General features: G+C 39.3%; 1 protein-coding gene across 1 annotated transcript; it reads right to left on the minus strand.

Annotated features, from left to right (window-relative positions):
* Nucleotides 1-40,924: 40,924 nt before the first annotated feature.
* Nucleotides 40,925-98,721, minus strand: trabd2a (TraB domain containing 2A). The gene is made up of 8 exons (XM_026174047.1): nt 98,574-98,721; nt 98,018-98,336; nt 96,130-96,690; nt 72,293-72,439; nt 71,635-71,809; nt 46,870-46,960; nt 44,838-45,110; nt 40,925-42,542 (listed from the first exon to the last, which is right to left on the minus strand). The coding sequence occupies exons 2-8, from the start codon at nt 98,120-98,122 to the stop codon at nt 42,335-42,337; spliced, it is 1,560 nt and encodes a 519-aa protein (XP_026029832.1). The 5' UTR covers nt 98,123-98,336; nt 98,574-98,721; the 3' UTR covers nt 40,925-42,334.
* Nucleotides 98,722-117,280: the final 18,559 nt, after the last annotated feature.

Below are 117,280 nucleotides of genomic sequence, written 5' to 3' on the forward strand. Positions count from 1 at the left end.
ATGGGGAGCACCTCTGTGAGATTTTAGATTTTTAATCTGTTTGCTTGTAGGTTGTTTTAATCCCCCTGGTTTCCTTAAGTGTTAAATTGTTCTGTTTTTTTCTGTGTATTGTTTAGTTACTTGCAGTTTTATTTTGTTAGCCACCTGTAATGCATATTTTGCATTTAGTCTTTCTTCCCCTTTGTTTCTGTTCACCTGTTCTTCACTTGTGTGTGCATGTTCACCTTCTCTCATTACATTGTGTATTTTTTCAACACTGCACTTCTTTTATTCTCAATCAGATTGTCTGTGTATGCTCCCTGCCTGAATTTATTTAGCTGTTTCACTATTTGGGTTATTTTTTATGAATTTTGTTGCTTGGTTTGGACTATCCACTGAATTCCTTTTCAGTTAATTCAGCTTGTCTCCATTTGGGCCCTCATCTTGCATATGTCAAAGCAAGAGATGGATACGGCTGTAAAGTTTCTTAAAGCTGAAATTCTGTTTTAAACCTTGAGTGGAGAATTTAGGTAATAGTGTTTGGTCTTTTGAAACTGGACAGGAGAGATGAGAAGAGCTGACAGAGAAACCAGGAACTGTCTTGGCTCGCTTAATTGAGCAGTAAGGCTCAGACATTGATAGTTGTCACTGACACAATATTCACACCCTGCTGTGTTGTGTTTTACTTTAGATGGCACCATAATTTACAAAATTGCCATCATTATTATCAATTACAATTATCATTATCAACCATCATTCTGTATGTACTGGCTCTGTAGTGCAGTGTGAATAAACGAGCTGCTTCTTCTCATCATTCTGTACATACAGTAATATGACTTAAAACTAAAGATTGAGACAATGAATGTGTTGCTAATGTCTGTATTGTACTGAGATAATTGTGGAAGTGAGAGGTACATTTTCTCTGTTTCTATACGACTAGAATCTTTATTTTTAAAGCCAAAGTATTTGTCCATTTTACTACTAGAAACAAGTGTGCTAGTACAGGTTTAAGGCACGTCTGCATTGCCTTCACATTTCAAACCCAAGGCTACATCCATTTTTTTTTATAGTCTAGCACAATATGTACTACAATATGTTAACAAGATGCAGTATAGTCAGCCACAGATGTGCTGGATTTGTGCAGGAGGGCTGTTACTTTATTATAGGTGTGCTCCAGCGTTGTGCCAGGCTGTGTTGTATCACATCACAGACCATGATCTGGCAGTCTTTACATCATAAAGGTTCGGGCCTTTCTCTGATTTGAGCCTGATAATAATCCTTTCTCAGTCGGTAGTGTGACAGGTTTTCGTCTGCTGTTCACAGACAGCTGAGCTTGTTTGTTTTCTGTAATCATCCAGCCACTTGTCCTTTATCCTAGACCTTGTCATTACACCAGCATCCATCAGGCCATCCATCCAATCCATTTATCCAGGGCCACAGTGAGGTAGTAGCTGGCACTGTAAAGAAGTCCAGCATTCCTCTTTCCAGCAAGGTCTTCCCTAGCTAGATAAGAAATCCAATCTGCCTAGTGTTCGGAGTCTATCCCAGAGTGTCCTTCCACACGGACGTGCCCAGACAACTCTATAAAGTACATGTAGGACTGCCTCCATGTACTTGTTCAATGCGTAACGATCTATTTTCCTAATCTTATATTGAAAAGTCAGATAATGCCCTTTCATTCAGTTGCACTTAGATCAAATCACTGTTCCACTGTTTGAAAACTATGAGAGGACTCAAACAAGACAACCCTCGATTAGAAGGCTATGAAAAGAGGACTGAGATACCAAGGAACAAAAAAACCAGGATGGAAACAACACGAGATGTCCTGAGTAATAGATTTCATTACCCACACTACACTGGGGAACAAGACGTTGGTTGAATATTTAGAATAATTGAGATCGTTCTTTGTGCTTAGGGGAGTTGTGTAATGATGTGGATAGATTGGTCGAGAGGCTGTCATCCATGGAGTCAGATGTAGATCACAGACGACCTCAACGTAAAAAGGACTTGACAGTGATGAAGTGACTTTTTGAAGCAATACCTGGAAGCAGATTTAAAAGGTATTTCTTTGTAAGTGAATGGGAAAACAGGGTGAGCTTCTCTGGATAAGTAGCCTTCACAACACTGCAGCCACCTTTTACCTTATTGCAAATGGTTAACAGCATAAATGTATATATTTTTTTAATATTCTGTGAACTAATTTCTATCAATGTTTTTTTTAAACGGGACAGAAAGATAACAGTTTAACTATATCTGAGGGTTTAGCAGATTTTTTTTTTCTGATAACCGGATTTTATCTGAGGTTATTTCACATTAAAATTAGTTTTTTCCCAGAATGACAGTATCGCCAATCACAGTTTGCGAGGATTCAAAATTTAAGATTCACCACTACTCACTACACAGGACGAACGTTAATTCAGCCATTCAAGGTAATGACTGGTGCGCCATTAATGCAGCAAATACAAGCACTGAAGACCAAATCTTAACATTGTTTTCAATATGCTACTAAATTATATTAAAAAAGAAAATGGGTGGGAAAAGTTTAAGAAGAGACCCAAAAAACAGTCAGTATCAAAACTTCTCAGTTCTTTTTAAACATATAAATAACCTTTGGTGATTTGGTAATTAAAACTTTAATTAATTCAATATGATTGTGGGGGTCTTGTATAGAACACATTGAGCTCATTATGCACTAATTATGTGCAATTTGAAGTCTATTTCACAGTTGAGCAGGCTACTGAACTTTGTCTTTATCCTGCAGTTAACTGTTTACAACCACAATGAGAAGCTGTGGACTCTGGATAAAGTCTGGGGTGAGTGAGAACATTCATGACCATCATCCCAGGTTTGGTGTAGCTGGACAGATTAAGAGATATACTGTGCTTAGTTTAGGACTCCTTGCCTATTGCAATAATTAACAGATTGATTCTGCTCTTCTATTTAACACTGACTGAAATGCTGAAGGTTGGGGTCGGGGGTGGAAACATGACATTTTAAGGTGCAGGTAACTGATAAAGTTGTAGTAACCAACAATAATTTGAAATGGCATCTGTATTAAATAGGAACTGGAGAGTGTGCTTAGTTTGTATGCAAGTGTTTTGGGTGTGTGTATGCTGTGCAGATGAGTGTACATGTGTGACAAATTGGTAAAAGATGATGCTGTCATTTTAGATTAAGTAGAGTGACAAGCTTCAGAGCTTCATTTTACACAAGAATCCATTGGATCAAAACTCCCACATACCTGCCAGGTTTATACCATCTCTACCTCTGCTTCTCAAACACTGCAAAGAAACTACAATTGCAGGGGCTGGCAGTCTACATTCAAACAGAAAACATTTCACTCTGTAGAATCTGCCATAAATTCCTACACAGCATTGTTTTGGGGCTGTGGGGGCACATTATCACTCATTATTTAGCAGTGCATTAATTCTATTAGTTTCTATCTGTGAGTAGTATTGATGTCTACATCTATATTGACATGTATCACAAAGTATTAAGGTCTTCTACCACAAATCTTTCTGTGTGTGTCATCATACTGTTGTTTTTCTTCCGTTATTTATTTTGAATTTAGGTATCAGTCACCCAAAAAAGTAAGGACCCACTTAATACATGAAAGCTTTAGCCCTATAAATACTAACAGAACAGAATGAAGCTACAGCACAAAAAAGCATTTTCATTTTCATATTTAGAGCAAAAAATCCTTGCACATCCTCCTTATTTTTTGGGGCAGGTTTTTTGCCATATTTCAGAATTGTTCTGTCATGATCCTTGTCCATGTTGGCCCAGCATTCTTAGTTTTCATGTATTTTTGTATTTTGTTCTTTATTTGGGCCATTGTTCCTGGGTTGCTCTGTTAAGTTGTTTCTTATTTGATTTCACCTTGTGACTTTTACCCCCTGTGTGCCCCTCTGTGTATCTGTGAGCCCTCGTCTCCCCTCCTTGTGTTTTATTCCATGTTTCCCCAGCCGCTATGCCTGTGCTCTCCTGTCTCTCTCTCTCCTCCTGTCTGCACCTCTGTGTACTTCCTGTTTTACTTTGACAGTCTCCCGTCGGTGTTGTGTTACTCCTGCCGTGTCTTGTTATGATTATCCGTGTCAGCTGTGTTCCCCGTGTACTCCCACTTCCCTCGTTAACCCTCTGTGTATTTATGTGCATGTCTCCCTCAGTTTGGTGTCGCGTCGTCAATGTCTCCTCCCCGAACCTGTGTGCCTTTCTGTGTTCCCTCGGTCCTCAGTTAGCATTCCCAGTTTAGTTCTGTTTCTTTGTGAAGCCTGCAATAAAGCAGTGATTTTGAGTTCAGTTTTTTGTCTCCGTGAGTTTTGCGTTCGGGTCCTCATCTGCCTCCACACAGCCAGTTCATGACATGTTCTAAATGATGCAAACACAGACGTGTGACGGGAAATAACCGACAAACTAAACAAGACAATATGCTGAAAACTGTACCTTTTTGTTGTTAATTGTCAGTGTTGGGACTAACGCGTTATTAAGTAACGCATTACAGTAACTACGTTATTATTGTGGTAACGAGCACGGTAACTAGTTATTATGCCAAAATCAGGAACGCGTTACTCGTTACTGGGATTTAGATAGGCTCGTTACTCGTTACTTCGTGTGGTGGCATCGCGGAGCTTCCACAGATTCAGTAACATTAGCAAGTGGTGGAAGCAGCAGGTGGATGAAGGAAAAGGGACGCAGAAGGAAAAGAGACCCGAAGCAGCCGCCGGTCCAAGTGTGAACTGAACTTCAGGTAAGAAGTTATGACCTGCAGTCTCTCTGGGTCAGATATAAACCAAGTTTAGGTGGAGTTTATTTTCGTTATTCTGACTTTTTCCATACTGCGTGCTATACAGCTGGGTGGTGCTATGTTACTGATGTTGAACTTTATTTTGTTCATAAGTGCCAACCGTCCCGCCTGGTATTCAGAGAAAATATTACGCGTTTCTTATTGAGGTGAAAAGGAACAGTTTGTCCCGTAATTCAGCTACAATGAAAAAGGCACAAAGCTGGAGTTATTCTGTGTCTTTGCTGCACAGCTGCCTCTTCTTCTCTCATTCTCCCCCCTCCCTCTCACGTTTCTACTTCAATCATGAAAACTGATCAGTGATCAGCTGATCGGCTCTCTTGTTTGTTTATCGCTCACTTTGCGCCGAAAGAGGAAACCAGCGGATGTTGCGCTAAACAACAGCAGCACATTTAAGCTTGATCAGCTGTTGTTAGAATTTATTTAATATAAATTTCTAGTATCAGCTGATGTTTGCTGGAGCCACAGCTGCAAAAAAGCTGCTGGTCATGATGTCGGTTTGGTTATCTGGTGAGAGGGAAACATGAAGATGAAACCAGGAGACGTCCTTACTGGATCATCAGAGCTGTGATGGAGAAACAGGTTTACCTTTTAGTTAACATGAATGAGTTGAAGGGAAGTTATGAACTGTTTCTGAGAGACAAATAACACCAGGATCCTTTTTTAGGTAGCTGACAGCTGGTAACTGTGCAGGTGCGGATCTAGCAAAGTGTTGCCAGGGGGGCATGTAGGGCATTAACAGGGAGAGGTGGGCACAAGGAAATACTTTTCCTTCTTATTCTCATTTAAAATGTCTAGCTTTTAAAAAATAATTATCTGAATCGTACAACAAACGATTGATAGATTGATGCATATATACCATCAAAACAGTGTACATCACAACAGCGTTTGTTTTCATTCAAAGGCTTTATGATTTTTCCTATAATAGTGGGCCGGTCTCTAGTCAAAATGCCCGGGCTGATTTTCTGTCCCAGTCCAGCCCTGTATGCAGCTCATCTGCAGTCTGGTGTTACCTACATCTTCCTATTCAGAAGGCAGAATTTCCGAGTTCTGAGTACAATCGAAAGCACCACGACTGCAGTTTTTGTGTTGGATGTAAAAGGCGCACATGACTCTGTGACGTAGGCTAGAATCATGGCAGCAGTCAATGACGGTCCAGGCGTGGGATTTCTCTCGTGGAAATGTGCACATTATCTTTTCCTTTCTATTGGTAGGTGGCACAGTGCACTTGTGGCAAGTAAGCAAGCTAGAAGACTGGCAACGTTATGGAAGAAACACATTAACAAGAAAATTCTGAGTAAAACCAAAGTTACTTTCCCTAGTAACTAGTTACTTTGAAAGTAACGAGTAACTTGAAGTAACTGAGTTACTTTTGAGAGAAGTAACTAGTAATGTAACTAAGTTACTATTTTAAAGTAACTTACCCAACACTGTTAATTGTAGATGTTTGGTGAAATATTTTGCTGGATCTCCGAGGAGAAAGAGCATTTTAAAATATCTATCTATCACAAATAGACAGTGTTGAGAAAAAAAGTGACATTTATGAAGAAGCATAATCCATTGAAAAGTTGCTATTAGATTTCACTGGAGGTGTCAGCTGACTAATGATTATGAATCCCATGGGGAGTATACAGGGAGAATGTCAAATTAAAGCATAATATGTGGCATAAAACTGACACTTCTGGTGAACCCTGTAAGTAACCCCCACCCCCCAAAAAAATAGACTTAAGAGAGGTATGCTAAAAACTGCAAAACACTAACCTTCTGCGATTGCATCAATAGGTGATGAACAATACATTAGATTGTATTCTTTCTGCCATGGGTTGCAGGTTAGAGGAACCAAATACAGACGCGTGAAGCAGGTTGAGTAAACAGAAGGAAAGCCACTTATTTAGACCGGTGCTCAAAACAAAGTGAAAATAATAACATGTAATAAAAGTCAACTCAGGTGAGACAGCAGAAAACACCAGAAAAGCTGAACAAACTCTGCAACAAAGGCAGGGCTATTTATACACATGGGGAAAATAGAGAAGCGGAGACACCGGGGGCAAACTAGACAAAGGTGTAGACAATTAAGGCAATACGCGACAATTTACTACCAAAGTAAAATGCAAAGTCAAAGTCAAAGAATTACACAGAGACTATAGTAAACAAAAGGAACATACTGAGAAAACAAAGCACAAATAACAGACTGTATACACAGTAACAGGAACTGAAATAAAATAAGAACAAAAAGGATTAAAATAAGAGTGTACAAATAGTTCAAAACCCCAAGCAAAAACCAGCGAAACCATGTGAAAAAATACCAAAAAATAATCAAAATGTCAATACAATATACTAGGACACAAGTACAGTTAGAATAGTACAACCCGTAGTTTAATTTGTTCTATTTGACTATTGGCGCATAGACGGAAAGCTGCCCACACAAGAGCTTAAAATACGATGCTGCCTCACAACAACAAAACACAATAGTGGAGCGTTCGCACTAAATTAGAACAGTGTGAGAAGGAAGGACTACAACTGCCACTTATGGGGTGCAACCACGTCAGTAGGAAAAACACAATCTGAAGGAAAGTGGCTAGTTAAATAAAAGCCGTGTGAGCTATCTGTAAAGCTTAAAGTAAAATATTAATTGACTATTTTGACTTGCATGGATTGTGACTTTTCTTTTTTTTAAAAGCTCCATTTGATGTTGTTGACCAATTTTCCTACACATCCGGCAGATGACTGCTGCAGACTTTTTAAAAATCTATTCGAACCTTCTGGGAGTCTGGATGGACGATGATGGAAAATGGTCCCTTGGAGACCGAGTATTTTTCAATCTTGTAGTTGATAGGTTTATAAAGCAGAAAGTCATGGTGTGATTTAGTATATCACTGCTTTTTATTTATCTGAATCCTTCATAAAAATTTACTTCCAATATGTCTGTGTATAGCAGTGGGGGAACACGCAGCCAATCACAAACAGATCTAGGTGTGCTGATATAAATTTACCGATCTTGATATGAAGCACTGTGAGTGAAGAAGACTGCGGTGACAAGGACAATGATAGGCAACAGTAGGCGCTTAGCACACACCTGTCACACACAGTGAATCAGGGTTGACAACCCCTCAATTATTGGCAAGACGGGTGACAGAGCAGCAGAGAGACCAAAGAAAAAAGTGAGAAAAGAGTGAGAGGGAGGAAAAAAAGAATAAACAGAGATAAGAGTGGGGGTTGTAAACACTGGATAAACAATTGCCTTGTGTGAAATGGAAAGCACAGAGCAGCTGCAACAGTTGCATTAGTGACCCCATGAGAGCGAGTGATAGAGAGAGAGACTGTTGGCATCAGATGCTCACACTGTCAGCAGTAAACACAACTTTCAGCAACTGAAGATTACAACTTCTGCAAGTGCCAGGTCAAATACACAATCTCAGCATTGAGCTTGTTCTCCTGTGTTTTCCATTCAGCCTCCTTTGCTAAACACAATCATTTTCATGAGTGTAATGCATTTGCGTATCTAAGCATATGTATTATGTTGCTTTAACCTCCTAGGACCTGGCGTCCACATATGTGGACATCACATTTTGGGTTATTTAGACCAAAATACTTAATTTTGCTCTACATGGGCCTGATATCCACTTACGAGGACATTATACTGCTGCTGTTCTATCAAAATTTCAAATGAATATCCTCATTTGTGGCTCTCATTTTTCTTAAAAACATAAATAAAGTAAAAACAAAATTCTGGTAATTCTTTGTTTTTACATTCATCGGGCCCCAATCAGCCCAAATATCAAAGAGAAATTAAAAATGCATGCCGTGGAAGAGTTCGGGTCTTAGGAGATTAAGTCATTTCCTTGTGTCATACATGACCTGATAATTAACATAATTTACAAGTGTTAGAATGAAGTGCAAGAAAATGCCTTTTCTTATCAGTCAAATAATAAAGGAGACGAGAAGATGACAGAAAATACAAGTCTTACAACTAACTACAACCCAAAAAAGTTTAAGTGGGAAAATAACTGCAATATTTAATATACAACCACATTTCCTGGACAAAAATATGTGCATGAGAACAATAAATACACAGAGTGATTCAGCAGACCGGAGGAGGGGATAATAACAATCAACAAAAACACACTAGGCATGACATAATAACGCTAATAACTCTGTCTTACCACCCCTACAATTTACAGTGCAAATGTGTCCCCTGGTCAAATGTTAATTTGTATTGTGGTGTCATGGTGCATTTGTGGCTCAGATTAGATAGAAATGCATTGGGTGTGCTTGTGGTATACAATCTGGCTACATGTGTGAGTCTTACTGTATAATTTGTTGAATATTGTGATTAGCAGTTATTTTTCAAACTTTTTAAAAAAAGAATCAGTGAGTGTTGTAAAACTGCAAAATTTAGCTGTGATTCAAAAATATTACTGATATAGTCAAAATGATAGTATTGTCATCCTACAACTTTCAAAACAAGTAAGTGACAGTGTTGTTCTTTTACCTGCCCCATCATAAACAAGTACAAGCCTATAATGCAGAAAGTGGAATAAATAAAAGCTACTGGTCTGTACCTTAAACTGCACATGCAGGGCAACATAAATGACAGACACTTTACTCAGACACCCATCGATCCATTTTCTGCTACTTATCCAGTTCTGGGTCACAGTGATAGCAGTCTAAACAGAGACACCTATGCCTCCCTCTCCCCGGCCACCTACTCCAGCTCTTCAGGCAGGACGCCATGCCATTCCCGACCCAGCAGAGCGATATAATCTCTCCAAGCGTGTCCTGAGTTTGCCTTGTCCCAGTTGGACATGCCTAAAACACCTCACGTACGAGGAGTCTCAGTCAGATGCCTGAATCGTCTCACCTTGCTTCTGTCATTATGGAGAAGTAGAGCTCATCTCTGAGCCCCTCCCCGAACAAGGTCCTACCATATCTGAGAGAGCACAGACACCCTTTGAAGGACACTCATTTCTGCCACTTGTGTTGTCAGTGTCATTCTCTCGGTCACTACCTGCAGCTCGTGGCCATAGGTGAAGGTAGGAACTCAGATCGACCTCGAAATCGACAGCTTCACGTTAATGCTCAGCTCTCTCTTCACCATAACAGATTGGTACAGTGTCCGCATCGCTGCAGACACTACTCCAATCCATCTGTCACTCCACTCTCCCCTCACTTGTGAACGGGACCATGAGATACTTGAACTCCTCTACTTAGGATGACAGATTGTTCCTCTTTATGTGTGACTGCACAGCATTTTTTCCTCCCTGTCCCCTTGCCTATCCCACATCTTGAGACAATGAACAAGATTTTGAGTAGTTCACATTTTTACTAGAATGGATTTTACCCAATGTATATGAAGGGAAGGCTTTATATTATAGTCGTAAGAAGGTTACTGTCTCTAACGCCATACTCAGGGTATCAGAGGAAGTTACAAGTCCCTGAAAATTCACAAGCTTTGCAAATTATGTCAAATATGATGGAAACTAGCTCACGAAAAATCAAGCTGCAGTACATTCTGAGAAATAGAGATTTTGTCTTTTTGTTCAAGTTATTTTTCAATTTCGCATGGGGGGAAAATATTTAATTTCATTTATTTATTTATTTCACACTTGGTACAACAGATCAAACAAACCAACCACACTTTCTATCAATAAAGCACTACAACCATGTGTGAAAAGGAGCAGGAAGAAGAAAATATTCTTATTAAACCCTGCCCCCTATCTACAATCCAACTTATATTACAAGTGGGCACCAAAAATCAGGGAACAAACTAATATTAACATTTCTCTCCGGTCCTAACCCAAACCAAACAACAAATATGAGTGTATGTGTGGATAATTGGATAAAAATTGCTGTCAGCTATAGCTCAAAAATCGTATGTCAATTTAAGGATACACCCAAAAAGTGTTCCCAGACAGAAGAGTGAAATAACAGTACAATAAAATTCAGACATCTTGGCAATTTGGCATTGAATTCAGACAGCAGTGTCGAGACTGCATCGACAAAAACACAGTGTTTGCCTCATATTCACTGTGTTGGGATACGGTCACCCCACCTCCACTTGAGTCACCAACTCAGAAGGAGCACTTACACCCTTTTCCAGCAGGCTTGGAAGTTCTAATTCTAATCCCAGGCACTTCATACTCAGTTGTAAATCACCCAAGTACGAGTTGGAGATCATCTCTAGAAGAAACCAACAGGACCACATCCTTTTCAAAAGCAGAGATGAAATACAGAGAAGATCTGATCATCCACCCTCTAGCTATGCCTAGAAATTCTGACCATAAAAGAATAATAGCCCTGGCAGAGTCCAGCATCCACCAGGATTGAGTCTGACTCATTGCTGCCAATGCAAACTAAGGTGTCAGTACAGTTGTAGATGGACCAAATAGCATATGACAGCGGACGGATACCTCATACTCTTACTCCCTGAAACACCTACTGAATGTCCTCTCAGTCAAAAAAACACACATATATGAAACTTTTGTTATTATAATGAAGCTATGATAACACAAAGAACAGTACAGATGGTTGAGTAATATTTAAAAATTAAGCATTTTCCACTGAAAAATATCAGATGTTTACTATTTCTATCAAAATATTTCCACAGTGAAAACTGACATTAGCGTGTTGTTTTCAGGCCATGTGCCGCTCCAAACCAACAAGCATGGAAAAGGAAAGTGGCTTATAAAATGCTTCACAGAATCTGTACTGATGCAGGCTCACAAACCATAAGCTGTGAATGCGTAGCACCTGTTTTGTCTCTGATATGGAGGAAACACTTCATGAAGAAAAGTGCTTCATAAATCATGTTTTTCTTTTTTTGATTTTCTTAATAAATCCATCTGACAGCAGCATAAATAACTGAAGACGTTGGTTGAAGTTCATTTCTCTGTTGCAGAAAGAAGAAGGCCTCTCCAACCTTGCTGTATTTCTACCATTTAATTAAAAGGCCCTTCAAATTTTACAAGTGTGACCCTAAGCCAAGTTACTCTCACCGTGGAGTGGGAGGGCACTGGTGCCAGACTGGACTTGGACCAGAAAGAAGTGCAGGGACACTTTGATGCAGTATTAATCTGGGATATTTCCAGAGAATAGTGCTTCTTCTTGTTTTTTGCTCTTTTAGATAAATGCATTTTTAAACTCTTTTTAAACACTCACAAGTATTCATGTATTAGCATAAGGTTTTGTACATTCACATGACTGTATTTGGTGGATCTTGACAGAAGAGAACTGAACCAAATTTAAAGACAACTGAACTGGAAATTAAGCTGATCTGTCCATTCATTTCCCCTTTTGTGTAGTTTTTGTTCTGTTGTGTCTGGATTGATGCGCTTAATAGTTTGTATTTGTGTTCATACATTAATGTAATGTAATAGTATTATTAATGACTAAGTTGGGGGCTGTGTGTTATATTAGGCTAAGCCACTGCAGATATTTTGGTACTTCTTGTTCAGTGTTTTTTTTCTGTCTTGCACTCTTTCTGCAGTCCTATGCATTTTAATGTCTTTGCACCAGGATCTTCTGCACAACTTGGGACTGAGCACTGGGAAAGTATGTATACTACAGTAATTACATCTGTGCAGGTTATTTTTTTTCTTTTTACATTTATTTGCATTATTGACTGTAAAAGTGATTTTTACTTTCCAGGATAAATAACCCAAAAGATAACTCTGTGTTCTCTGCCAGATTATTATTTCCTTAAAAACAAAGCAACCTGCTAATGTACTAAAAATATTAGAAGTTTTACATTATGAAACTTCCTACCATTCTTCACCTGCATATGCATGAAAGGGGGGGAGATATGACTTATACCATTAAGTACTCATCAAATAATTTATAATTGACACAATGTGCCCTTTAGAACTCTTCTGTCATTGTAGCAGACAGATACTCATTAATCTCTACTGTATGTACTCGCACAGCAGCAGATTGAGGGCATGGCAATGAAGCATGTCTGCCAAAAGTCAGCAATTTCTGTTTGGATTTGGGGGAAGAGCAGGGGAAACAAAAACAATGTTGGGGTCTTGTCAATTCACCTAACAATGATAAACACGTAACACAAAATGACAAGCTGTCCTCCATCACTGCAGCAGATCCAGACAGCCATCTGCGAGGAGTAATGCAGCCTGTCTAGTCTCTGCTCCCCACCAGTTACTCTTCTGCTCAGTTATTTATTTATTTATTTCAAAGTTGGGAGGAAAGTGCATTGTCATCCAATATTTGCTCTTTGGAAATATTATCAGTAAGGACAGACTGAAAAAATAACTCCATTGCAACTGTGTTCCAACAACCACATGATGCTGCGTGTTGATGCAATATGTGCAAGTCATGAATTTGTCCACTGGAAGGGAAGTTTCAGATTAGATTTTTTTTTTAATGGAAAAGACCAACAAGTCTATCAGAATAATGACAGAAGTGATACAAAAACAGCACCTAAAATAGACCAAGCATGTAAATAACTGTAAGAATTTAGTTCAAATTGGGTGTACATCGCCTCTGGCCCTGTGGTAGCTGGGATAAGCTACCGTGATCAACCAAGTTACTGATCTAGAGCATAAAGTAAGCACCATTGTATTTGAGAGAGTGCCAGACATGCAGACAAACACATGGAGAATAGAAAAAGTGACTTTCATGAAAGGATTTGCAATACAGAGTTCAGGAAATAGAGTGTGATTACATTCGCCGAGCAGTGAGAACTGGATCCCTGTTGTTACTGCTTATAGCCTACTGTTTCCTGCCAAGCAGATGCAGGTGGGAAGTCTGTACCATGAAGAGAGCCAGCCGAGAAAATCAAAGACATCCAAAGAAATAGTTTTTACTGCTGTCAATCTGTCAAATATAAAGTATACATCAAACACCTCAACTGTGACTTTACATGCTGTGGGATTTAGAATTTGTGTAAGCAATTATACAAAGTCAGTCACTATCAGTACCAAGCAAAGAGGTCTTAATTAGAAACACAACAGCTTTAAACATGTTGCCTCCTGCTTGCTGGATAGAATCCATTACCATTATATCCGGCTTTTTAACATAATCAGTATTGTAGCATTATATCCAAAGCTTTATTTTACATTTTTTCACACATCTAATGTCTTCAGGGACAAAGAAAGTTTTCCTTGTTTTACTTTCCAGGTCTGCAAATTATTTCCTGCCAAGACTTTCCTGTACATTGTCCCAGCCATACAATTTCCATAGCAGCCCCAAAAGAGCCAGCGTTACTGTGCTCAAAATTAGGTTGTACAATTTTTAAAAGAGATTTAAGGCTCCTAAAAACACAAATGGAGCTGATTCACTTTGTCTGCAGCATTATTCTTAACTCAATAGAGAAGTGTAGCTCAATTTGGAATAATGACAGCTTAATAACATGTACTAAAAAGGATGGTTTTGACCACTCTGACTGACAATACTTGTAACCATGTCTCAAACTGCAATTATGATATTTGCTTGCCTGCGGTTTTGCTTTGATTGCGGATTATGTTTAGTTTCATTTTGCATTTTTCACATTTCCCTCTCTTGATTTTAGTTCTAAAGTTAAAAGAAGAAAGAAAAACCTTTTAAAGAGAAGAAGATAGATTTTTATTATCTTTTTAAGTTTCTTATGAGCAGTGTTCAACAGTAATGTATTAAGCATATTTTATTTACCATGAGTAATCTAAGAAATTACTATTTCTAAAACAGTTATGCTGCAGGTAGTACTGCTGGATTATTGCAGTAGCAGTTTTTATCAGATCTGTTTTTGTTTTTGTTCGTTTTCCTTGCCATCACCACAGGTCATGTCAGCCACACGGCAAAAAGCTAAATGAAGAATGCAAGAAGATGTGAAGGGAGAAAGCTGTACTTTGAACAGCTGGAAGTATTTTCAATATTTTTAGTTTGTCTCGCTCAAAAATGCACAGAATATTGTCAATTCTTTTTGAACTTTGTTTCAGCAGGAGCACCTTTCAACCGTGAAAGCTATCTGATTTGATAGCTCAACAATGTGAAATTTGCTGAAAAATACACTCGCGTTGACAGGAAGGCCTCTACCATCGGTAATGCACACTCATATAAATTGGATTTTAGAGCAGGACACGGAGGTGGAAAGACCTTAAGTGAACAAGATTTGAAAAGGCTCGGCACTTGTCAGGATTCATTGGCTTCAAGATAGCAGTTTGGGTGACTGTTGACTTCTCTAAGATCAATAAATGGAAATGATTCAGGCTTAACATTTTTTTAAAGGAGGATGGTTAATGAAAGCCATATAATAATAATAATAATAATAATAATAATAATAATAATAATAATAATAATAATAATAATAATAATATAGGAAAGTATTCTTTTTTAAAGAATTAGGTAACGATAAGTAACATTACAAAGTAATACCTGAGAGCTCGTGGTTTTTAAGCACAGCTTTACATGCGTCTAAGCCATGGCAGCTTATGCTCAAGTGGAGCTTGTTTCGCAGACAAGCTGAAACCGCACATCATAAATCTCATGTTAGTATAAATTTACACATCGAGGCACATGTAGACCGAGGAGTGACTGAATACACACGCCTCGAGGGAAACAAATGGAGAAGAAATGAAGAGAAGATGATCGTGTCATCTGTGGGTGACAACACTTCCAGAGGAAGCACGATGATGATGATGCTACACTCAAAGAATAACATTTGAAGAAGGCTCCGATCTCTCACAGCTCCATTGCCATGGTAACAGCAAAGTGATGCAAAAGCTGGATCTCGCTATAAACTCCTGAAAGTTCTTTAGGGTCAGAATGCTGCAGCGGATTTATATGTACTGTTTTATATCCTACATTTGAATTCTGTTTGCAGTGGATCAAATGATTAATTTTTAGTTTGTGACCTATCGATCTGCATATATGCTTCTTATTTGATGAAGAATAAAAATGCAGTAGAAGACACATCACGGTGGTAGTCATTAGTCATCTAGCTTTTGATATAGGGGCAGTGGAAAGGCAGCAGAGCTCTGATGTGTTTTAGCGATTTCCATATCTCTTAACCACACCCAGCAGCTCTGTTTTAGAAGTAGTACAGAGTCTTAAGGTGCATTTCCACCAGAGAAGTTATTCGAACCAGCACTGCTGTGGATAAGCTAGCTAGTTAGCTTGCACCTGCATTATTGCATACTGTATTATTGTTAGCCTGCCAAAATAAATGGATGATGGATATCAGTGGAACAAAGTTTAACATTTGATGGATTTTTTTTTCTTTCTTCTTTTTAATTTTTATTTTGATTAACTCGATTCAGGCTCGTTTCTCAGAACAAATATCAGGTTAATAGAAACTGTAAAAAGCTTACATATATAGGAAAGCTTAAGTGGTAGAGCTTGTGGTGATATCCAGATTCGACGTATTCATATGCAGTATTTCTAGGTTTTAGTTAAAAATGATTGATTACCACTTGTTTCAGAGCTGTTTTTAATCACTGGCTTTTCATCTCAGAAAACACTCACACAAAACACATTTTGTAAGAGTGTCTTCAGTAGGAAACAATACACATTTCCTACTGAAGCAGGAATGGGTGAAAGTGATTGAATCTTGGCACTATTTCAGCTTTTGCCATAAGCTGGATTTGAAATAATAGTGAGTATTTATAAAAAGAAACTAAAAGGGCCGATAACTGCCTCAGGAGTCAGTGAAGACCAATAAAGAAATGATTTGATAAATAGTAATATATCAGTGTTACTTACTATTAACGATTAAAAGTATATATGAACTATGCACTAGCTATTCATTCAATGCCTTAAAACCAGTAAAACAAGGTCCAGTGTATTCTTTGTCTGACTAAAAGCAATTTAATGTATTAAATGTAACAATCAGTCATCAATATTCTCATACAATAAACATTTGTATGAAGACTTTTACAGCAACCCACATTGTTCCCTGTCATCTTGGTTTACACCAAATATTTGGAAATATTTGTTTTACATTATTACATTTACATGAGCGATTTATCAGGTAAAATCTGTCAAATTTCCTTGATATTTATACTTTTACAAAGAAATAGTTTTAACTTGTCTTGGTAAACCTGAATCCAATAAATAAAAGTGCACTGAGGTGAGCAGCAGTAATGAAATAGGTTACATAATTGTTAAACTATGCAAAGCGGGGAGTCTGGAATGAAGAATCCACATGAGGTCTCACTTCAAAAAATATACTCTACAGATACTGTTGTTGAACAGACACAGGATTTACTTTGACTGGTGGTAATTAACAAGCACTATTTGATTTAATGCCTCTAAATCAGTTCTACATTTGCACTGGCATATATATATATTTATATAAAAATTCCCCACTCGCCCCTGTGGGCGGTCAATCCTTCAAGCTCGGGTCCTCTACCAGAGGCCTGGGAGCTTGAGGGTCCTGCGTAGTATCTTAGCTGTTCCCAGGACTGCACTCTTCTGGACAGAGATCTCCGATGTTTTTCCCGGGATCTGCTGGAGCCACTCACCTAACTTGGGAGTCACCGCACCTAGTGCTCCGATTACCACGGGGACCACCGTTACCTTCACCCTCCACATCCTCTCGAGCTCTTCTCTGAGCCCTTGGTATTTCTCCAGCTTCTCGTGTTCCTTCTTCCTGATATTGCTGTCATTCGGAACCGCTACATCGATCACTACGGCCGTCTTCTTCTGTTTGTCTACCACCACTATGTCCGGTTGGTTAGCCACCACCATTTTGTCCGTCTGTATCTGGAAGTCCCACAGGATCTTAGCTCAGTCATTCTCCACCACCCTTGGGGGCATCTCCCATTTTGACCTCTGGACTTCCAGGTTATACTCGGCACAGATGTTCCTGTACACTATGCCGGCCACTTGGTTATGGTGTTCCATGTATGCCTTGCCTGCTAGCATCTTGCACCCTGCTGTTATGTGCTGGATTGTCTCTGGGGCATCTTTACACAGCCTGCACCTGGGGTCTTGCCTGGTGTGATAGACCCCAGCCTCTATGGATCTTGTACTCAGAGTTTGTTCCTGTGCTGCCATGATTAGTGCCTCTGTGCTGTCTTTCAGTCCAGCTTTTTCCAGCCACTGGTAGGATTTCTGGATATCAGCCACCTCCTCTATCTGCCGGTGGTACATACCGTGCAGGGGCCTGTCCTTCCATGATGGTTCCTCGTCTCCCTCCTCTTTCTTGGGTTTCTGCTGCCTGAGGTATTCACTGAGCACTCGGTCAGTTGGGGCCATCTTCCCAATGTATTCTTGGATGTTCGTTGACTCATCCTGGACTGTGGTGCTGACACTCACCAGTCCCCGGCCCCCTTCCTTCCGCTTAGCGTACAGCCTCAGGGTGCTGGACTTGGGGTGAAACCCTCCATGCATGGTAAGGAGCTTTCTTGTCTTTATGTCAGTGGCTTCTATCTCCTCCTTTGGCCAGCCTATTACCCCAGCAGGGTACCTGATCACGGGCAGGGCGTACGTGTTGATGGCCCGGATCTTGTTCTTACCGTTCAGCTGACTCCTCAGGACTTGCCTGACCCTCTGCAGGTACTTGGTGGTTGCAGCTTTCCTAGCGGCCTCTTCATGGTTCCCATTCACCTGCGGGATCCCCAGGTACTTGTAACTGTCCTCTATGTCTGCAATGTTGCCTTCTGGTAGTTTGATCCCCTCTGTTCTGACTACCTTCCCTCTCTTTGTTACCATCCGACTACACTTTTTTACAAAAAAACAAAATTATATATATATATATATATATATATATATATATATATATATATATATATATATATATATATACACACATTTTGTTTTACTTTTTTTGTATCAAACATAACTGAAGAGGCTGAGTTGTTCAGGAATGTCTTGAAATATATACAACCGTATTGTACACTTATTGTGCATATTTCAGCTACTCCATGCTCATTTATTCTCTCTTTTACAGTTACAATTAAATGCTTGTCAGTCCTGAGTTGGTTGATTCCTTTATTACCTACTTAATGCAATTATCTGCACACACGCAGCCCCTTTTTTTAATCGTTCATGTCATCGTATCTGAAAGACTCCCTGGGCCTAACAGATTGAACAGTGTCTATCTGCATATCAATTAAAACTGTTGAATTGTCACAGTTGCATAACATTGTATTAATAACATTTTCCAAATCATTAAAACCATTACAATCCCCTCGCTAGCTCAGCAGTCATTATTTTGTCATTTCCTGTCACAGTCTCATGGTGTTTGCTGTTTGTAAAGCATTGTTTGAGTCTCTCCTTCCAGACAATCCTCTGCAGACTTTGGTTTCAAGATAAATGTGCTTCATGCCATTCAGTCAGAGAGAGACTCTCTAGTGAAATAAATACCAAAGCACATGTCTATTCATACCTCATTAAAGCTAATGTAATACTTACAATAACAGCATGGGCCAGCAAGAGCTTGACAACACAATTTTGAATGTTCATTAGAAGAATGCAATCAAAACACTCAGCTAATTGGCTTGACTAGTGTAATAGCATCAGATTTATGTGGAGAATCAGCTCTTCTTGTGGTCACTAATAACACTGGGGGGAAAAGAAATGAATAAAAAGGATATCCATGACGGTGTGCGCATTTGTGCACTGATCCCTGTGATCCAAAAGGTAAAACAGTGTTGCTGTATATGGGCTTATTTTTCTGCTAGCTCATTTAAATATCCAAGCTGAGTACTTGTATCTGAAAGACAAAAGCCAGAGCTAGCCTCCTTTGAAGTGTGATTTACTGTTGTGCTGGTTTTTAAGCCTCGCCTTTAGGTGCCTTTCAAAACACAAAGCACAAAACCGCAGCTCGAAATGTACAGAATAAAAAAACAATGATAATAAATTGAACATCAATAAATGCAAAGTAACTCTATTTTTCATTTTCGCAGCAAAGTTTCTCGGGTGATGGAAGTATTGTTGATTAGCAGGTGGTCACCAGCCAAGCAATTTGCATTCAAATTGTGTTTGTTTACCAGCTTAATCCTGGAAGAAGAACAAGATGCTTTATTAATTCTGCTTTGCTCGTCAGTTAGTAAACAGCTTTAGGCTATTAAACAAGACGGTAATGGCAGTTTGTTTTATGTAGCCCTCAACTATTGCCTTTGCTAATGACTTTTAATATTAGCTCTGTCTGTCTTCTTAGGAGAAACCCTGTGATGCCATGTGTGTTCCAAATATGAGCTTTCATATATTGTTATAAACAACATTATATGTTTCAACAATTTTTAAGTCACATAGAAGTCAGATATGTTTAATTTTATATGTTGTTATTCAAAACATCCAAATGTGATTCAAATGCAGACTTTCAACTTTAATACAAAGGCTTGAACAAATTCAGGTTGCTATAACTAAAAAAATAGTTATATACACTATTTTCACACAATCAAAAGTAACTGGACAGACTAAAATGGATTTTTTTTTTTTAAGAATAAAAGAAATGAGTGCCTGTAGTCTAGAACAGATGGGCATGAGCAAATGATGTGGTCCCTCCCTTGAGATGTCTTTCCCTAGAACTTTACTGCAGTCACCTTATTTGCTGCTTATTTGGGGTCTTTCAGCTTTTAGTATTGTCTTCAGTAATTGAAATTTCTGTTTTCTTGGTTTGCAAATTGCAATTAAGTAACTGACTTGACCATTTCTTTGCCTTTAGGAACTCTGGGGTTGCTTTTGAAGTATGCTTTGGGTCATTTGCGCTGTCAAGCATAAGAGAGTACAGCCCTGAACCCTAAACAATGGTTAACTTGCTCCATTGACAGCCATATGTGCCCATTCCATAACATTACCTCCACCATGTTTGACAGATAATGTTCTATGCTTTGGATCGGGAGCTGTTTCCGTGCTTCTCCATACTTTTGGCTTCCCATTATTCTGGTACAAGCTAATCTTGGTTTCATCTGTCCAAAGACTTTTTTCAGAATAAGGCACCTCTTGATTGTAGAATCTAACAATTCTACGGCTAGCTCATGAAGAGTGTTGTTAACAATATTGTAAAGGGTTTTTTTCTTTTTCTTTTTTTCTTTTAAATTCTACTTTAGTAATCTTTCGGGGTATTTCAGATCTTTTGCTCAGCACAGCGCATTCCTTCATTTCCAAAATGTAACCAATTATAGGTTTGGCCACTTTTCAAGTTTTTGCTATCTCTGATAGATTTATTTTGGTTTCTGAACCTCATGTTGAGAGTTCCACAGTAAAGCTACCAAATACAAAGTTCTATCCCTCCCTTTAATCGCTCAAATTAATGTTGAAAGTCTACAACTCAATCAGAACAAACCATCAGTAGTGGCTGTTTGATATAAAATCAACTGTGGTGGTGTACAGAGGGTAAATTACAAAAACTGGGTCATTTTCCAATCTCTCATGGGCCTGATTGCAGTCCCATTTGTTGGTGTTCCTGGTGTTTGATAGTTTATAGACCTGAAACCTCACAGTGTGTAACATTAAAGATCGAACACAAAAAATGTTGTTGTTTTTTTTTTAGCTACGATAGTCTCTATACCATTGTCTACTCATCAGATGTCTGATCAGTCCACCATTGTGGTCCTGATTAATCACATTCATAATTCTGAATCATGAAGTTTGTCGGCTGCTCCCAGCAGTTATTCTGTACGTACTTTCCTTTGTTGTTTTCTCAGATTAGACACTAAAACCACTTGGGTATGGTTAGAAAAAGCTTAAGAGTTAACATTTACCCTTCAACAATGTTAACACTCAAGTTAATAATTGAACTAAAGGGTACCCCATGCATTAAAATTTCATGTTACCCATGCATTTGTATGTGAGGTCTGGGTAGAGAGATTAGCTATCCATTAATGATGCCGTATTGATTTGGAGTCAGAGAATCAAACAGCAGCTTCACACTGTAAACTTTTGAACTGGTAGAGCCCATTAAAATCATTTGATGGGCAACCATAAAGGACAGGATTAAGTGGGAAGTATAAGTGCTTTCATGAAATTAACCATTTCAGATAAGTCAATAAAATCCTGATTGTTATAAAAGGTAAAGTACAGCAGTATGATGCTGATTTTCACAGCCAAGACAGTTTGCAAAATAGAAAGGGAAACATGCTGAGAGAAAGCAGCAGACATACTGTATGATATGTTTGTTTGTTTTTAACATTTCTTCAGCACATGTACCTGGATGGAGTGAACCATTCAACACTATGAATCTGTCTTTATCACTATAGACTCACTGCAGACCTACGGGGTGAGAGGCCCACCAGGAAAATGTCTATCCAGATTGTCAGTCCACCACACAGTGTGAAAAATGGAAAGGATATATTTAAGGACTGTCTGGTGTGATGGTTAGGAAATTTAATATATGGATTATCAATAATGATTTGAATGAAATAATGACAAAAACAAAACAAAAATAATCAATATATTACCTTGGATTTGTTTTCTTTTTAATCATTGCTTTTTTGTGTGTGTCTGCGCTGGAGTGGCAGCTTCAGCTCATGAATTGTGATTCACTAGCATAGAATAAATATATTTTCCAAATCCCCCAAATCAAATTCAGTTTAAAGCCACCATTCGGTGTTGGGCTTTACTGCTCTGTCCCTATCATTTATCAGACACGTGTGTGGCAAGGGTTCACCAAAGTACAGCTTCTCACAGAGCTGGAAGCATCAACACTGCCACCAACAGGTCTTAAGCAGTACTCTAAATGTCAGTTTCTACCCCCAAAACCCCAATCATCTATGTGCAAGTGATTTAAACTCACATATATTCTGCCTTTGTCCACCTGTTTTTTTCTTTTTCTTTAAAGACAGAAAAAAGGGGGAACACACTGAAAAAAATTCCTTCTGTTTGTCTGATGTGTGCACTGAGCATCTGGTTTAAAAAAAGAAGAAGCTAAAAAACAAAACAAAAATGTGCACAGGTCGAAAAAGTAGACAAAATAAGAACAGTTTCAAAAATAAAATCCGACTGATTGTTACTCCTACTGCATCTGGTTTTAGGCTTTCTCACTGCCCCAAGGCTTATTTGAGATTCTCTTATGAAAATCAGAATTGCTGCTGGAGTTAATAACTGGAGGTTTGGACATACCACCTACACAGCTTCCTTTTTTCCCCAGGAAATTAAATCTAAATATGTGCTGAGAGAAGAGTTTAAGGACATAAGGAGAACTTTCATAAATAAATAAATAAACAGATGCAAAGTGCATAAAATGGAAGGTAAAAAGAAGGCAAGAGAAGTATATTGAAAAAACGCCAATGAAGAATGACAGTGATTTCCCTTTAGAAGATCTTGTTCACTACTGAATGCAATCTTTGTACTAAAAGATTGAAATCAGAATCATGAGCTGTATTTTAATCACGTCACATCAATCTATTCTTCTTCAGTTTTAATTTGCTGTCTGTACTGATATTGAACAAACATAAATGAAAACTTATATCTGAGGTTGCTTATTGGCTCAGGGACAAATTCTTTGTGAACAAAGTTCTTTCCGTGATGCCTTAAATCTTGCAGTATTTTTAATTGTAAGCAATTTTCCTTCTTATTAAATATATACACACATGAGTGCTGATAGAAAAAGGCAAATCAAATTTTTGTTGTGTTCCTCACGCACTGGGGTCCCTCCAGGTTTCTGGGCTGATGTGCCATTAGAGTTTACATTATCAAATCTCTTGTAGTTTACAATGAGGGTAGATTAAACGTTCTGCTGTTTTCATGCTGTTTTCCATTCACAGGTCTCAGCTGAGTGCAAAGACCTCTAACTGTGCAGCTTGTTATTATTATTAATATTATTTTTCTGAAGGGTCTGTTGAATAAATGTGCCAGCGGTTTAGAGAGGGAACAATGAATATGTTTTGAATTCAGTTCTGGTTTTAGCCACTTTTATATGGTCACTGTGTTCTCAAAACCTTCCCTAAGGACAGCTCTAAAGCTGGTTTGCGAATGGAAAAATGTGCAGTTATATCAACCTCTAGTTCAAACCCTTTGTTTAGTTTGTGTCTATTTGATTGATTGACTGATTGCAGTTCTGTTTAAAAATATTTCAGACAAAAGACAAACCATGCCACTTTATTATCATAGTATATTTAGCTTAGTTTAGTTATCAAAGTCAGTTTGATAACTAAACTGGGACGGACACTTGGGACCAGGAGAACCATGTGGTCACTGGAGATTTAAGAAAAATGTGATGAAGCTGGGACTCTTAGTCTACTGTGTGCACTGAATGTAATGAAAACTTCAGGAAATAGCAACAGGTTATATACACAAAGCACAGAGGTGCTGTGGATGGATCACAGTGGAGCTGTGGAGTAGACATTTACCCTAGCCTGCCTGATAAGTTGACTTGGCCATGGTCACTGCTTGCTGCTGGGTATGAGGCTGAAATGGAGCATCAGATAAATACCAAGTTAGTCATCTGCTAATAAATACAGAGTCTGCCAGGTGAGTGCTCATTCCCCCCAGAGGGCTGTAAATGTCACAAGACTCTTTCCTACGCACATGGCCAAAAAGGTAAAGAAAAAAAATGTCTCTGTATGATATGCCAAAAACACTGTGCACACAAACAGACCTACAGCGCACGTTTCTCTCTGTGGATTGCGTAGTAAAAACTCAATAAAAGCAAAAGCTGTGAACCTGTGAAATTAATCTTTTTTTTTTTTAACCTTTAGATAGTTTTTTGTTTGTTTCATCTTTTTTTTTAGAAACAGTGTTTGATTTAAAATAAACAAGGCGTGGCAAAAACATAAAAGTCAAAAGACTTTTCTGCCGTGATGCTCATCTACCTACACAAACACACACGCTAATAGAAGTGGGTTTTAATATCTACGAGATCATGAAATCACGAGGCTTAGGATAATCAAAATCTTCTCTTCAATCTGCATCACTAAACAACAACAGTTACAGCGTATCTGTTGGTAAATAAATTTATGCTTTGCAGCAAGGCATCCACAAAACAATAGTGTTCTGTGTCAAACTGCCATCTAGTGTTCAAACATTTCAACGTGGTAGCAAGTTCCCATAGCTGGTCCTCCTTTGCCTCCTTGGTAAAATGAAACCGCCTCATCTTTTTATGTTATGGATCACTGCAGTCTTCCACAGCCTTCTATCATCTTCATCAGCTCTACACAGAGGTAGTCTTACCTGCTTTGGGAGCATTTTACGTATCAGCACTGACATGCACTTTCACACCTCCAGTCTTCTGGTCTGTCTTCCTCCTCTCTCTCCAGCACTGTCGGGGTTGTGATCGGCGATGCCTCCAGGAGTCGATGAGGTTCATCTACTCCAGCTTTGCCTTGTCAGTGTCAGTTATCTCAGCCTCACTCTTGAATACCAGAGGAGCCTTGGGCTGTTGCATAAGGCTCAATCATCTGCCTCACCGTGCGAGCAAGATCAGCTCTAATAAAAGATCAATTCTGCCATGCCGTTAAGCCTAGATGGATATGCGGCAAATGATTAAGCTATTAAAAATGATTCCTTTTGATTGATTGGATTATCCTTGACTCTTTCTATTTTTTTTTTCGTGAGATTTTTCATGTCTGGATAAAAGTACCGATTTTTCTTCTTTTCTCTTATTATCCCAAAGCAATCTTAATTTTAAGTCAGACTGTCAACGTAAGAGCAACAGGCCAAGGTCCTAACATTGTAGGGTAAAGACAAGAGAAGGTTTGATACATAAAAATTACAAGATCATTTTGTTCAGTCTTTCAATAATGTACTATGTTTACTGGTAATTAGATTACTCTCACATGCTAAAGATTAAGGTCAGTCTTTCACAGAAAAACTGAGAAAGCACACTTCCTCTGAAGAGGCCAAAAAAGGTATTTTGCTTTATAATATATTTTCTCTGGTTTCTTTTTTTTAAGTGCAGTTGTCATCTAGGCTTCTTTTGGCAGCTTGTTGTCAGCCAGGAATAAATTGCCACACCGCATTTGGATGAAAATTTCCCTAATTTCCCTCATGGATATGTGGATATGTGGATATCCATGACAAAACATGATGAGAATGGTTTTGGATCTGTGGGACCTGATGGACAAAAGAACTGTGCTTGGAGAGTGTTTCTTTCCTGTCCCTGTGAAACCAAATGAAACGGAGAAAAGTGTTTTTTCCTGCCAGGTGAACGTACAACAACACAGCAATCAAGACTGTGCCACTTTTTTTATAAAAAAAAAGAAGAAGCTTTTACTTGAATGCAGAATGAAGAAAGACTGCGAAAGTTGAATGTCAGTACAAAAACATGCATTTTTAAATCACAACACACTGAACTATAGAAGCCTTAAGTGTTACAGTCACCTTTTCGGAGCTGAAAAAAGCTTCAGAATGACAAATAGCTGCATGCATTCCCCTCAAAAAGGCGAAGGTAACTTTTCATTTCATGCAGAATGCCTTTCTATCTATGTAATCTTATACTCAAATGCCAAGCAGAGAGACTGCGGCAGAAATTAGAGTGGTACGAAAGGCAGGGTCAAAACACCCTTTGTTTTAATTGCAGTCTCAACAGGGCAATGTCTGACAGCCAGGCAAACATAGACTATTAATTTGCCCTCTTGTGCTGTTTTGGAGGCTCGAGCCATCTTCACATTTCACTGCGATGCGTTTGTTTACACAGTATCTCAGGGTATAGTTGACCACGAGCACAACATTTATTTTATTTTCAAACAACTTAGAGATAGAGATCTTACATAGCTTATCTAGCAGAGGGTACGTGATGATTAGACCTTCATCCGCAATGGTTGAATTCTCCCTAAATTCAGTAACAAGCTCCCAGTAAATAAGACTTTTCAAGAGGAACCTCCATATTTATGGGTGTTTTGTGAGGGGCCGGGTGCTATTTCAGTTTCATTTCACAGAGCTTTCAGCTACTTTTTTACAGCTTCTGACTGGAAATTGATCTTGGTAGAGAGGGGGCCTGGTCCTAGGTAATTGTATATTTAATAATGTTATCTCCAGTTGCTTGACAAGAACCTAAGGTGAGGAGACAGGGACGCTGGAAAGACTTCACACTCACATTTGGAAGGTGGGAAAAAGAAATGGTCAGGAATTTCAGAGGGGCTGGTAGCACTGCCATCCGTCTTTCAAAAAAAAGTAATGGATTCAGCCTAAAGTAAAAAGCTAAAAAAGTCTTGAGAGGGGTTATACTGCAAACTCTTTTTTTTAGCCTCGACTCTTATCTGACAGGTAGTATTCATTGCCATTCTGTGCATCCTACTCTGCAATCAAAGCCACACATCAATCAGTTTGCTGCATGGCAGACAATTTAAAGAACATTGTTGTGTTTAGTTGAATAACAGGGTAAATGTAAAAACGATTAACTTCAGGCAAGTACATCTTGTAACGTAACCCTTTCAAATCATAATGCCCTTAGCAGCATGTAGCATGCTTAATGATCATATCTCTAAAGTGTTGCAAGTATGCCGCAAACTGTATTTAATGCACCTTTTTTTATTCTGTCTATATTCATTGAAAGTGGTGAGGTGATGGATATTAAGGTTATTTCTCACTTAAAAACAGAAAACTGTCTGTAATGTATATGAATTTAAATAAAAACAAAAATACAGCTTTATCCTGTATCTTTTGATACACTTTTACTCTGATGTTTATTTCCTCCACCAAGGAGGTTGTGTTTTTTGCAGTCATTGCATGCACATGTGCCATTCTTGCTGTCTGTAAACACGATTGGTTGAAAAGTTTTGATTGAATACAGATGACACTTTGTAGGGGTGCCTTACATCCACCAGCTTAATGATTTATATGTCAAAAATGGACAAAACAAACTCTAGAAACTAGTAAGTGTGTTGTGTATTGTCAACATATAAAAAGAATCATATAAAAATTACAAATTTAAAATACCCCCATTTGTATTTTTATTTAAATTTTTTATTTAATTTAAAATTCCCTAATTTGACCTCTGACATCACTTTTACATCTCACATCCTTCTTTCTTTCAAAACACTCAGAATAAACATCTGTCATGCTTCCCTTGTCTAACTTTTACTGCTCTACAAACTTCCAAAGTAGGTATGAAAAGAACAAAAAAAAAACCCAAAACAGCCTTGATATATACCAGATACAATATTGTACTGTCAAAAGTAAACACCGCCCAGAAAGTGTGATGCCTTGGCGGAGGTTGGTGTTTTGAAGTGCTTCTTGTTAGTCTAGCAGATGGATGACGGATGACTTCAGGTGAATCCCACTGAACATCCAGAATGAACTTGGATACGGAACAAGAAGAGGATCATTAAGCAATGGCTGTGGAAAAGCACAAAAAAAGATTCATGTATGTCGATGTGAGAAAAGAACAATGCAAATTCTATTAAACATCGCAGTTACAGTGTCACTTTGACTGGTGTATAAAGAGCTGTGGAATTTGACTGTTTGGCTTTGATGTTTGCTAAATTTTTGCACCACTTCTGTATTATTTATTGCAGGTTTTCCAAATTCATTTGATGCAATTTTTTCTCAAAACAGAGCCTCTCGAGAAGAAATTGCAGTTGAATCCGTGGAAGAATATTAGACACGAAGAGCTGTGATAAATTTATGGTCACCTACTGCTTCACATGCATATTTAATGGCAGCATTTTTGGACTCCGTAGGCTACAAGATCAGTGCTGTTTTAAAAACTTGTTCCAATTCTCCAATTCACACCAAAAATACACTCTTTTAAGTTTGTACCTCTTTATTCTTGTTAAAGTCAACATAATATTGAATGCAGTTTATCCCAAATAATACTGCAGGGTTTTGTTGTCGTTTCAGCAATGGGGGTTTTTTTTTGGGCTTTCTGTGTTCTGTTTATGTGAGATTTAAGCGTAAGAAAGTTTCTCTGCAGGAATCCGTAAAGGTCATTACTTGAAGTGTTAAGTCCCTTTGCACCCACATGTATGAGTAGGAGCAGAGTTAATCTTATCAGCTGAGACAATATTTAGATGAGCAGGGATTTCATCTTTGCACTTGCCTCTGTGCTGCAGGGTCGTAAATAACTGCAGGATTAATGAGGTGTTTCGCATGTAGGGGCTTACATTTACTTCCCAATAAACCTGTGCCACGGACAACATCCCTCCCTTTATCTAATAATGGCATTTTAATAGGTACTCATTTCAAAACACCACTGCACCATTAACACAAGGGATGGTAGCAGGTGCGGGGGATGTGGAAGTAAGAAGGGCATTTACCTTTGTATGGCTTCTTCTATGCCAGTTAAGTAATAATGGGGGGAGGATTATAAAATGAGAGACACCACAGGAGACGAACATAATACCACTTTAAATTGTTAAATACTAAGTTCACAGGAGGCAGACCTACAGGCATGTATTTGAAATCTGATGGATTTACTTAAATGCGATACGTAGGGTGCAGAGGAGGCTACCCCCCCCCCCCCCCCCCTCTGTCCCCTTCTGGCTGCCTCTGCCTCAATTTTATCCCACAACTTAGACATTCACATTACTCACACTCTCATTACACATACATATAGGATCTTGGGGGTGGGCACGATACACGGAATCCAAAGTACCATCGGGGTGTACAACCTCACCCCTGGCGTCGTTGCCCACCTCTCAATTTTAAATACACGTAGACATTGAGGGCTAGCAGGAGGGACCATGCGCTTACCTGCTGCTCTCTGGCAGGTAGCTCCATGCCCTCCTGGGTTTTAAATGCACCTTAGAACACACATGCATCAACACTACAATGAGCGGGTGGAGGGAGGTTTGGAGTCTTCTCTCACCCCCGTTCTCTGTGGCCTGCTGGAGCGGGGGGGCTAGGAGGAGGAGTTGGCTGTCCGACTGCGGTCTGGAGTGTGGGGCCTCCCTGCTGCTGCGGAGTCGGGGCGGTCTGCTTCTCCCCACCGCAGGGAAAAGGGTAACACAACCTGGGTCTGGGTGCAGTTCCCCCCTCCAGGGGCAAGGGTACCTAGACCCGGTTCGTAGAGTATGGGTGTTGGACTTCCTCACTGGCAGAACTCAGGTGGTGAGGGTGGGCAGGTGCTTCTCCAACAGCATCACCATCAACACAGGAGCACCTCAGGGATGTGTCCTCTCGCCACTGCTCTACTCCCTCTACACTTCAGACTGTGTGGCCACCCATGGCTCCAACACCATTGTGAAGTTTGCTGACGACACAGTGGTGTTGGGTGCCATCTCCAACAACGATGAGGCGGCCTACATGGATGAAGTGAAGAATCTGGCATCGTGGTGCCAGGACAACCACCTCCAGCTGAACGTCAGCAAGACCAAGGAGCTGGTGGTGGACTTCAGAAGGGGTCAGCACAGAGACTACAAGCCCATTATCATCAATGGAGCTCCAGTGGAGAGGGTGCAGTCCTTCAAGTATCTTGGTGTCCACATCTCCTCAGACCTGACATGGGCTGCCCACATTCAGGTCCAGACCAAAAAGGCTAGGCAGCGCCTGTATCACCTACGACAACTGAGGAAGTTCAGGGTCTCTCCAAAGATCCTCAGGATTTTCTATACAGGCGCTGTGGAGAGCATCCTCACACAGAACATGACATCGTGGTTTGGGAACAGCTGTGTGAAGGACCAAAAAGCTCTCCAGAGAGTGATCCGTACAGCAGAACGCTGCTGCAGGATTGCTCTCCCCCCGCTTCAGGACACCTACACCAGGAGATGCCGGACTAGAGCAGCGCAGATACTGAAGGACCCGTCCCATCCTGGCAACAAACTGTTCCAACTTCTGCAATCTGGTAGAAGGTTCCACATCTTCCGGGCAAGGACAGAGAGACTCAAGAGGAGCTTCTATCCCCAAGCCATCCATGCCCTAAACACACACACCCGCCCTCTTACATCATCTATAATTGACTGAGACAGGACTCTTCCAGACACTAAACCAAGGCACAATGTACATTTCAATTCCTTTAATTTTAAATATGTTTATATTGTCTATCCTGTAAAATAGTCAGATGTCTATTCATATTAATGTACAGAATTCACCTGCTTGCTGCTACTACTGCACATTCACCCAATGTATATACTATATGTGTATGTATATATATATATATATATATATATATATATATATATATATATATATATATATATATATATATATATATATATATATAATGTTTTTCCTCTACACCCCCCCCAATTTTTTTGCACATGTCGAGGAGCGTGTCAGGCTACATTTCACTGTGTGTTATACTTGTATAACTATGCATGTGACAAATAAAGAACCTTAACCTTAGCCTTAACTTTAACGCTTGGGGAGTGTGATCGTGTGTACAGCGTCTCTTTATGTCTGTCTCCACGTTGGTTGAGTTTGGAGCAAGTACATATGAGAGCATGAGGGTGGGAATGGATGTTTGTGTCTGTGTGTGCCTGTATGTCTGTGTCTATATGTCAGGTTGGGTATCAGACGTCACCTCTCTGGGGACATCTCAGGCCCTCCAAGGTTTGGAGGCCTATCTCCCCCCACCACCACTTCCCCTGCCAGTGGCGGACTCCCTCAGACATCGGTGCGTTGGTTCTTTGTGTCTGGGGATGGGCGTCCAGGTACACACCGGCTCACTCAGGCACGGCTGGCTGCCGGCGGAGCTCACGGGCACGTCACTGCAACTCCCCCTGGCTTCTGCTGCTGAGTGACCCCTCATCTGGGACTCTCCTCAGCTCTTTCTGGGACAGTGGCGCGGCTGCCCCTCTGTTGGTCTTCCTTGGTCTCTTGTGTTCTGGGGGCCTCTGGATGTCTGGAGTTTTGATCTCCTCCATACCTGCTTCATGCCCTGGAGGACGGGGCTGTGGCCCCCCCACACCCTCTAGCAGATCATTACATGGAGGAACCTTTTAAAAAAACAAGCGCGTCCATGCTCACAGGTGTACACACGGGTGATCACACCCACAAACTACACCCTTTTTGGCTCCTACCTCAAAGCACACTGTGTTCTGTTGATCTTATGTGCTGCACAATAATGTTTAATATTTAGTATTTACTGTCATATTCCCATATATCATTGTGATGTTGTTTATTCTATTACTCTTGTTCTCTTCTGCTTGTTTTCTTTTTTCTTTCTCAGCAGGTGATCCAGGTGATTGATATATGCATTTTTTTTCTTTTTTTTTTCTGCCCATTCTGTTGGTTTTTGTTTTTTACCCTTCTCCCCCGTCCCTCTTCTCAGCTGTTTCTCTTTCCCTCTTTCTTTCTCCCCTTCTTTCCCCCAGTCAAGTCTGTCCCGTATTCAGCAAGTGAAAATAAAATAAACAATAAAAGGTGAATCAAATGGACCATTACGGCAAGGCTGGGATGGTCAATTTGGTAAAGTAAATCCATTGGGCATCTTTCTTTGCCTTTAGACAACAATTCTGATGGCAAAAGAGCCAAACGGGACAGGCCAAAAAAAAAAAAAAATGCGATACGTAGGATGGCTATTGTTAAATGCAGCCTCTCAAAGTCAAACAAATCAAAAATATTTGGCTTCTTAATTGATTAGGTTTGGGGCAATCAAGCTACTGCACACAAACAAACTTATCTCCTGCATATTAAGCTCATAAATGAATACCATCTCTTGGCAGTGTGTTCAGCTGAATCTATGGGTGAACATAATAAGGCTTTACCTGGGAGTAAAGTTCATTTTCCCTCATGAATTCCATTCAGAGACCAAAAAAACACTGCTGATGTTATTAGGACTGGTGCGTGGGCAATTTACACACATGAATAAAATGTGGTTTGATTTTGATGAAGACAGTATCTCATCAGTCCCCTTGTTAAAACTGTTTTATTATCCCAAGGTTAAAGCAAGGTCCTTAAATTCTGTACATAATTTTCTCAGAACAACTGTACCAAGTAATAGTATTATTTGTGCTGTGTGTGAAACGTTTCTCCAATGCCCTCTTAAAAAGAACATATGAAAAATTAGCGATTCTTGTGGATAAATCCATTGGAATGAAACCAAATATATAAAAGAAATTACTTTATTTCTGTAGACATACTTCACCCAAGTCACTTTGCAGTGCTTCCTGTTATAAAAGATAAATAAAAGCAAGAATTTATTATAAAACTCACCTAAATCTTTTTTTCTGTTGTTCAAAACTCCCCTATGAACAACTAATTCTTGGACATATTTTAAAATAAATTCAGGTTTGTAACTATAGAATTACTTCAGCATAAACTGCATTAGATATTTATTAAACATGTCCAAAGAAGTACATTTTCCTGCTGGAAAGGAGATCCAGGAGATGGCCAATAAAGATACTCAACACTGAGCCAAATTGGGTAAATTAAATGGTTTATAAAAATTGCTCTGAAGGAGAGAGATGTTGAGGAGAAGCAATGAGGATATAAAAGAGTAAGAGTTAAAGCAAACAAGATTTCATTTACATATTGTCCTCTAGGTTTAACTACAGGGTGACACACCCACCCCGTAACTGAACTTGGGAAATGGATGCACCCTTTTTAAGGATCCTTTGATGAGCCAACATAAACATGCAGGTAGAGTTTGCTGAGGCTCAGTGCCCAAGAGTCTACAGCTTTTATGGAGGACCTGACATTTGTCTCAAAGCTGGTATGAAAGGTTCCACATGTTCCCCTTTGCATTATCAGCATATATTTGATGGTAGATGAGAAGGCGTGGTTCGCAGTCTCCGCTTTAATTTATCCCAAAGGTGTTCTGGTGGGTTGAGGTCAGGACTCTGTGCAGGCCAGTCGAGTTCTTCCACACCAAACTCACTCGTCCATGTCTTTATAGACCTTGCTTTGTGCGTTGATGCGCAGTCATGTTGTAACAGGAAGGAGTCGTTCTCAAACTGTTCCCACAAAGTTGGGAGCATGAAATTGGCCAAAATCTCTTGGTATGCTGAAGCATTAACAGTTCCTTTCACTGGAACTAAGGTGCAGAGCCCAACTCCTAAAAAACTAAACCACACCATAATTCCGCCTCCAATAAACTTTGCACTTGACGTAGCGCAGTCAGACAAGTACTGTTTTCCTCCTCCACTGGATTGGCAGACAGAGACACACACAGACTGAGACTCTACACACTGTTCTTGAGATACTTTGAAGGCCATATGAAGTTTGAAGGTCTGTAGAGATCGACTCTGTAGAAGGTTGGCGACCAGTATCCTCCTCAGCATCCTTTGACTTCGCTCAGTGATTTTTGGCCTAACACTTTGTGGCTGAGTTACAATCGTGCCCAATCACGTTGAAGAATAACATTAACAGCTGACTTTGGAATAGTAGTGAGAATATTTCACACTGGACTTGTTGCACAGGTGGCATCCTTTCACAGTACCATCCTGCAATTCACTGAGCTCCTGAGAGCGACCCATTCTTTCACAAATGTTTGCAGATGCAGTCTGCATGCCTCACCTCTTGATTTTATACACCTGTGGCCGTGGAAGTGATTGAAACACATGTATTAAATACTTTAGATGGGTGAGTGAATACTTCTGGCAATATATCTGAGCATAAATGAAGAATGTAAGTTCACCCATAATAGGAAAGTATTGAAATGCTGAAAGTTCTGCAACTCAAAAGTCTCTGCGGCAGTTATTCATGTCTTCAAAGTATGAAAGGGGAGAACAGTAAAGGTCCTGGCTGTCACTCAGATGTAGCTAAGGCACAAGGTCTACTGGAGATGTCGAGATGTCACTACTTAAAAAAATGAAGGCAAAGAATGAGATTTTGCCAGTCCAGGATGAGTTGGAAGCTTCAGTCATAGAGGAGTCAGTCAGCAGGATGGCTGGAACGTGACAGCAGGGACCCTGAACAAGAGAAGAGCACTTGATGGACTGCAAAGAAAAGAAAAATGGCTTATACACTTCATAATCTTCTAATGATCCCTGTGCCAATTTATATCCTCAACTTTACTTTACTGTACTTTAAGTGTTTAATCTTATTCTGTTGTAGTTATGTACATAGACTCAAATTTATATAGTACTTTTCTAGTCTTAACTCTGAGTACTTTAGATTTTACATCACCCTATAGCTGCATGCTCATACAGTGCTTCATGCAGAATCTACCCAGGTCCATTGAGGATGTACAAAAAGACTTAAACTGACTTAGAGATTCTAACAAGGAACCGTCTTGCTGTCAGATGAGAGTGCCGGACTAGCCTACCAAGGTATAGCTTGTTCAGAACTAGTTGGTGTTAAGGTTTTAGGAAGGCAGACTAAGTTCATCTCAGCTTTTTGTACTGGAGTAAGGTTTATCAACAATATGTAAAGCACAGATAGATTTTTGCTTTTGCATATGTTTACACTGTTATAACGGCATTTGATGTTTATCTGTCCAAAAGCTTGGACACAAAAAGAGAATGAAAAAGAGAATTTATTCATATGAGCCAGACTTGACATCGATCAGTTGTAGTTATGCAGGTGGACATAATAATGTACCTACCCTTGAGTGACATGCATCGACATCCAGTTGCAGGAAACAGTAGGTAAGGTGCTATCAAAAATGTGACTATTCTTTTTATTATTATTTTTTTTCCAGTAAAAAATTATGTTTTATATATCAATGGAGTTGCTTGTCTGCTTGAACAGCAGGCACAGTGGCATAAAAGCCAAAAGTAGTCTTGCTAACACTGTCCCCCCCCCCCCCCCCCCCCCCCAAAAAATAAATAAATAAATAAATAAAATTGAGATTTATTTGTTTATTGTTTTATTTAAACCCATGTCAAAAAATGTAAATATAAGCTTAATTATTTTTACATATATTATTACTGTTTTGCAGTAGTTGCACAGTCACTATGTCAGGAGAATCACAAATTAACTGAAATCCAGTACCTCAGTTCAAAGACAGAGGGCAGCATTGCACGCAAATCCACTGCTGTCATTCCCATTAAAAGAAAGATGCAGCTCAGTCCTTCAGTTCTTTAGTATATAATTGTAAATAACTACATGGCATTGGATGACATTATTCTAAAAATGAGGACAGGGATATTGTGTAATGCTTACTAAAAGGGGGGGGGGGGGGGTGAAATAGCTAATAAATAGGTTATAAAGTAACAGGCTAGTAATGTGGCTTGTTGTTGGGGGGAGAATAGAAACACTGACACATGAAGTAGTCAAAAAATGTTCCTAAGTGGAATGAGGACAGAGTAGAGAGGACCACCTAGTGGTCTTCATACTTCAGCTTGGGGTGCATGTGCGTTTGGCATAACTGGGAAACCTACTAAATGAATGGTTTAAAACGCATGTTGACATATGAGCAACAGGAAGACAGAAAGGCGTCTATGATACTACTTTATATATACTATCAATATTTTGATATCAACCATGAGTGTTTGTGTGCTTTGGTTTTGAGAAGCAGTGTTTCCAAATGCGTGCGTGCCATGACTCCAGGTTACAGCTCCCAGTGTGGGCTTCTTTCTATCCACAACACTCGTCAGGAAAATCACTCCTGTGAATGGGCTCCACTGATCCAAGCTGCAGCTGACTGACACCCTGTGGTGCAGTGCCAGCACAAAAATTTTTTAGATTTGTTTATATGCTGACAATCATACTCTGAGCAACCCTGACAGGCAGTGAGACACATAAACAATGTTTTTGCTCTGAATCTCCAAATGAACTGAAATATGGATTTTAGGTGTATTGGGATGACCTGGCTGTTTTGATGATTAGTAGTTATTTCTTATACAATTGAAGTGTATCAAAAACAAAGTAGAAAAATGTTTTATTTTTAATAATTGTTTTTTAATGATTAAAAATAAAGGCCTAAATAATTTGCAGTATTTCTACAGAAATATAAATGCTTGTTATACTTAATACACCACATAGTTTAAAATTGGTGTTTAGTTCCTCTTTAAATGCCCAATACTGGGGGAGTTATCACTCAACTTTTTATTTTATAAAGTAGTCAGTGGTGATGGTAGCTGGTGGTGGAAAATCAAATCAGTTTTTTATGGTCATATGATAATATTATTCACATTTTATGCGAATAAAAATGGGCTGATTTATAAAGCAGTTTAAGAAAACTGTTATGATCACCTCCTTACAAAATACTTGAACTCCTGGGCTTTCATATGTTTTATTCAGTCTGGCCTATTTCTGGGCAATTCCACCCAGTGAAAACTTCCATCTCTAAGCAATTCTTTTGGGCCCCTGGCAAAAATCATGTGTAATGTCACACATGCCCAGTTTGCAAAGGTCGATTTGCGATACATTGCTGCATTTAACAAAAGCAGGTTTTGTTCATCTGTGAAAGTTGATGAATTATGCTGGAACTGGCAAATATAAGAAAAATGTAGAAATGTAAATCAAGAGCAGAGACGAAATATACAAAATTTACTATTTTACTGATAGTTGATCTAAGAATTGACTGTTCTCCAATATTGCATGTTTACAATATGAGTTCCCACTGGTCAAAGCTCTAACCAATACTCATAACACATGTAACCACAGAGAGATTTAGTATGTAAATATATACTGAGGACTCAGGCAAAAAAGCACTTATTTCCATGGGTCGCAGCTAACACAGTGCAAGGACTCTTAGACAGATGCAGCGATAATAGCCAAAGACAGATCCACCTAACATAGGCTCAATTGTGCAAGAGCTACATCAGATAAACAATAGCATTCAGTGCTTGTTTTAACAGTGAGAAAGTGATTTGACCTTGTGTCACAAAGGCACAAATAGACTAGGGTAGATAAAAGCTTTTCTGGGTGATTGGTATTATGGGAGGAACTTAACAGAAATAACAAGCTGAGAATTTCTGATCAATTTGAACCAATACATTTTTAGTGCAGAAAATAGAACTTTTTGCGTCATGTGCAATAACAAATGGAGAAAACTCAAGGTTAGATCTTGTTTTCACAAGGGATTAGATATTTATTCTGCCTGTAAATAACAGGCAACCTCAGATTATTTTTTTTGTAAGCATGTTAATTTTAAAAAAAAAAAAAATTAAGTTGTGGCTGGTTTTACCTTTTAGGTTTCTGCTTTCCAGAAACAGATGGATGCATCGCCATCTGCTTTCAATTCGCATGGGTTTGTCCGATCTGGAAAGCGCACCTCCAGTTCAGTGTAGCGTGTATTTTTTTAAGACCTGCTTTCTTATTTGATTGTGTTTTCCCAAATCAATGTTGGGCAAGAGGATATTGCTTCATATAGTGATAAATAAGGGTATAATTAGATCAAAAATCCCCCAAACATGCTCAGAATCATATGTTAAAAAGGATCGGAATGAACAAATTCCTCATATTCACGTTGCAGGTAATGCTTTGCATTTGCCACATGTTACATGCATATCTATTGCACTATAATTACCAACTCTAGACGAAATGCTATTCTAATTCAACTCGTCGTGATGTGCAGTATTGAATTCTTGAGTTTGGTATTTGGTTCAGCTGTTATCAAATAGCCTTTGCATGCTTGTATTAATTCTTGGTTAAAGTCTTGAAATGAGAAGGGAACTAAAACATGTAAGAAAAAATTTAACTGAAATGAAAGAAATTGCCACTTGATGTGTGTATAAGCGGATTCTCGTCCTGGTTTAAAGTCTTGAATTGATTTTACCTTGACACTAGTTCACTCATATGGTCCACAGTTTGACTTATGTAATTCACACCATTCATTATACAGTGTTTTTAATAGTAAATGAGCTGTAACATCTGTCAGCAAAAGCACTCAAAGGGAGGCAATTAGCGGAGTGACCCGCACCTATTTGTTTGTTCTTTTATGTAATGACTGAGTGACTTACAAGGTCTGTTGTTTTTAAAGTTTTGTGTTACACGGAGCACAAGACAAATGTCGTTTGGAGTCGCACATCAACATGATGTAAGGTTAATGTTTTCGAGCTTTTGCAGTGGCTCCAGTTATGACTTTAGTTATACAATCAGTCTGCTTTTTCTCTCTACATTTCTCCAAACACGCATCACGCCATGAAAGGTAGCAGTGTTCAGTTCCACATTCTCGCATAAGGTCAGCGGCAAAAGTCTGGGGTTCATTTTCTTTAAGTTTAAAAAAAAAAAAAAAGATTAATGACCTGACCTGATCAGCAAAAAAGTCAAAAGTAGGCCTAAATTGTTTATAGAATAAGAATTTAAAAAGCCCTCAGAGCTAAATATTATATCCCTGCATTCTGTTATTCTTGGCCTTTTGACCTATTTGGACAAACAAAGCAGATAAAGGCTGAACAATGACACGCAGAGAAATGTCTGTTTCAGGCTTTTAGTGAACAGAAGTTGAAGCTGAAGTATAATTCTTCTCTGTGAAAAGGAAGTGCCCTCTTAGCCTCAGAAGTTAACATTAGCTCTTTGAGCTAAAATAGCTCGTTGCAGCCATTTTGCATAATTGCATAGCAGTCTCTGATATAGCCTCTGAAAATGTTCACTACTTTTCCATGTTAAATTCCTTCAGTGCAAGATCTCAAATCCTGCCAACAACATTTCAATGGGATTCAAATCTCAGCTGTGATTACTCTGCTACATGACTTTATTCGTCTTCTAAGCTATTCCTTGGTTGTTTTTTAACTGAGCTTCAGATACCCAAATGGAACAAGTTCAGCCTTTGGACACCTTCATGTTATTTTTTAGCATTTGTTGATCCAATATAAGATTTAGAATTGAATCAGTGATTCAGTGATTTGTCTGTCCCGAAAAAGCCTGCAGTCTCCTTTATGAGAGAGTGTGTACGATCCATGCAAAGAAAATCTGCACGAGCACATAAGAGGAAATTGGAGTGAGGAAAAAAGACAGAAAAGGCAAGAAATGAATAAATCAAAAATCTGCCAGTCAAACAGCTACCTGCTGTGTGCTGCTCTTGTCAGTAAGAGCACATCTGCAAGTAGCTATGTATGCTGTGCTTGTAATGATAATATGTAGTGTAATAATAATTTTGGGAGATCTGTCTGCTGGCCTTGTTTCCTAACTGGAAATTTACATAATAGCTGTTATGATGCTATTACAGCTATTATATATTGCTGCTATACTGTAGTATAGCAGCATAACAGCACTATCACCTCACAGTAACAAGGTCCAAGATTTGAATCCAGCATGCAGGCTATGTGATCTCCTCCAACAGTCCAAAGGCATCCACGTTTTAAGCGATGAGTCTACAATATCTGTAAGTACTGAAAGCGAGTGAGTGAGTGTGTGTCTGTGTGAGACCTGCAAGAGACTGGCAAGTTGTTCAGAGTGTACCCCACCTCTTGCCATGAGACAGGCTCCAGTCCCCAAAACCCTGAATTGGGTAAGTAAAAGAAAATGTAGCGATGGATGGAAATGTTTTATCTTTTAAAAGGTTGTGATGGTGCTGATATTCCTGGTAAGAAGACAAAGTGTGTAAGAGCCATCACATTGTCTCCAGACAGTAAGACAAAAATACACATTATGCACAGACTTATAAGTGACACCCACGGCTGCCTTTCCTGTCACCTGCTGCATCCTGTCATCATCCTGTGATGCTGCTGTAAGTGCCTTCACCTTCTTCTTCCAGGACACCGATGCTGGTGGAGCCAGTCCTGAAAAAAACAGCAGTTTGAATTCAACCCTGTAGCTGATATCACTTACAGAGTGATGATTTACTAAAGTATTTTTAGTGCAAGACATGCACAAATGTGTGAAAAGCTGTAAGGATGTGATTTACTTTTTCCATGCATCTTACTTTTTTGCTTTTTAAATAAAAACAAACATAAATTTGTCTTTAACAATCAGAAAGCATCAGATAAAGTTAGCATATTCCATGGGCTGTACTGTACTTGTTGTTACCCAATATAACACTTAGAATAACTCAGAATCACTGCCCTAATTTTGCTCATGCATGTCAGCACATCAAGCACATAGCCACTCCTAAATAAAAGCACAAACTAACAAGTCACTCAGCGTTTCCTGTTAATGTAACAAATCAATTATCTCTCATTTCCTGTACATCTAAAGAGCCAGTTTGCTCCGGTTTCCTGTTTGTGTCTCGAAGGAAAGATATTTGCCAGCAGAGCAGCTGTCTTGTTTGTGACAGACCACATGCACACGTCAAACAACTTCTAATAGCTGTCTTATCACATTAACATCACATAAACATGCCATGAACCCATCAGGAGGGCAGCATGTGTACGTGTGTGTGCCCACTCCTTTGTTCAGTTGATACTGCTGTACCTAAAGCTGATGGACCTAAAAAACATGTTAGCTAACAGATGGCTATTTATACATCCAGCACACATAGGGCACACAGCATTAACATTAATATTCATACATCTCTGATGAAAAACAACAACTAGAAACAGATATGCGCAATTTAGCTGCTAAACGCTTGATCACTGAAAACAGCTGCCTGTTGGAACTGAGGGTTGTACACATGATAATGGGACTGGAGCGTAAACCTGTTGACCATTAAATAAAAAGATTTTTGAAGGAATCCAAAAGGTTTTAAGTGTTGGGAAGCTGTTCGTTTGTTCGTTGTGATGAGTAGCACCTTTAAGGTACATAAAATAATTTGATCTATACTTAATATAACACTGGTTATTTTGCTGTAAAAATTTCTCTCCCCTGACTTTCCACTGATTTGCTTCACAGCGAAGAACGAGCATCGAAGACCAATTTTACATCCAGATAAATATTTTATTGTTGCTATCTCGTGCCATAAATGAAATGTGAAGGTCGTAAAGCACTACGCGGTCTGCTCATGTAGTCAGTTTAATTATTATTGCCATGATATGCATTTGAAATTACACTGAAAGAACATTTGAAAAACAAGTCATTTTGGCATCATGGTGAGATGAAATATATAAAAACAAAAGCCACAGGGAATGTTTCACATGGCTAACAGCAACACTACAGTTTTAAATAAATAAAAAATGAATGAATGCTATGTAAAACACACGCGCGCACACACGCCCAGACACATCCACATAAATTCTTTCAGCAAACATATACATCAAAGCAGTCGATAACACTAATAAAGTACAATACAATCACCTGTCCCTTTCAAAAATGTAATTTCAGTGAGACACATGACATGGGGCTATGGTGGTTAGTTCCTGATTTTGTTTTGAAAATATACTGCATATCTATTTATACTTTTCCATATAAACAACAATGCTTCTGATAATCTTAATTTTTTTAATAATTCTAAAATACTTCTATAATATTCAAAAGGCGTATGTACAATTTTCTCCCCGCAGCAGGTTTTTATGTAATCAAATCAGATTCTTCTAAAATAGAAGAATAAATTAAAGTCTGAGCACTTGTGTTTGCAAGCCCAGTGGGTTTAAGAGCCGATAGACGTTGTTTGTCCCACGCCCACGTACTCTCACAGAGATACTCAAAGGACATGTGGTCCCAGTTGCTGTTGGAGAAAATATTTAAGCTGAAAAATTACTTAAGTGATTTCTCAAATTTTCAGAGCAACTAATAGCTGTCTACTATAACTGTGTAACCCAGCAAGGCACTGATGAGTTGTGTAATTAGTGATAACACTACCTCAGTTTGAGCTTCTTGTTTTCCCTACTGCATACTCTGTGCTCACTCTGTGTAAATTAAGTGAAACTCAGACCTTTATGTTTCAAGTTATATGAACTCGCATGCACATCAAAGCCCAATCTGTAAAGAGATGAGCCCTACTGCCACACCTTTCCAGTTCACTTCCAACATAGCAAACTTTCTGTGCCCAAACATCCATGGAGTGAACAGCTAGACCAGACTTTTTTTTAAGAGCAGTATATTTGAAACCGCGTACGTGTACCAGTTTTATTTAGAGTCCTTATAACCATTTTACTAGAGGGCCACAGTCCATATCTGTGAGATCACTATAGGTAGTGTGAGGTGAAAGCTCAGTAAAGACAACGAGAAGATCGAAGGCGCTGGTGCTGCTGAAGGAACACGATGATAGTTGTACTGGCTTTGGATTCTGTCAGGCGGCTGCACCGTGATGTAACCATTGATGATGCGAACCATTGGGGGAGGCGGGGACTGCACCACAGAGCTGTAGAGAGAAAAGAGGCAAAAACATGGATTTAATAATGAAGATTTATAATATTTCTCAATTGAATGATGGGTCGTAAATGATGAACACAAAACAGAATGATTTTAATTGGTATAATTAACGAGGATCCTGCATTCATTCTGTATTTGCATTTCTTTCACTGGTTTGTGGGCAAAGGGAATGAGTATTAGTGTGGGTAATACTCCCCCCCCCCAGGCGCTCCCCAACTGAAAAAAAAATTGGTTGCACAATGACGCTGCGCATTGCACACTGACACAAATTAACACTCATTAATGCAAAATAATTTAATTTCTGTCAACTACATCATGGTTTAGCCTTTAAAGGGTTAACTGAATGACAGCTTTCACAATGAACCCATCTTCACTGCTGTGACATTAACGTTTGCTTACATTCATTGATTTTTTTCACTCTTTTTATTACAGGAAAAACAAAACAACATCAGATCTTAATTTCAGAGGCTTTAAAACTCTGTATGCTGCAATTAGTAAACTACACCATAATTTTTCTACAGGCACTGGCTCCCATTTTGCAATTTAGAATCACTACAGACTGGGTAGGGTCTTATTAATTCCAGACTTTTACTTTTTTTTTTTTTTTTTAAACAAAAAGCATTTTGTTTTGTTTCTGCACTGTACAATTCTTTGGTACTGTAGGGGAAATTGTGGCAGGATCAGCAGGAAAACCAGCCTCTCTCCACATCCACACATTGTCAAAAATTGCCAGAGAAAATATGCAGACTGCAGAAAGTCAACAATGGAAACATTAATGATGATGAAAGCCACAAAGAAAAAGTTCTCTGACAGAATTTCTGGGTGCTCAAATCACTGATCGTCACATGACCAACTGCCAATAAACCTGAAAGCTATTATGCCCTTTGTTACTCTTCCTTCATCCCCAAATTACACAGACTGAAGTGTCTGTGAGGCAATGACTGCTTTGAGGTGGTCAAAACCACACAGACATCATAGCATTTCCATTTTTATTAAAAAGAAACACTCCTAACATAATGCCACTTTGCCCCAAATTTACATTACTCTTCATACTTATTTGCATTCAGCCAAATACTCAAGGGGCATAGTTTTAGAGAAATTAACTTTAGTTTGTGTGAAAAGGCCTTAAGAGGCGCAAAGAAACCAGGTGTGACATACCATGGCCACACAACAAAGAACTGTGAGACTGGAGTTGCTTCTTTTTCTCAAATTGCCTTACTTTCTCTTACTCAGCCACCTTTTTAGACATTAAAATATACAAGAACGTGCATAACATTGTAACGTCCATGCACAAACAGTCCGTTTCATTTCTGCTCAAAATACAGGATCTTGCAGATTTAGAGAAAACACTTCTGCAGAAATAATGTACACAAATGTTCACAAACCTCCTCTGTTCACATGAAGAAGTGACACTATTTGTTTAGCTTTTTCTTTCCATCACTAATTTGGACTAGTGCATACTGCATATTGAAATAATAAATACTGGTAGCACAAGTTCAGTTTTACAAACTGCTGCCTGCAACAACTTCTTAAGTCCAGATCTACATCTGAATAACGCTAATGTTAGCTGTTCACCCATTCTCTGTTTCAATTAAGATAAAAATTTCTCTGTTTTGTGTCAAGATCACATGTTGTCCTTTTGTCTTTTCTCTTGCAACCCAAATTTGGGCAAGGCCATGGAAAATTTAAATTCCCCAAAGGTGTGACTGAATAGATTAGGACTGTTTATGTGTTGAAGTTCATATTAGCGTTACTGCTTCCAACCCAATGACAAAACTGTGTTTTGCCATTGCAAAAAATGCAGGGATGTTTCCACATGGCAGACCACACCTTGTGCAAAAGATTCTTCTTTGTCTGAAAGGTGATCTTATCGTGTTGTCCTGTGAGTTCCTGCCTGGAGCTACTGTGAGACCAAATCCCGATACTTAGCAGGAATTCCCAGGTCGCTCTTTTCATAACCAAGACACCTACACTAGCTTGGAACTAGTCAGGACTCATATACCACTGCAGGGCACATATGTGTATGTGCTGAAGTTTATGCAAACTGCATGAAGTGCATGGTGATGTGATATGGTGGCTGTTTGAGCCTGCAGCACTGCACCAGGAAGTGTCAGTTTTATTCTATATACAAGTGTGAGTTTCCCTTTACATCCTCTCTGGCTTGTTTCTGAGCTCTTGCTATCATACTCTCATTTCACCTGTGGCCTTTCATCTCTAGTCATTGATAACCCATATATAGAGAAGAAAGACCTTCACCTCTTTACCCCTCTTTCTTTCATCTTACCTCTCCTCTATCCGAACCCAGAGGTCATTAAAATGCCTGTGCCGCTGTTTCTTCTGCTTATTCCTCCTCTTTTTCTTTAGCATTTTTCTCTCAGATTTCTCCAGAACCTCCAGGCTATCTGGTGGCAGAAGCATGTGGGGTAACAGATCCTCCTCCAGAGTATGCCCCTGACCCTCCTCTTTGTGAGGAAGCTCGTGCAAGAAAGGTTCCAGCTGAGGCGACTCATCGTAATGGTCCTCCAGCTCTGGTGAGACGGGTCCAGATGATGATCGCCTAGAGGATGCACATTACAGTATGGTAAGATGCTTTAGAAAGAAAGAGAAAAGGGGTTCGTTGCATGTCACTTTTATAATAAAATCATCAACTTTAGTCTTTAATCATCTTTAATCCTGCCAACGATGGTGCCAAGCCTGTCTGCAAAAGAAGAAGAGTAGTTACCCTGCCTAGGTGATCAGAAGCAGAAAACTGGGGATACAAGGCAAGGAACCATATGAAGATTATAAGATGATGTTTGCCTGTCCGAAGCAAAAGCAAAAACTTGAAATCTTTATGCTGAAAACACATTTTTGGGGCTGTTTTAATCAAATCACGTGGGACAAAAAGAGATCACTGTTGAAGAACTCATCAAGTGTGGTGAACTATATGAGCTCCAATTAACAATGATCATGGATACGAAGGTGATGCTGGACTATACTGGCGATGAAGCCAGTGTTGGTTTCACACTTCACACTGCAGCCTGCCCACATTTCACCCTGCATATGATTGTCTGGAGGGCTTTGCCATAAATGGAACTTTCATAATGCACCAAAGAAGATGCAGATGAAACAAACTGAGCACATCTTACAGCCTCTGTGCCTTGTCCAAGGATATTGCCATGGACACCAAAGAATGTAAGGACAAGGTCTGTTTTGCTGTTACAGGCAAAATAAATATCACATTTTCCTGTGAGGTCACTGAAACATGGCATTATAGTCTCGTGGGAGAGTCTACAAGTGCAGAGAAAATGCTGAGCAAAAGTAGCAAAGTGCTGAAAGCAGGTTAGAGTGTTTTTATGCAGGCCAGGAGTTTATTCCACCTGACAGTCCTGTTAAAGAGCCTGCCAATAAAATATTAACATGACAGTTTAAAGTGAATATTTGATCATAATAAGTAAATGGCAGTGAAACAAGCAGGAGAAATACACTTTCAAATCACGAGCAGAGCGAAGTCGAGAAAAAAGTATTATTAATTATTAATATTATATATTATTATAAACAGGTCTCCATTCTTTCTCCATTCAGGATGCAATGGAAGGACAAAAAACTAACTACAGTCTAATAGTTAACATAGCTTCTTTTTGTGGAAGAACAAATTACAAGTTGGGAAGCATGACAGAAAAACCTAAACTCTTCTTTTTGATACTATTTGACACTAGTTTTCCTTTCAAGACACGTTAATCACCATGAATAAACCAATACTGGTAACAAAGAGAGTAAATGCACTTAGACCTGAACAACTGTGATGTCAGATATACTAATGAGAAGTCGAATAATAAATTGTTATACATGGATATAATGAAGGCTGTCTGTTCTCTCAAGACAACATCAAGGTAGTCTATGAACAGGCAAGATGTGGGTTCATCTCAGGCTCATAATACCGTATCAAACACGGGGGCTGTGTGTGAGAAAGTAGAATTACCTATTCATTCACTCAGACACAGGAACAAGAACACAGATTTAAAGCGAGATTACCACCCTCAGTGTGCCAAGGTAGACTGCACTACATGCTTCACAGCAGGAGGTGAGAACCCTACTTAAATTGGCCTTTTCAACACCACTTCATTGGTGGCCAGCGGGGAATTTGTGACACTTATCTTCCAGTACAATCTAAGCTGAAACAAGAGAAGACTTGCAAAAAGCACACAGGCGGGGAGATGTTACCGAAAACACCATATAGTATATGAGAAACTGCATCTAAAAGCCATGGATGTCTTACGGTCCAGTCCTGTTAAACAAGCAGCATTATGATGATGATTAGACTGAAGCAAACTCACCGGTTTATGGGTTGCCCAGCAGGTGTGTGCTCCACCTCATATCCCTGGCGACGAAGCACGTCAATAACTGTGTTGTTACCCAGAAAGTGACCTACAACCAATAAGTAGAAAATGATAAATTTGCTGTTCTGAAAGGAGATGATGAGCCATCTCAAACTAAAATAAGCGGAACATTGTCAGGACAGCACCAGCTCTGTTAGTTCTCTTTCTCGTTTAACTTAAGAGTAAAACAAAAAGCAAGCCTGATATCACCAATCAAATTATTACGCATACATTTATATATCTGCTTCTGTCATCATTACAAAACTTATGATTCCTACATAAGTAAGTTCAGTGTTGCTTTTCTCTGCATCTCCTATCCACTTGTCATTGCCTCTCCTTTTCCCATTCCTCTTCCACGTCCTTTACTTCGAGCTTTCTTCCTCCATTCTTAATTAATCTTCTACCTTCCATATTATATCTCTTTTCTTCCCTTTCCATTTTCTTCTCTCTGCTCTCCTTCTTTCTTATGTCCAACTTCCCCTCTTCTCCTTTTTTCCCCTCTCATTCTCGTTGTGACCCTCTCAGCTAGGTGAAGTAGGGGCATTGAGGCTTCAGGTTGCCATGTCAAGAGGTCTCCATTCTTCCTCTCACTCTGACAAAAGGGAGCAGGGGTCCATTGTTTGGGCCTGCTCAGCCGTGGCACCACAGAGCTGTGTAAACAATGAGCCCCAGCACTTTAATCTGGCCTAGAGCCATCGATAGAGAGAGGTTAGCTTAGATGCACTATGGGTGTCGTGATGCTGCCCAGAGACTTGGACTGAATGCTGGTTAAAACAATGTCACATTATGTCCCAGCCATAGAAAAAGGCCAGAGAAGGGACTTCTACAATGTTTGCATATGATCTGCTAGAGTAAAACAGTTAAACGATTTGTGAGTGTGAACTTTGTGAGTTTAGTCTTAGAAGTCTTTTTGATCCCATGAGCCCTATTTTCTTCTAAAGCCTTTTCTTTTTCCTACGCTACAAGCTAACTGTATATTTCTAATGTATAAACAGAAAAAATACCATTAATTATGCTTTCATATCTTATGTTTTCTCTGTCTTAAGGCACATTTACCTAATTCAGGTTTGCTAAAATGTGTAGGAGAAAAAACGCAGTTGCCACATAAAAAGACATTTTTTGTACTTGTCCAGTAATCATTAGCATGGTCGGCTAAATATCCAGAAGCCCTTAAACTCACAATGAGAGCTGAACCAGAACGAAACAGAGACAGAGACACTGTTTTCCAGCTTGCCCAGGTTTAGAAACAACTCAGCGTGATTTATGCAAGTTTAAGTCAGGGGATTAAGGTGGGATAAATGGAGCTGTTGAGCACAATATAGAGCCATAGAGAGATGGGCGGACTTCAGAACTTCAAAGGAGCACAATTCACACACATACGTACACACACGCAAGCGCTAAGGAGGTAAGCCATCAATTCTGTCATGTCCCCAAAGGCCAGTGTGTTCACGGGGAGTGAGAGCATGTTTGACAAGATGAAAAAAAATTAGAGTTCATTTATTCCTGAGTTTAAAAAAGTTTTTTTTTTTAATCCTGTGGCACAAGAAAATAAAATAGAAAGTGACATTTGTGTGCTTTAAATAATAAATATTTTTTAATAACAAGCTATCTTATCAACATGTAGCCAATGCTTTAAAGCAGATTTTAGGGCATGCTTAATCAATATAATAGAAAACACAAGTGGTGAGACTTTAAACTTTCACATGCTTGTTTCAGAGGGACATTTTTATTTTAGGCGTTTTTTTGGATGCCATGCAGCAAACCCTTCACACAAAGACCATTTTATAAGTGTTCCATTTAGCATGAAACATGGGAAACTTGCACTCTAATCGTGCGCCCAACTCATGAAATTACAAACAAAAACAAAATGTAGACATCTTTGATTAAAAATGATTGATGCCCCAGGAAAAAGGTATAAAGTGGGAAAAGAAAATTATGTGTTAGGCCTGGATTTTGATGAAATATGGCCTGTGTATGCTGTAACATTTGGCCACTGGCTTTAACCTTATAGGCTGTTTCTTTTGTAGATACTAGTTTCATTTGTGTTATATTAATGTGAATTGTCCAGAGTAACAACATTGCTCATTAATTATATTTATTTTAATTAAGATAAATAAAATCTAAGATTCTTACTTTTGGATACATTTCATTTTAGTACACTCTGTGCCTTTTGATGATAAGATGAAGCAATATTTTCACTAATTTAATGGAAAAGGTTAGCCTACACGAACTTAACAAAACATACACAAGGCCACACACAGATGTAAGCATATACCATAAAATATGATTCTTCAGTGAAAGCAAATTCTTCTTAGTATGTGTAATTTGTATGGATAAAAAAATTACTAAAGTTACCACTGCCCTGTATAATGTACCCTGCTCTCGCCCTGTGACTCCTGGGATAGGCTCCAGCCCCCCAGTGATCCTGAATTGGATAAGTGGTTAAGAAAATGGAAATGGGTGGATGGACAGAAAAAAGGAAGGCAGTGTTCTACTGCATACGTGAGAGATAATATCTAAAGGTATCAACAAGCAGAGCTCCACTACGGCTGCCTCCAGCACAGTTTAACTCCTGGTTGTCTCAAGCTAAATCAAAACAAACATATCTTTGTACCATAGTTATAAAAGTTGGAAATGTTGGAGTCTACTGACTCACCATGTTTCTCATTACTAATTAAGTTTAGAGTTTTCTAAGTTAAGGTGTTGTTACGTGTTGTTTTGGGTTGGGTACATAAGCAGTAGTTTATATTTATAGGGTCCCATTCAAAACAGAGCTGCAGGCTGCCGCCCAGCATACAGCCCACGCCACAGTTTTAAGAGCACACTTCTAGAATAACATGTGTGACATCTGACATATTTTCACTGATTACTCATTTAGACCAATTTCATACATTTTACATTTATGAAATTGGCTTTTACTTTGTGTCCTATTGCACAATATATTCACTGTATGGTTTATTTTGTACCACTGAGAAGGGGGGGAATGGTACAGATAAAGACCTGTGACCTGAAAGCTTTCATTCACAGCTAACTTCCTTCGTGGAGCTACATGCATACATGAATGGACCTCTGAGTTGGAGTACCATGGACCAGTTCATGTTATGGTTATATAAAAGTGACATCTTTTACAATCATCTACCAGCAGAGTCTAACAATAAACATGAAAACTAAAATCTTTCAAAACACTCTTTAAACATTGTGTCTGAAAGCTGTTACAAGGTAGTCATTTGCATTGTTGCAAAGACTTTTGCTGGAAAGATGGATACATCAGCGGCTAGTCTAGTTCTTACATCCACTTTCCCACACTGTCAAACTCAATGCCGACATCATTGCTCTAGTCCAGTCATTTTCTTGTCTGGTTTCTGTAAGCCAGTTAGCCTCCATTCTGTGTGCTGTAAATATCACTGCTCATTTGTCATTCTGCCATTCAGGCTCTAATTTGTTCAGCCCATCTCCGCCTCACCGTAGTCACTCAAAACTCTATACAAACCTCCATCTTCACCTGCACCACGACTAGCGTCTAAACTCCAAGGGGTCCTGGGCTAAAGCCTATCGTAGCTGGGACTCTGTTGTTATAATGGGTCATCTGAGTCTCATCACCACATAGAATAACTGAATTCTGTATCTCAATAAATTATGTTTCTCTTCATTGAACTTTTATTATGATATTGAGATAACATTACTTTCCTGGTTGACACTATAAAACCAGGAAAGTAACTCTATATAGTCCTGTGAAATACTAAGTACACCCTTAAAGCTTCCATAGGAATCAAGGGGGTAAGCAGATGCTGCTAATCAAATGCACACGATTAACCGATCATCAGCAAGTGTGAGCATCTCTGTATAAACAATAGTTTTGGCAGTTTGGTGGTCTGGAGCATGTGTGTTAACATAACAGGTTAACGTGAGGCCACATAATGCCACAGTCTTCCCTGCAAATTCCTCACTAACGTCATAACGTGGAATGCTCAAAGAAGCTGCGAATAAACCGGGAGCTATTTCTCAGCATGCCAAAACAGTTAGAAAAAAACTGAACAGATATGCCTCGTTTGGCATGGTTGCCAGGGGAAAGACTCTTCTCAAAAAAAAAGAACATGACAGCTTAGGAATTGCAAAGTTGCAAATGAACAAACAACCAAACTTCTGGTAACGATTTTAGCTTGTTTTGCAACCACAGGGCCCGGAGTCTAGAGCTAAAGGCTAATTGCAAGGCAATCTATCTAACAGCTAAAGAATGGTCAACATTTGGGGATATAGCAGATACCAAGCACACCAGTAAATCTACAGAACAAACACTGGCAAAACAAATCAGGTTTGTTGCAATGACCCAATCAAAGTGAGACTGTGAGTCCTGTGGCAGAGAGTGTTGGTCAAGTTACTTGAAAAAAATAATCATTAACTAATTTCTGATTACTTCCCCCAAAAAGTAATCCCGTTACTTTACTGATTACTTATTTTCAAAAGTAATTAATTACTTAGTTACTTTTTAAAAACACGATTTACAACCTGAATAGGTGATAAAGCGATAGATCTTTCAGCCCAATTCCACTTTTTCTGCATAATCCATCATACAAAATGTAATCAAATGGAAAAGTCTCTTTTTAACTTGTTTTATCAGTTTTAATCTTTTAACTTTACGCATCAAGCAAAAATTTAATTATATGCACCATTCTCTGACTTTAGTTTAACATTTAAGCCTATTTTCTGCACATTCTAGCACATAGGTAAAATAAAATATTTTTTGTGTTTACACTCAGTCTTTCAAATAGATGCAAGTAAAACACAGCAGAAATTAAATAAAGTCAAAGACTAGCAGTCCTGTTGCTCTATTTTCACCTCTAAAGCAGGAGTGGGGTAGGCGGAGGTGTGCTCTGGTGCAGGTGTGCCGCAGCGGTCAGTGGAAGAATCCGCGAGTTTCTCTGTGAATTTCCCATTATGTCGTTGCGCACTCGGTGCTTGTTTAGGGGTTTTTTTCGCTGTAAAAAGAAGTTTTCTTCCCACGCAGTGATCAGCGGACACTAATGTTTTTGTCACTTTTTATGGAATTAAACTCAAAGTAAGGTCAGTACTTCCACGCTTTAAACGCTGCACGCTCATACTCTCTCCTGCACTCGATATATTATCCATTGTTGATCTGCACACAGCTGTTGTCACAAACGTGGCACTCACTTACGTCACTGTCATGAGACATTCTCGCAAGAAATCACAGTTTTAGTAACGCAGTAACGCAGCGTTCCTACGGGAAAGTAACGGTAATCTAATTACCGTTTTTGCGATAGTAATCCCTTACTTTACTCGTTACTTTAAAAAAGTAATCAGATTACAGTAACGCATTACTGCCCATACTGAATCAACACTGTAAAGAACAGTGGTCAAAATTCTTCCACAACCATGTGAAAGACTTAGAAAGCCATACAAAAAAATTATTACTTCGTTGTTGCTGCTACAGGTGGTGCTACTAGCTAGTTACAAGCTAGGTTCTACATGCTAGACTCTGCAGTCCACAGGACCTTTTCACATGACTTTAAGTGCTAAATGTGAATATTTGTCTGTAACATGAACAAAATACAGTTTTGCTAACTCTAACAGAAAAGGACCACAGCAGTATTTGTCCTTAAACGCTTATCCAGTTTTCAGAATCAGTGTGTCAAATTATTAGAACATATGGTAAGCTTTAAATACTGTTCCTTTTCCATACACATCAATATTTACATTACAACTTGTAACTAAGGCTGAAGCAGCAGTTCTCATAACATTACAGCATGCTGGATAAACAAACTCTACACGTATAGGCACCGCTGAGGACATTCTGCCCTACATAGCCTTTTCTTTCCGTTTATGTACACATGTTCCTTGCTAGTCAGCTGGACCCAGCAGCCCATAATCATGACCACTGAGCACTGAATAAAGCCTTTTACTGAAGACGATGACAATAAGATATCTGATGTGTGGAGCGTTTGGTTTGCTTCTTTCGGGAAGATACTATTATTGGCCAAGACGCAGAGCCACAATCTTTGGCTCAAATGGTCATTTTCAGTTTTTCTATTCTTGTTCAGATATTTGACGCTACAGCAGTTTCCTGAACATCAACTGTGCATAAATTATAGCACAGAGACAAAGAGAGCTATAAAAACAGAGAGATTCAGACTATTAAAATAACAAACTGAATTTCATGATCTGACATCTCTAGGACGTCGGAAGTATTAACCTGCCAAAGATTTTACTGGAAAATCACAGTTTTGGCTCTTTGAGCTGCTAAAAGTTGAGCAAAACCTCAGTGCCTTCAACTGTCAAGGAGACTTAGCCATCCATGGAGGCAACAGTCATGTCAAAGGCAAATGACAAGAAAATGACTGGTTATCAACTCACATAGAAATCACACAGCCATCCTGGTGTTTTTCAAACAATGCCAGCTCAGTATTAACACACATATCAAGTGTCTGGAAATACAGGCTCTGCTTACACTGCACTTTTTTAATCTCTGGTTAAGTCATAGATTTGCATGTCCTTGATGGACAGTCAATTCCTCCTTGTATTAAACTGAAACCTCATCAATTATCAGTCACATGCAATTTGGTTGAAAAGAACAGGACACCGTTGGAAGTAATATCAAACCACAGGCATGATGATTAAACACTGTCAAGCTAGTTAAGAGTAATTACACACAGTGCCTTGTAATACAGTCTATCAATCTTCACTTTATTATTCTATCATAATTTGTAGACGGATAAAACATTTCATTGGATACAACTGAAAATACTGGATTTCTTTTTTGTGAATGGTTTGTTTCACTGATTTTAAAGCAGGCTTCACGACTTTTTTCTTTCTATTTTAAGGAAAAAATGAACAATTGGCGTACAACAAATGAAATCAAAAAAGCTTTACATAAAAGTGCTGCTTACTTTCAAGAAACTAAAATCTGACTCAAAAGTTTAGATTGGAGCAAAACAAATGAGTATTAAATAATTAATAAATATTGATGCAGTGATTTTTGTTTCTTCTTAAACAAAAAAAAGTTGCAAGGAAAGTTGGTGGCAAATCTACTTAACACTTTGAATAAGATGCATTTCTCATGTGATGCAGGTATTCCATCTTACTTTAACTAAAAAATGTTAGTAGTGACCACAGAAATAAAAGTACAGTACGCTGAGGGTGATGGGAAATAAAATCACTTTGGGTCATAAAACCAAAGTACTGGTCATATAAAAAGTTCTGGCATAATATGACTTGATATATTGTTAACTAAAATAATAGAATAGTATAATTTTATTGAACAAAACAAACTTTCTAGTGGCGTGGTCAGTCACTAGTTTTCATCCAGTTGAGACTCTGAGAATTTTACAATAGCAAATCAAATACCTACCCAGAGAAATGCATAGTTGGTACTAGAGCTACACTGATAACACTGCTGTTGAAGGTGACAGAATGGAAATACATGAAATAACCACTGAGTGTTTAATCTGAATACCACAGTGTGATTGCACAGCAACAGCTGTTGTTCTACATACATGAAACTTTCATAATCTTCCTACAACGCACAAAGTCACAACTCCTCTTATACATTCAAAAGATAAACAACCAAAATATTGCCAAGCAACCGTCTACAGATGATAATTGGTACAAATTTGTACCAATTATGCACATATTATACACATATAAAACCATCAAATCATTTTAATTTCACAACAAGTAGAATGCAATTTATATCCAAGGTACTTTTCGTGATGCATGACTTTAGCATGCAGCTTAGCAACCACCTAGTAATGGGCTAAAACATTTGATTTTTTAAACATGAACTATAAAATGCTAAAGTACTTCACTTTATATATATTCACTTTATAGTTTTTGACATTTAATTTCTATCTACAAAAATGCTATTATGCAAGATATGTTATGATGCCACCATGGTCTAAAATCACAGCCCAAATAATCCTATATCAGAGGCATACACTAGATTATCTCATGCAGCCAGCTTGTGGCGCTGAAACTCTTAATGTTAACATTATTCATATCCTTGTGGGCACCGTGATTTTTTTTTACCATTGGATGAGTCATGGAAAAAAACTTTTTTTAATGTCAATGTCATTGCCTGGAATAAATTTAGCATGATGTTACATGCAAATATGTGCTGTCATTTTGATCCAAACCCCCTGCAGGATAAGGGTACTCTTTTCGTGAAAGCATAAGAGAGAATGCCAAAACCAAGACAGCTTTGGTTAAACGGGTGTGCATACAAGCCAGCGGATTTAGTCTCCACCCAAGTCTCAAGCCTTTTATTGGAGTACATCAACTTTCTAACTGTAGATTATATTACATTGTAACTCAGTACAGTTTTATCTCTTGCAGGTCCTTCAAAAACATAACTTACCACAAAGACTTTAAAAATGGTGGACTCTGTAGCATCAGAGCAGTCCAGCACAGAGGACAGCAGTAGAGCTTCATGTGTTGTTTTAGTCAGACTCGACAACATATTACATCATTACAATCAGACCTCATTCATTCAAACTCCTCCAGGATGTGGTTTTGAAAGGGAGATGCCAGTGATAAGAGAAAGCTGTGATAAACGATGGTTGTGATACGGCTGTAAGAATTTGAAAGACTGATCATACACAAGAGAAAGCCACACACCACGTACCTTTATAGAGTTAGGCCAAAGAATGCTAACATCTCCACCAATACCAAAACATTTCTCCTTGTACTTCTCTCAGGCATGTTACTGTGTGACAGACAGTTCACTAATAGGCTTAATTCAGTGAAATAAAACAATTTACAATCAAACTGATAGCAATCAGGATTATGTAAACAGACACAGCTGTTGAAGTAGAGATGACAAAGAAAAAGCGAGACACACAGGGAAGGCAAAACAAAGAAGCTAGACATAAATGCAGACAGAAAACAAGGCAATTCAAGACAGAAGCAGAAACAAAAGAGCAGATTTATCCTTCTTACAAAAGAAAAACAGATTGCAAAGCAATACAGGAATGTCAAGACTTCAGATGCCAGACTGTGATAGCAGAGGACAAGAGCATCCTTTAAGGCCACAGTTTTACAGCTAAAACAAACTATTGAGATTCTGTAGACTGTATCTTGAAGCTGTGCCCACGCAAAGTTGGCTTACTACCACCAACCTGAATAAATGAGTGGGGACAAGACAGTTTGAAGCGCGGTGTTAGCTTGGTGGTGGTTTTCAAACAATTAACCAAATATCTTGAGCTCAAGCTAAACTAGGGAAAACGGAGATTAGGAAATGTGAATTTGAGAAGACATTACAACTAGACGTGAACTCCTCGTTCACATAATTTGGATCAGAAAGGTTTTAGGTGCTTCAGAGGAAATCGATTACATTGCCTTCATCTCATCTGACACTGTTTGTTACCACCAATTTGTTATTTAATGATCACCGTCTCTGTCCCAGACAAGTGTTTCGGAATAATGGTCTCTTTAATGTGGATGTTATTTGGGAGAATGTGAGAGAAAGTACATGGAGTTGCATTGCTTAGTGCAAATTTGCTGCAACTTTGTTCGCACTTGCAGAATTGATGAAGACGGATCATTAAATGCGTTTGTCATTTAATTACTTTGTCTTGCTTTGTGCATTTTTTTGGTTTTTTTAAACATGAACCATGCTTATAATTAGTGTGATAACTGCTCAAGGGTCTGCAAGAAGTTTTTAAGGTTGTGCTGAGCAACTGCAGCTTTAAATTTATGCTGAGCCTAAATGAAAAACAGGGCACATAAGAGGTATGTGGTGTGAGGTTGTTTTTTAAATAAACCCTCACTTGAAAATTTGTGGTGGCACACAGCACTTTGGAGCCGTGTTAGGGATTACATCTGTCAGGCTGCAATAGTCTACACTCTCTCGCTCAGCGCAGTCCTCATTTTTAGCTCCTTCTGCCAAGACATTAAGGGACTTGAGTACACACCGGCTCATTCACTGTGAAAAAGTGATCAAAGTTGGAAAATTCTTTACAAGCGAGCAGTTCTGACAAAATAAACCGGAGCAATGCCAATTCTGAAAGTCCCTACCACTGAATGTCTCATTTTACAAATAAAGTTTCAGAGAATATTTAATAGGGGATGGTGCTGGGCCACCTGTCCACCTACAGCCTGGAACTGACTGTAGCATAAAGTGGAAATATCAAAGTAAAGCTCCTAAAAAACTGTACTCGTCACTTTCCAGTGCTTATATCCAGTTCAGCGTCTCAAGCGCCAAGAAGGAGAAAAAAATACCCGTGTGTTTGAATACCCGTGACTGAGAACGCTCTCTTACTGATATACAGTCTTTGGATTTCATGTTAAATTTAATTGTTTCTTCAGCTGCATGGTAGAGACTTTTTGAAACGGTAAAGTGAGACAGATGAAAAATGTATGCACAATGAAGACATTTATATAAAGAAAGAGAAGGCAATTTGATATATGCAGATATATTCTTTTGAGAAAAAGAAACAAGCTTTGTAAAAGATGCCTATTGCAACTTCAATATTATACAAGCTTACATACTCACCAGGTTCACCTAGCTAGTATTAGGTTAGGCCAACTTTTCTCTTCAGAACTCTCCTAATTCTTCATGGTACAGACTGAACAAGGTGCTGTACACATTCCTCACACATTTGGGTCCATATTGAAATGATATCATCAGAAAGTAGCTGTACAGTCATAATATAAATCTGCTGTTCTACCACACTGCAAAGGTCATATGTTGGATGTAGACCAGGGGTGTCCAACGTCAGGCCTCGAAGGCCGGTGTCCTGCAGGTTTTAGATGTGTCCTTGATCCAACACAGCTGATTTAAATGGCTAAATTTCCTCTTCAACATGTCTTGAAGTTCTCCAGAGGCTGGTAATGAACTAATCATTTGAATCAGGTTTGTTGAGCCAGGGTGATATCTAAAACTTGCAGGACACCGGCCCTTGAGGCCTGGAGTTGGACACCCCTGATTTAGACTGATGTCTGTGGAGCCCATTTGAGTACAGTGAACTCTTTGTCATGAGTTGTCACAGTTTGAGATGATTTGAGATGACAAGGCGCATTATCCTGTAGAAAGCAACCAATCAGGAGATGGGTACACTGTGGTCCCAAAGGGACGTGCATGGTAGGCATGCACCACACCATTACACCACCACCACTGGCTGGATGGAGCCACTCTTCCACCCTACTGTTGCTGCAGAAATTGAGACTCATCAGGCCAGGCATCAGCTTTCCATTCTTTTGTTATCCAACTTTGGTGAGCCTGTTGAAATTGTGGCCTCACTTTTCTGTTTTTAGCTGAAAGGAGTGGCATCGTCCGTCAAGGTTCGATGTGTTGTGTTCAGAGATACGCTTCTGCATAACTTGGTTGCAACAAGGCATACAACAGGCATTTTTGTATTGGCATCAACTGGGCATGTTCTCTTTTTCAGATCATTCTCTGTAAACCCTAGAGATCAGCAGTTTCTAAAATACTCAGACCAGCCTATCTGGCACCAACTATCATTCCATGTTCAAAGTCACTTAAATTCTTCCCAAATTCTGACGCTAAACAATTCTGACGCTGAACTGGCTGAAACCACATGCAAATGTATTTAGGCATGTACATGTTGCAGCCATGTGACTGGCTGATTAGATATTTGAGATTTGAGATATTTAATAAGCAGGTAAATGAGTGAGTATGAGTATGTAATTATTATTATCCTTTCTTCTGGGTCTGTTTGACCAGTGGTTCACAATCTCATGGTCAGGACACTGGAAGCTAATAAAAAGGTAGACGAGTGTACTTGTCAGCAAAGACACAAAGCTTTGTTCTGTGTGAGCAACACATACTGCAGACTTTGATTACCGTTATACTGAATCCAGAAAAGCCAGAAAGTTTTAAAGACTGTCAAAAGTTATCAGTTGTTGTTTTTTTACAGCAAAAGAATGAAAAACTGTCTACACAACATGGCCAGTTATGTTACACTCTGCCACCAGAATGTATTCCTGGAGGTTGCATACTGTAGCCTCAAAAACCACTTCCTCTCAAACAAAAACAAGACACGCACACACACAAACCTCTGCGATCCTGCTGTGAGTCTCTGCTCAGGTTTTCAACTGTTTGAGCACAGAAAAAAAATATACCAAGGGGAGTCGGATGCCCTCTCACTTTTTAAAAAGAATTCCAGATCGTCATTTTTCTCAGACGTTTTCTCACAGGACTTCCATCTAAAACATGTGGCTTGGAGTGCAATTTTGTGCCCATTTAGTTTGAGTAATCTGCAAGAGCTGTAGCAGTTGTCCACGAGGCCTGCATATTGTCTTTGCTTTAGGTCTGTGTTATAACTAGAAGCAGATCCACGGGACAGAGTATTTTAAAGTCTCCCCGGACGTTTGTGACTGCCGTGTTGCCTTTACAACACAATCACTTTTCTTTTTCTCCTTTTTTTGACAAATTCAAAAGCACTCTTTTCAGACAGTTTCCCGGTTGTTCGTCCTCTGTCTCTATTCACTCTTGTTTTATCCTTTACTACCTATTTAAAAAGATTGTGACCTGCATTGAACTGTGAGCCTACATCCTCCAGCTTTCTCATTTTAGCTTCATAAGAAAACATTCTGCAGCAGCTAAAACATCCGAAGCAGCTTGGGCAAAACCTAAAAATGATGTTTTTCTGATTAAAACCTCTCATTCACTCCAGATCTTTTTAAATGCCAAACAGAAGTTATGACCCACAAAAGGGTAATTTCAGCACATGTTAATTAAAACCATACCATCTTAAGCTGATTATTTTGTTCTTTCTGCATCTTTAGCAGGAGGACAGCACCTTCATTTCCCTAATGCTTATAATTTAGGACACATGAAACTCACTCATTTATCAAGTCATTCATTTTAGGACTCTAATGAAGCTAACGACTATTTGTACTCTGTTCAACTAAAACGGTAGTTCATTAACTTCCTTGCTTCTTCTTTGCACAAACAGTATTGTGGGAACATTGTAAGACCAAGTTCTCCTCTTGCAGATATAATCTTTGAGAGGACACAGATGTAAAACACAAAATAAAAATGCATTTGTTATGGAAATGACATCAATCAAGTATTTCTACAAAAAAAAGATGAGCACATGTTAGGGCAGGCTAGGTCGTCCAGTTCCGTAGGCTATACTCACACAGGGAGTTAGAGGACGGCCCCTCGCTTCAGAGTTTGTCTGTGTTTACTCTTCTTTCCAGATAAGGTGATTTCTACTCCCCAGCTTCAGTATGCCTAACCTTCATACTTCTGCAGATGTAAATAGAAGTTGCATAGGCAGAGGTTCCAAGTGTCCAAGTGTCAGGTCCTAATGTTACAGAAAAGAATCCCCTGAGCATAAGGCCTCCCCCAAATAGTAAAAGCTAGAGTGACCTACATTTCTTGAGCAAAAATAATCTTTCAGCAATAAGCGGTCAGAGAAATATCATGAGTTAGACATTTGTTTTACATGTATGTTCATTAACATGCACTGTCCCAAATAAATTGAATTAAATTAGTAAAGTACAGCTCCCTTGTTCAGCCATGAGCAAAGGTAACCTCTCTGAGTGCCTCGTTGATCTACTCTCCTCCTCGCTCGGTTACTCTGTCAGCTCTGGTATGTGTTTGAACTCTTACTTAATCCCACAGACTGCAGATAAAAATTGAGAAAGCCACTGTGACATCACCCATTGGTTAGTTAAGTCCCATTGTGAAGCCTTAAGTTCCCAATCCGCAGACCTAGAAACCAGCTGGCAACTCCTTGGCAACCCCTTGTTTCTAGGGAAAAGTTTGTATTCCCCGACTGGTTGGTGAGTGGTTGCTGGCTGTCTGTGAAACTTAAAACTCCAGTTAGACCTAGAGATCAATCAGTGAACCCTGGTAACATCTGGTTGCTAAGAAAACATCTGTGTTCCCCAGACTGGTTGGAAAGTGGTTGCTGGCAATCTCAAAATGAAATAGGTCACCAAAAGACATATGGTGCTGCATCAAAACCCTGCTGGCAAATGCTTGGTTGCTGGCAGGTTGCTGCTGTCACTGTAGCTTGCATGGAAGATTCTGACTTGTAAAACAATGAATGAAGGAAACAGACACCATTTGCTTTAAAAGTAAAAGGTGCACGTTTTGAAACATCTTGGTTGCAGCTGCAAGGGGACAACTTTTACTTTGAAGGTGAAGATTCTCCATTTCTCGTTTGTGTTGCAGTAGTTTCACTGCAGCTCGGCTAGTAGTTCGCAAGCATCTTTGATTCTAACTGTGAGCAACCATGGCAACATAATCAAAACCATCACAAAGAGGTTTTTGGTGCTACATGCCAGCAATAGCCAGCAACCTCCAGCAAACACTTGCCAACCAGTTGGGTAATACATTTTTTTTCGCTAACAGCCAGAGGTTGCAAGGGTGTCCTCTACCTGTCTCAAGGTCTGTGTGACTGAAGCCTGAGCTGTGAGTTTTTGCCATCTTTCAAAATCAAATTAGACCCAAATTAATACGTCTCCTATGAGTTTTCCTACATCGAAGCCAATGTAGCATTTTCCAAAAGATTACTAAAAAATGGGCAGTGTAGTCCGTGCTGCAGGGAGAATGGACTGCCATACCCGTTATGTGTCTGTGAGCGAGGGAGCAAGAAAGAGAGTCGAAAAGTAAGAGATGTCACCGACCAGAAACAGGAGATGGAAGCATGTAAATATATAATATATATATATACAAAGTTGACCCAGACAACAAAGTAAAGCTAGTATTCGGCTGCGATCCCGACACGGAACCCGACGTATTAGCCAGAGGTCTCTTTACGGTTTTATGCCGTTAGGGTTCGGAGCCGTGGACCTGTTTTATATACGTGCGGAATAGTTTTCTATACGAGATCGCTGCAAAAAGTGCAGCCTTACCTAATGTCCACCTACTGTTACTCACTTTATATTAAGATTTTAACATCTAGTTGGTATTGGTATGGCGAGTAACCTTCAGTAAAAGTAATAAATCACACAGCAATGTAGATTCATGTAGTTGTAAAAAGCATGATAATATATTAGGTAATCCAAAGTATTCAGAATACGTTACTCTCATTGAGTAACATAGCGGAATACATTACAAAATACTGTTTGGGGCATGTATTCTGTAATCTGTAGTGGAATACATTTTAAAAGTAACCTTCCCAACACTGTGTACAGGACACATAAAGCTAATCTAAGCCAGAAAAGAAGTTACTGAGGTCAAACCTTGCTTTGCTTGTTTGAATGTACAGAGTCACCGTACAGCCAGAGACAGACTCATTCATACAGGAACTGTACATGAGAAATTTCCACTCAAAATCATCAATAGATGCACTGCTGCTGCTAAAGATGTCATTTTTCTTTCCCTCTCCCCTTTTATATAGAAGAGAGTTACCTCTGGTCCAAATGAAACTGAGCCTCTGGGCAGGCATGTAAAAAGCCTTTTTCCAGGTGGATAAGGAAATACTCCTGAGTTTGAATGAGGTCAGTGGGTGAGGAGTTCAACTCTTTTAATAAATCACAGCAAACTGTTGTGACAAGCATTTAGTGCTGCAGCCGAGAGAGAAGCGTGAGCTGTAGGAAATATGTCTTTCAAGTACAGAGGCTGAGGCCTTTGACCAGATGACTTCAACAAAATGTATATATTTAGGAGCGCTTCACTCAGCAGCTTAACAAGCAGTTAGTTACCCAGAGGGGCTGACAGGTTTATCGCTCTTTTATCCTCATGGAAGAAGACATTGCATGTGCTAATGATACATTACAGATCGTGGTATCTTAACATCTGATTGCTAAAATGTTTTGTCTTTTAATCTGGGCTGAGTTTAATATTATACATGCAAACAGAAACTACTCACAGTTTTAAATAATAAGTAAAAGTCTGTCTGGCTGAACTCAAAGCAGCTAGTTGTTCCTCTCTTCTGACACAAAACCTCATCACAGTGTGTTTACCACTCTGGAGGTGGTAAACACACCGTGTCCACCTCTTCAGATTTGTTTTTAATAAAAAAACACCTGATAGCTGTTGTTTTATTCGATCAACATGATTAAATATCTTAATAACTGATAATTTCATTTATCATTAAATGTATCATCATAAACTAAACCTTAAAAAAAAGGTTAGGCATAAAGGTGTCATTCAAACTTAAATCCGGGACTTAATGTAGGATTGGCAGATGGTCTGGCCCTAGCTGCCTGTTTCCCTAACCGGTGTGTGGTAGGTCTGGTCTGGATTTTAATGGTGTTGGATGACATGTGTGTTACTTGTGTCAGCGACTACCCCAAACAGTTGTAAACTGGCTGTTTATGAGTGTGAGGTTGCTGTGAAAAAAGCACCATATTTTTTTTGACTTTCACACCATCTGGGCGAGAAAAACCAAAGGGGCAGTGGCAGCGGTGATGCCGTGCATACAGTAAAAACACACAGCAGAGATCTGAGCCATGCATGTGGAAGATTTAACCTGGAGAAATCTCTAGTCAATCCTATGAAGCTACCATTTTATGTATGTAGGGGCAGTAGAGGCTTAGTTTATTTACACAAAAAAGTGTTGTAACAACAGTTATAATGTAATGCTTTTCAAATGAGCTGAATATGGTTTGATTGCAGTGTGTAGCAGGATCATAAACTATAGATTCTGCATCAATTTGTTTTAACTCTTCATCACAACTATATTTACATTGAGGGAAATATTCAAACCTATGTTTATATGGGGTTGGCACGGTGGTTAGCGCTGTTACCGCTGGGTTCAAACTTACTGACTCCCCAAGGCTCAATGTTATCACTGTGCCAGTGGTTAAGTCCTGCCACAGACTAAAGCATGCTTTGTAAGCTGGTGACTCTAAATTGCCTGTAGGTGTAGATGTGAGTGTCAGTGGTTGCTTCATGCCATATGATTAGCTGACAACCTATCCAGAGTGTACCCCGTCTCCCATATGACTGTCATCGTATCTGCTAAACCTAATCCTAATCCTACTCTGCACTTTGGGAGAGCAGCACCAACCATTGGCAGCAAATAATGCTTTAAAATATTAAACAAAAACAAATACCTGAATCCCAAATATCAATTGAGATTATCTATAACATTAAATGTGATACAGAACATTTTTGCTTCTGCATGTATTATTTCACATAATTGTGAAATAATAACTGTATCATTATCACATCATAAAATAACAAAAAAAAGCTTCTGAGTTATTTACAGTGAGATATGTACGGTTATCTTATTGGCTTCACTCTATTTTTGTGGTACAGCACTTATGTGTCAATAAAAGCCACATAACTTCACTGTTAACATAAAAACTGATATAAAGTAGCAGCTGAAAATGGTTACTGTCACGCTACCATCTTAAAATGGTAGTGGGATTTGGATTCACTGTCATGTCCATTGGCTCGAGGGGGCTCCAATTGGAATATGCCAGATATATTCTTATTATTTAAGTTGCTGTTAAATAGTTTGGCAAACAAATGCATTATAAATGTGGCTATGTTAGTACCCTTTGCTTATGTTGAAACTAGAGGACTCAGCAGTTCATCAAGGGATTCCAGTACCAAGAGCAACCCACATACTGACTTGTCAAGGTGCTTTGTGTGAGTTATGAGTTCATGTCAACTTCTGTCATGAGTTGCAGCTCATGAGCCAAAACATCCATTTATTACAGGCATACCCACAGTACTAAACAGCTCACTAACCAAGGGGTATTCACTTTAGCAAGGCTGTACCAAGCTAAACAGCAAAAGATCCAAAGTCAAACCTTAATTGTCTGTGAAAAGAGTCAAACATTTCAAAGTACAGTAACCGTTAGAGCCTGTCAACCACACTGGCTATTACACTGCCGCAAATATTTAAATTTGTGGTTTTGGAGCAGATTTTCAGGGGAATCATGGTGTGCTAAGGAGCTTCAGGCTGAAACATGGATGTATTCAAGTTCAGCCTGGAAAAAGAAAAAACATTTGAGAGCAGGCAGAACGTCGCTCTCGGCCTTTAGCGATATGTAAACACACCATTTTATTAAAGTCAAGCGTGCCAGGGTATGGCAGAGATTATAAAGGGAACAAGGGTTCAGATTGTATACATGGATTGGGTTACTGTACCTATGGAGCGGAGCAATAACCACTTCCATATGTCTGTCTGAACATATGGCACGTTTTCAACATCATCATTCACGTTGAGTGATGGGCGTGGTATTTCAGACAAACAAGTGGGGGGAAAAGACAAATTTCTAGGAGGTATTTACTTACAGTACAGTAAAGTACAAAGTTGTGACAGGATAGCTGTTTAGCTACGCAAAGTAAAACTGGAAAAACCTTCATAGTTTTACCATTATGGTCAAGACAAGGGCAGAATATATTGAGTCTAAAATCACTGCTCCTTCTAGGACTGAAGAACTGGCAAATATTATATGTTCACCATTATGAGTTATGTTGTTAAAAAAACTTTTAAAAAAATTTTAAAAAGGCAAATCGCTGAAAGCTGGCTCAAATCCCAGTATAGTCAAAATCTTTTTATTGACATGTTTTTGTATGAGGATGACAGGAAAGACTGGGGCAATGTCTCTGTTACTCTAATAAGCCTGGTTTTTATGCTTTAGCAGAAAGATGGGGCACTAAGCATGACACAGGGTACTTTGTGCTGCAGGTGTATGAAACTTTTTTCTACCTTAAATTTTCTCATAACAACCAGAACTACTGGGTGGTCACAGAGGTCTGTGCACCATGAATGTGACTCTGTTATAACTGGCTCTTATCACCGCATCTCTTTTCCTTCTTCAAATCTTTACCCACTGCACTCTGTGAACTTGCATTAACAGGCAGTTTGCACAAGGAAAAGAAGAAAGGACTCTAGACAACAAAGTGTGAGGTGGGAGTAAAGAGAGACACAGCCAGTGTAGAGTGAGAGTGTGTGTATGTGTCTGCTCCATTGGGCCTTAAAGTGTAGTGTGAGGTACTGACCAGCGACCGCTACTGTTTGTTTGACTGCTGCCTTCCTGACCACTATTCTGGCCAGACTGCTGAAAAACAAAGTTTATCTAACAGTGAAAGCTGGGATGCAAACCAATCACAGGCCACATTCTGGTGAATTTTTAACATGAGTGTGAAAATGATGACAAGAAATTAAATAACAATTTCTCAGTTGACCAGTCAGTTTAGCCCCTACAGCTCAGTTCAGGTAAAAGACTTTGGCAGGGCCTCGTTTTCCACCCACGTGTAACAAAGCAATTCTTTCTTGGTGTATAAATCAGTGTGTATGTGTTCCTGTATGGGAAATTATTTAGGGTGCGAAAGCATTTTACTCTAGTGTGTGACTACTGTCCATTCATGGATTTATTTATTTTTTTCATACAATGCAAAAACACCTAAATACTCACATAATATGGCTCACACAGTCAAAGATAACAACTGTGGGTCAAATCCAGTGCACGATTGTTCAATTATGACAGAAGGTATACATATCTGCACAAAACCTTTACGGGTTCCTTTGACTATGCGTCTCCTAGTTCGGCTTGTTCACCAGCCAGTTTGAAGTGTAGCCTCAATTTCTTGTTCTTAGCTAACAGGAGAGGCACCCGGTGTAATGTTCTGCTGCTGTAGCCAATCTGCATTAAATGCGTGCATATAGAGGTTCTCTTATGCATACCTTAGTTATAATAAGTAATTATTTAAAGTATTGTTGCCTTGCTATCAACTTGAAGCATTCATAGCATTCTTCTCTGGCATCTGGCATTAACAAGGCAGTTTTATCCAGAGAACTGTTGCTCGCTATTTTCTCTTTGTAAGACAATTTTCTGGAAAACCTTGAGATGGTTGTGTAAGAAAATTCCAGCAAATCAGCAGTTTTTTGAAACGGTCAGACCAGCCCGTCTGGCACCAACAACCACGCCACATTCAAAATCACTTAAATTACCTTTTTCCCCATTCTGACGCTCAGTTTAAACTTTAGCATGTCTATATGCACATATCTGCCTAAAAGCACTGAGTTTGTGTCATGTGACTGGCTGATTAGGCTCAATTTGTGCCATGTACTACCCATCAGTTCCAGAAAAAAAATCAGCTTTTCTGTCTCGTATTACTTAAAAATTGACTTTGCTTTCTGTATCTGAACTTGTTAAGGTGCTCTGACTACAACGCTTCTAATCTCCTTTGTAGAAGTGCGCTTCAGAACTACTGAAGTATACCTAACAAAGTGGCCAGTGAGTGAATTGTCTTGCTGACAGACAAACAGACAAACTGCGTTGATCATGTAAATAAAAATTAAATATAAAAAAACAGCCATATTTCCTCATCACAGTTAACTTTGTACTATATTAGAATGTTAATGCTGAAGTTATTTTAGGTCATTATTTTATTTCCAGTGTACTTAAGTTGTTGTGGCAATAAAGCTTACTGAAAGCAAAAATGAAAACCCTCAACAATTTTCCACATAGGTCAGTCAGGAATCTGCAGGCCGACCTCTGCAGTCAAATGGGATCATTACCCGGGAAAAGAAATATGTCAAATATGCTACTGCTGTTTCAAAAAGCACAACTCTAATTCCTCTGAATCAAATTTAATCTAAAGTTAACATTATTCATAATCACAGATTACCTAAAGCTTTGAAAATGTGGAACATAAAAAAATCTTTAATCTGTTTAAACATTCTTTAACGAATCAGAGGGACATGATAAGGTCAGTGATAAGACAGATCTCACAGCTGATAGCAACAGGGAAACGAAGTACCCTGACATAATGGGCTCCATTGTAGCCGGTGTGTGTGCGTGAGTGTGCTTGTCCTCTGACCCCACCCGGGATAATTAAGGACACATTTTACCCAGATACCCAGGGGCCTGTGTAATGTGTGTGTGTGTGTGTGTGTGTGTGTGTGTGTGTGTGTGTGTGTGTGTGTGTGTGTGTGTGTGTGTGGACCATCGTGTGCCACATCCCATTCCTTGTACACAACGACCTAACCTGCCCTCCATATGTCTAAGACCAATGCTTCTGGGCTGATTGGCCATATCACTTTCACTCACCAGCTCACATGCAGACACACACATGCACAGTGAACACACATATAAGCACACACCCATACATACAAAAATACACACAGAGGCACACACCTTCAGAGACCAAGCCCTTGTAAAGGCACCTCCTTAGGGGATAGCTCTGAAATGTACTCCTTGTTAGGCACTGGGAGTGGGTTTTGTGTGTGTGTGTGTGTGTGTGTGTGTGTGTGTGTGTGTGTGTGTGTGTGTGTGTGTGTGTGTGTGTGTGTGTGTGTTCATCTGCTTTTCCTCATCTGTTTCCTGCAGCAGACCAATAGTCTGTGAAAGCCTCTCTCTTTCTGCTCAAAGCTCACTGCTGTTCTACTCAAAAATGACCCCCCAAAGGTTTACACAGTAACATTGCTTAAAAGCAAAAAAACACAAAACAAAACAACAAAATTGGATTAAGAAATTAATACAATTTGGTCCACTCTTCTCATACAGCTCTGTATAAGAAGTATGAAATGAACTGAAACTTTATGACATGCCAAATTCAGAATGTAATGGCGCTACTTTTCAATAAGACTCCCCTTATTGATGGCTAATAAATAGTTTATAGATGTGTTATTAATTATCTGTAAACACTTTATGCAAAAATAAGCTGATTGTTGGACATTACATTAGAAAACTGTCCAAAATATAATCAATAGATCAATCAGTGATTTACAACAAAGACAAATTCAAAGGATAGAGAAAATGAATGAATCAATTGATTGTCCATTTTCAAAACAGAATAAAGAAAGTCTGGCTGATGGACTTATGCACACATAAAGTGAACACACACACACACACACACACACACACACATAGAAGTATGCTTGATTTCTGTTCTTATCACCGTCCCTGTTTTCATTGGATTCTTTTATTAGATGGGTGATACTTATGAGGTTGCTATGTAGTGTTAAAAGAATTCAAAGTATTATGCTGACATTTCTAAATGACTCAAACACACCACAAGTCTGCTTCTGGTTAACCCTGCATTGATAAAATTATGGTTTATAGAAGATCTCCTTTAAACTAAACTATTTGGACTCAAAGTTGATAAAGACCATCTATCAGTCAGTGAGTTATTCATTCATAGGGCTGATTAGCAGCACCGGTTTCCATAAATCCAATGCAATAACATCCAAAAAAATTGTTTTCTTTATTTAAAGACAACAGTAAGAGACACGAATTCCCACTTATACGTAAATCAGGGTGGAAAATAAGTATTTGGTCAATAACAAAAATACAACTCAATACTTTGTAACATAACCTTTGTTGGCAATAACAGAGGTCAAACGTTTACTATAGGTCTTTACCAGGTTTGCACACACAGTAGCTGGTATTTTGGCCCATTCCTCCATGCAGATCTTCTCGAGAGCAGTGATGTTTTGGGGCTGTCGCCGAGCAACACGGACTTTCAACTCCCGTCACAGATTTTCTATGGGGTTGAGGTCTGGAGACTGGCTAGGCCACTCAAGGACTTTCAAATGCTTCTTACGGAGCCACTCCTTTGTCTCCCGGGCGGTGTGTTTTGGATCATTGTCATGTTGGAAGACCCAGCCTCGTTTCATCTTCAAAGTTCTCACTGATGGAAGGAGGTTTTGGCTCAAAATCTCACGATACATGGCCCCATTCATTCTGTCCTTAACACGGATCAGTCGTCCTGTCCCCTTGGCAGAAAAACAGCCCCATAGCATGATGTTTCCACCCCCATGCTTCACAGTAGGTATGGTGTTCTTGGGATGCAACTCAGTATTCTTCTTCCTCCAAACACGACGAGTTGAGTTTATACCAAAAAGTTCTACTTTGGTTTCATCTGACCACATGACATTCTCCCAATCCTCTGCTGTATCATCCATGTGCTCTCTGGCAAACTTCAGACGGGCCTGGACATGCACTGGCTTCAGCAGCGGAACACGTCTGGCACTGCGGGATTTGATTCCCTGCCGTTGTAGTGTGTTACTGATGGTGACCTTTGTTACTTTGGTCCCAGCTCTCTGCAGGTCATTCACCAGGTCCCCCCGTGTGGTTCTGGGATCTTTGCTCACCGTTCTCATGATCATTTTGACCCCACGGGATGAGATCTTGCGTGGAGCCCCAGATCGAGGGAGATTATCAGTGGTCTTGTATGTCTTCCATTTTCTGATGATTGCTCCCACAGTTGATTTTTTCACACCAAGCTACTTACCTATTGTAGATTCACTCTTCCCAGTCTGGTGCAGGTCTACAATACTTTTCCTGGTGTCCTTCGAAAGCTCTTTGGTCTTGGCCATGGCGGAGTTTGGAATCTGACTGTTTGAAGCTGTGGACAGGTGTCTTTTATACAGATGATGAGTTCAAACAGGTGCCATTCATACAGGTAACGAGTGGGGGACAGAAAAGCTTCTTACAGAAGACGTTACAGGTCTCTGAGAGCCAGAGATTTTCCTTGTTTGAGGTGACCAAATACTTATTTTCCACCCTAATTTACGAATAAATTCTTTACAAATCCTACCATGTGGATTCATGGATTTTTTTTTCACATTCTGTCTCTCACAGTTGAAGTGTACCTCTGGTGCAAATTACTGACCTCTGTCATCATTTTAAGTGGGGGAACTTGCACAATCGGTGGCTGACTAAATACTTTTTTGCCCCACTGTATGTATAAATGTATATATATGTGTGTGTTTCTGGACTCTGCCCTTTCAGTTCTGGGAAGACAAGCTAAATTCAGCTTTTCTGGGGCTTCTGTTCACCTCTTCCTTAACCTCCTAGGACCTGGCGTCCACATATGTGGACATCACATTTTGAGTTGTTTAGACCAAAATACTACATTTTGCTCTACAAGTGTCTGATATCCACTTATGAGGACATTATACTGCTATTGTTCTATCGAAATTTAAAGCGAATGCCCTCATATGTGGATCTCATTTTTCTCAGAAACAAAAATCAGGTAAAAAAAAAAATAAAAATCACGTAATTCTTTGTTTTTACATTCATCCGGTCCCAATAAGCCCAAATAGCAAAGAGAAATTAAAAATGCATGCCATGAAAGAGTTCGGGTCTTAGGAGGTTACGATGTCTTTGCTTTCTCTACCTGAGTTTGCTAAGCTGCTCTGACTAAGAAGTCTCTAATCTCCTTTGTAGGAGTGCTCTTCAAACAAAACTGGAATTAAAGTCATTATATTAAATGGATAAAAGTAATTATTATTACCCTGCCACCAAGGGAGCAAGCCAACAACCACACTGGAACATCCAGCCACGCACCCCAGAACAAACAAGCATCCACATCCCAAAGACGGGCAGAAGCATCCAGCCGGGAGCAGGACCATGTCCCACAGGGGTCAAGGCTTAGTGAGCCCCAGGCCCCGCCATGCACACACACACACGCACGCACGCACGCACGCACACACACACGCACGCACACACACACACACACACACACACACACACACACACACACACACACACACACACACACACACACACACACAGACCATTCACTCATTCAGTCATTTTGAAGGTAATTAAGTAAATTTGTGTCCAGGAGTTTTGGTCTGGACTGAAGGAAAGATCTCATTACCACTTTACAAATACACATACACATAGAAGTATCCATGGGGAGGAACTCGTGGATTTGGGATATTATACGTATATAGCGGCATTTACTGTATCTAATAACACACTAGTAAACCAACAACCCACACTGCATATTATAAAGCTGATACTCCAAACACTGATCACAGAGTTCACTGTTCATTTTTTTCTGTGTGTATTTTGTGTAGATTAGAGAACACCAACCTGCTCCAAAAGCAAAAAAGAAGCTCTTGTCTGGGTGTTCCTCAAGCAGAGCCTTGACCCTCTTGCCCATCCTTTCATTTCTCTTGTAGATGAGTTCCTGTCGGAAGTAGCTGTCTATTTCCTGGGCAGTGGCCTGCTCATTGGGTGGCAGTGTCACATTATTGAAGTTAGGGACCTATAGTTCCCAAGGTAGTTGGCCATGAAAGTAAAACACAGAAGACATGATTGTTTATTTATAGGTTATTTGCAAACCTTTGACTAAGGTTGAATCAATAAAAAATCTGAAATTCTTAAGACATATCGTTCAAGGGTTTTTACTTATTTATTTTCTTTACATGACTGATGGTACAATTGACTTAAAAGCCTTTGGACTGACAAAGATCTCATGAGATTGGCAGGAGAAACATATAGCAATGGTGGCAAAGAAAGAACAGAAGTAGCTAAGTATGGAGAAAGTGCATGTGTGCGCTGGGGGTGTGTGGGGTGGGGGAAGAAGAAGGTGAGGTGGGTCAGTAGGTTAGGGGTGAAAGTAAAAGGTTAAGGGTTGTGCCAGTTGGACAAACCTAAGATCAAAATGAATCTAAGCTTATTAGACAGACTGAAAGTTACAGATAAGACAAGACAAGACAAGATAAGATGAGATTGTGGATGATCTGACCTGTGATGTGTCATGATTGAAGATAATGGAGTTGAGATCTCCACAGTTGTAGTGCCTGATGAGGTCTTCAGTGGTATATGGGACCTGTAGGCTTCCTGCCCTTAAAGACTCCTGTTGTAATAAAGTCTGGTTCAGGGCAAAGATCACCTAAAATAAGACAGGGATAACCAATTAATGAAAGATTTATTTCTACCTCCCTCTAAGACCCAGAGGTTTTTCTGGGGTCAAAAATATGAAGATCAAGCAAATTAATGTCAATTATATGTGTAAAATACAACTTCTAACAATCAAACAAGCAGCGAGTCAGCAACCTCACACATACATGTGAGCATTGGTATGTTCTGGTGTAATTACTGGATACCAGCAATAAACAGTGCCCTCTCAACTACAAGCCAAAGCAATCTTTGAACAGTTATTGGCTGTGCAGTGTGCCACTGCTAAAACTGCCATGCAGCTGAAGAATGCTATTGTTGGGAACCATTAATGATGACAGTTGTATTCAGGAGGCTTCATTCTGTGACTCTGAGGTTTTATTTCAAGGCCTGCCAAACAAAGAGACAATCAAATTGAGAGTTAAAGATATTCCCAGATCAGCTGTTGAGCAATGCAACACAAAAAAACAAAAACAACAAAGAAAGAGGATCAAGAGAAATGACAGCACATGTGGCTGTCAATGCAAGACAATGTCAATTATCCGTAAGAGAGAGGAGCTCTGCTGCTAAAAAAAAACACAAATGTCTGATAAAAGGTGAGAGGATAGCTCACCTAGAGCGGAAAATCTTGAGAAGCGAGGAATCCACATAAGGAAGATTTTTGCTGTGATGATATGTAGTGGTAACTGCCACAGTGGGGAAATGGAGAGGAGCTATCAGTTTCAACATAGCGCAGCATGCCTAGCCTTTTGGAGTCCAGCCTGGTTTAGAGTTAAAATGATCCATTATCTGAAAACTATTTTATGTACACTCTTTATAGGATTCCATTTAAAAGTTGTTGAGCTATACTAGTCTGACTGACAGACACTGTCAGCAAACAGCAAACATGTTAAATTTTAGGCAAGACTGGGCATAAAATTCTGATTTACGTGTCCTATTGAATTAACCACTTTAAAAAGGACACTTTTTTCTGCCTGGACCCCTTTCAGCTTTGCAGCACAGATTCAGCTTTTGTGTGAGCATGAAATCAGCCAGTGTTTGGTTAGAGAGGCCTGGTGAGATGAAAGACATATGCACACATGCACATGCAAATATAGATATACACAATTGCACATCAGCGCACGCACATGCTCAGAAAGCTGTACAGTCTACACATCAGACTTGAGACAGGGGTTCGTACAGAAAGCACCGCCAGTCACCTCAGTGCATGGTCTCCCTCTGATCTCTCACCGCACACACACAGACACATGCACACAAACGCACACCTTTCACCCTGGAAGCCATTGATCTCAATCCCAGTGACAGAAGAAAGTTTTGTATAGTTTATTTGCTTCTCAAAAGGAACAATGAGTCAAAGTGAATACGTTTTTGGTTAGCAGTGGAACTATGTAAATTTGTCCACAGTATGTCAGCATGTTTTTGCAATTCACCAGTTTGTGTGTGAAGCCTCAGCTCTTGAATTCTGTAACGATATGCGTATCTGTATGCAAGGCGGACCTGAGCGGCTATTTTTTTGTTATGTTTTTGCTTTTTATGTTCTGCTTTCTAAGGTGCTCCGATGACACTTTTCCCCCTCGGCTTCCCCTTTGTGGGAGCCTCCTTATAGCTGAAGAGAGCAGGAGAGGAGAGCAGCGTGGAGCAGATGCCTTCTTGTCAGGGGGACAAAGAACCCCTCCGTCACCCTCTCTTCTCCTCTCCTCTGTGCTCCCTCCAGCTTTCATCGGCCGCGCATCAAAGTGGAGCTCTGCATATGAAAAGGACCCCCGTCTTTATGCCACGCAAATTAGCCTATCGCCGCCCCTCCCCGACTCATTTCACAAAAACACCCTCACATCTGTGCCATCTCCGTGAAGGAAGGCCCTCATCTGCAGGGTCTCCCCTTTTTCACTGCTCTCCCTTCTCCTCTTTCTGTGCTCGCCATGCCTTTCAGCCCCTTAAATTATGGTAGTGAAGGGAGAGGAGGAGGGAGCGGAGGTGTGGGTGAGGGGGAGGATCAGTCATATATAGGCAGCTTAAAGTACAAAAAAAAATGCGGGGAAGGAATAAGACAGACAGAAAGAAAACACTAACCAGAAAGTGAGGAAACAGAAAAAAAGCAGTAAAGTGGAGGACTGAAAGGAAGAAAACCTTAACAAATCATTCCTTTCTTTCTGCTGTAATCGTCCTCTTCTACTACTCCATTGCGGGTCAGCGGGTGCTTTTTCCCCACTCGGCTCCTTTCATCAGATCCCCCTGTTTCTTCTGCTGTCCCCTAACCCGCCCCCTCCTGCACACACAGACAGACACACAGACACACCCCTTGCTGATATCAAAGAAAGCGGAGCCAATGAAAGTCAATAATTGTCCTTTGTCATGGAAATCTCCCCTCTTGTGGAGATGGAGTGGGGTGGGTGTGTGCATCTAGAGCAAACATCATCACGGTCAGATTCCCACATGTGGAGATTTGGAGTGTTCAAAAAACTCTTGCTGCTCTCGCCCTGGAGTTTGGAGTCTTAGTTTAAGGTTTTGAGTTTTGTAGAGTATTGTTAAGGTGTTACACCTCCTCAACTATTTAGTAAAAATTGTCATTTGGTTGCGAGCCAAGTGGAAAGATGCTTTAAATCATGTGAAGGAACATGTACCAGAGCCAAATGTTGATTTTCTCTAAAGCAGAGGTGTCAAACATAAGGCCCGGGGGTCAAAATCGGGCAAGCAAAGATGCCAGTCCGTTTCACTGGAAGGCTTTTTTAATTTTGAACTTTTCAGGATATTTTCATACGTTTTACAGCTTTTTTCTATTAATAAAGATCCCTTGTCATTCATTCTACACCAAAGTTAGATAATGGACAAACAATTAAATGAAAAGTTCCTGCTATAGATATATCTACTGAATCATTTGTCTAGGTGTCTTTCTTTAAAAGAAACACAATACTTTTTAAAAACAAATAATTTTTGCTATCTTGACAAACTAACATTGTCCATTAACAACACAGATGAGCAGGACTGATAATGTTTGCTCTCTAAAGGCCCCAGTATACCCACCAGGTTGCTGGCTTCACGGCCTCATTCATTTATGCTCTCTGTTATGGCAGCAAAGCAGGTAGCCACTACATTATTTTCCTGATCAGAGAACTACATGTGCACTGATGTAGGAGAAGAAGAGATCAAAACAAGGAGAAAAAAACTGCTTTTTCCAGTTTTGTCCACAAAGTATCATCTTTTCAACTGTTCCAACATCTCCCTTTATATAATCTGTGAATGTTTGAGCATTTCTACTGATATACCATTAAAACAGCAGGGGAAAAAAACAACACAGTCATGTCTTCAAGCAGGTTACAAAACTTGATAAGTGCACGACCAAGAAACGGTGGCTAGTGACAGCAGATTTGACGTCAATTCACTGCACTGAATATAAAATATCCCTAAGTCCAAAATTATCATTAGCATTTTATTGTTAGCCAAAGCCACTAGACCCTATTTTAATGATAGCACGCGGCAGCTCTGTAATTAATCAGGTAACATGTGTCCAGGCTAACATGTATGACAACTGTTGATAAAGAGTGGGCTGTTGGTCTTTTAATAAGCATCACCAAGTTTGTTGCGCTACTTTTCATGTGTTCAGCTTCTAGTGAGGGGAAGGGCTGTGAGCCTGTCAGCTTACAGTGGGGCTGTGTAAAGCAGAGCGTCAGCTGGTGGAAGTGAAGAAAGCACTGTTGATTTCAACACTGCTGCAAATGAGTATCTAATGCGATATAATCTGTGCTTTTTCTTTATCAATTAGTATTCGAGTATCAGTGTTTTTTGGTTTGGTGTCAAAAGGTATCGAAACTTTCAGTTCTGGTGACAAACCTATTCAGTACTAATGTGATGGCACCATAAATAAGTCAGCACAATTAATTCCATAACACAGGAATAATATAGGAATAGGAATAGTGTCACAGTTTAGAGAAGGACCTCTTTTGTATCCAGGGAAAGACAGCGGCACAACAGCCAGCAGCATTCAACACTGGTCTGCTTCATGTTACTTTAGGTTCAGTATATTTCGGCCTTAATGCTGCCATCATAATCACCATAATCATAACAAGCAAAGATAAGATGACTTTACGTCTTTAATCTCGCCAACAATGTCATCAACACATTTGGTCTGTATATAAATATATAGACTATGTAAACTATACGAGAGATCATGTCATAATATGAATCTGGCATAATGTGACCAACATGTAAACACAAAGCTATATTCCTTTTATGGCAAAGCCTCCAGCTAATTTATGTTATTCTGATTGTAAGAGCTGGCACTGAGATTTAGAGAGTGTTTGACTAGTTTAATTTTCAGCTGGGCTTTAATGAGACACTAAAGATGAGCATGTGTGCTGGTGCGTGCAAGCGTCTTTGTGGTTTTTTTGTGATTTTTCCAAATATTCTGTTTTTGCGTGCCTAAGTGAGCAGAAAAAGCATATGGAGTAACACACGTTTTATAAAGTAGGCTATCCACACTGCTGACAAACCATGTCCTCAGACAGATGCGTGCACACACACACAGAAAGAGAGAGAGTGAGACAGAGATCTTCCAGGCAATCTCCCAAGTACAAATGAAGACTCCCAACAGCTCCTCGGTTTCCTACTTGCTTGTGATGCTATCACAGTAATACAAGTCTCCTTTTCTCTTTGTCATACATGCACATAAATAAGACAGAAACAGGCACTGAGTATGATTTATACCAGCAACAGTAAGAGAAAGGTTCAGACCAATAATAGAGAAGAAAACAAAGAAAAAAAGGGAGAGAAAAAGAACAGTAGTGAAAAGACTTTCACTACTGTTGTTATCGATGAAACCTCAGGATGAGAGTATAGACGAAGACGAATGCAGGCAGAAGTAGGCAGAGACGGGGATTCTGAATTACTTATGAGTGATGTTATCAGCGAAATGTTAGTCAGAGCAGTCAGCCCTAAAACAAGACCCATCAGGAGCACAGCAGCACTGCTAGGACTTCACAAAACAGTGATTCGGAGACCTTGTGCTGTCCTCAGGTAGTTAACATTTAAACACCAATGCCCTGTGATTTGATTGTGATGGGGTTCAGGAAGTAACGTCTATTTTTATCTGAGTTTCCAGACAAAACAGGCTGAACTTCTAATACCTAAGATGATTAAAAAAATGTGACTGATTTCAAATTGATTGTTTTCTCTTTCATAATAGTCTCATTGTGTATTTTAAACTGAAAGTCTCAATTTGTCCACTCCACAGTTTCAGAGGTTTCAGAGGTTTAAAACCATGAAAAACGAACTTTCGCGTTTCAGTGTAACATCTAACAGTCTTGAGAAAAAAAAAATCAACATAACGTGTTTATTTTGTATTTTTCTGCTGCTTTCTGGTCAAATAAATATCCAATATTGGTTTTGAGCCAGGAAAAGGTGTATGAAAATAAAGAGAAAACCTAAATAAACTAAAAAGGTGGTTTAAACCATAACTACAAGCTGAAAAGCGAAAGAAAACATAGCAAGTTTCTTTTTCTATAAGACTGTGGTTAAAAAAAATGAAGATACTGCCAGTTTTATGATTTTTGTCTTTATGTTTGTAAAGAAACGGCTGTTTAATGGCTATTGCGGCTGCAAAAGTGGAAATAAAGTGTTTTATTCAGCAGACATTCACTGACACTCCCACCGCACAGAAACCCACCGCACACACATAAATCTTTCACCACAGCGCAACCTTTTCACTTTCTTGCTGAAAACCCACCATTTAAACACAGATACGCACACCTGTCAGTTTGACTTATCCGTATTGTTGCTTCTTTCTTTCAATTCCCTCCTTCCAACTCCCCTGAGCATATTTTCTCCGACTTGCCTACACATCTCTCCCTTACACATTTATCCTCCCATCGTTTCATACCTCCCTTCTTCTCCTCTTTCATCCTGCATATTCCTTCACTCCCTCTTTTTCCATCCTTCTCTCCTTTGATCCTATAGATCCCCTCTATCAGATCTTTTTAAGATTTGACCCTTACATTCCTCGGGTCACTAATGACCTCCTCGCTCCGTGTGTATGTTTTCGTGTATGTACGTGTGTATAACCTGTACAAGATTAGGTCTCATCTTAGTGTGTTTATATGTACATGTATGTGTCTGTGCCTATATGTTTGTGTGTGTGTGTGTGTGCTTAAATGCTTCATCATCATGGATTACTGCCCGCTCTGCAGAACTCAGAGCAGACCTTTGAAGAAAGATTTATTAATTTTCCAATGCAACAAAAGAAGGAAAGTATTGGGCAAGGATTTCCTGTACAGGAAAGAAAGAGGAGAAAGTAAAAAAGTCCTCAAGCCCAAAGCTTTGAAAATAATAATGACCAAAAACGTATTCTCTCTCTTTAGGGAAAAAGTATCCTCATATACCATTTATATTTCCTAATCCTTATGATCCTTGTGAGTTAATGCTGACATGAACAACTCCTTTAATAGCCAGGTTAAGCCCACAGTTTCATTTTAAATCACTAAAATACTAAAATCATCAGCAAGCAATTTTTACTTCACAAGTGTGTTTATAAAAGCCAAGTCATCTAAGATGAGCAAGGATTTCACTAATAGCTGTTATCAGTAAAGTAATATGTTTGTTTTGTCTGCTTTTTAAAAATGTTTTCAATGAATAAGTTAATGTGCATGTTTTGTTTCCTCATAGATCTCTTGGGAGGCTGAAGTTTAAACTTAGAGTGTGTCGATACAATTTCTTATTGATTAATTATTTGGAGTAGAGTTATGCCTCCAGACTTCAGCACATAAAAAAATGAGCACATGCTCCATGTACATCACAGAGAAACCAGCGGCCAGCACTCAGACCACATTCATATGAAACCGTGACTACACTTCTCCTTCTCTTCCTCTCTGTGCGTTCTCTCTCTTTCTCTATTTATCTCTGTCCAAAACCTATCTCTCGCCCTCCTCGCTTCCCTTCTGTCTCTCTCTCCCTTTCTCTCGCCCTGTAAAAACATTCTTGCGGGGTGCATTTACCTTGGTGCCTGACACAGCCAAATATTTAGGCTGTCACAGGGAATCAGCCTCAAACCAAATGGCTCGAGGTTTCTACACGCGCATTGTGTGTGTGTGTGTGTGCACGCGCGCGCAGATCGTGGGGGTTGTGGTGATTGAAATGTCAACTTCTCAAACCCCCGCGCTCTATCCGGCTATACTGCTTCGCTATACCCTGAACAAGCTGTACAGGAGTCCTAACAACACGCCGTTTGCACACAAGGGTCATTCTTAGTCTGTGATCAGCCCCTTGATTTACTGTAATGTCTTCTTATACCTGATTGACTGTCTAAGTAAAAATGCCAAAATGTCAAAGTTCAGTAACTCCAGCTTTTCTAACTTTTTATATAAATTAACATAACAACAGTGGCTTCTCTGTGCAAAGCTAATTTCCTAATCAACATAGAAGCACTGTAAACACACACTTTCCCACACACACATGCTGCCACCTGTCATCACACATTCTGACAGTGACCAAACAGGAGTGTCCACTATTCGCAAAATTTTCCTGCCTCTGTCTTCCTGCCTGTCACTCTTCCTTTCTCTCACACGTACATACAAAACAGGCCCACACAGCAACCAGCGAGCCACTCGGCGACTCGGTCCACCAAGACACAACACAAAGATCTTGAAAACACAGCGAGCCACAAGGAAAACAGCCATCAATCTCGACGACTGTCTGTTGACTGAAAGAACACTATTAATTCAGGACAGCACGAGTCAAGAACAACACTGCCAAGCTGTTTCATGCTGAGATTCAAGCCAAAACAGCTGCGAACACTTACTGCAGACGCACACTGACCATCTGAGAATGTATGTGTGTTATCACGCAAACAGGCAAAGAAAGAAGAGTAGATTAATTCAAGATTTTCCACACTCAAACAGGCAAAAATTTGCCACCGGCCACGTCGGAAATAAATTGTTTTATCTTCTTTCATCTGGGAAAAAGTTGTAATATTTCGGTACAGCAGGTTGCTTCAATAGCAGAGTGTTGTATGCCATTGTAGACAAATGGCTGGCCATCGACAAACTGGGAATCGCAGCTGGACAAAAAAAAACAGCCAAGCAAGGATACAGGCAAGAAAAAGACTTTCCAGTATTTCCAATATCTGGAAATATCTCAGTGTCGAGTTTATAAAAAACATAGTTTTAGATGCATGAATTGCATTTTAGTCCGTGTGCTCTTTTGCACTCCAACCTCTGCAGAAACAGAAAAATCCCACTCAGCGCACTCATTCCACAAACTTTGCCCCCTTGGTGATGGTGGCAGCTATTTCATCCTTAGCCTGTGGCGATAACAATGCATAGATCAAGACTGCTTGATGGTTTCTTGCAAGGCCAGAGGAGTATTTATTAAAAGCTTATCCATTTACATCGCTGCCAAACCACAGTGATTCAAAGAATGGACGTAGTTTGTTATTTTCGAGTTGACAATTCTGTTATATTCTGCAGAACTACTCTCGTATTTGTAGTAAGGTTATTTTAACCAGCTTTTTGTCTTTATCAGTGTATGTACAGAGTAAACACAGACCAATCACATGCATTCTAAGTCATCCACATCATGCTACACAGATAATTGAACCTTTATTCAGCACACATGTGAAAACAGGAAACTGCAAAGAGTCAAGATGCAGAAGTCCAAAGAAATTATGGAAACATATGACGACAAAAAGAGGCTGAAGGTGAAAAGGTTTACATGGGAAATGTAAATTACGGAAGAAGAGGAAAAGGGAAAACTCAAACTACTACTACTACATGCCCAAAACTTTAATCCAACAGCGTTGACTAAATTGCTTTGTTAAGATGATTATTTTGTACTTTTTTGAATCTGTATATTAATCCCGTAAAAAGTTTGGACATTGAATTGAAATACACCAAATTCCTCACTGCACAGGATGATGGGGGCAAATGATGTTTAAAAAAACAACAACAGACAGCAGGATAAGAAATTGCTCTCCAAGTTCTCCAAGAAATAAAGACACAGCAGGAATTAAAAACCCACATAGTGCTATTTACCACTGGCCTAGACTCAGAACCAAATCACCGCGGGCAAACCAAACTGAAGAAGCCAGGCACATGCACAAGCACACACGCTTATTTACAGTAATATGCATGTGAACACTTTCAGTCAGCTTGCATCACTTCTCTTATTCTAAACAAAAACAGAGACTGGAATCCCAATAAACTCAACATCGACCTTTAACGCCATCAGCAGTATAAACGCTACACCTCCCAATCACCTACAGAATAAGTCTATGCAATGGAAAATGGGCCCTTGCATCCAAACCATCTGAGAAATGAATCTGTTTATTGTTCTGTCAGGCTGATCAGTACAGGAGACAAAGGAAGTAAAGGAGATAAACAGAGGGTGAAAATATTTTTGAGACAAACAGCGGGAGGAAAGAGAGAATCGTGTTTCCACGGAAAGAAAAAGAAATAGCGGTTAAAAAAAGATAGGTAGGCCAAGTGAAAATCAGAGAGTGTGATGGTTGTTGTTGTCTAGACATCTACCACTTCCCACAGCTTCACAACCACAGATTTATGAACAGTCAACAAAATATGAAAAATATCCAAACATCACAAATGTGCTGGGAGTTCAGTTTTCAGAGAAGTGTCCCTCTGCAACTATTGTGAATGGTACAAATATAAGCATCCTGATATGCAAACTGACACCAAAATAGCAACTGTCAAAGCAACACAAATGATGAAATATACTGTAAAAACAGCAAGCGAAGAGGCTTCAACACGTTTTAGATAAGGGGAGGAAACTGTGAAATAAGAAACAGCCAATGAAAGATTCACACAGGGTCAAAGAGTGGTTTGCATACAAGTTTAGATGGTGAGGAATCAAACTTTGCATCATGTCTGTAAAGTTTCTTTATTATTGCAGACTCAGAAACAGTTTCAAAGTGTGTGACTTCAGAAAAACTGCAAATGTGAAAAAAAAATACAGCGTGCTTGTTTTTTTCCCCAACAACAAAAATACTGAGTACAAAATTAAAATAAAAAGCAACAAGTACTCACCTGAGCAGTTTGCATCAGAGTGAGTCTGGTAGGTTTTGCTTTCTAAATTACTTTGAAAATAGATAAACAAAATCGATGTTTGGGGGCAGAAAAAGTATCGCAAGTAACAGACCATGAAAATTAGTTATATCGATGGTATTGAAATACATAGGTTAAAAACCTTACCAAACAGTTTTGTTGAAGTCACAAAACCACCTGAAACTCAAACCTCAAAAGCCAAACCTAAAAACGCCTCAACTTCTGAGTAGAAATTCCACAAATGCTGGAAAAGTATGTGTTCACAAAGGCTTAGGTACACCTTAGCAGGTTTTTTAAACGTTATTTTAGCCTGGTATTTGAATGCAGCAATGTCAATAATGTAAAATATTTGACTATTTTCAAAAAATGATTCAAACACACATATAGCACGTCACGCAGACAAAAATGCACGGCACACAAAAACCACACACCGCATAAGTTTATACAACATATGTCTTCATCTACAGATACGAAACAAGTCAAATCACCAGACCATCACATTTGCCGTTGTATTCAGACCAATATGTGTCAGTTATCTTAGCAGCGATTTATCAAAAGGAGTGTTCCTCTGAAAAGATCTTATCGAAATCAACTACGGGCTTCCAGAATTGGAAAAATTGCTTTTACCATTTTTTTTTTCGTTCAGGTAAAGGGAAACTGTGCAGGCCGTGTGACACTCAAACCTCCAATTAGCTCTGTTCTCAGCCAAAAACACATATATATCAATTTTCCAATTGGGTAAGAAAATGAGGCAGGGACAGGTGAGGCAATGTTTAGTAGTTACTTTGACAGTCTAATGCTTTTCTTTTTAGAGTGTGAGCAGCTTAATTCCTTTTAGAAAAATCAGCTAAATAGTGTCCTAACCTGACATGTGCAGAGTGTCTGCAGCACTATTTACTGTCAAATGCTTTCACCATAAGGTGTACTGCTTCACAATGAAAGAAGACCAGGTCTGCATGCAAGGCACCTAACAAAAGCCCAAGGAAAGACAGAAATTTTCCTGCCTCTCCTTTGGACAGCTTGACAATGTCTGTGGTGTGCTGCTGCCTGAGGTAAAGGCTATCTGATTACCTTTGCAGGTCCTGATTAGCTGTGGAGCATGTGTAGCTCGGTGTCTCTTTGCCAGCTCATGTCAGATATTCGTGTAAGTGATCACAACTGTCTAATCAACCATGGTTACCATGCCTAATTCTATAAAGAGTTAAATTAGAGTGTTTAATTATGCCCACACAAAGAAGTAAGTGCCAGATCTGAATCATGTGAAGGCTACCCACATGGCAAGTTTTGTCAATACAAAGTTATAAAAGGAGGAGAAAATGTGGGCAAGGTTTTGTGGAGCAATTTTAGTCTGACAGTGGAACACTGATAATAAGCTAAGCTACAGAGTAACTTTTTTGGGCCCTCTCCAGCTCATGCTAACCTTAAAAACCAGCACTATGAAGATGATTCTAATTGTCAAAGGCTACCTTAAACGATGACTGGTTCCTTCGTCATACACACATTGTAGCTAATCTTAAATTAATGAATGAATAAAGTTATTACCAGAATTCTCAGCAGAATACAGCAAAAAGATCATTTCAAAAGCATCTTCCTCATTTCGCTGCATTTGCAGCATGTGTAAGGTCCTGGCCTCCACTCCCAACATGACAGCTATTCGTCATTTACAAAACATTTCACTTTTTCAGCTAATTTGTAGAAATTGCCACGCAGCAAAAAATATCTCAGAAGCATCTAATAGTGGGTCGAGCTGTGTTTTCTGAAACTGAACACAGCCTGGCAAGTGACACGTTAGTAATGGCACGTAATGGTCAAAAAGCAGCTTTGCAATGTATTTAAGAAATCATCACCTAGCTGGGGGGGGGGGGAGAAATCTAGTGGATGCTCAAGGCAGCTATTCATTACAGACCTGCTGTGAATGAGGTGTGTAACAGCACTGAGACAGTTCAAAACATCTGTGCAGAACTCTCACAAAGTGTGCTGTGTGGCACTCACCTGTGAAACTTCACCGAAACCCCAAAAATGTGGACTGGAGCCAGAAGGACACAAGTGCATTTATGGTCATTTATCTCTTTTAAAAGTTTATTCAAACACATTAAGTATTATCAGAATCATTTACCTGCTTCATTTAATGGTCAATAACATCATTGTATTTTACAGACTGAAGCCGAAGCCAAAAAAAAAAAAAATCTTAACTGGAAATACGTGCTACAAATGTTTAATCAACTTTTTTCTAAGTATGAGAAAGCTGACCTCAAAGCAAACATATGAAAATATAATTATCTGACATTCCTTCAAATTAAAAATGATAAATATATTATTTTCCTAATTTTAAAAAATGTCCTTTAGAAAAAAAAAACCTTTTGACAAGTTCCAGGTGACACAGAAACTATTAATCCTCTGTGTGGGAGCTTGCGGACAGCTTTGGCCTTGTATCACTCGGCTGAAGTCCAGCCAGGTTTGGCTCACTTCGACAGGCAGTGGAGTAACTGGATTTAATCCAGACCAGCCACAAACCTCAGCAGCACACAGAAAGCATACGCTTACCAGGCAGAATTTATGAGAAATCATGTCATACGGCGAAAGGTTAATTTAAAAAGCATCTCCATGTTTTTTTCAGCATTCAGTGATGATCCAGCTTGATAATAACTCCTTGAAAGGTGTTCCACTGTTTTCTCTAGGTCAGAGACCGCGGACACAACGGAAATTATTTCACAATCTTGTTGTTGAAGACAGAGGCCAGGTCTGTGACCACTTGCATTTAGTTGCCATCTTCAAAGCAGCTTTGGTGCACCAAGATAGCAATTAAGAATTGTTAAGATGGGGCCAGTCTGTTATTAGTCTGCTGTAAGTTTGCGATTGAATGGGTTGGCAGGTTGGCAATAGGGTTTGTTTGTGATGAAACAGCGATTAACTACCAGCAAAAACTGCAAATCTGTTGCACATCTACACACACAGAAATCCACATGAACTACTTGCATTCAGAGGCTACTTAGAACCTCACACATTTGAAACTGAAATCCAGATTTTCCACCACAAATAGTGATGTGATTCAAATTCAGGCGGTCAGCAACCTTGCTTTTATATAGTAAAATAACCAGAATACAACCAATGAAGACTGACTTAGATCAACTGCAGTGTGTTTGCAATATTTCTTTGTTCACGAATTCTCACTTTTCCAAAATTGCTAGCAAATCTTTGCCAATCTGTCTGCAATCACAGTCGCACCGTGACTGTTTGGAGACACGTTACCTCGCACAATCACCTTGGTTGACTAACGTTTGAGGGAGTTATACCCGCACGCTTGCCTCGGACACTGAGGCACTGATTTTTCCTAGTCGCAAGGCAGTTGTGGACTTTTACTCTAGTGTGACTGAGCCATTAGCGATATTACAGCAATTTAGCTATCAAGTAATCCTGATCAATGGCTTCATCAGTCATGGGAAAACAAACAGGATAAAATTTACCAGAGTCAAGACTGAACCATGAGAAGCAACCTTTTATTTTTTTTTAACAAATCCTTTATCATGACACTTTTACTTCTAAACTGTTTTTACTTAGCTTGTATCTCTTTTGCAACACACAGAAATAAATTACACTAAAACAAGCATGTATGGGATTTCTTACTTTTCATCAGTCACATGCTAATTTAATGCTAATTGGTCACGACTTAGTATAAACAACAAACCCGGGGCCTCAACCACATACAGCCCGCAAAAATGTTAACTTACACTACAATAGAGGGATTGATGGGCACCAAACAAATTGAAATTAGTGTCGTAACGACTCCCACAGCTCTTACATGTAACCTACATTAGCTTTAATTAAGCGAAGGCCTTAGTATGTGAGGGTTAAGTTCATTTGCAGATGCTGAGCTTTTCTTACTTAAATGAAGGCGGCGGTTCACTGTGAAACAACAAAATCCATGTTTCTTTGTGAGCTGTTTACTTTCAGTAAGGTTTCATAATCAGATGTTGGAACAGTGGATGGAAAACTGCCTATTAAAATAAGCAGTTTCAGAGATATCTTTCTGTTCATCTGAGTTATTTTTACATGTCCCAATTCAGTTATTATACATTAATCCTTGAAAAAGATCAAGTCAGCGATGAATTATTTCTAATGAAGTGTGTTTAACTTGTGTTACCCTGGATCAGGATTAGTGACTTGCATTTATTTGACATAAGTGGCAGCTATTATGTGCAGTTTTACATGTTTTCTTTAAGAGCTTATGTTTTCTAAAGCTTTGAGTGTAAGTGTTATGTTTTAATTTGGAGCATCCATGTATGAATGCAGTGTAATGTTGTCTGGAACCTGCAGAAACTTTCATGACTTAGCGTTAAGTCAGAAAGACAAGCTATTAAATCCCTAACTGAGCAGCAGAAGCTTGTGTTACACAACCAGGAAAAGCCTGCGGCAGTCTCAAAAAGTCAAACTCCGCTCGGCGGGAGTGTATTACTGTATATACTTTCAGGAATCAAAGCTCTTTTTCTTGGCACGCAGTTGGCACCATCCAGCTGAATCTCATCCACTTTGAAGCAAATATACTCAAAAAATAAAACTATGCAAATGGGTGGACTTACACAGGACAGGAAAATGGAATTTGTAACGTTTTTCTAGCTCGGTATGACGCCGGTTTTCTAATGATTCTTTTAAAAAGGTGTGCAGTGATCACACAAAGAATATCCTGACAACAAGAGAAATAAAAGAAATTCTCTCTAATATCTCCTCAAATATTTGAGACGTTACACGTGTAAACTTTAAAGCGAAGAAGGGAGCGCTGTAATATGAACATGAATATTTGCAATCACCAAAGCGAATGGCACCACATTCAACTCCTCAACCACCAGGAGAAAAACAAAATCTCTGGTGTTTTATTCTTTTCTTTTCTTTTTCTTTTTTTGCTGTTAAAATGAAAGCAGCCAATACAAACTACATATCAAGAGTCGATACAGACTGCTGATTTTTGATTTGTATTCTTTTCTGACTTGTTGCCAGGCTTCAGTTTCTATCTGTAAAGTGATTTGGGAGTAACAGTTGCCGCTTCTTTGTCTCTGGTGTCATGTATCGAGACAGATTGACAGATAATGTCTGAGGAAATGCCAGACATCTAATACGGGACTGTTTGGTCAACAGTGGGGAGGAAATCAAGCACCGCCATTTGACATGAAACCGAGGAAAGAAGCTGTAAGGGCATGTTCAAAGTTCAACCATAGAGCTGTATATGCACATAAACATGCACTTACGCATACACACAGATACAAACCATCATTCATATCCAACTCCTGCAAACAAGCACAGAAGTGCACATGTGCATGGAAATATTCACGTGCACATGCAAGCAATAATAAACGGATACAAGCAATTATATGAAAAAATATACACTGGACAAACACGCCCCAAGCTGTAATTAAACATGTGCAGTTTACTCCCTGTGATCAAAGTAGAGTGAAGCAAGATAATAAATTATTTTATAAACAATTTAGAGACGAAATGCTCGAGTTAATGCTGGGCATAAGAATACAAATGACTTTCTGCAATATGAATGAGATCATGCAGTTGCACTGCAACACCTGGGCAACAGGTTGCATGTAAATAAATGTTTTTCACTAGATGGTGTCCTCCTGCGCTCAGTCCATATCTGCTTTGTTGGCTTTTTGAAAATTGCACTGCATGTTTGCCTTTAATATTTCAAACAGTGATGTTTCGTTGCCAAAACCGTTTTAGCAAGTTATTTTAAAAATATGCACGATTCATCATTTCTCCAAAATAACAAATTAATATTCTTTAAGCCAAGACAATTATTTGGCAGAGCATTTAACTTCGACTTCAAGAGTACCGTAATGAGCCTAATAAATTCAAGTGCAGGTTAAAATGTTAAAATGCTGTTCTTTTCCCTTTATTTTGACTGCAGCCATAAGAGCACACACAGACATTTTTCTCGTCACATGCTCACTGCTATGACTTTTCAGTTGGACAAATGAGCTCTAATCAGATTTGCTCCTGTGTATTACTGTGTAATACTGTCATTATGACTCCATATGTTCTCTGTTTCTCAAACGAAAGAATTTTTGTTTTCCCAGCCAAAACCAATACCACTGCCCTGCCCGCAGTGATGATGATTCACTGATTCCGTGACCAACAATTACCTGCAGTGTAGCAATAGTTTTGAATTTTGCATTTTGATAAAGAGCTAAATTATTTTAACTTAATTTATCTAATTAAAAAAAGATTTATCTATAATCTTACCCCACAACATGTTTGAACAAAAACTCATAGGCAGGTCTCGTCCCATAGTAGAAGCTACTAAACAGCCTGGATGCCAGGCTACATAAAAATAGTTAACTTAAGTTGCCAGCCTTAAGCTAATTCTGGTACAATGCATGGTTCCTTTTCAAATAAAACCATTTTAATTTGGCAGCACGGTGGCACGGTGGTTAGCACTGTTGCCGCACAGCAAGAAGGTCCTGAGTTCAATTCCAACATCAGTCCAGGGTCTTTCTGTGTGGAGTTTGCATGTTCTCCCCGTGTTTGCGTGGGTTCCCTGCGGGTACTCCGGCTTCCTCCCACCGTCCAAAGACATGCAGCTTGTGGGGATAGGTTAATTGGATAATCCAAATTGCCACTAGGTGTGAATGTGAGTGCGAATGGTTGTCTGTCCCTGTGTGTTGGCCCTGCGACAAACTGGCGACCTGTCCAGGGTGTACCCCGCCTCTCGCCCTATGACAGCTGGGATAGGCTCCAGCACCCCCCGCGACCCTGAAAAGGATAAGCGGAAGCGAATGGATGGATGGAACATTTGAATCATTAGTGGCCTAGAATATGCTAGTCAGTAAATCCCTGAGAAATACATTTCTTTGCTTTCCGGTTGAGAGTTAGACAAACTGTTACGAATGCGCTCATATCTGTGCAGTTAATCTGAACCATGGAGGAAGTGTGGGTTCATGCATAAGTGACAAAGTCTTGTGCAGAGCAGCACACTGAAAGCTGAGAAATTACCAAAACAATTAACATTTATATTGTTTATTGCTTACAATAGATTCGGTTTTGACAGGCAAGCTCCTCCCATGGGCATTAATACTTTTTTTGTTCATGTAGTTGCTCTTTAGTATTATGTTCCTGTAACAGCACACTTCTGTTACCATATCTTCTTTTGATGCTCTTACATAAATGTAGAATTGTATTTAAAGTTCAAACAGTTTTGTAGAGATTTTTTTAAAAAAAAAGGATGCAATGGGTACGTTAGTGCAGTAAGAAGCCTTTTTGAATTTGAGGCCAGAAACAGTTGCAATTCATTTTCACACGTGAACCTCAGATATTCTTGGGTGAATCAGGTTGGGACACTGTCTAAAGTTGCACTTTCTCAAATGTAGCACACTGCTGTCAATGGTCTGAAACGGTTACATTCTCACTACAAGACATACTCTGGGTTTTTTTTCTTAGGTGAGGGCACAGCCGGGTTAAAGTATGCAGGAGGCAGGACACTTGACACCAACTCGCTCACTGTGAACTCACCTGACAGTGACCTGTGCTATTCTCAAGTGGACTCGATTGAACAGCACAGAAACTTTGTAAGGAGACACCAGGTTAAAGACGGCCTCATATCCGATCTACATTTGCTTTTCGTGTGCACCTCCACAGGGTGATGGCTCAAAAAGTTCAGGGCTGATGTGCATGTGTGAAAACAGCTTGGATTACAGACATGCAGGAAGATATGATAATTAGGTTAAAATCACTAGTGCTATTGAGCCTTGTCCGTGTTGAATTTCACATCAGGCAGAAGTTGTGTTTGGCTTTCCTTAGTAAAATATCTCTCTAATATCTTATGCTTCTCCTCAGGCAAAAAAGACGAGCCTAAAAAGAGGGAAGAGAGGCGAACTGAAAGTCTAATGAGAACTGAACTGCTCCATCGAAAGAGAAAACAGCTTCATTCTGAGTCTGTGATGTTATAAATGTGGGTTTTGTTCAGATATCATGAGGCCTCGACTTATGAAACCTTGCACATCCAGAGCTCAGTGGCTCGTCAGTTCTTGTGAAAAGAAAATACCACAAATGGAGTTTCAAGGTTGTCAAACAGAGGTAACGTCATGATACCTTTAATGAAGATGGAGTCACGCCTTCCTTCCCTAATGGCTCTTCTACTGATCTCAGTCTGCATCTCAGCTCTCCCTGTTCTCCTGGTCATGAATGAACCAAATGGGCTCAAAAAATTCTTTCTCTGTTCTCCTAGACGTACACTGAGACCCGCATTCATCACCTCTCCATGCACCATTACACCCAATGATGGAAGCAAAGAAACAACACTTTCATTAGCAGGTCCGCTCCACTGAGGTGTGGAATGTCTTGTGGGTATCCAGCAACAGTGACAGAGAAAGCCAGCCTTCATGCAGCTATTGTTGTCCTCAACAAGCTCACTTAGTGTAATGGGCAAGGCTGAGCTCGCTCTTCAAAAGACTAGGGGCACCACGCAAGAATAAGAGCAGTCATGCTTAGCCAGATTAGAGATGCGACAAAAGAAAGCATAATAAGTTGTGGCATGAAAATAATGACCTAAATGTGCTTAATTTATATTGACAAGCAAAAAAAAGCCGCATCTTGTCTTTTTTATGTAAAAAAGTTGCACCGGGTACCAATATTCTAGGGTATCAACAAATTGCCTGCCTTTAAGATCCATGAATCCAGTAATTTTTCTAAATTTCCTAAGCCATCGGTCCAAGAAGCATTCCTGCTGCATGCAGTAGTTCAACATCTAAACTTTTTCAAAATTCATATACTTTAGAACTCAAATTTCCTTGCTTGATGCAATTACTTTATCTCTTTGTGAATGTCTCAAGTACAAAACCACAGAAACCTTTCAGGGAAAGATTTGTTCAAAATGTACAGCATTATCTTTATATGTAAATGACTGCATTATGTCATTTGCATTCCCCTCTGTGAATTTATCTGTTTGGATACATTCAGAGAAGGCAGGAAGCTGGCTCATTAGCTGATTATGGAAAGAGTTGAGATTATGAAAACTAAATGACAGTGAGATGATTGTGTAATTCTTTCCTTCTTTTTCTTTCATTTCTTAGAACAAATACCAAGCCTTCAAAACCCATTAAAAGATGTACTTTGGATGTCCAATTATACATGATTGCAAAACCTATTTGTCTTAAACTTCTTCAAGGTTTTGGTAAAATTCCTGAAGGGCAACCATGATTTTCCAGTGCGAAAGTCAGAAATAAAGCTAGTGGTGCAGTCATCCAATCAGCTGTGGAAAGGTTTTGTGTTGATTTTTCACAAAAGAAGAGAATGTCTACATCAACTGTGGCTTTGAAAATCAATTTTACTTCAAATGCATACCCATCTGAGTTGTTGGAAGTGAACAGGCCTACATGCTGGTTTGTCCTTAACAAAGGCACGAGGAGAGAACTTTTCACTGTTTCAGTACATTAAATATTTTTATTTTCCATGCCAGAGCCAAATAGCCAGTGAAAACATTACAGAGACTATTACAAACCATAAATGTGCTTCTCTATTTGCAGCCTGATTAAACATCTCTGTCAAGACTGGTGGCTGAGGCGGCAGTATTGTTTCACCAAGCGTGTATCTCACTCATCACACTCTATCTGGACATCTTACAGTTGAGTTGAGCTAAAAGGCTTTAAATGGAATTGCCCTTTTCAACTACAAGGCAGAACTGTGAAAAAAGGTATAAAGCAGGCTGCTTTAAGCCAGCGGGGTGAAGGCGTCAGTCGAGCTGCCGGTGATTAGACTGAAACTGAGTGTGGAAATTACGGAGTGCCAAGCTGTGTGTTGTTTTGATAGGATCAGGACAGGGGTTGTTTTCAGGACACTACAATCCATTGTTGAGCCTTCTGGAGGTTTTGTGGACCTAATTAAATGGAAGCTGCGATGATGGAAGGTTTAATCACTTTACAGGTCTGTTGACAAACCCAATTTCAGCCACCCGCAACCTTTCTCTGATATTAATAATGTCTAACAACCATGTCTATACAACAAAATAAGCAAAGTATCAATGTCTTTCATAACAGGCCAACTTTGATTCGGGAAATGAATTAGGAGATATGCCACCTCCCGTAAATGATTCTGGGCATTTAAACTTCTTTGCAAATGTTGGTGATAATGTCAGGTGCATACACCAAATCACCATTTGAGCAGTACAAGCAGTGCAAACTTCAGACAACTAGTTGTTACCAAAATGTCCTTCTGTTTTCTTTATCTTGTGTTAGTTATTTGTTTCATTATTGTGCCAGGGCAACACAGAAATCATCATAGAACATATGAAGTTGTTTAGGTTTTCAGTCCCTTCAAACATTTTATAAAACTGATGTGACGAAACAGATAACAATAGCCGGTTATGCTAGTTATACTCTGACATCAGTCAACAAGACCAACATGGGCCAATACCAGTGGTCATTGGATACAGAGCCTGCCGTAATATCAGTATATCGCCATGACAGAATGCTAGCCTCTGATGGTAATGTAGTACCTAAATAGGGAGCTACTTCAGCAACCTCCAACAAACTAATCCTGCTAAAGGTGGAAAGGGCAAACTTGCTTCACCACTCCCAACACAATCCAACAGTAAATAAAGTAAATGACTCAACTAGCATCCCTGGAACACTTGCTAGTCATGCTCAGTAGACAGAAAAAGGAAATGGTGGATGGAAATTACTGATGCTGTTACATGATGGAAAAGGTGGGATTTAGCCAACTAGTTAAAATGATCAACCCAAGACACAAAATTCCAGGTTAGAAAATATTTTTGAATTTCTGCTTTATTACTACTTTATTACATAAAAATATTACATAGCTCCTGAAGGGTTTTAAGATTCCGTTATTTTAATTGCTGTTAAACAAAAGTGTTAAGCAGTTATGTTTCTAGTTTTATGCTTACATTTGTTTTATGTTACATCACTTTATATAATGCTTTGTCACAACTGCTACATTATAATGGGCTCAACTTTGTTCTGAATTGGGCTCCTCTCAGTTTTGCTGTTGTTCAAGGTCGTGGTAAGTAGGGGTGCTGCAGCACCCCCTGCCAAGTGCCAAAAAAACCTAGGTAAATGTGTTAAAAACCTTTATAGTGGCAAGAGTGTTCCTGTTATCAGCTGTCTAAGAAATGTGTGATAGGAAGTTGTAATATATTAAAAATGCCAAGTAATGATGTTTTTTTCTTTTCTTTAAACATCACCAGCTATCATGGTCAAATGACTTTACATAGTAGCCACTAATAGTTAAAACATGGTGCATTTTTTTTAAATGACAGTAATATCAAAACACTTGTTTTGTTATCAGCTAGCTTATAAAAGAGCACAGCAAAAGACCAGCATATTATAGAGCATCATCCCCCTGATGACTCTCAGAACTGTTCCTGTTGGCCTCACCAGAGTGATTATTCTCCAGTGACGCCATGGTTACTGTTCAATGCATTACAGATGAAAGTCACAGACCTGTTGCTGATGAATGCCTTCAAAGACATTTTGAAAACTTGGGACAATTTCTTCTGTAGAACTCGTGAAGAAATTCATTGCCTAAACCTCGGAGCACCTTTGGAGTATTATATTTGTGCACGCAGATGAAAGTAACCCTTTGGCCTATTATAAGCTGCTGCAGTTTAATATTGTTATTAGGCAGTGATTTTACAGTCCTACGTTTGCTGCAGAAGGGCATTTGACCATATTGTATGCTGTGCAAATCTGGCTTTGGGGCGAGTATTATATGCTAAATCTGATAGGTTCTAGTCAGCAGTGTGCAAACAGGCCTGTTGTATGTCCCGACTGCTGTATCTTTAGAGACTAAACAGCTGCAATACCTGAATCCTCTTTAATGTTTTTATAATGGATTGGCTCACCTGTGTTTGTGCCTGATGTGTGCGCCCAGAAGTTTAATTATTGTAGTGCCTGAGTTAAGATATTGTAAATAACTGTGTCTCGTCTATGCGGAACAGTTGAGTTAAGTTTGGCTGTTTATTCTTGCCTGCTGTGTGCAGTGGGAACTATTAGTTGCTACGCTGACAGACTTTTTAGAGTTCAGCTAAAGCTGCTGGGAGCTTGTAGCAGTAGGTTCTCACTTCAAATTACATAGCTTGTAATCAGTGACAACAACGAATTGAAAATGGAAATTTTGGTAGCAGAAATCAATGTCACTGGCTGCAAGCTGCAATAACAAATAAAACATATTTTTTCTAAAGTGTCATAAATATCATTATTGCAGATTTCCTGGAAATATCGAAACTATATTAATATATCCACTGGCCATTGGATATTTTGTCTAATTACGAAAAAAGCATGCTTTCTAGAAAGGGGTTAGCAATTAGCTGATACTCCTGTAGTTCTTATTTATTAGAGGACTCTAATCAAAAACACTCACAGTTATTCAAAGCCATTCTTAAATCAGTCTTAGATGTTTAGAGCACAAGCTAATCATCTTACCTCAGTGAGAGGGAAAAAATGCTTTCACAGTAACTGTCATCTATCACTCACACGCCATGTGTTTATTAAGATGTAAGCACTGCCATGGGGAAAAAAGATTTCAATTAAACTGCCTACACCAACAAGTAAAAAAGCATAATTCATTTTACATATGACTGATTATATGTGCTGTGAGATTATTAAAACCCTTGTTTCCATCTCTAGAGAATGCTTATATAAGTGGTGTTGGGTGGTTTGAGTTGAGACTTATGGTGGCCAACAGGGCGTCCTTTAAAATAACAACAATTTAAGCTTCTGGGTGTTAGGCTAAATGGTGTAATCCCTCTAACTCCCGGCCAGCATTGGCAGAAATTCCACAGTAATATGCGACATGATTTCATAGTGGCTGCTGTCTTTGAGACATGTTTGTAATGCTGAAAGGGTCACCGAGGGGCACAGACAGATAAACAGAAAGGCTGTGAGAGAGGTTTGAGGAACAAGGTTCCCTTTTTTCTGATGATTTCAGACTTGAGTTATTAGAATCCATTTTTTCTTAATAACAAAAGGATGTAAAAAACAAGCGCTCGGATGTTTATACAGCTGATTACTCACACCACACCTTTCTCCACATAAGCTATGGGAAAAGAGGGAAAGGGACAGTCTCAATCATTTATATTACACATACTAGTGTCTTATGCTGATGTATTTTACAATATATGAGAGTGTTGGGGGGGGAGGTTGATGTTTATTGAAACAAGCAAGCCTGATGCATGAAGGCTGAAGCCTGAACCCACCAGCTGCTTCATGTAACATCACATCATTTGGCATCATCAGCATGAGATGGATGTTGTTCAGACTCGAAAAGACATAATCGCGTTCAGATAAAGCACACATCTTAAAATAATGTTTATCTTAAAAGTCCAATCAGTTGATCACTCCTCTGTGGAAGTTATTAGAAACTTATGTGCTGCTACACATTAAATGTTGACTATGGAGATAATTATAGCCCAGCGACCTTTTTATGCTTGTGTAAATTGTAACTGTAGGTTTGGGAAATAGCATTGCTTCAATGTGTCCACCTCACTCTCCTCATCATGTGTAATTTATCTGAAACAGTCTCTGCTGTAGGATTACAGCTGTACCACTGTGTTTCTGTTATTTTTGCAATATTGACACTTTCACACAAGCAAAGATGAGACGGTATGAAGAAGTACATCTCTCTAACTAACCTGGGAGAAGTTGAGCCCATTGAGTGGATGGCACTGTTCCTCCACCTTCTCGACAGCTCCTGTTCTCTTCCTCATCCTCTCCGCCTCTTGGGCCAGATACAGGTCCAGCACCGGCACCCCTCTCGTCTTAATGTCTGCCTCGGTTAACGAGTTCACCATCAGCATCACCCAAACGGGTCGCTTCCTCTCCCAGTTCCCAGCGATGGCATTGAAGAGGTAGTCTGCGTAGAGTCCCTTCCCTCTCTGATCCGGGGTCATCCAAGAAGGCATCATGAGCTTTACATACTCAAGGTGTCTTTTAAGCCTCCTGTAAATGTCTCTGGGTAATACGTCCTGCAGGTTCTCACCTTGAGGAAGCAGCTGACAGCTGGTCAGAGCTGAGATGGTGTAAGGGTCTGTTAGGTCCAACTCAAAGTAGACAATATTGCTCTCCTGGAAGGCCTGCTTGGAATTTTCTGGGATAAAGTCCCAAACACGTGTGTAGGGAACATGGATTGTACCGTAGAAATATGAAGGAGGGTCCCGTTTGATCATCCACAGGAAGGAGTTTAGGTCAGTTTGCTGTGGGTACAAGAAAAAAATATTAGCAAAGCTACAATCAAGATAGACAGACCCGTTCATGGGCCCTCTTCCACTTATCCAATTCAGGGTCACAGAAGGTCTGCAGCCTATCCCTAGTGTGATAGGGCGAGAGGCAAGATAGATCCTGAACACGTCGCTAATCACACACGGAGACAGACAAACATTCACAATTTAGAATCATCAATTAACTAAATCCCATGTATGTGTTTGGAGTGCAGGAGGAGGCCAGTGTAGACAGACATGTGGAGAACACGTAAACTCCACACAGTAACCACAAACAAACATAAACTGAGTGGTTCATAATAACGTGCTAAATATTTTACTTTTTATGTTTGTTCGATAGTCCTAAACCACAATCTCATGAAATATAGAAATCCTTAATGTAGGAGATTCCTGATTGTCTAATTAATTCTAATTGTGAGTTGCTCAAGTAATCAAATTATCACCCAAGCACGTAGCACCTAAACAATAGCAACTCTAAGAAAAGAAAAAAACATAGGAAAACAAGCGAGAAAGAAACAAAGGGGCAAATTTACAGTCTTTCCATTATGTTTACATTACAGCCTGTCTGACACCAACTGCCTCTTTGTCTGTGAGTGGCTGTTTATTAGACAGACCACTAACATGCTGATAATGACTTATTAACAGGCCACTTAGAGCCCAAGTGTCAAATGAACAATACACATGTCAGTGACTGTCAGACTACAGGCTGTTGCCCTGAATGTTTTCCTTCCTGTTGCTGCTGGATCTGACCTCAAATTGGTCTGAGTTACTCTGGGGTATGATGAACGGTGTTACAAGAAGACTACTCGCAAAGAGACTGAAAGGTAATTTTTATGAATGCACACATCTTTTTGTAGATTAGATAAAGATCTACAAATAACACAATCCCAATACACAAAAGGAGTGTTAAAAGAAATAGTTCATTGATTAGCTGACAGAAAATTGTAGGCAATCCACTTCTTTGTAAGATTGTTAGTTTTCAAGTTAAAGCTACATTAGAGATTTGGAAGCTTTTTTTTTAGATTTCAAAGATCAGATCATCAATTTATTAATTAAACAAATAATGACGATAAGTGAGTAGTTGCACAAAAAACAAACTGGGCTGATTTTACAAGTTATAAAACCCTCGGAGGGTTTAAGTAAAAAAAAAACTAAATCCAAGACAGGTCCAGTCTGAGATCAACTATTTTATCTGTTATGCAAAAAGTGCAAAATTAAAAGCAAATGAAAAGACACAAAAAGCAACACTGTTGCAAACTGAAACAGTGTGATCACTCATACACTCTCTCTTCATACAACTTACTTTCCTGTTCAGCTCGCAGCTGGCGGAGTCCTTCAGCCTCCACTGGTCTGCTCGGACCAACAGTATGAGGCAGGACTGAATGAATGCGCCCAAAGTGCCCCGCATCGTAGCTGTCTCCAAACCGTGCACGGTGGCCTGTGTTTACTCTACCACAACGTGTTTGCAGCAACTATACCAAAAAAGCATGGACCAAGTCCTATTTCCACAGCTTGGGCTCCGTGCGGTCACGTAAAATGAGATGACAAGTATCCGATAAACCGCCGGACAGAATCATGTTGACTTCAGCCTCCTGGACTCGACGCTGCCGCTTCACGTGTGTCTGAGAGAGAGAGAGAGGCGGTCATAGGAGTCTACACAGGGTCACATCATCCTCTCACTGCTGGTCATGTTGGATCCCCCTCCAACAGACACACACTCCCCTCTCTGTACTCCCTTCTGGCAAGAAAAACTGCGCGAGTTTATCCAAAAGTTGCCTGCAAAAGTTGAAGCAACAGGTCCACGCCGTGCCAGCACCTGAAGCTAAACATCAGAATAAAACTCGGGATTACGTTTTGACCTCTGTTTTCCTGATGTCTGGTTCGGTGAATGTGAGCGTGGTGCACGAAGCTGCACTTGCCAGATAGATATTTAAAAACCCCAAACTTTTGCGCACACTGCTCCGTCTATCCACGGAGACGTGCACTGTTTGTTTCTGCGTCTCTCTCTCTCTCTCTCTCTGACGTGTGTGAATGAGCACCTACCACCCCCCCCCCTCCCCCAGGTTGTCTGCATAAACCCCACCGCCACCACCCTGCTGCAGTCCACCCTTTCCTTTCTCTCTCTCTCTCTCTCGCTTTCTCTCTCACACTCACATACAGTAATCTGATTAAACGTCACCTCGTCGATCACAATTCATATGTCAATGAATTCAGTGTGCATACCTTTACCAGACTTAAATCAAGAGCAATTTATCACCGATATGTGTGATTAACAAAAGCTACACTGATTACAGCATTTATCCCTGATTTCAATTATCGTTAGACTGATGAGGTCTCTTTTTGTCGCCCTAGAGAAGCAGGCCCCAAAGGCATTGTTTTTTTGGGTGCCGCTCGAGATCCCGTGGATAGATTATCATGTTCTAGTCCTTAATGCCTTACAAACAGGAGGCATTCGCATGAGAAAACCTGCCATAACACTGGCTTACATCTGGGACAGACAAGGAAACCGCAGAGCTTCACCTTTTCATGAAAGGCCAGCAGAGACATGCAGCAGCTGAGAAAAGGTCAGTCACCTCGCCCTGAATAAATAAGGACTACCAATATGACATTTTTACTATTCAGGGTCCACGCAGAAAATGTATTTGTAACCTATTTTTATATATTTATTAGGTCGTATTATCATTAGATCCAACACAGCTTTACATTTTCTAATGTTTTAGCAGTTTTTGACTGAATTTCCTAAGTAAGGCCTTGAGGTTTATATCTGCGTCTCGAGGCCGATCTGTGCGCTCTGGCTCGAAACCCCTGGTTCACACGGGGGCAGTGAACACATGTTGATGTTTTCAGACGTCTGAGTAAATACGAAATGGTTTATTGACGCGAGGAACGACCCCGGGGCCCGATTTCTGTCGCTTGCTGTTTGCATACAAATAGAACCGGCTGGAGAGAGAGAAAAGTGTCTTGCATGATAATTGGTTTCAACAGTGCAAGACATTAAGCTCACGGAGTCAAGCTCAGGGAATGTAATTGACAGCGTTGACTCGTGCGATTTAAATCCGTTTAAATCATTTAGCAGTGAATGATGATAATCAGATATGTGGCTGCATGTGCATACATTTCCCCTTGGTACACTAATAATCTGCTGTGTTTTTGCATAGCTGTGTGTAAATAAACCAACTTTACCAATATCGGTTAAAGCGCCTCCTAGTGGATAGAGTCGTTTCTGCAAGTTCCAGAACTGGACTGAAGGAGAAAAAGGAAGCAGAGAGGATGGAAGATAGGATGAAGGGTGAGACGACAAATTCAGTCCAGAAAAGTAAAGACAGAAAAGAAGCAGCGGTGTCAGACAGAGTGTTACGTTGAGAAAGAAGCCGGTCCCTCTGAGTTTATTCTAATGATGTTAGTGACTAACAGGAAACTGTCAATCATGTACATAAACAATCTACTGGAAATGATCTTTATCTTAAGCTAATTTGTCCAATCTGTTGGCAGGACACATTGAGAGAAGCGAAAACAACTTCGAATGTGTGTGTGTGCGTGTGTGTGTGTGTGTGTGCGTGCACGCATGTGTGTGTTTGATCATTTGTTCTGTGCATCTGTATGAAGATTAAAAGAACATCATCTGTGTGCGACTAAGCACACACCTGTTTTTTATCTGGCAAAGGCTGTTCGATCATCCTCCCCAGCTCAATGTAGCATCACATATGGCATGCCTGGTGTAAGAGCCCTTAACGTGTGCTTTTTATGGTTTTTTATTGCAGCAGAAGTCACAGTTTTAGTACCTCGCTTGGAGCGAGGATCAGAATGAAGTCTGGGGTTCATGACTCCTCAGAGATTAACTAACACGTTGCTAAAAATGTCACGTCAGTGCAAAATACCTTTGCAACTAAAAACCATATGACACACCAGCATGTGGGGAGATTAAACGCACCTAGTTTTATGTTCTTGTGGGTTGAAAAATGTTTTTTTATTGTAATGATATAAGTTAAACCTTACCAGGTGACTTTAAAGATGATTTGGTTTTATGGTCAGATTTTTTGCACAAGTGAACTAAATATTAAACCAGTAATCCACAGTTTTATTAGTTAAATTAATTTTGAATACTCCAAAAAACACTGACAATATTTTGTTCAAGTTGAGTGCAGTAAGTCTGTTTGAAATCTGGAATGGATTTCAGTGACCTCCTGTCAATACAGATGCAACATTACATCTGTATATTTCCACTTTAAAGTGGCTTTGTTTATGAAGATCAAACAGAACTGGGGTCTTCTGAGAGATCCTGAGCAAACATCCGATTCGGCCTCTTTAGAAAAATCTTCAAAAGCGTCTCACAGTATGGAAATGACCACATATGTTTCATTTTTACAGATGGGGTGGTGAATGCATTTGATCCTGACAGGTGACTCATACAACACTGTTTGGGGGTTTTTGTTTTCTAATGCAACAATATTGCAAAATGAGAAAAGAATATCATATATATATATATATATATATATATATATATATATATATATATATATATATATATATATATATATATATATATATATATAACAGTGGGGCAAAATAGTATTTAGTCAGCCACCGATTGTGCAAGTTCCCCCACCTAAAATGATGACAGAGGTCAGTAATCTGCACCAGAGGTACACTTCAACTGTGAGAGACAGAATGTGAAAAAAAAATCCATGAATTCACATGGTAGGATTTGTAAAGAATTTATTCGTAAATTAGGGTGGAAAATAAGTATTTGGTCACCTCAAACAAGGAAAATCTCTTGCTCTCACAGACCTGTAACGTCTTCTGTAAGAAGCTTTTCTGTCCCCCACTCGTTACCTGTATGAATGGCACCTGTTTGAACTCATCATCTGTATAAAAGACACCTGTCCACAGCTTCAAACAGTCAGACTCCAAACTCTGCCATGGCCAAGACCAAAGAGCTTTCGAAGGACACCAGGAAAAGTATTGTAGACCTGCACCAGACTGGGAAGAGTGAATCTACAATAGGCAAGCAGCTTGGTGTGAAAAAATCAACTGTGGGAGCAATCATCAGAAAATGGAAGACATACAAGACCACTGATAATCTCCCTCGATCTGGGGCTCCACGCAAGATCTCATCCCGTGGGGTCAAAATGATCATGAGAACGGTGAGCAAAGATCCCAGAACCACACGGGGGGACCTGGTGAATGACCTGCAGAGAGCTGGGACCAAAGCAACAAAGGTCACCATCAGTAACACACTACAACGGCAGGGAATCAAATCCCGCAGTGCCAGACGTGTTCCGCTGCTGAAGCCAGTGCATGTCCAGGCCCGTCTGAAGTTTGCCAGAGAGCACATGGATGATACAGCAGAGGATTGGGAGAATGTCATGTGGTCAGATGAAACCAAAGTAGAACTTTTTGGTATAAACTCAACTCGTCGTGTTTGGAGGAAGAAGAATACTGAGTTGCATCCCAAGAACACCATACCTACTGTGAAGCATGGGGGTGGAAACATCATGCTATGGGGCTGTTTTTCTGCCAAGGGGACAGGACGACTGATCCGTGTTAAGGACAGAATGAATGGGGCCATGTATCGTGAGATTTTGAGCCAAAACCTCCTTCCATCAGTGAGAACTTTGAAGATGAAACCAGGCTGGGTCTTCCAACATGACAATGATCCAAAACACACCGCCCGGGCAACAAAGGAGTGGCTCCGTAAGAAGCATTTGAAAGTCCTGGAGTGGCCTAGCCAGTCTCCAGACCTCAACCCCATAGAAATTTGTGGCGGGAGTTGAAAGTCCGTGTTGCTCGGCGACAGCCCCAAAACATCACTGCTCTCGAGAAGATCTGCATGGAGGAATGGGCCAAAATACCAGCTACTGTGTGTGCAAACCTGGTAAAGACCTATAGTAAACGTTTGACCTCTGTTATTGCCAACAAAGGTTATGTTACAAAGTATTGAGTTGTATTTTTGTTATTGACCAAATACTTATTTTCCACCCTGATTTACCAATAAATTCTTTACAAATCCTACCATGTGGACTCATGGATTTTTTTTTTTCACATTCTGTCTCTCACAGTTGAAGTGTACCTCTGGTGCAAATTACTGACCTCTGTCATCATTTTAGGTGGGGGAACTTGCACAATCGGTGGCTGACTAAATACTTTTTTGCCCCACTGTGTGTGTGTGTGTGTGTGTGTGTGTGTGTAGAAACACCATGAACAAGATATAACAAATAAAAAGAAGAAGAAGAAGTTTATATTGGGTCAAAAGAAGAATGCATAAAAACATAAACAAAACATGTCCTGTTTGGAGATGGGTCTCTCCACTGAAATCCACTAGGGCTCGTTAAACAGCGAAACCTGGGTGTGGAACTTTTCGTCTGTGAGATGGAACCATGCTAACCACTCTGCTGGGGAAGTACCCCGTGCTGGTGTGGGAGGTTGAGTAGTTGAGTTGTCTGGCTTATGCCTCCATTCTCCTGCAGTTCCATTTTCCAGAGTTTGTTGTGGCCTCTGGTGCCCAATGGACACTATACCTGAGTTGTGTGTTTTGTCTCTGGAGAATATTCCTGAATGTTTGTGAGACCTCATGGTTGGGTTCCGGTGCTAGAAACACCTTATTAGCAATCACAGGCTTACTTATTTGCAGCAAAACACTTAAGGTCAAAGTTCAAAGCTTGACTTTCTGATTGTATCATCAGATATGAGGTGCGATTTCTTGGACACTTGGGTGGGTGAACAGCTAACATGTAGTTGTGGCACATTTTTCCTCCACGGGACATTTTTGGATACACTGTGAGGATATTAGAGACATGGAAGCAAAGAAAGCCACGTTTGGACCCAGTGCTGGTGGTTACTTGAATTGTGGTCAGTAGGCTGTCAGCGCCTGTTGGAGCTGCAAACTAAGAATCATCAAGGGGACACCGATGATGAAGGAAGCTGTCAAGCTGAAAAAGAAGACCATTTGGGCTTGGCTGACCTAGAGGCCTCCAGAAGAAGTAGACAAGTACCTGCGGGACAGAAGGACTACAGCTGTGATGTAGGAACAGTTCAGTTAACTTGAACGAGGTTTTGGCAAATCCACAGATGATTCTAGATGGGAAACCAGGGCCTGTCCTGAGCTGTAATCAGTCAGGGAGAAAAATAGCTGACCTAAACTGTGGATATTGGTAGTGGAAAGCACATTTTGATGAAGTGTTGAATCAGGCACGAAAAAAAGAACAGGAAGAGATGAGAATCATATGGACTGCATATGCAGTTCCAGTAATTGTCCGATTACAGATGGTCAGTCATATAAACCACTGTCTTATTGTGTCTAATTGAAAAGACCTGGCTCTAGTATCTGCGGCTTGTGTGCTGGCAGATGCCTGATTGCCTCCATGCTTGCATTGCCTGCCTGTAGACATTTTCACACATGACCTCCAGATAATGTTGGAGGAATCCGGCTGATAAATTATCCAAATATGCCCTTTTTGATATTTAGCACAGTAATCTTTGGAGATGTTCTCACTCCAACGATTTCTTCGGTTTAGGCACGTAGGGGCCCAGATAAAGCCTGCAGGACCCAGGAGACATGACTCCCACTCGCTAGCTGGGATTTCTCGGGACAGTTACCTGCTTGATATTTTTCACATCAGCCCAATCAGGCATCACATGGACTTTTTACTAGGGAGCTGGCAGATTAAAGACTGTCCCAAGTGTTGTCACGTGTACCTTTGTGTGGTAATGTCTAGACAAGTTCAGAGCGGCAGTTCATGCGTGAAAATGGTCTATGTGGTTTTAGTGGAGGTGGCTGGCTTTTATTTCCAACACACATTATTATACAAAGCAGATTGTGTTCAGTTAAACCTGGAGTGGAGCTTTATGTGCAGATATGAGAGAAGTTTTGATATTCTCATAAAATATTAAGCCACAGGATATATATATAGTACACATTATATTTCGTTTTTAGCCTCAGACATTTTCAAGTTACAGATGAAGACTTTTAGTTTTCAAAGAGTTTTGTGAAGTTTAAAATAATATTTTCATTCGAATTTATTATTTAAAAAAGGGTGATAAATGATTTATTGATTGTCCTCTGAGCTCCTATAGATGATTCAATAACAAATGAGCCAGACCAGAAGTGACCTTCCAATACCATCTCCCTCCTTTAATGGCTGCAGATGCAGATGTTCATGCCAAAGTCTCACTGGATCAATTAAACTTACCACCAGTGTTGGTCAAGTTACTTAAAAAAAGTAATCAGTAACTAATTACCGATTACTTCCCCAAAAAAGTAATCCCGTTACTTTACTGATTACTTATTTTCAAAAGTAATTAATTACTTAGTTACTTTTTAAAAACACGATTTACAACCTGTATAGGTGATAAAGCGATAGATCTTTCTGCCCAATTCTACTTTTTCTGCATAATCCATCATACAAAATGTAATCAAATGGAAAAGTCTCTTTTTAAAACTTGTTTTATTAGTTTTAACCTTTTAACTTCATGCATCAAGCAAAAATTTAATTATATGCAACATTCTCTGACTGGAAGAAATTAGTTTAACATTTAAACTTATTTTCTGCACATTCCAGCACATAAAAAATATTTTTTTGTGTTTACACTCAGTCTTTCAAATAGATGCAAGTAAAACACAGCAGAAAATAAATAAAGTCAAAGACTCAGCCGTCCTTTTGCTCTAGTTTCACCTGTAAAGCAGGAGTGAGGTAGGCGGAGGTTTACCCTGGTGCAGGTGTGCCGCAGCGGTCAGTGGAAGAATCCGCGAGTTTCTCTGTGAGTTTCCCATCACGTCGTAGCGCACTCGGTGCTTGCTTGGACGTTTAGGGGTTTTTTTTTCCGCTGTAAAAAGAAGTATTCTTCCCACGCACAATGGACACTAATGTTTTTGTCACTTTTTATGGAATCAAACTCAAAGTAAGGTCAGTACTTCCACGCTTTAAATGCTGCACGCTCATACTCTCTCCTGCACTTAACAGACCTCTCTGCATTGAATCATATCTGTTATTAACCTCTGTCTCTCTTCCACAGCATGTCTTTTATCCTGTCTTCCTTCTCTCACCCCAACCGGTCGCAGCAGATGGCCCCGCCCCTCCCTGAGCCTCTTTCTGCCGGAGGTTTCTTCCTGTTAAAAGGGAGTTTTTCCTTCCCACTGTCGCCAAAGTGCTTGCTCATAGGGGGTCATATGATTGTTGGGTTTTTCCCTGTATCTATGAAGCGCCTTGAGGCGACTTTTGTTGTGATTTGGCACTATATAAATAAAATTGAATTGAATTTAACTGAATTGAACTCGATATATGATCCATTGTTGATCTGCACACAGCTGTTGCCACGAACGTCGCACTCGCTTACGTCACTGTCATGAGACATTCTCGCAAAAAAAATCACGGTTTTAGTAACGCAGTAACGCAGCGTTCCTACGGGAAAGTAACGGTAATCTAATTACCGTTTTTGCAATAGTAATCCCTTACTTTACTCGTTACCTGAAAAAAGTAATCAGATTACAGTAACGCGTTACACGTAATGCGTTACTGCCCATCTCTGTTTACCACTTTGAACATCAGTCGATCAAGTTAGATCAGAAGTAAGTAATACATAGATGTCAGACAGATCATATACAAAGACAGACTTCATTATGTCTCTCTTACAGAAACTAGACCAAACAGAAGATCCAGAGGCTGAGGGACAGTTTGTGTGCTAACAAGATAGCATAAAATAAAAAACAAGGCTGTGGATGTTAAACTGTTTGTCACAACATGGCTTTTTTTTTCCCTCATTGATTGCTTCACTTCATCTGTTTACCTGTTATAGATCTGGTATATTTTTGGTAAACACAGGACTCAGAAGATGCCCAGGAAAGTAACAAAGCCTGTAGTCTGTCTGTGCTATTTAGGGTAAAGGTATTTTAGGTCATTTGGGTATATTCTTACTGAAAGAGACTTCTTAATTTTTTTTACAATCTAGATGGTGACTAATAGTTTTTATTAACTATACAAACCACACAGAGGTACCTTGTGGAATGTCCTCTACAGGCAAATCCTGATCTAGGTTGTGTCCTGTGTTTGAGGTGGTCATATAAAATCGTGATACAATCAGAGTCATTTAGAGTATTTATAAATGAGTCCTGGAGGGTATTTGTCTTCGTCAGGCAGAGAAAATATGACTTTATTGCACAGATATTTGACTTTTATAATGACATCTTTTTGGGTTTTGGAAAGAAAAAGAAAGAAAAACACACACATTTTCTTCCTATGACATGATAATTTGTCCTGCTGTTTTGCTCTGCTTACAGTAATCCCATCTATTCTAATCTGTGACTTCTCAACACAGAGTTTCTAGTTTTAGCAGGGACACAAACCACATGATGGTTGTGTTTGATAGTCACAGCACATTTAATTATCTGGTACTTGTAAACATCTATAGTTTCGCGTTTCAAAAACAAACATGACATTAATGGCAAATGGCACAGACAGCAGAAAAGGCATGACTGTATGGTTAGCTGTGATGGAAGTGGTTGTGTGACTGAGCCTTTAGTCACAGCTTCAAAGGCAGAAGTGGTGTTCAGGGTAAAAAGCACTTACTGGAATCCAGGGTGTCCCGGCGGATCTGTGGGCAGACACACATACCTTGTATACTTGATCCAAAGCTCTGATCCCAGCTTATGTTCGTAATTGTTCATCACCCGACCACCTTCCTCTCAGTGTTTGTTGTTGAACTCTGTTTTTCACGTTTTTCATATTTGACTCACATTCGTGCGGTGTGGTTTTCCTTAGGTGTAAAAAAGCAGAAAAATGTTGATCGTGTGACAATTTGAAGTAGTTTTCTGATTCTCAAAGAATTGTTGCTAAATAACTTGACTTAAAAACATATGTAGAGGATTGCATTTATACCAAGTCAAAAAAAAACTCTTTAAAAAAGTTAATGAAGAACCAATCAAAGTGTGGTTACGACTGTGACACAAAAGGTGAAGGTGACAAGATCTTAAATCTGCACTTTTGGTTTAATACTGACGGGTGCGGCTTCTCTGTTTGCAAGGAGGGTTTCCTGCATGGAAGTTAGCCGGAGGATGACTCTACCACTAAGATGATCTGTGACCTTACTGGACACTTTCTTTGTGGCCTTGAACTCTAGTTTCAAATCGATGTGTTTTTTTCTTCTTCTGAGGTTTGTATAGTGTTTTTGGATTTTGTGAATTGCAGTTTTTTAGGAAAGGTCGTTACTGCCGCTATGAAAAAAAAGTTTGTCTTCAATGAGTTGAGGTTTGGGGTTATTATGTCAGAGTTTCGACTTGATAACACAACATGTCAAGTTACTTTCTCAGAAATTTGAGTTGGTGGGTTGAGTTTTGGGATAATGGCTGGAAATTTTAACTTATTGGCATTGGCCAAAAGTCATGTTTGTTTCCACCACTGACCAAAAAAAAAAAAAAAAAAGTGGTGGAAACAAGCTCCCTCGGTGTTTTCCTCACTGTAAAGTTGCTGACTATCTACCTCTGTATTTGTTAATTACTTTTATCTGTTTTATTTTTTATTTGTCTCCTGTTTGTTCCATTTAATATTTCTCCCCTTGCATGACCGTTTTTATTTGTTTCACCTGTGTTTCCCTCCTGTGTTCAATTCCCTGATTACCCTTTTTATTAGCGCTGTCTTCTCTCAGCCTGTGTACCTGCTCAACGTGCTTCCTCTCCTCACGGACTTGTGTATAGTGAAACAGATAATCTTTTCTTTAAAAAAATAAACACATATAAAAGAGCATTATTTTGGATGTTGGTAAAATCACTAAAACTGTCATTTAAACTGTTAATTTTATATCACACAATAGAAAGTTTGGGATTTCAAATGGCATGGTCTGATTTAAGATTTCAATTTCTTGGGAAATGAACATGTAAAAATACACGATATGTGTTAGGTGAGGCAATCTCATTAAAAACACCTAGATTAAGAAGTTTTAATGTATTTTTCTTTTCATTTTTTATTTGCAGGGTATTTTGTTTAGAATGATTGTGGAAAAAAATTTATTCATCCATTTTCTTTGAGGCTGAAATTAAATTAACTCAACCATCAGATCAAAACACTGATGCTAAGGCTTCAAAATACAAAGTCCAAAAGGTGACATCACAGTGGTACGTCCATCTTTTACATACATTACATGTTGTATCCACACTTGCTTGGGTTTTAATTATGTTGTTAAATAAAACAAGACTCAAAAATAAAAATACAGAACTGCAAAGCAACTTGATAAGAAATAAAGCAAAACTAAGACCAATGAAACCCATCCCAGAGCCTGCAGGGTCCACCATGCTGATGAATCATTACAGAAGTCAACCTATAATCCAGTATGGTAGCTGAGAGACCTCATCTGTTTTGAATTAGTGCTGCAGCAGGCACTACTCCTTCAGTGTTTTTTCCTCCTCAGGTTTGAAGCAGATTTTTTAAAAATGACTTGTTTCAGAGTTACATTTCAATTTTCCAAAAGATTCTCCTGAGATTGTAGCAACAAATACTCACTAAGGATGCAGTCATAATGGTGGGATATTAAATACGCACATGTTTCTTAAATGTTCCCCTAGCTCTCTCTTTTAAACCACTGTTTTATTTCAGGCAGTGTGAATAACAATAGGAAATACCTACATTAAAAAAAAAAGCTAACAACTTCTCAAAATGAAGAGCCACCTGAAACTACCACCTGAAACCGCCAGTGTAAGCATCTCTGTTTGGTCCTGTTAACAGATGACTTCAAAGATGACACTTTAATGGAGAAACTGTGATGCTTCATTTCTTTTTCAGGATCTATCACTAAATGCCAGATGTAACATAGTTTGCATGGCCTGAAGTTGAACTTGTAGGCCCCCAAAGTAGGAGGAACAATGTCAAATGCCAGACTTTACTGATAAGTTGTTTATGTTGCTAAATACTCATGCAGAGTAGAATAAAACTGGCCTAGTGATCAGGATCATCACCCTAAGCATGCAAGTTAAAAATCGGGGCAGGAACGTGGAGGAAATATTGAACAGAAACATTAATATAATCATTACACATGATTGCACAGTAATATTAGGTAGTACTGTACAACGCATCCACTTAACACACTGTTTGCTGCTACAACTACACATGTTTCTTTTCCAACTATTTATTTATGAGTGACTTATGTATGTATGTATGTATATATATGTATATATTGTACTATTCTTAGTTAGCGTATTGTCTGTCTTGTCTTAATGTTGGTTTAAAATGGAGCACTGTAACAAAAAATAATTTCCCCCAGGGATCAATAAAGTATTCTGATTCTGATTCTGATTCTGATTCTGATACTGAACCAGTAAAATGTCAGAAACCTAAAACAAAAGAATTGTTTCAGTATGAGATTTGTCCATACCGCTCCAATTACCACGCCTGTCACTGAAAACTAAAGGCCTAACAGTAAATGAGTGTGGAGGAGGGCAGCTGTATATGTGAAAAGCAACGGCAGGTCGACTCACTCAGGCTGTCATGTGTCCATAAATCTGCTGCACTTTCTCTGTCTCATCATCACACTGGAACTCAAACAGACACCTTTTCATTATCAGAGGATGACTAAACTTGCTTGCGCTCCTTTTCCATTAAGTTTGATCTCCATCACACCAGAACATGGAAAGGGGACAGGGTTTGGGTCAGCAGCAAAGCCAGAATTAGAATTACTGCACATCAAGAGAATGAGAGGATGAAGGGGTGTGAAGGAATGCAGCTGTTCAAACAGCTCTTTGATTTAGTGGTCACGGCGCCCAGTGTGACTCACTCTGGCTCAAAAACCATGGAGATCACTCAGACGTTTATCCCTCTGGCCCGGTGGATTTCTGCTCCCTGTTGACCTGTGTGTGTGTGTGTGTGTGTACTATCTGCAGTACCTGAACTTGATTACTTATACATGGTGTAAAGGTTAATGTTCATGTAATGTACTTACGCAGCTTAGAGCCTCTCGAGGACAAAGATTTTTAAAAAGCAAGAGCACTGGGGTTTTTTTTTTTTTCTTTCTTAATGTTTTGTTTCCAAGGAGCCAGACTTTCTTGTCATTTTAAAGTGGTCTTGTTCTCCAGGCTTTCTGAAGGTCATTCAAAGCTTTTCTTTGGGCATTGGCTACTTTTGCACTCATTTACAGTCCAGACCTTTTAACTGACCTTAAATTGCATCTTTGGGCACTTTGTTTTGTTACAAAAACACATCATCCCAAAGATTACACAGTTTAAATAGGTATAACATTGTATTTTTACATCAACAAGGTGAGTCCCAAAGAGCTATTAGCCAAAAACTTAGCATATCTCAGCACATCTCTGATCTGTATGTGCAATTAAGAAATTTGAGGAAAGTGGAGGGCAAAGAAAAAGTAGCAGGCATTAAAAACTGTCTACAACAGATGAACAGTATCCAAAGTCACATTCTTAAGAAACAGGAAAAAATCCACCTGGACCTTCAGTTGATCATTGAGCTTTTTAATCTCAGTTCCAGTCTTGTGGAAGGAAAACAGGGAGAAAAGACTGAGGTTGCCAAATTACACAAGAACTGGACGGGAGTCATGAATTCAAATTTGACGTTTTTGGTTAAAATTGTCATCAGCATCAGGCTCTGTCATGGTTTGGAACAGCATTTCAGGCCGTTGCATTTTGATCGACCAGGAAAGCATCTGATTGGCTTCATTTCTCACACTGACAGTGATCCCAAACACATTACCAATGCAATAAAAGCATACTTGGACAGAAAACACACACACACAATGGAACACAATCAGTCATAGATTGGCCTCCCCAAAGCCCAGACCTCAAGATTACTGAAGCAGTGTGGGATCATCTTCACAGAGGTCAAAACAAAAAGCAGCCAAAGAAGAGCTTTGAATGTCCTTTAAGAAGTCCAGAGAACTACACCTGGAGACTACTTGAAGAAACAAAAAGAAAGCTGCCTAAGAGACTTTAGGCTGTGTTGAAGAATAAAGGCGCTCATACCAAAAATTGACTTACAAGCTCGTTAGAATTGTACAAGCTCTGTGTTGCCTTATATACTGTATTTCAATGTACCTTGAAATACCTACACATGCTTTAAATTTTCAAAACAAAATGAAGAAAGAAATGAGGCCTGGCTCAAGACTTTTTGCAGTCCTGTGCGAATCCCACTTAAAACATTTCAAACATTTTTCTGCATGTTAACCACTCATGTTTATGATGTGACATGCTGTTTCTGTGCTGACGATAGAAAAATTAATGAATTATAGAATCAAAGGTCCCATATATGTAGGAGTACTCCACATCTCCTATTAGCATTTATTACTATGAATAAATAAATAGAGAAATGGGCATCAGTAGTAAAAGCCACGTGCTACTACTTGGAAAATACGATTTTTCAAAGCATGTGGTTAACCAAGAACATCATATGGTACATACTAGTTTTATGACAATGAGATGCAAGTCAAAATCAATATATAAATTATGCAATGAAATTGAAGAGGTTAATGAGCAATCTGTATACAGGACACGAGGCCAATACATAAAAAGGCTGGAGTTTCATGTAGAGAAGAAGTGTTCTGTTTGTTTACTGAACTCTGTAACCTATCCCTCAACCAAAGGCATTTTAACAAGCCTGTGATAAGGCCAATAATATGACAGAAAAAAATAAATCTTCGTGGCAAATGAAAGCCTCGTGTCTCCAAAAAGCATCGCCTGCTTGGACCTTTTTTATAAACCGCAGCCTTTTGCGCACAGCAGCTGTCTGTCAAACTGATCCCTTCAAACTCTGCTCAGTTCTCCTTTCTCGCAGGGGTCAACACAATATAAAGAGCCACTCTGCCTTCCTTTCACTCTCTGACTGTGTCAACAGGCGGAGCATGAGGTTTCAGTTACACCGGTGCACTTCTCACCTATGTTTCACTGAAGTCATGCCAGAAATGATAATGGAAAATTGGAGGGCTTGCCTGTGTGTTAGCTGACAGTGATGGTGTGTGTGCCCATTGGTTTTTGTGTGCATGTCAAAATCTCAGGTCAGGTACCCACCAGGCTTCAATCCAAAAGTGCCACCACCTGATCCGTGTGTGCCTGCGAGTGTGTGTGTGTGTGTGTGTGTGTGTGCGTGTTATCGTTCGTGCATCAGTGAGAGCCTTGTGTTATCAGGCCTCTGCACCCCCCCAGCAGCCTGATTGAAATGTAAATTGACAGTGTCATAAAGCCTATATTGTCAGCCAAATGCTAAGTTATGAAGAAATAGTAACAGGCTCTTTCATTAAGGAAATGACAGCTCGTATTTGCTCTGATTTTCCTTTCAATGGAATGTTTCCGTAATGACTTCAATACTGAGAAATGGAGAGAGGAAAAAGGAGGGGAGAAAAAACATCTGGCATCAATGACAACATTTTCTTTGGATATTAAAAAATGCTGTTTCTTTGACAGCATGTTAAGAGCAACAATGTTTTTTAAAATAGGTGTACCTTACTGTACAGATCACACTTCCAATGGCTCCACAGCCTTTAAGCGTTCAAGCTGTTCAACATTTTTAGAAAAATAAATTAAAGAGAGAGAATCACCTCATCCATGCCAACAACTTATAAAGTTTAACTGTAAAATTACAGTCGCCTCATTTTATGTATGTGAAACATTGTTTTTCTTTCTTTTTTAAAATTAATTCATCTCTGAGTTTATTATGTTTCAGAGAAGGTCTGACCATGATGGCATTATAATGAAGCAGACACTATGTATTTAGGTTTCAAAAGACAGAAGAAGAATTTATGGCATTTGTCTAATCCACACATTTTTTTTCAGTGCTTCTGGTTAGTCTCTATTCATGTTGTTCATGACTCGGTGTTTGTCTGTGACTTTCACTGGCCTCAGTTTTTCCTCTCCAATTCTTTGTAGTTGAATTATACAAAATCAAGTTTAGCAAACTGCAATACAACAATCAAAATGTGAAGTGTCCATACTTTCCAGCTCATATAAACTCAAACACTGATATATTGATTTTTAACATTTTCTCACGAGAAATTGTGATATGATATACAACAGATGAAATTTCGGTAACAGTTTTGTTAGTAACTTGTAGGTCAGTTCAGTCAGCCCAACAGGGAGTAAGTATGACATGGAGGTAAACCTACACTTTCTTTCCTGGTGAACATGGGAGAAGCTTGCCTTCAGGGCTTTAGCAGCAAGACTTTCTAACATGTGAGTAATGCTGTCAAAGGGTCTCGCCTGACCCAACCCATAATCATTTCCTATACCTAACCCAGCAGTTTTCTATGACCATGCAAACCAAAACACAGTGAGAAACCATAAAAGAGGAAGACATTAAGATAATAACGCAACTGTAAGTCCAAAAGAAATATTTAGTATCCTTATTTTCAAATGGTGCACACATTCAAACTGACTGGGAGACAGGCCTGTGTCTGATCCATTTGTTCACCATGGCCTCCTACCTACCTTTGTGGACTGCAACGATGACCTCTCCTCCTTTCAATCATACTGTCAGTGTGAGAAGTGAGTAACCAGAGAAGTGTATTTATATTGACTCTGGACATCTGCCTCGACGTGTCACGAGGAAGAACCCGGAGGCTGAGGTTAGAGTGAGAAAAAGAAGATCGAAGAATGGGACACTGATACAGGGAAGTTCTGGCGTCTGCAGCCTCAAGGGGCATCTGTTGCTTTGTTTCCCAGGCCGGGTTGAGTATGAGTGAGCAAATTCAGTTTATAAGACAAGCAGACATGCAGAATCAAAACTCAACACTACCCCTTCTGGCATTAGTGACTTTGAAGAACAAAGATGGGGTGATAGACGAGGCAAAGTGCAATAATAGGGAAAGCACACTAATGCCACACTTGCATTTTGCAGGTAAGAGTGATTCTGCATTAGGAACAAAATAATAACAAACACCCTCGATTTAAAAGCCATTTTAACAGACAATCATCAGAATTTGTCTCATGATCAAATGAAAGAAGCTTTGTTGTAAAGAGATTAATAAGGCAATGACATTTACGGCCTCTTACATATAGAATCTTTTAGTTTACCCTTAACTGATCATTGCCTTATAAGAGAAATACACATTTTAACTTATTTAATAAATGAGATTAATTTTAACAGCAAGTAATGGAAATGTGTGGTTTTAGGTGATAACAAAAGAAAGCCCAGCAGCCAGTTTTATACAAGCTTTATTTACAATGTCATTTTTAGCAGTGTAGGAAGCACGTTTTCATCAGTAAGCCCTCATTGGACAGGTGCTATAATCCAAAGTAGACAGGATTTCTACTTTCCTCATTCTTAAAATGTCTACACGCTTCCCAAGTCACATACTTATGTACATAGTGTGTTTGTATACAAGCTATATAAAACTTGGCAAATGGAAGGTTATTTGCTACTTCAATACGAATTTTGTTCATTTTCACAGAGTAAAAAACAAAAACAAAACAAAAACCTACAGCAAACACTGCACGTTATGATTACGACTTGTTAACAGCTCCCTGTTCATATTTTCTTTCTAATACAGTTTGACTGGTCTCCATTGTAGGTGCGCAACCAGCTAACAACAGAGAATACTGGGTAGTCATTTCATCTTAAGCATGTTTTAAAAGAAAAATGCACTACATTAGGACAGAGTTTTGTAGGATTACTGCTTTTCTCAATTAGAGTTCGGTTAATTAGAAAACAATGAGTAATAACCTCAGCATTAGGTAACTTTACTTTGTACTGACAAAGAAGTGGCATTGACGAGGTCTGAAAGTAGTCCAAACTAGCCGATTTGATGTATTATTAAAGAACAAACAGATGCAAATAAGAGCAACAAAACACAGGAGCTGATTTCACTGGGATAAAAGGGGTTAAGACATTGTGCTTTTTCTTAAGGGAGATTAAAAAAAAAAACGTTTTCCTCAAATCCCTGATATAAATCTCAACAGGTCAACCCCAATGTGGATGTGTTTCATTATATACAGATTTCTTACCAGCGTATGGGGATGGACGGTTAAGAGTTCTGTGGAATAACATTTACAGCTGAAACTGCAGAGGTCACAGGCTAATGGTTTCAAAAACTCTGGGACAAGACACCGCCGTACTTTGCTACTGACTTCATACTTGAAAATATTCATCCACTACTCAGTTTTGGAAAACAAACATGACTTGCAGAGATAACATTTTAATGCAGTTAAACATCCATCCTCAAGAGCTAATGAACCTCTTTTCCCACTAAAAAGAAAGAAAAAAAAAAACAACAAAAACCCACCAGTCTTTGCAGGCATTAAAAAACATGACCATTTGTAGGGCTGAAGTAAATTATTAAATTAAAAATAAAGAGTGATTTGTTTGTTAAAGCAAAAGAAAAAAACTTTTTAAATAAAACGATTTCTAAGAAAATTCTCCTACTTAAGAAACGGGAGGTACATGTTCACAAACTTTATCTTCCTTTTGTTGCATAAGACAAGTATTTAAATGATGGATAAATTACATCCACTGTAACAATATGAGTGGTGCTATAATACTACTAAAAGTTTAACACTGCTGTACAAGCAGCAAAAGAATAAGCTGTTAAGATTAAAAAAAAATGCACACCATGAATCATTTAAGCTTATGTAACATATCAAATAGAAGTAAAATAGATTAAAAGCAGAGAAAAGCCCACATTAAGCCCAACACAATAATTTATGAAGTTAAAATCCATATTTAACATTTTTCCCCAAATAACAAAATTAATGTGTGTGTAAGATCTATTGTTACAGAAAGAAAAGGACCAAATTAATGTTTTCATATAACAAATAAAAAAAGTCACTAAATCAGATGATGCAACCAACGCTCTTATTTAAATTAATGTATGCAGTCATACTTTTGACATACATTTAACCTTGAGTCCCGCTTTTCAATAGTTTCATAATCTTTAGGGAAAATAATGACATTTATTTAAAGAAGCTACATAAAATGTACAATATTACTCTCAGTAACATCAATGGTTTTCCATTACTAATACTGTAACATGTTTAAGTAGTAAGCGTCCAAATACAGGATGCCTCTCAACTGTCTGATGTGAAGGGCCTTTAAAAAAATAAATAAATAAATAAAAAATAATATTTAAATATATATATATATATATATATATATATATATATATATATATATATATATATATATATATATATATATATATATATATATATATTTTTTTATTTTTTAGGAGAGTCTATGGTCAGCAGGACCACTGGAGACCATTTCCAATTTTAGTGTGATGAACCAATTTTACTTTAAGTGAATAGACGGCACATCAGCCTGCATGAGCTAATGCACGGTTTCATGTCTGTACTACCAAGAATTTTCAAATCCAAGGTAAAATACACCAAGATATGGTAGGGCACAGGTTATTTGCTTCTAAAAAAAATATTAATCAATTAGGAATCAACTGAAATTTGGCTACTATCAGAAACACTATGTAGATGTGCGTTTAACAAAACAAAACAACAAAAAACTGCAAGCAGGCTTAATGGGGGCTTTTACTGCTTTTCAAAACATCTGTAACAATGTCTTTCATTTAAACACTTTATATTTATATCTCTGCAAACACTTTTCGGGCAGCATTGTTGCCTTTAGTCCAAAACTGGTTG

This window comes from Astatotilapia calliptera, chromosome 7, assembly GCF_900246225.1.
Source record: "Astatotilapia calliptera chromosome 7, fAstCal1.2, whole genome shotgun sequence".
NCBI lineage: Eukaryota > Metazoa > Chordata > Actinopteri > Cichliformes > Cichlidae > Astatotilapia > Astatotilapia calliptera.

What these genes read in the sequence shown, in the direction of transcription:
- trabd2a (XM_026174047.1), bottom strand. Translation starts at nt 98,122, where the DNA reads ATGCGGGGCACTTTGGGCGCATTCATTCAGTCCTGCCTCATACTGTTG. An exon ending in GCTGCGAGCTGAACAGGAAA is followed by an intron (nt 96,691 to 98,017) that starts GTAAGTTGTATG and finishes TTGTACCCACAG; the next exon opens with CAAACTGACCTAAACTCCTT. An exon ending in GCTGGGCAACCCATAAACCG is followed by an intron (nt 45,111 to 46,869) that starts GTGAGTTTGCTT and finishes TGCATCCTCTAG; the next exon opens with GCGATCATCATCTGGACCCG.